Here is a 137,754-nt window from a genome sequence, read left to right as displayed (position 1 = left end):
TCTTGTGCACATTAGAATCAAAATTGCTGATCCTGAGAGTGCCTAAATTCTGTCTCAGAAATGAAGGAGGGACGTATGTCCATCAAACAGCTGATAGGAGTAAAATAATAATTGTAATACATGACACAGGGAACTAAGCCTACCCTACCACCTCCATCAGTGGGGCTCACCCCAATCTAATCGGGAAATTTGTTTTCAGAGAATCCCATAAAAAGTGTCCCCTTAACTGAACTAGAATCAGCCTCTCAGTGCTCCCCACCACTGAGCATGGCCACATGTGGTCTGACCTGAAAAGAAGGAATGAGTCTCTCCTAGCTCAGGGAGAGCAAGGGTTGGTGTCGCTTTTCTCCAGCATGTGTTTATACATGACAGCTACACTTTGCCTCTTTCCTTTCTGCAATCAACTGAATTAATCTTTTCCTCTTGCCTACTTTTTTTTTAACATCAAAAACCAGTGTGACCTTGGATTGGGTTCCTATTGCTACTACGACAAATTACCACACACTGGTGGCTTCAAACAACAAATATAATTCATGAGGTCAGATGCCTGAAATGGGTTTTACTGAGATAAAAATCAAGCGTCATCAGGTCCATGCTTCTTCCAGTGGCTCTAGAAAGAATGTTTCCTTGCCTTTTCCAGTTTCTAGAGGTCACCTACATACCTTGGCTCATGGCTCCTTCCTTTATCTTCAAGGCCAGCAGCGTAACATTTTCTCCGACCCTAACCCTCTGCTTCTCTTCTCACATCTTCTGACTGACCCTTCTGCCTCCCTCTTATAAGGACCCTTGTGATTACTTGGGATCCATCTGGATAAACTAAGATAATATCTTCTCAAAATTCTTAACTGAATTTCATCAGTGAAGTTTCATTTACCATGTTAGGTAACATTCACAAGTTTTAGGGATCATCATACGGACAGCTTTAGGGCAATCGTTCAGCCTACAACATTCTGCTGCTGAATCTCAAAAATGAATGTCTATGCCATATGCAAAATATACTCTCTTCATCCCAAGGTCCCCCAAAGTCTCAGTGCATTACAGCATAACTCATGTTCTAAATTTCAACAAAATCTCGTCAGCTCAAAAGTCATCATCTAAATCATCTAACGTTAGTTATGAGTGAGACTGCAAGCAAAATTCCTCTCCGTGAACCTGTGAAATTCGTATGACTGTGGTGAGGATTAAATGGATTCACACATGCAAACTCAAGTAACAAGTTAACTATTCCCCAAATACAGTGCTGGTTTAGGCAAATGATAATAGTTACAGACATTTCAATTTAAAAAGAAAGAATATGGGAAATTTCAATTTAAAAAGAAAGGAAAAAAGGAGTTACTGGTTGCAAGCAATTTTAAAATTCAACCTGGAAAACTCCATTAGGTTTGAAGGCCATGAACAATCCTCCATGGCTCTCAGCTCAAGGTCTAGAAAAAGGAAAAGGAGGGGTCCACCGTGTCAAAGGAAAAAGCCCATAAATAACTTTGGGTAACTGCCTCAACTTTAATTAACTGCCTCCTGCCATGTATCTGTTTTACAACAAGATGAACAAATGGGGTCTGGAGCAAGATAAGGATTTGGGCTAACAGACCCCACCACATACCTTTGTTAGGGTAGTCATGCACCTCTGCCCCAGGAAAGCTAGCGCCACCTTTACCCTTCAATCACCATAGAACTTCTTCACTCGATCCTGCCAACTATATAAGTCCTCAAGACGAAGGACCTGGTGATGCCTTTGGCTGCCCTTACCTTGCCCTGCCCTGAATCTATGCCTTTCAACCCCCACCTTAGCTAGGCCCATTCTCTTCCATGAGAAGGTATCACCAGTAAACCCTGCGTGCTCACTAATAAACTGGCTGATCTGCAATTCTTTACTGTATTGGCAAGAAGAACCGAGTTTCTCCTGTAACAATATTGTCTCAACTGGTGCTGAAAATGCATTTGATGAAATCCAACATGCCTTTATAATAAAAACTGTCAGAAAATTAAGACTAAAGGGAAATTTCCTCAACACAATAAAGGCATTTATGAAAAACCCACAGCTAACATCATACTAAAAGACTGAAAGTTTTTCCCTTAAGATCAGGAACAAGACAAGGATGCATGCTTTTACTGCTGCTATTTAACAGTGTACTGAAAGTTCTATCCAGAGCAATTAGAAAAGAAAATTATCACCCTACCTGATATTAAACTATACCTCAAGTCTATACTAATCAAACCAGCATGGTACTGGCATAAAAACAGACATAGATCAATGGAACAGAACAGAGAGCCCAGAAATAAAACCACACCTACATGGTAAATTAATATATGACAAAGGAGCGCAAGAATGTATAATGAGGCAAAGACCGTCTATTCAATAAATTGTGTCAGGAAAATTGGACAAATACATACCAAAAAAAAAAAAAAAAAAAAAAGGCTAAGCTGCTTTCTTACACCATACACAAGAATAAATTAAAAATGGATTAAAGATGTAAATGAAAGACCTGAAACCATAAAACTTCTAGAAGAAAACATAGGCAGTAACCTCATGTTGCTCTTACTAATATATTTTAAAAGGATGTTACCTTTTTAAAAAATATTTATTTCTAGAGAGAGGGGAAGGGAGGAAGAGAGAGGGAGAGAAGAATTGATGTGTGAGAGAAACATCAATCTGTTGCCTCTCACACGCACCCCAATCAGGGACTGCCTTCAACCCAGGCATGTGCCCTGACTGGGAATCGAACCAGTGACCTTTCACTTTGAGGGACAACACTCAACCAACCGAACCCTTTCTCCATGCCCCCCAAATCCTTGACCTGCTGCCCATACCGGCTATGTCTGGCTTAGGTCATCCCTCCTCTTGAGGAATCTTAACCTTCATTGACTACCAACCATCACAGGGTCAAGGAGGGTGATGTGAAGGAGGCAGGGGCTGTGCCTCTGCCAGGGGGACAGGTTTAATCTCCTCAGTGGCCTGTTTTTCCAAGGCCTCCTTGATTATTTCCAGCCTTGGGGCCCTCTCACCAGTTGGCAGGGCTACAGTTCCTGAAACCCGACAGGGCATTCCCCAACATTAAAATAAAAAGTTTTACACAGAAAAGGAAACCACCAACAAAACAAAAAGACAACCTCCTGAATGGGAGAATATGTTCACCAATGATACATCTGATAAGAGATTAATATCCAAAATTTATAAAGAACACATAGAATTCTACAGCTCGCTCGACCTTCAGGCTTGAACTACAGCATTGGCTTATCCCTGAGTCTACAGTCTGCTGGCCCACCCTGCAGATTTTGGACTTGCCAGCCTCTACAGTTGTAAAGATCACCCAGGCATCAATAAAGAAACTGGTGTATGCCCTGTGGTACCTAAGATGAGGATAGAGTGACCAGATTGACAATTACAGGAGACAGACACAGACAGTAGATTCCTGGAAGGCTCAAACAAACGACCCAAGGTCAGATAGGGTCAACAACTGACATCACCAGAGGCAGACCCAGAAAGAAAAGAAAAGAATAAATAAATAAATAAAAGACCCGCCTACTACCATAGAAGTTTAATCCACAAAGTCAGGAAATCTTGATGGATCAATTGAAACAGAAGCAAAAGAAAAAAAAATACTCTCACAAAAATGGGAAGAAAAAGAAGCTCCCCCCAAATGAGGGGAAAGGAGGAATCCCCACGGAGAGAGCTAAATGAAATAGAGGCAAGTGAACTCTCAGATATTGAATTCAAAACAATGGCTCTAAGGAAGCTCAATGAGCTCAGCCAGCTCAAAGATAACTATGAGAAACTGCAGGGAAACTATCAGGAACTTACAGCAAACTATATCAACCTGGAAAAGGACATAGAAACTATCAAGAACATACAAGAGGATATGAAGAATGCCATTTCTGAATTGAATAGCACAGTAGAAGGAATAAAAAGCAGGACAGATGAAGCTGAGGACCAAATCAGTGAGCTGGAGGACAATGTAGAAAAAAGCTCCCAGAAAGAACAAGAAATAGAAAAAAAACTCAAAAAGAATGAAGAGGCATTTATGGAAATGCAGGACAACCTAAATGCAATAATATCTGCATAACAGGGATACCAGAAGGAGAAGAGGAGCAAGGGATAGAGAATCTCTTTGAAAAAGTAACAATGGAAAATTTCCCCAATTTGAGGAGAGAAAAGGTCTCACAGGTCCAGGAAGCACAGAGGGCCCCATTCAAGAGGAACCCAATGAGGCCCACTCCAAGGCACATCATCATTAAAATGGCAAATATCAAAGACAAAGAAAGAATTCTCAAGGCAGCAAGGGAGAAACAGGAAGTAACATACAAGGGAGCCCTGATACGGCTAGCAGCTGACTTCTCAACTGAACCACTACAAGCCAGAAGGGAATGGCAAGAAATATTCCAAGAAATGAAAAACAAAGGTCTACAACCAAGGCTACTCTACCCAGCAATGCTCTCAATTAAAATAGAAGTGGAAATAAGGAGTTTCCCAGACAAAAGAAAGCTAAAAGGATACATCTCCACCAAACGACCACTACAAGATACACTAAAGGGACTGGTTTAAGAAGGTGAAGAAAAAGAGTGAGAAAGAGAAAAACACAGGTACAAAGGGGAAAAATGAATAAGTTTCTATCAGTAATAACTCTCAATGTAAATAGACTAAATGCCCCAATCAAAAGACACAGGATAGCTGAATGGATAAGGAAACATCACCCACACATATGCTGTCTACAAGAGACCCACCTCAGAACAAAGGACCTACACAGATTGAAAGGAAAGGGATGGAAAAAAATATTCCAAGCAAATGGGCAAGAAAAGAAAGCAGGGGTAGCAATACTTATATCAGACAAAATAGATTTCAAAATAAAGGCCATAAAAAGAGACCCAGAGGGACATTTTATAATACTTAAAAGAAGAATCCATCAAAAAGACATAAACATTGTAAATTTATATGCACCCAACATAGGAGCACCCAAATATATAAGGAAAACCTTGGAGGACTTCAAAAAAGACATAGACAGCAACACAATGATAGTAGGTGATTTTAACACCCCATTGTCAAAAATGGTCAAATCTCCCAAACAAAACATCAACAAGGATATAGTGGAGCTGAATGACGCATTGAATCAAATGGACTTAATTGAAATATATGGAACCTTACATCCCAAAGAAGCAAAATACACATTCTTTTCAAATACACATGGAACTTTTTCAAAGATAGACCACATGATAGGACACAAAGAAAACCTCAGCAAATTCAGAAAAATTGAAATAATATCAAGCATTTTCTTGGGCCACAAGGGCTTGAAACTGGAAATCTACCTCAAAAAGAAACCTCAAAAACTTGCAAACTCATGGAGACTGAACAGTACACTATTAAACAATGAATGGGTCAAAAATGAGAGAAGAAAAGAAATCAAAAAGTTTCTGGAAACAAATGAAAATGAATATACAACAGTCCAAAACCTATGGGACACAGCAAAGGCAGTCCTAAGAAGGAAGTTCATAGCAATACAGGCTTACCTAAAAAAGATAGAAACATTTCAAATAAAAGACCTAACACTACAACTTCAAGAACCGGAGAAACAACAACAAATAAATCCCAGAGCAAGTAGAAGGAAGGAAATAGTCAAGATTAGAGCAGAACTGAATGACATAGAGATGAAAAGCACAATTCAAAAGATCAACCAATCCAGGAGCTAGTTCTTTGAAAAGATAAATGAAATCAACAAGCCTTTAAGCAGACTCATCAAGAAAAAAAGAGAGAGGACCCAAATAAATAATATCAGAAATGAAAGAGGAGAAATAACAACTGATACCACAGAAATACAAAGGATTGTAAGAAACTACTATGAACAATTATATGCCAAGAAATTTGAAGACCTGGGTGAAATGGACAAATTTCTAGAAAAATATAATCTTCCAACACTGAAGGAGGAAGAAACAGAAAGCTTGAACAGACCGACAACAGCTGGGGAAATTGAAGCAGTAATCAGGAAACTCCCGGCACAGAAAAGCACTGGGCCGGATGGTTTCACAGGAAAATTTTACAAAATATTTAAGGAAGAGCTAACCCCTGTCCTTCTCAGACTATTACAAAAAATCCAAGAGGAGGGAAGACTCCCAGACTCTTTCTATGAGGCCAGCATCACCCTAATCCCAAAACCAGATAAGGACCCTACAAAGAAAAAAAACTACAGGCCAATTTCGCTGATGAACATAGACGCTAAAATCCTCAACAAAATATTGGCAAACCGCATCCAGCATACATTAAGAAGATTATCCACCATGATCAAGTGGGATTCATCCCAGGGATGCAGGGATGGTTCAATATACACAAATCAATAAACATAATACATCACATAAACAAAAGGAAAGACAAAAACCACATGATCATCTCAATAGATGCAGGAAAAGCATTCGGTAAGGTACAGCACCATTTATGATCAAAACACTCAGCAAAATGGGAAAAAAAGCATTCCTCAACATAATAAAGGCCATATATGAAAAACCTACAGCCAACATCATACCCAATGGGCAAAAACTAAAAGCTTTCCCAGTAAGATTGGGAACAGGACAAGGATGTCCACTTTCACAACTTCTATTTGATATAGTATTGGAAGTCCTAGCCACAGTGGTCAGACAAGAAAAAGAAATAAAAGGCATCCAAATAGGAAAGGAGGAAGTAAAACTATCACTGTTTGCGGATGACATGATAGTGTACATAGAAAACCTTGTAGACACCACCAAAAAACTCCTCAACCTAATAAGTGAATTTGACAAAACAGCAAGATACAAAGTCAATATTCAGAAATCAAAGGCATTTTTGTACACCAACAATGATATAGAAGAAGAAGAAATCAGAAAAAAAAATACCATTCGAAATAGCAACAAGAAAAATAAACTACCTAGGAATAAATTTAACCAAAGAGGTAAAAGACCTGTATACAGAAAACTATACAATGTTGAAGAAAGAAATTAAGGAAGATACAAATAAATGGAAGCATATACCTTTTTCATGGATTGGACGAACTAATATCATCAAAATGTCCATACTATCCAAAGCAATTTATAGATTCAATGCAATCCCTATTAAAATACCAAGGATGTATTTCACAGAAATAGAACAGACATTTCAAAAATTTATATGGAACCATAAATGACCCCGAATATCCACAGCAATTTTGAGAAAGAAAAACGAAGTAGGAGGGATCACAATACCAGACATCAAACTATATTACAAAGGCACTATACTCAAAACAATCTGGTACTGGCACAAGAACAGGCCCATAGACCAGTGGAACAGAATACAAAGCCTAGAAATAAGCCCAGGTCTATATGGGCAACTGATATTTGACAAAGGGGGCAGAAGCATAAAATGGAGTAATAATAGCCTCTTCAACAAATGCTGTTGGGAGAGCTGGACAGCTATATTCAAAAAATTGAAATTGGATCATCAGCTGACACCATACACAAAAATAAACTCAAGATGGATAAAAGACTTAAATATTAGTTGTAACACCATAAAAGTCCTAGAGGAGAACACTGTCAGGAAACTCTCAGATATCCCACGCAGCAATTTTTTTCACCAATTTGTCTCCTAAAGCAAGGGGCATAAAGGAAAGAATAAACAAGGGGGACCTCATCAAAATAAGAAGCTTCTGCACAGCTAAAGAAAACATCAGCAAAATGAAAAGGGAGCCAACCATATGGGAAAATATATTTGCTAATGATACATCAGGTAGAGGTTTGGTCTCCAAAATACATAAAGAACTCACACAACTCCACTCCAAGAAGACAAATGATCCAATCAAAAAATGGGTAAAGGACCTGGGCAGACGCTTTTCCAAGGAAGAGATACAGAGGGCCCAGAGACATTTGAAAGGATGCTCAGCATCACTAGCCATCAGAGAAATGCAGATCAAAACCACAATGAGATACCACATCACACTGGTCAGAATGGCCATCATAAACAGATCCACAAACAACAGGTGCTGGCGAGGCTGTGGGGAAAAGGGAACACCTTTGCCCTGTTGGTGGGAATGCAGACTGGTGCAGCCACTGTGGAAAACAGTATATGGAGTTTCCTCAAAAAAACTAAAAATAAAGTATCTTATGACCGAGCAATTCTGCTTCTGGGTATATATCCGAAGAAATACAAAACACTAATTTGAAAAGATGTATGTACCACTATGTTCATTGCAGTGTTATTTACAATATCCAAGATATTTGAAGCAACCCAAGTGCCCGTCAATAGAGTGGATAGAAAAGATATGGTACATATACACAAGGGAATATTACTCAGCCATAAAAAGAATGAAACGTACCATTTGCGGCCACATGGGAAGACCTAGACAGTATTACACCAAGTGAAATAAGTCAGGCAAAGTAATAGAAATGCCATATGAGTTCACTTATTTGTGGAATCTAAAGAACAAAATAAACGAACAAACAGAAACAGACTTAGAAAAAACTGAAGATTTACAGATGAGAGGGAAGCTGGAGGACTGAGTGAAAAAGGTGAAGAGATTAAGAAGTACAAATTGGCAGTTACAATATAGTCACGGGGATGTAAAGTACAACATAGAGAATATTTCAACAATATTGTAGTAACTATGCATGGTGCCAGGTGCATAGTAGAATTATCAGCGGAGAGGGGTCAGTTTATAAATTACATAATTGTCTGACCACTATGCTCTATACCTGAAACTAATATAAAATAACATTGAAATGCCAAAAAGAAAAAGCAATAAGAGGCATCCAAATTGCAAGGAGGTAAAACTATCTCTATTTATAGATCACAGGATTCTATACTTAGAAAATCCTAAAGAATCTGCAAGAAAGCTTCTAGAGTGAAAATTTGTTACAGCAGCCCTAGAGAACTAAAACAGTCACATTCTGAAGTTCTGGGTAAACTGAATTTGGGAGGGACACTATTCAACCCACCACACTGGGTTTTCAGATTCCTTTACCAACATTTGTCCTTCCATTTCTAATCTGAAGATCATTCTTCCAGGTAGATGAGATGGGAATTAAACAAGCTGCAGGCAGCTCATCATTGTGTTCTTGACGCAAATCCAACTTCAGAAACTCTTTTTACTATGTAAGCTCCATTTTGTGTGTTTCCCCTTTTGCCCTCTTACTACAAGCCAGGTCTCCCTCTCGCACTGGACCTTTGTTTCTGCCTCCTTCCCCTCCACTCCAGCTCAGCAAGAACACTTCCTCCCCACCTCCTGAACTCACTTGTAATTGTCCAAGGGGAATTTGGATTTGAGGTTTCTAGAGCCACCCTCTTCCTTAGAGTACCTACTTAACTCCACGAGGGGGCACTGCAACAGCTACTCACTTCTGGAACATGGCCTAGAATTGTATGGTTCCCATCCAGTATTTGAGACAAAGGATTGTCATCTTTTGTTGGGGAAAGGGACTATTGTGAATGGAGGGGCCTGGCCGACCTTCCCTAAACATGAAGTCAGGAGGAGTGGATCTGTTTGAAGAGCTCCCTCTGCAGGGTCAGACCTGAAGCAGAGCTTCCATGTGCCACCTCAGCAGATGCCTGTGCTGTGGTTGACCTTGCAGAAGACCCCAACACCCCTGAAGTACCTGTGGCTCCCCTTGACAGGCTCAAGAGCTGGCCTGGCCTGTTGGCGAGTGCCTCACCTTTAGCCATTGCTCCACGAAATGCTCCCTCCTCTGGCAAATGGGACATCCATCTCTTTTTTGTCAATCTTGCCTCTTTGAATGGCCCCTGGGGTGTCCTCAGGCATCTTTCCTACTGACAGGGCAGCTCTGCAGTCTGGAAATGGGGTGAGAGAGGCAGCCCTGACCCATCCAATTCCCAGACTTTTGCGCCTCAAAGGTGAGCTCAGACCCTGGAGCAGGCGGGGCCTGGAGATCAGGAGCCTGGATGGTAAAAACTTCAATTAAAGTTCAAAATGTCCTAACTCCCTCAGTGGTTATTTTTCCTCCTTTTCATTCTGTTTCCTCTGGAGAAATAGAGCCTCTGGACTTCTCTTCCAGAAGGGAGGTTAAAATTTAATTCTGGATTTGCTATAATGTTCTGCTAATCTTGAAAAATGTATAAAATCACAGGGCTGAAAACACTGATTCCAATTAATTGTGGTACAAAGCAGAATTACAATGTAAACACACTTAATTTCAAAACATTGAAGAGGTAGGAAACCACATATTATATAATTTTATTTATGTGCAGCATCTATAATAGTCAAGTCTATGGAGACAAATAGATTAATGGCTGTTTAGGGGTGGGTGTGAGGGACAGAAGGATTAATAGCTAAAGGGTACAAAGCTTCTTAATGAAGTGATGACAGTTTTCTAAAATTGTCCGTAACAATTGTCATACTTATCTGTGATAAGTGTGAAAAAACCATTGTACTATAGCCCTGACTAGTGTAGCTCAGTTGATTGGACATCATCCTGCAAAGCAAAAGGTCGCCGGTTCAATTTCTGGTCAGGGCACAAGCCCAGGCTGTTCTGGGTGCCTGCGAGAGGTGGCTGATCTCACATTGATGTTTCTTACCCTCTCTTTCTCCCTCCTCTCCTGTCCCTCTATAAATAAAATCTTTAGAAAAAAAAAACCCACTGAATTGTACACCTGAAATAGATGTATTGTATGTGAATTAAATCTCAAAGCTGTTAAAAAATAAATGTTAGGATGCCCTTTTTGCTGCATCTACTTCAAGAATGAAGACCATATTCGGCAACCAGACTGTTGACATTCCGGAAAACGTCAACACCACTCGGAAGGGATGCACAGTTAATGCAAAGGGCCCCAGAGGAATTCTTCAGAGGGACTTCATCAGTGTAGAACTCAGCCTCCTTGGAAATAAAGGAGGAGGGTCTGAGTTGACACAGTGGAGAACAGAAAGAAACTGTCTGTAGTTCACGCAGTCTGTGGTCTGTGTGAACTACACCATATGATCTAGGGTATTCCACTGGGTTTCCATTACAAGATGAGCTCTGTGAATGCTGACTTCCCCATCAATATTTTTATCGGGAGAGTGTGGCTCTTGTTGAAACCTGACACTTTTTGTATGGAAGAAATCTATCTGTAGTGTCCATATGAGGCCAGGAAGTTCTTGTTCAATATATCAAGCCCAGAAAGTTACTGGCGTTGAACTTGTATCAAATTCAGCTGCTTTGGTTCAGCAAGCCAAAACAGTTAAACACAAGAATATCAGAAAAATTGCAGATGTTATTTATGTCTCTGAAAAATGAACCACTCAGCATGCTGATGAATAAGATCTGAGCTGTCTAGCTACAAAACAAGAAGATGGCAGGTGATTCTCAAAACCTATTTTTGATATTTTTAAAATGCAATAAAAATTATCCATTGGAAAAAAATGTAAGAGGAAGTCTCAAACTCATGTTCTGAGCAGCTGAGTATCCTGTGACTTGCTTCCTCTGCTCAAGGCAGTGACTGTCCCATCTTTGCAGGGACATTTTGTGTTGTTGCATCCCACCACCAGGGGAGCACAACTATTATTTCCTGTCCCAGACAGCGGAAGGTCCTTTGAACGCAGGGTAATTTGGAGGGAAAGGAGTGAAAGTGCCACCAACAATGGGCGTGTTACCTTGGGCGAGTCATTCCATCTCTCTGAGCCTCAGTTTCCTGAGCTGTAATGAAGGAAGGGTAACTCCATTTCATAGTCTTTTGGAGCTGTAGGAATCCCGCAGGAGATTGCCAGCTCATGTGGGCTACTGTTATTATTGTCATCATACAGTAGAAATCCAGTGGGCATGCCCATGTGCTCCAGATCACCTCTATCCAAGTGATACCCTCTTTGTTCTCTCTTGGGAGTCAGGGCCCAAATCATTGTGGTTATGGAACAAGGAGGAGCATCTGTTGCCAGAGAATCACAGTTTGGCATCCAGCTCGGGCCCCTGACTGCAAATGCAATAACAGCTGCTGTCCCAGGAGGATGGAGAAGAGAGAGGTTCCTTCTGACTTAGCAAACGGAAGAACTTGCATCTGAGCCAAACTTAGAAAGATGACTCAAAAAACAGGAGAAAAAAACATGCCAGCCTCCAAGACAAGCCTGGGAAGGTACTCCTGGCCCAGGGAGCAGCTGTACAAGTTAGAAGTACCCTGTAAGATGAGGGAGATATACAGAAAAGTAGCTTAAGACAATTACTTTGACATAGAACATCCAAATCTGTAAAGAATTAAAGCCAAAACTGATGATAATTGCCAGGAAGCAAGATCTCAAATACTCCAGAGAATGACAGTTTTGTAGTTCCTTCTATGCATTTGAAATTAAGGAGGGAATAGAAGGGAGATTACTTGAAGGTGGGAGAAAGCAAGATGGAGATTGATAGACAGGATCGTTAACAGATTACGTGCCCTCTTGAGGGTGGTTATACTTGTTTCCAAGGTGCATTAACCTAGATGCACAAAAACAACGGACAGGTCTTGCTTAAGGCAAAGATAAATCTTTTACTAAAAGTTACATGCCTGGGACAAGACTACTCACCTTTACCTGTCTGGTTAGAATTTATGATCCGATCACTTTGTGAGGTTACTTTTCACAGAAGCTATTTTTCATCCACGTTTATTTAGAGTCAAATAACAGCATAGTGATTCCATTCTTCAGAAATATAGTAATGATGGATAAGACACAAAAATAGAAAAAACCCCAGGAAGATCTAATCAAGATAAAAGTAAATAAAAGCTCTTTGTGAAGCAGGAACAAGTAAAACTGGTGAATGGACAGCTATGTGGGCCTGCACTGCGTTAAGGGGAGGCTTTGGTGGCTGAAATTTTTGGGAGGCAGCTGGAAGTAAAAGCATGATGGGTACACCTCCTTGCAAAGTTCTCGCCAATGCCTCATAAAGGGGAAGATGGAGAGACCCCTTCACCCCTCAGCTCCATTCCTGTGGCACACCTGGGGAAAGTCACACTCGCATATAAGGTCAGGAGATACTTGGGGACTGTACACTGCAGCATTGATTGTAAGAGTGAAAAATGGACATGTTACCAGCATTGGAGTTCTTGGGTTCTCCAAGACAGAAATTGAGAGAAAACCCCAGAGAAATTTCCAGACAGATTTTATTATGCTTATGTTCAAGCACAAGGGAGACAGCACAGAGGAAAGGAAGGTCCTCCGAATTGACTTGGGGCTGGCTCTGCTTGGCTTGCTTTTATAAATTGGGACAAAGCAGGATTGTGCAAAAAGACGGACTTTTTGAAAAAGGCAGGCTTTTGGAATTTTCCATGTCAGGGTGGGGTGACTTCCTTTTCCAGTTTTGTTGCCTGGTAACTACTTTTGTGCCTACCTGTGTTGACAAGGTGATGAACTGCTTACTATTGCCACCCTAGAAATGTCATAAAGTGGTCAAACTTTAATCAATTGTACATGCAGGTCAGTAGTTTAAGCAGGCATTTAGAAGGGAGATAAAACATGTTACCTCTGCATTTTTGAATAAGGAGCGAAGGAGTGATGATTTTTTTTTTTTTTTTTGTCAGCTTATCGCATGTTCCTTCTGACCACCTGGTATTAACTTGGCTTCCTGACTACCAAGTATTTTCTATTCCTGGGCTCGAGTCCCTATGTTTTCTCAGAAACAACCTAAATGATCAAGGAAGAGGGTAAAGTCAATAGTGTTGTATCCGCACAATGGAATACTCTCTAGTGATGAAAATAGATAAATTAGAGCTACATGTATCAGTGTGGATCAGTCTGGTCAGGCCTGGCTTCCTGGGTGTGGGAAAGGAAAATCATCTCTCTGGCAGAAAGGCTGATGTCAGTGAATGGTTACTCAGTCTACCACAGACATTTAGGAAAAGAAATGAACCAGGTCATTTCAGATTGTGATAAGTGTCAAAAATAAATCAGGGAGGTGTAGGAAGGTGACTAGAGAGAATGCTAATTATGTCAGGTGAACCAAAGAAGATATTAGATACACTTTGTGCTCTTGTTTAAAATTCTCTTCTGCTTTTTCCCCTTCAGTATGGAAAGTTTTCAGCCCTTAAGGCCTGTTCTTTCCTCTAGGTGCAAGTGGAAAACTGATATTGAGTCTCGCAGGAGAAATGGAATTTGAAGGATATGTCTCTTCTTTTCAGCAGCTACATAGGGGTGGACAAAATTCCATATCATAAAATTGGTTCAAAAAATCTTTTTCTAAAAAAGATGGAGGCATAAGTAAACATGCCTCACCTCCTCACATGATCACATCAAAATTACAGCTAAACTACAGAACAACCATCACCCAGAACCATCAGAAATCAAGTTGAATGGAAGCCCAACAACTACAGAACTAAAGAAACCACATCCATCAAGACTAGTAGGAGATGTGGAGACATGGAGTCATGGAACAGGTTGGTCCCACACCCACATGTGGGGGATAAAAATTTGGGAGGGATATCACAGGAGCAAGGGGTCCCAGCCCCATACCAGGCCCCCCATCCCAGGGCCCCAGTTCCAGAAAGATAAGTTCCCATAACTTCTGGCTCTAAAAACCAGCAGCGTTTGAGTTAGTGAAAGGAAATACTGCGTTTCCAAGAAGTGCCTTTTCAATGGCTCATACACAGACTTACTCAGACTCACTCCCTCTGAGCTCCAGCACTAGGATAATAGCTAGAAAGGCACCAGTGTCTGAACTGAAGTGTCTGGCATCAGGATGAGAGCTGGACACATCTTTCTCCCAGACAGAAAAGTAGGCAGAGACCATTATTCCTTTTCTGAGCCCTCCCCCGAAAAGAGCCACAGAGCCAGCAGGCAGGGCCATATCTGAGATTCCATCTACCAGGCTCACATGGTTTTCTCCACGCTGGGGAATTCCTGAGGCCCCCCGATGGTTCTGAGTGACCCAACTTACAAGCTGGGGAATTCCTGAGGCACCCCCTGATGATTCTGAGTGACCCAACTTACAGCCCATCCAAGCTAACAGGTGTTTTCTATATGAATGGCTGGTCTCAGCTCATGCTTACATCTTTTTAAATCCTCTTAAACAAGCAACAATGAACCTCAGCAAGTGCCCATACCTCTGGCCAAGAGACCCCAGGACTGGCACTAGCAGCAGCCAGCTTTGGATCACAGTTTGGCTTCATTTGGGAACCTCCAAATCCAACACAAGTAGCAACCATCTGCAGATTGCTTTGTAGCTCATTCCAGTTGGCCTCAGGTGGAACACAGGTGGTGGCTGACCCTGGCCTACATCACCTGGGAAATCCCAGAGCCTGTGCACCCAGTAGACAGCTGGAGACCACATCAGAACACCATGATCCTTCCCCTGCACAGCTGATCCTACACAGAGGGTGGAGTTTGGTGGTCAGCGGTCACAGCCAGTCCTTGCACCTGACTGGCCTGGCTAAATCACTCTGACTGACCTGCCAATAGCAATCAAGGATCAACTACAAGAGAAGGGTATATTCAACACACATGGAGGACGCACCTTGAGCACCCAGCCTGGTTGATAGAGGAGGTTGTGCTACTAGACCCTACAGGACACCTACTAGATTAGGCCATGCTACCAAGACAGGGAGTCATAGCAGCTCTACATAATATATGCAGAAACAAATACAGGGAGGCTGTCAAAATTAGGAGACAAAGAAACATGGCCCAAGTGAAAGGAGAAATCAAAACTCCAGAAAAAGAACTGAACAAAATGGATATGAGCAATTTATCAGGTGTACAATTCAAAACACTGGTTATAAGGATGTTCGAGGAACTTACTGAGTACCTCAACAACACAAAAAAAGATGCAGTCAGAAACAAAGGATACACTAATAGAAATAAAGAACAATTTACAGGGAATCAAGAGTAGAATGGATAAAGCTGAGAATCAAAGCAATGACATGGTAATAACAAAACAAAAAACAACCAATCAGAACAATAAGAAGAAAACAGAATTTTAAAAAATGAGGATAGTGTAAGCAGCCTCTGGGACAGTTTCAAATTCCAACATTCGCATCATAGGGGTGCCAAAAGAAGAGAAAATGCAGGAAATTGGAACTCTATTTTTAAAAAAATGAGGAAAGAAAACTTCCCTAATTTGGTGAAGACAATAGACATGCATGTCCAAGAAGCACAGAGAGTCCCAAACAATATGGATGCAAAGAGGTCCCTTCCAAGATACATAATAATTAAAATGCCAAAGGTTAAAGATGAAGAGAGAATCTTAAAAGCAGCAAGAGAAAAGCAATTAGTTACCTACAGGGGAGTTCCCATGAGACTGTCAACTGATTTCTCAAAAGAAACATTGCAAGCTAAAAGGGACTGGCAAGAAATATTCAAAGTGATGAAAAGGAGGGACCTACAGCCAAGGCTGCTCTGCCCAGCAAAGCTATCATTTAGAATTGAAGGGCAGATAAAGAGCTTCTCCGACAAGAAAAAACTAAAGTTCATCATCACCAAACCATTATTATATGAAATGTAAAAAAGTCTTATTTAAGAGATTGAAACCATGAACAATAAAATAGCAATAACTACATATCTATCAGCAACTGAATCTAAAAAACAAACTAAGCAAACAAGAAGAATAGAGACAGAATAAGGGATACGGAGAATGTTTTGATGTTGCCAGATGGGAGGGTGGTTTGGGAGACGGAGTGAAGAGGTGAGGGAATTAAGAAGTACAAAGTGGTAGTCACAGAGTAGCCATGGGGATGTAAAGTACAGTAAAGGCCAAGGAACTTATAAGTTCTGTGCGTATCCAAAGAGCTTATCTTTCATAAGTCAAAGAACTTCTGTGCATGGCCTATGGACATGAACAAAGGGATGGGGATTGCCTGAGGGAGTGGCGGGGGGTGCTGAGTACGGGGGGGGCAACAGGAAAAAAATAGGGGATAACTGTAAAAGCATAATCAATAAAATATAATTTAAAAGAAAAAATCTTTTTTAAAAAAATTTTGAGAGTACATTTATTAAAGCTGGGGACAGTGAAACAAGGAAGGGCCTATGATAGAAGAAGCGACATGAGAGAGCCTAAGTGGGGCTGCTGTCACTCCCTAGAAATATAATGGGAAATTAGTGAGCCAAGGCACAGCTGCTGTCAGCTCACTGGAAAGTCAGAGAAGAGCGGACCTTGGAGACAGGTTCAGGGAGTTAGCCTGGGACAAGCTGCCGCTGCCCATCACTCCCCTCATTGCAAGTCTCATTGGGACTCTTAGGGTTTAGAAGAAAATGTGCTTGCAAAGGAGATGCAGCCCTGACCAGTGTAGCTCAGTTGGTTGGGTGTCATCCCACAAAGGGAAAGATTTCCAGTTCAATTGCCAGTCAGGGCACACGCCTGGGTTGTGGACCAGGTCCCCTGTTGGGTGCATATGAGAGGCAACTGATCACTGTTTCTCTCTCACATTGATGTTTGTCTCCCTCTCTTTCTCCCCCCTTTCTCCTCTCTCTAAAAACATAAAATCTTTAAAAAAGAAAAGGAGATTCACTTGGATGTGCCCCAAGGTGGGTGTGATGGTTCAAAAAATCTTATGTGAATGAAGTAGAGAATATTTATTCAGTTATCTTCAGAATTGAAACTTGTTCTATTTTCTGTTACTAAAAACTGTCCTTGGGAATAAGCTACTAGTACATGCAAAAACATGAGGATTCTCAAAAACATTATGCTGAGTGAAAATCTAGACACAAAAAAGAGTCCCCCATATTTACCTGGCAGGGGAGATACCATGATCACCCAAAAAGTGTCCTGTATCATTCTATTCATGTGTAATGCTAGAAAAGCCAAATCTAATCTATGGTGACACAAAGCAGATCAGCAGTTGCCTGGGGTTAAGGTAGAGGGTAAGATTGACTGGTAATGGTCAGGAGAAAACTGCCCATAGTAATGGAAAAGTTCTATAGTATTTCAATAGTGGTGGTAGGTACTCAGGTGTATACATTTGCCAAGGTTTATCAAACTGTACACTTAGAATGAGTGTGCAGTTTATTATAGGTAAGCTGTACTTCAAGAAAGTTTATTTTAAACATATTTTTAAAAACTGTCCTTGGAAGTATTTCTATAAGGTGGGGAAGGTTTTTTAAGACACTCAGACTTTAGAGATTATTTTTAGATCTTGTAAAAATAACTATTAGCCCCCAAAATGTCTGTAATTTTAGTTGGTTGCTGTACTTGATGGTTGTTGCCCTGGTATTGATATTAAAATAGCAACTAAATCTGATTTTAGTTCCAGAATAGATTAGCTTGTCTCTATTTATCTTTTCCCAGTCCAAATCTATGTAATTTCTTCCCTTTTCAAGGTAGAAATTTCAGGAGAGCTGGCAGTCTCCTTTACTGTGCATGCATTGTCCTCATAACTTATTCAGCTGACACATAGTAATAAAGACCTGAGCTTGCAAAAAATAAATAAAATAAAATACAATAGCAGCTAAAATATTGACATCTCTGTATAAATATGATATAAATACTTGTAAGTATAATTAATATAATATAATTAATATATCTTAGCTCAAGATGAAAATTAACAGTTCCCTGCCGTGGTCAGATCACTCAGTTAGTTAGAGCATTCACCTGATAGGCTAAGGTTGTGGGTTTGATCCCTGGTCAGGGCACATACAAGAATCAACCAATGAATGCACAAATAAGTGGAACAACAAATCGGTGTTTCTTTCTCTCTCTTCCTCTCTGTCTAAAAATCAACAAGTGAAAAAATAAAAATTGGCAGTTCCCTTTTCTCTATATATGCATGAATAGTTCATAAAACTCATATCTTTTGCCAATTCCTGTTCCAACATTAGTTTGAAATTCTGAGAGGCAGTATAGCAGAATGATTAAGAGCATAAATCTCAAACCAGATTGGCTATAGGGTTCAAATTCTACCTCTGCTCCCTACTAGCTCTATGGTATCAGAAAAGTTGCTTAACCTTACTGTCCCTTGGTCACTGGGAATAATAATAATAGTACTTACTTCATAGGGTTGTTGGGAGAAGTGAACAAGTTGATACATATAAAGCACCCATATGAGTACCTAGCACATGGTGTGTAAGTCTGGTTAGGCTTGTTATGCTGTAGTAACAAACAACTCCAAAATCTCAGTTGTCTGAAACAATAAAGGTTTCTTTCTCATTCAAGGCTCACATTTATCACAGATTGAAAGGGAGGCACTGATCACCCTAACTCACTCGAAGCCTCATGCTGATGGAAGCTCAATTTTACACATGTTTCCATGATCACCATGGCAGGAAAAGGGGATTTGGCAGATCAGATACTTGCTCTTAAAATTTCTGTTATCTATGTTTCATTTGGTGAAAATAGTCACATGGCTGGTTACACCTAACTTCAAAGGGGCAAGGAACATGTGCCTAGAAAGGGGGAGAACTAGAATTATTTGGGGAACAACACTAATAATTACCATATCTCCCTATTATTATGTGATTTTAAAGTGGGTAGAGAACTCAGTGAGGCAACTGAGGTGGTGGCTTGAGCTGAGGCCTCAATGATAATGGGAAAACTATGGAAGCAATCTGTTCAAAGTCCTCAAGACAGGAATGGGTTTGAAGCATTTGAGGAACAGAAAAATGGCTTGAATGTTTGAAGAATGGTGAATAAGAGTGAGAGCGGGCAGGGGCTGGGTCACACAAGGCCTTGAAGTTCATGGTAAGGAGTTTGATTTTATTCCAGAGTGTACCGGAATGCCACTGTAGGGTTTAAACCATTTAATATGGTATAACATTTATAAATACCATTAACTCTGGTTGCTGTTGTGGAATGGGCAAGTATGGAAAAAGGGAAATCAGTTAAGAGGCATTAGTTCAGGTGAGTGATGCCAGTGGCCTGGACAAACGTAGTAGCAATAGAGATGGAAAGAAGTAGACATGGTCAAGATTAAATTTGGAAGTAGGGCTGATAGATTGGACATGGAGTATGATGTAAAAGAAGGGGTCAACAATGACCCCTAGGCTTATGGCCTCTTAGCTGAGTGGATATTAAGATGGAGATTTCTCCCAGAATATATACTGGGTAGCAGTGGTGTTTTCTGAATCAAGAGTTGTGGCTTGTCCATGTAAATTTGGAAATGTTTTTGGATATTTAAGGGTTGATACAAATTTGGTGGTCTTCTGAGTGAACAAAACTGGAGATATAAATTTGGAGGTTATATTAGTTATTTGTTGCTGCATAACAAACCATGCCCAAACCTAGTAGCCTAAAACAACAAATATTTATTATCTCACAGTTTCTGTTGGTCAGGATTTTGGGAATAGCTTACCTGGGTAATTCTGGTTCTGTGTCTCTCATAAAGTTGTGGTCCAGATGTCAGTAGGGGCTGCAGTCATCTGACTGAGGCTCGAGGATCCACTTCCAATATGGTTCAACTACATGGCTATTGGCAAGAGGCCTCGGTTTCTCACCCCATGCCCCTCCATAGGCTTCTTGAATGTCCTGAGGACATGGCAGCTAGCTTTTCCCAGAGCAAGTGATCCAAGAAAGAGCAAAAGGCAGAAAGCATACCATGACCAGTTACACTTGGAAACAGCATATTTTTTCTTATCACCCATGCCAATCCTGTTATGATGTAAGAGGGAATTACACAAGGGCACTAATCTCAGGAGATTCTATCAGCATGTAAATAACAAAGAAAGCTATTGCAATAGGTAAGATAATTTTGGGAGAAGCAGAATATAGAGAACCCAGGATTCTTCAACATTTAAAGGAGAAGGGGTCAGCAGAGGAGGCTGAGAAGAAGTGGTCATTGAGGTAGTAGGAAAACCAAAAGCTTGTAGGTTCATGGAAGCCTGGGGGAGTGTTGACTTGAACAACCGAGTCAAAGGTTACTGAGAGGAAGAAGACTGCAAAGTAGTTAGGATCTATAACATAGAAGTAATTGATAATCATGCAAAGAGCAGTTTCCATGAAGTGTTAAACCTAATTGGAGTAGATTGAAAGAAAATATAATGAAAGAACCTGGTGACATTAAATATAGACAATTCTTTTGATAAATTTTGCTGTGGAAGGGAATTTGGGATCAAGACCATTTTTTATGACAGTATATCCTAGAACATATTTGAATGCTAAAAAGCAATGAAGGTTACAGTAATTAAAATGAAGAATAATTTACAGGGAATCAACAGTAGAGTAGATGAAGGTGACAATCAAATCAGCGATCTGGAATATAATGAAGCAAAAAATGCTCAATAAGAACAGGAAAAAAAAAAGAACCCAAAAAATGAGGATAATGTAAGGAGCCTCTGAAATAACTACAAGTGTTCCAACATTTGTGTCAATGGGGTGCTGGAAGGAGAAGAGGAAGAACAAGAAATTGAAAACCTATTTAAAAAAATAATGACAGAAAACTTCCCTAACTTGGTGAAGGAAATAGACATATCAGTCCAGGAAGTGCAGAGAGTCCCAAACAAGATGAACCCAAAATGGCCCACACCAACACGCCTCATAATTAAAATGCCAAAGGTTAAAGACAAAGAGCGGGTCTTTTTTTAAAGATTTTGTTTATTTATTGGGGACAACACAGAGAAAAAGAACAAGAGAAACATCAATGTGCAAGAGAAACATTGATTGGTTGCTTCTCCCCTGTGTCCCAACAGGTGACCAAACCTGCAATCCAGTCATGTGCTCTGGCCAGGAATCAAACAATTGACTTTTTGCCTTGTGGGATGATGCCCAACTAACTGAGCCATGCTGGCCAAAGCTAAAGAGAAAAACTTAAAAGCAGCAATAGAAAGACAGTTAGTTACCTACAAGGGAACACCCATAAGACTGTCAGCTGGTTCCTCAACAGAAATATTTCAGGCCAAAAGGGATGGCATAAAATATTCAAAGTGGTGAAAAGCAAGGATCTACACCCAAGACTACTTTACCCAGCAAGGCTGTCATATAAAATTGAAGAAGAAATAAAGAGCTTCCCAGACAAGAAAAATCTGAAGGAGTTCCTTACCTCCAAACCATATTACAAGAAATGTTAAAGGGTCTTTCTAAGAAGAAGGAAAATAAGATTTTAATAAATGAGCAATAAATACATATCTATCAACAACTGAATCTAAAAAAACAAACTAAATGAACAAGCAGAACAGAAACAGACTCATAGATACATAGAACATTTTGATGGTTGCCAGATGGGAGGTGGGTTAGGAGGACGGGAAAAAGGTAAAGGGATTAAGAAGTACAAACTGGTTGTTTCAACAAGGTCGTGGAAATGTAAAGTACAGCATAGGGAACATAATCAATATTATTCTAGTAACTATGTACGGTGTCTCATGGGCATGAGATTTACCAGATGATCACTTAGTAAGTTATATAATGTCTAATTACTGGGGTGTACACCTGAAACTAATATAATAATGTATGTCCATTGTAATTGAAAATAAAGATATTTGATTTCTGGTCAAGATGGAGGGGTAGATAGACATGTTTTGCATCCTAGTACAACCACAGAGAGGATACAACTATATCTCAAAACAAATAACCAGAACTTTCAGAAAATCAAGCTGTATGAAAGTCCAACGACGAAGGATTTAAGAAAGTCACAGTCATCCAGACAGGTAGGAGTGAAGTCATGGAGATGGGCAGAGAGGCACAAAGTGGTGGTGTGGTGTGGAGAGGCAGCAGTAGTGGCAGAATGGGTGGTCCCACACCCACATGTAGTGGATAAAAATCAGGAGAGATACTTTGGGAGTGAGTGATCCCAGCCCCAGGCCAGATTGCACAGCTCAGGGTTCCAGCTCCAGGAAGATAGATTCCCATAACTTCTGGCTCATTTAAAGGGCCTGCATTCACACAGAATGTACACAAACCCACCCACTCTGGGATTCACCACCAGGACAACAGCTGAAAGGGTGCCAGTTGCATATTGGAAGTGGGTGAAGTAACTGGAAGTGGGGAGAGTACAAGGCAAACCTCCAGAAGCAAGGCAGAAGCATTGTCCCCTCTCTGAGCCCTCCCCTCACACAGAGCCACAAAGTTGGTGAAGTGAGTTGCCCTGCCCTGGTGATTACCTAAGGCTCCACCCCACACAATTTACAGGTGCCTTTTCTAAGAGAGGGAGTCAAAGCAGCTCTTACCTAATACACAGAAACAAACACAGGGAGGCTGCTGAATTGAGGAGACAAAGGAATATGGCCCAAATGAAAGAACAGAACAAAACCCCAGAAAAAGAACTAAACAAAATGGGGACAACCAACCTATCAGTTGCAAACTTCAAAACACTGGTATTAAGGATGCTCAAAGAACTCACTGAGTACAGCAAAAAGATGAGGGAAGAAAAGAAGGTTATACTAAGTGAAATAAAGAAAAATTTACAGGGAACCAATAGTGAAGAGGGTTAAGCTGAGGATCAAATCAATGATTTGGAACACAAGGAAGGAAAAAGCATTCAATCAGAACAGCAAGAAGAAAAAAAGAATTAAAAAAATGAAGATAGGCTTAGGAACCTCTGGGACTACTTTAGACATACTAACATCCGAATCATAGGGGTGCCAGAAGGAGAAGAGGAAGAGCAAGAAATTTGAAACTTATTTGGAAAGTATAATGAAAGAAAATTTCCTTAATTTGTTGAAGGAAATAGATGTACAAGTCCAGGAAGCACAGAGAGTCCCAAACAAGTTGGAACCAAAGAGGACCACACCAAGACACATCATAATAAAAATGCCACAGGCAAAAGACAAAGAGAGAATCTTAAAAACAGCAAGAGAAAAGCAGAGAGTTACCTACAAAGGAGTTCCCATAAGGTTATAAGCTGATTTCTCAAAAGAAACTTTGGAGGCAAGAAGAATTCAAAGTGATGAAAAGCAAGATTACTCTCTCCAGCAAAGCTATCATTTAGAATAGAAGGGCAAATAAAGTGCTTCCCAGACAAGGTAAAGCTAAAGGAGTTCATCATCACCAAGCCATTATTGTAACAGGACACAAACAGGGCCCTCAACAAAGTGGATTTGTAACAGGGTCCAGAAATTGGGGTGTCTAAGAAAAATATAGAATATTTTCACCTCCCCGCTGCCTCCCTGCCCCCCAGACTGGCTGCCATGGGGGATGGGAGACAGGGAGCAGGGCCATTGAGAGTCACTTTGCATGTCCACAGCAGGAAGATAGCTTCATAGTTAATATGCAAAGATGGTTATTTTGCATATCAACAAGATTAACCAGGAAGGTTTGCATAACTTTAACCCAGGAGGCAACTGGAAAGTAGACTGCCCCTCCACCCCACACCGTTTACAGCGCCTGCCCAAGGAGTCAGAGATGGGGTTGCAGGGGAGGGTTCGGGCAGGGGTTTAAAATCCAAGTGTGGCAGCCGTGCTAGAGATTTTTTGACCATGCGGGCTTAGGAAGCAGGATGTAACTGGGAAGGGGAGACAGGGCCTGCGAAAGAGACAACAGGACACGGACTCTGGGGAACAATGTGAAGGCCATGCAGGAAAAAAAGGGGAGCACAGACTAGTGGGCCATGAGAAAGTGCTACATGGTTCTGCATTAAGAACTGGAGATCATGGCTACGCAGCTGATGGTTCTGGGAACCGCGAGGGGCCTGCCTAGCCGGGCCCCGGGATTCTGTTCTTTTTCTTCTGAAGGATGGTACCCCTGACTGGCCTGACTAGCCTGAGAAAAAGAGGGGAAGGCAGGACTGCGTTGGTGGTTGTTTTAAAGGGAGTTTGAGATTTTAACAGTGACATTTAGCCATTATTCAAAACTTGTATAACTTTTGAATAAATAGTTCCTTTCCTTTTCACCAAACTGCCATTGAGAGCCATAATTTTTAAGGGCAGCAGGCAAAGGACCTAGAACTGAGGGACCCTGTAGAGGAGCGGGTCCCTCTACATGTAGATGTTCTGATGATAGCATCTGGGGCTCCGTTATTCGGTAACGTTATTACATGAAATGTTAAAGGGATTTATTTATGAAAAAGAAGATCAAAACTACGATCATTAAAATGGCAACAAATTCACAACTATCAACAACTGAATCTATAAAAACAAACTAAGCAAGCAAGCAGAACTCTCCCCTCATAGATAAGAAGATCTTTTGGGTGGTTATCAGCTGGGAGAGGGAAGGGACAAATGGGGGAAAAGGTGCAGGGATTAAGAAGCATAATTGTAGGTACAAAATAGGCAGGGGGAGGTTAAGAACAGTGTAGGAAATGGAGAAGCCAAAGAACTTACATGAACAATCCATGGCCATGAAGTAAGTGGGGGGGGGGGGGGGGCGGAATTGCTGGAGGGACGTGGAATACTGGGCAGAGGGGGGCGCAGGGGGAAAAACTGGGATAACTGTAATAGCATAATCAGTAAAATATATTTAAAAAAATAGAATAAATTATTTAAAAACTAGAGGAACCTTCCCAAGAATGTAGTAAGATTGATTCCAAAAGTCCTTCCTAGAATATTACATTCTAAGTTACCTTACCCCATGTCAATAAACCTCTTTTCCAGCTTTATGTTCCACACCTAGTCTGATATACTCAAGTCCACTCCTTTACGTGTTTTTCCGTTTCTGTAAGTGTTTTTTAGCCAGGTCCTGCAATTCTTTTCATCGAGTAAGTTATTTCCTTAGAGGTGTTCCTGCAGTCCCCTGTTTGTGCTGTGTTGAGACCTGATCCCAGTTATTAGTCTGGAGGCAAGTTGGGGAGAAGAGTTTGGATCTGGAGGAGGACATCTTTGTGAGGCATTCTCCCCAGGTGAGATGTTCACCTGTGGTTTCTGTTAGGTAGCCAAGGTGGCTAAGGAAGGACCTGGAGCAGAAAATTCCAATTAAGGGCTTTTATTTGAGGTAGGACACAGAGATCAGGTAGGCACAAGGGGAAGGGTAGAAGATCTTTTAAGGTGTGTAGCAGACCCCCGGGGGAGGGTGAATCACCCTGCTGATCTGCTCCAGGTGTCCTGGGTATCTGATCAGGGAGGGCTGATTCTGTAGAAAACTCGAGGGACAGGGGTGGGGGCCGTGAGGATTCAACAGGTTTCCCTCAGGTTGCTAGCAGCTATGCCTCAGTTGCTTCTGAAATGGGGAATCTCACGGTTGGGTATTTAGCCAGTGACTATACCTTCTTTGTTCCAGCATAGGTGTGACTTAGGTCCATGTCCCAGTGCATTCTAACAGTTTCTGTCAAAAGGAGGCTACTTTCAGTGGGGTAGGGTTTCTTTAAGTGATCAGAGGATTCAGGTAAATCTGGGAGTTCAAGGTTTCAGGTAGAACCATCCAAATGTCAACATCCCAGATCCCAGGCCCCTGACTCCAGCAGCTCTGGCAGCTTTATACTTAAATACTGGGCCCAATTTCCAATATAGTCCTCCTACAACTACAAGAGATGAAGATCTCTTCAAACACACCAAGGAGCTATTTGGTCTCAGCCGCAGAAGCAAAATGAAATAGGCAACATCATCACTCGGAAAGCAGTATGATAGGACACACATGTTGTGCTGCTGCTGTGGCTCTAAGGCCCATCACCTTCCGAAGTCTACCCGTGCAAGTGCATCCACCTTGCCAAGTGGCAGAGAAAGTATAACTAGAGTGCCAAGGCTAAAAGATGAAATATCACTGGGACTGGTCAAATGAAGCACCTAAAAATTGTATGCCACAGATTCAGGAATGGATTTCATGTAGGGACAACACCTAAACCTAACAGGGCGGCTGTTGCAGGATCAAGTTCATCATAAGGATTTCAACAATTAGTCACTCAGTAAGTATTCTGGTTTAAAAAACAAACAAACAAACAGTGCCAAGGAGTCTTCTGGCTCTCACACCATGCTCTACATTGTTAGTTGGCTGAATGGAGCCTGTCATCATTTTTCTTCAAGTTTCTCTGGGCACTTAGCAAAAGTGACTAACTCCATAATCCTTCAAATTACCTTTACTCACATTTTATTCAAGTTCTATTGCATGGCTTAGCGTTTCTCCTTATACCTATACTTTATCTTAATTCATAAGAGGTAATAGTCTTAGTAATTGCAATGCTACAGCACCCCAGGGTTCTACTTACTAGAGGGTTACTACTAAGCAGGTTCTACTTACTAGAGCGATAATCAGGTCCATGTTTCTGAAGGGCCAGAAAGGTTGTCTAATTCCAGAGTCTCATCCTGAGGGGTGGCTTTCTAGAGACACTTTCGGATGGGTTTTCCCAAATGCAGAACCTAAGACAAATACCTTTTAGATACAGGCATTTATTTGGGAAGTGATCCCAGGAATAAGGTAGCAGGAGGAGTAAGGCAGAGAAGGAAAAGCCAATATCAAATTGTATTATCAAGGTCACACTTCAACTGTGCATGTCTTCCCAGAGTTGCCACTGCTCTGATGGCACTTGTGTCCTTTGGATGAAGTGTCTCTAAGTTATTAATACCCATTTCACCCCCAATTCTCAGCTCCATTGAAGAAGCAAAATTTGGTAATTTAGAGCCTGCTTGGGATGGGATGCTTTTTTTTTTTTTTTTCCTGGACCATGAGAGAAAGCGTTTATTCCAACAGAGTCGATCTGTAGCCTGCGCACGGCAGTCTTGCAGTGTGTGTGACCGGGGAGCAGGGACAGCAGGCGGGGTCCCCCGTCCTACCCGGGCGGTCTCTGACCAGCAGGTTCGCTCGGTCCCTGAGAGGCCATGCCTGGGCTTCAATGTTCGTTTGCTCAGGGGGGTCAGCCTTAACAGGCTGCAACCTGGACAAAACGAAGGTCAGTGGGGACCAAGGGCGACAGCTGCAGAGACACCGCCTTACAATGGGAACTGAATCAGGCTCATCACGTCAGGAAGAGCGCTTCTCCCTGATCATAAAACAGGAGAGAAGGGGGTGCTGGGCATGCGGGGGAGCCTATGTTTGAGGTGAGCCTGAGTTCTCAGGGAACTGCTCATTGGTCATTGAGCTTTCAGGGAATTTAGCTCTGCTGAAATCGGAGGTTGCTGGGACACAGGGCACCTGAGATATGTACTACACCAGGTGAACAATTGATGGCACTCCTTTTAGAGCCTTAGAAGGAGTTCTGGCACGTTTAGACTTTCAGCTTTAAGATTAACCAACCTCTGCAGGGAACTCACGTTTGTCCTGGAGGGAATGCTTGAGGAGAAATGTTTTACTCAAGTCAGCTCTACACATGAGTTTGTCTTCCTCTCCTGGTCGCCAACCATTCTGAAATCTCAGGGTCTCTCTTGGGTACATCCTGACTGGTCCTCTGGCCAGTCCTCCAGAATCTCATGGATGGAGTGAAGGGCAGCCAGGAAACAGAGACGGTCTGTCCAGAAAGTATCCAGCCACGTGCTACCAAAAATAGAGACACTTATTGAAGAAAATACAATATATGAGACACATTGTACATAGGACAACAACACCTCAGTCCCCTTCAAAGTAGACACCTTGGGACCTTACAGAGTTCTAATCACCATCAGCTGCCCTGTTGTATTTTCCTGAATCTTTACTATTATGGTCTGAAAATCTCTTCCCTTTCACAGGTAATTTTAGTTTTGGGAAAAGCCAGAAACTGCAGAGCCACCAAATCTGGATCATAGGGGAGCTGAGTCACCAGGGAGATTTGATGTTTTGCCAAAAAAACTCTGCATGCAATGTGACGCATGAGTGGGCATGTTGTCGTGATGAAGCTGCCAATCACCAGTTGCCCATAGCTGTGGCTTCTGAATCATCTCAATAGTTTCTGTGGAAGATGTTCAAGCTTAACACAAAATCTGATGCAGATTTGTTACTCTACTTGCTGAGTCATTTTGAATGTGAGCAGTACACATGCTCACTCAATAGCGTCTACCACCTCCACCGACTAGTACAGTGACATTTTCATTGCTCACACATGCTCATTCCAGTCCACTCTCCATGGCTGCCAGGTTACATCAATGTTGGGCAAACCATTCTCATTATAATAACAATGGCTGGGCTTTTTCCGGACAGGCTTTGTAGGTCTTGCCATGGGCTTTATTGGTATGTTGTTGAGTTTTAGGAGTTTGTGAGTCAATTGCCTTGTTGAGATAAACTAGAATGAAGATGAAAAGGGCTGGATTTAGTAGTTTGCAGACAGGAAGGAAATAGCCTGAGGGTCTTATTCCAGGTCAGGGAGGAATTAGTCCCTTAACACCACTTCAGACTTTCAAACTGTTCACTGGCGATGGGAGGGGACACATCGTTTGCTGGCTCATTCAAGCCCTCTGACAGATATTTGGAGGAAAGCCTTGCAATAAAGACGTAATTATAGACCAGTGCCTATGAGAGTTGGAACTTAGTAACTTCCCCATATCTGTTAGCTTGGTTTCCCCTTTCATCTGCAGTTACTGGCAGGTGATTCCTGAGAAAAGAGTTCGTGCATCTTTTTATGTGAGCAACAAGAGGAAGCTGGTTTCATTCCCAGATTATGCTTGGGAACTGGGGAGAAGATTCCCCAAGGGTGATGCAGCCACTAGCAACAAGAGAGGAAGAGAAAAGGGAAGGCAGGGCTGGAGATCCTCCACAAGAAAAGCTCTGGAGTGGTGTGTGACCACAGGGAGATACAGGGTGTTGATGTAAGGAGGGCTTCCAGGCTAAAAAACCAGGAGAGAACTGCTCTATTTAGAAAAAATAGGGAGGGTAGAAGAAACGTAGCTTTGGTCTGGTAAAGGAGAAAGTTTAGAGTAAGTGGGGATGGTGAAAATAGGAGATGATGTTACGGAATTTGACCCATTTTGGGGGGTCCAGATACTATAACAGAAACAATGCCCCCTCCCTTGGGTCCCTCTCTTCTATGTTGTTTGCCTGCTACCCTTAGGCATTATGGCTCTCAATACCAGAGTTTGGTAAAAAGGAAAGGAACTATTTATTCAAAAGTTAATCAGGTTCAGAGTAATGGCGGAATGTTGCCGTTAAATTTCAACGTCCATTTAAAACACCCACACTCCTACCTTCCCCCTTTGCCCAGTCAGGCCAGTCAAGGGTACTGTATCTCAGGAAAAGAAATTGAAGTCCATAGCTCGGCTAGACTCCTGGTTCCTCCCAGTAGCCTGTGCTTGGCCGGGCAGGCCTCCCGCAGTTCCCACCGCCACCCGTTGTGTCGCTGCGATCTCCAGTTCTTAATTCGAAACCATGTGGCACCCCCTCATGGCCCACTAACAAGAGTCCTTTCACTGCTTTCCTTTCCACATGATCTTGCGTTGTTCTCCTGTGTCCATCGTTTCAAACCATTAAGAGAGAGCTCTGCATGGCTGCTACATCTTGCCTTCCTTCCCTAAGCCTCATGGTCAAGGGAAGCCCCTCTCTGCTCACAAAACCGCGTGGTTAAGGCCCCAGCATGGCTGCTGTGCCTGGGTTTAAATCCTGGTGCAAATTTTCCGCTGTAACCCCATTTCCGATTCCTCCCACAATTGGCTACACCTGCCAACACTCCCATATTCTCTGCCTTTCTTGGCTGCCATGGTTAGTCCCAGCAGACATGGCCCAGGGCCATGGAACAAACCAACCATCTTCAAGCTCTCATGCAGGCACTGTAACCAGGGGAGCCGCCTCCCAGTTACATCCTGGGTTAATGTGCATACCTTCCTGGCTAGCCTTGCTGATTTGCAAAATAACTGTTTTTGCACCTCAGGTACGAAGCTACCCTGCTGTTACTGACATGTAAAATAACTCTCAGTGGCCGTGCTCCATGTGTCCCATTCCCCACGGCAGCCTGCCTGGTGCGGGTGGGGAGTATCCCATAATTTTCTTGGACACCCCAAGTTCTGGACCCCATTACAATAGTCGGCTGGGAGAAATCTCAGAAGTAGTGGGTTTCAAAAAACAAAAGAATCTACAATGTGGCTCAGTACAGGAAGGCTATTCACAGGGACATGAAATGGGATGGAGAAGGGACCTGAACCAAGGGCCAAATTCCTCAGTGAATTTCTTAGCAGACAGGGGCCTGGCCTTCAGTGGGTCTGCTTAGGGCCAGCTCTAGTGTATGAGTTTTTGACTTCATGTAGGAAAGATTTCACAACACGAGTTCAGGTGATTATGAGGATACATTTATTAAAGCTGTGGCAGTGAAACAAGGAAGGGCTTAGCACAGAAGAAGCAACAGGAGGCCCTGGCTGGGCTGCCTTAGCGCACTGGGAAGTCATAGGAAAGGAGGTTTTGGGGACAGGTTCAGAGGATTAGCTTGGGACAAGCTGCCCGCTGCTCATTGCCTGAGTTTAGGAGACAAGTGTCTGTGGGGAAGGAAGTTGGGGAAGGAGAAGGGAAAGGGAATGGGGTGAGCTGCTCCCCAGAGGGAAAGCGCAAGCACTGGGTCCTTCGTTTTGAGGCTTTTACCTCTTTCTTGCAGGTGGGAATCTTAGGGAATTTCTCAGGGAAGGGCTTCAGTAGAATATTCATAGGTTCACCAGGTGTGCCCTTTCTGGGTTGTGGTCTTCACTGATTGGTGACAGGGCAGGAAGTCTTTAGTCATTGCAATTGGTTCTGGTTACCCACCCGGTTTTGCTGCTTTTCCGGGCCTGGATGTTATCTACAGGTAGGAAAGGCAAGTGGGGAAAGAGGTTACACTGGGGGAGAGGTCCTTGATGTCCCAGTTTTGCTCCTGCCAGGCCTTCCTCCCTGGTGACCATGTACACCTGGCTGTAAATTGCTTGGCCATTGTGTTAAGCTGTCTGTCTCAGTTTCCCTATGCCACTTGCCAAGGAATTTTCCTAGCTTCTTACTATCCTGTTTCAAATCCAGAGTGTGTGGGTAGGGGGGGAGTGATTGGGAGGCCAAGGAATGTAAAGATAAAAATGTCTGAAATTTCTTTTAAAAATGACAAATGGAACTGCCTTTTGACCCAGCGATTCCACTGCAGGGAATATACCCTAAGAATCCTGAATCACCAATTCAAAAGAACTTATGCACCCCTATGTTCATAGTGGTGCTCTTTACAATAGCCAAGTGCTGGAAGTAACCTAAGTGCCCGTCAGTAAATGCATGGATCAAAAAAAATGGTGGTACATTTACTCAGTGGAATACTATGCAATAGAAAGAAAGAACTCCTACCTTTTGCAACAGCATGAATGGAACTGGAGAATATTATGCCAGGTAAAATAAGCCAGTTGGTGAAAAACAAATACCATATGATTCACCTATAAGAGGAATCTAATGAACAAAATAAATTAACAAACAAAATGGAACTGCCTTTTGATCCAGCGATTCCCCTGCTGGGACTATACCCTGAGAACACCAAAACGCCAATACAAAAGAACCCATGCACCCCAATGTTCATAGCAGCACAATTTACAATAGCCAAGTCTTGGAAGCAACCTAAATGCCCATTAGTAGATGATTGGATCAAAAAATTATGGTACATATACACAATGGAGTACTACGCAGCAGAAAGAAAAAAAGAAGTACTAAACTTTGCAACAGCATGGATGGAACTGGAGAGCATCATGCTAAGCGAAATAAGCCAGGGGGCGAAAGACAAATACCATATGATCTCACCTATAAGCGGAACCTAACCAACAATGCAAAGATGCAAGGAAAATATGACCAGCAACACTGAAAGGAAAAGAAATCAACAGAGACAAGAGAGAAGGGTGGGGCAGGGAAAGGGAAGGGAAGGGGAAAGTCAAGGAACATATAGCAAGGACTCATGGACGAAACCAAAGGGGAAGAGCTGAGGGAGGGAAGGTGGGAGGGGGCAAGGGAAAGAGGTTGGGGGGAGGCAGAGACAAATGTATTTAAATAGTAAATAAATAAATTAAGAAATAAAAAATAAAAATTAAAAAATAAAAAAACAGAACCACAGGCATGGAAACATGGAACAGACTGAAAGTGACCAGAGGGGATGGAGGGAGGGGGATAACGGTGGAAAGAAGGCTAAGGGACTACACAAAAAACGTGTATGAATGACCTATGGACATGGACAAAATCATGGGAACTGATTGTGGGAGCAGGGAGTGGCATGGGTGGAGGAGGGCAAAGGGTGAGAAATTGCAACAACTGTAATAGAATAACAATTAAAAAAGATTTAAGGGTTAACAGCAGAAGGAGACAGCCGCAGAGAGTAGATTCCTGGAAGTCTCGAACAGACTGCCTAAGGTCAGATGGGGTCAACACCTGAGAGTATTAGAGGCAGATCCAGAAAGTAAAAGCAGCAGTCTCCTACCATAGAAGTTCACACCACAAAGTCAGGAAATCAACACAGATCAATTGAAGAAGCAGAAGCAAAAAAGAAGAGTCTCACAAATAATGGGAAGACAAAGAAACACCCTCCAGTCAAAGGGAAAGGAGGAATCCCCAGAAAGAGAATGAAATGAAAGAGAGACAAGTAAACCAGCAGATACTGAGTTCTAAACAATGGTTCTAAGGAAGCTCAATGAGCTCAGTGAGCTCAGAGAGAATTACAAAAACCTACAGGGAAATTACAAGGAATTTACTGCAAACTATATCACCATGAAATAGGACATATAAACTGTCAATAAGAGACAAGAAGACATGAAGAATACAGTTTCTGAATTGGAGAGCACAATAGAAAGAATCAAAAACAGGCTAGATGAAGCTGAGGATTGAATCAGTGAGCTGGAGGATAAGGTAGAAAAAAGCTCCCAGAAAGAGCAGGAAAATGAAAAAAGACTCAAAAAGACTGAGGCGTTTAGGGAACTGCAGGACAACCCGAAACATACTAATATCCATATAATAGGGACACCAGAACGAGAAGAAGAGGAGGAAGGGATAGAGAACCTGTTTGAAAAAGTAACGATGGAAAACTTCCCTAATTTGAGAAGGGAAAAAGTCACACAAGCCCAGGAAGCACACAGGTTCCCATTCAAGAAGAACCCAATGACGCCCACTCCAAGACACATCATAATTAGAGTGGCAAATATCAGACAAACAGAATCTTAAAAGAAGCAAGGGAGAAACAGGTAGTAACATATAAGGGAGCCCCGGTATGGCTAGCAACTGACTTCTCAACAGAAATATTACAAGGCAGAAGGAAATGGCAAGTAGTCTTCCAAGTCATGAAAAGCAAAGGCCTGCAACCAAGACTGCTCTACCCAGCAAGGCTCTCAATTAAAATGGAAGGCAAAATAAGGAGTTTCCCAGACAAAAGAAGGCTAAAAGACTACACCTCCACCAAACCAGCATTGCAATATATGCTAAAGGGACTGCTTTAAGATGAAAAGAGTCTATGAATACCCAGTTCCTTTCACAGTCACCAATACTTGGTATTACCAATATTTTTAATACTTATTAATCTGATTGTGACAATGATGTTATTTTAATTGTTCCTTTATTATTTCTTGAAACAAAACCTGTTTTAGTATATTCTTGCCTATTTCTATTATTTTTAAAAAGCTTTGAATGACTTTTTGGTATTCTTTACCCATTTTTTTGATTAAATGTTTGTAGATTTTTTCCCTAAACCCCCCCCAAAAACCTATTAACTTTCTTTTAGATGTGTTGCAAATACTTTCCTATTTTATTACTTGTCCTTTAACTTTTTTTATATGTATATTACTATAGAGTCTTCAATATTTAATATAGTCATATGGTCAATATTTTACTTTATAGCTTCTGGGTTTGAATATTTTACTTCAGGGTAAGAAATATTATTTTGTATTTTCTCCTAAACCTCCTTAGATTTTACATATTGATTTTTAACTTACCTGAATATTTTTTGTATCATGTGTGAAATAGGGCTCTATATTTGTTTTATTTCAAGTAATAGTGGTCCATGCACCTTATTTGTTGAATAAGTCTTATTTTCCCCATTAATTTGAAATATCAATGTAATCATATATTACATTGTTAGACAGATATATACATGTGTTTCTAGAATGCTCATTTTATTTAATTGATCTACTTGATTATTTCTGTGCTGGTGTCATGTTGTTTTAATTGCTGAGACTTTATAATGGATTTATTTTTTAAAATATTTTATAATGGATTTTGACATTTAAAATAAGTAAGTAAATAAATAAAATCTACATTTAAAAATAAAAAGAAAGAAAGATGGAACTCCTACCTTTTGTGACAACATGGATGGTCCTGGAAAATATTACGCTAAGTGAAATAAGCCCGTCTCTGAAAGACAAACACCACATGATCTCACCTATAAGTGGAATCTATTCAACAAAATAAACTAATGAACAAAATAAACCACAGCCATGGAAACATGGAGCAGACAGAAAGTGACCAGATGGGATGGGGACGGAGGACAATGGTGGAAAGAAGGAGAAGGGACTAAACAAAGAACAGCTATGAAGGTCCCGTGGACATGGACAACAGAGTGGGAATTGACTGTGGGAGCAGGGGGTGGGGGTGGGATGGGTGGAGGGGGTAAAGAGGGAAAAATTGAGACAACTCTAATAGAATAAACATGATTTAAAAATAAAAATTTTAAAAAAAGAAAGAAAATAGCTCAAACACGCAATGTAACTTTACACTTAAAGGAACTTGAAAAAGAACAACAAGCACAAAGTGAGTAGAAGGAAGGAAATAAGATCAGAACAAAAATAAGTATTTAATAAAAATACATAAATAATCTTAAATGTAAAAAATAAAAACAAAGAAATCTGAACTGAGTACTGAAATAGGAGAATGATTAGGAAGAGTTAACTAGTCAAGGAGGAAGGCTTCCAGTCAGAGAAAAAAGTACAGAGTCATGCAGAAACATAGGAGCCAGGGACAGGTCAGATCATGACAAACCATGCTAAGGAGTCTGGATTTATCTCCAAGGAGATGAGGACTGGGTCATCCTTTTGAGATAGGATGATTTCTCTTAAGCAAATGGAAATGCTCTTCAGTTATTTTGTAAGTTTCTACGAGATAAGTTTAAAGTTTCTGTTTAGGCGCTCCCCAAAGAGCTCTGCTCTGCACCTGCGTAAAGAATCCAGCCCTATAAAAGGCAGGCCCTGGCAGCACTTCCCAGAGACATATTCTTATTCTTCTCCTAAGATCTTATTTCTTTTTAGTGAGAGGGGAAGGGAGGGAGAAAGAGAGGGAAACATCAGTGTGTGGTTGCCTCTCGTGCGCCCCCTTCTGGGGACCTGGCCTACAACTCAGGCATGTGCCCTGACTGGGAATCCAACCAGTAACCCTCTGGTTTCCAGGCCAGCACTCAATCCACTGAGCCACACCAGCCAGGTCAGAGCCATACTCTCCTTAGAGCATGCTCCCTTGATACATCAAGCTCCCTCTCTTTCTCTTTTCCCTCCACCTTATTTTTAGTAAATACCTCCTCTTTAAAAAAAAAAATTGTTACTGATTTTAAGAAAGAAACATTAATTTGTTGTTCCACTTATTTTTATGCATTCACTGGTTGCTTCTAGTATGTGCCCTGACTGGAGACTGAACTTTGGCCCCCAGGGCATCTTAGGATGACGCTCTAACCAACTGAGCTACCTGGCCAGGGGTTACTGCTTCTCTTGATTTCTATCTTGAGGAGGGGCAAGAAGCCCTTCACCAGGGACATTTTTGTTCTCTACTGCCTTCATTCTCTCATCCATTCTCAATGCTGCCAATACACATAATTACATCTTCAGACTCATATTATTTGTACAAACCTGCACATGGGTGGGGAAGGAAACTGGCTATTGGGTTTTGCCCACCAGGGTCTGATTTTCAGGTTCATAAGTTTGGAAACTATTTTATCAGTTCTCTATTCTCCTCACCCCCATTAGATGTTAGTGTTGAATGAACTAAAAAAAAAAAAAAGACTCTGGAGGCTTTGGCTTGAAATAAATGATAAAAGATTTATCAAGGGTTTAGTGTTTGCAAACCAGAAACACAACTAGCATAATGGTGAAAAGAAGACTAAGGGACTAGACAAAAAACGTATAAATGACCCACAGACAAAAAAAAAAAAAAAGAAAAAAAAGAAAAGCTAAGTGTTCTTATAATAGAAAGTATATTCTTAAGAAGAATGAGTCCTGCATTCTTAGCCTCTGGATTAGTCTGTGATAGAAATCCTGTACATGACTGGTGGTTTGGATTCTGGGTATCAGGTGGTCTGGATATGTGAATATTCTTTCCTTAGTTCTTCAGAGGGTTACCAGAGGGTTATGTGGAGGTTTGATGTATATCCAGAATTGACAGGACTGGATAGTTCAAGTTTAAGTTCCCAGGCTAGTTAAAACAAGAACAGAGTCATTTACTCATGCCTCAACCTACTTTGGTAATTTTTAGCAGCTTGACTAGATAATGACTCCATTTCTTCACTCTTTCCTCAGTAGAAAGTCAGCTTGTATTAGCTAAATATATAAAGGCTTGTGGGTAAATTAAAAGCCAATTTATTAATATATAGGAGCTTTATTTATTTATTTTGCCTGTTTGCTGTTTAAAAAAACTTATTGGTTTGATTCTAAAAATAATGCAGGTTATCATAGATTTTTAAAAAATCAGGACAGTGTGAAGAACAAAATGAGAATTATCTACATCACTTCTATAATAATACTTCATATCTATCTATCTCTATTTCTGTGGGTATAACAATGTTGGGATCATATTGTATATACTTTTGTATCCTTTTTTCTATTTTCATATGGTAAGCATTTGGGAAAAAGCCTTTATTACCTTAGCACTTCCTAGAATATATCTTATTTTTACTCTCTGGGGACACCGTTTCCAGCATCAAGGTATCAGAAACTTGCTTAGATGAGCATGAAATCAGAGCAAAAATGAAAAATAATAATACAAAAAACCACGTAATTTTATCAAAAGGTACAGTTGTAGATTCCTAGGTTACTAGGGCCATAAGCCCCCTACCCTTGCATCCTTGGCCCTCAGCGCAGGGGTTTGGGGCCCAGGTGACCGCACGAGGAATTCCAGGGTCAAGGCTATGGCCTAGCCTTTGGGACAGCCGTTCCTGTGAGAGGGATCCCACCGGACAAAATAAAGACTTCGGCGGGGCTCACTAGGTGTTTGGCAGACATAAGCAAGAGAAGGTGTCTCAGGTCGGCTTCTTTGAAGAAACGGGTCGAGGTGGGGGAGGGGGACAATCCGGCCATTTTCCGGGATCTCGCTCTGACCTTCTGCCCTTAGCCCTCCACCAGGGGCGGGAGCAGTCCAGGGAGGGCGGAAAGCGTGCAGTAACCAATGAGCCATGGGGGATCAGCGCAGAGCCGGTGCCTCCACTTTTTGGCGATGGAGGCTCGGAGTCCCTCTTCCCTAAAGGCCCAGCGTCGGGCTCCCCGCCGGCCTTCCTTGTCGCCGCCCGTGGGCAGAGAGGGTGAGTTGTCCGCAGCGGCTCGCCTCGCTGAAAGCTTCAGTCGCACCACCCCCTTAAGTTAAAATGGCGCGGGAGGCTTCGGGTGAGACCAGTCGCACCAAGCCCGGCCCCGGGCCCCGCCCCCCCAGCCCCCCGCGCCCGGGCCCGCTCCGCCCCGGGCCCCGCCTAGTACCCTACCCTCGGCCCGCCTTCTATTAAAACTCCCCGCCTGGCCAGCGGTTGCTGGCAGTCCCGCGAAAACCATGGCTGGAGGCCTGTGGGGTATCTGGGTGGTGCTGCTCGGCCCGCTTCTTTGGGGCTGCGGGCTGGCGCTGCAGGGCGGGATGTTGTACCCCCGGGAGAGTGCGTCGCGGGAGCGCAAGGAGCTCAATGGCCTCTGGAGCTTCCGCGCCGACTTCTCCGACAGTCGGCACCAGGGCTTCGAGCGGCAATGGTACCGCACGCCGCTGAGGGAGGTGCGGGCTCCAAGAGCAGGGGTGACAAGGACTGCGTAGGGAAGCTCCTAGGAGCCCGGTAGGGGGTCTGGGAGCCATGCACTCGCAGTGCAGGCTCGGGGGTGGTTAAAGATGAAGGGCTTGGGGGCGGGGGCGTCTGCGTCTGCCTACCCGGAAGGAGGATGTGGGTGGAGGGCGTCTCGGAGACCGAGTGCCTGCAGGGCGGGTGTCCACCTTCCCTGAGCCGGGGGAGTGGGGGGGTGGGGGGGTGGGGGGGTGGGGGGGGATGGCGGGGAAGCCGTACTCGAACCCAGTCCAGCGGGGTAAGCCGAGCCAAAGTAGGGTCTGCGGCACTGAGCGGGGTGGGCAGCGGGAGGAGGGCAGGCTTTAGACATCTTGGAACCAGCTCTGCCCTGGCAGGCAGGACCTGGAGTTCCAGGTTCAGGAAGAGATCGGGGCTTAGCACCCAGCCAGGTACCTCACTCCAGGTCTCCCCCCAGACTTGGGTCAGGTCCGCGGAGAAGTGGGGCTGGAATCGTCGGCCTGTGTACCCACGAGCCGCCCTCCTCTCCTGGAAACTCCTTTTTGGTCTTTGGTGCCCAGGATTCAGCAGAGGAGGAAAAAGGGAAGTGGGTGGGGGCTAGATACTAGGCATGTGCCTCACTTAACAGTTTCGTCAGTAAAGCATTCTGTGCATGTGGCCAGCTTTCCTCCTCGGGGCGTCAGTTGTTCATCTTCCTCTTAGTCAGAATCTGAGTTCTGCTGATCCTTCTCCTTTCATTCAGGCTACATGTGGCCCTGGGCTCACATCTTTCCCCAGAGACCTTCATGCTGGTTGCCGTGAGAAAACTTCTGGCCCCGCCAGTCCTTGGACAGAAACCATCCCAGTAGTCGATCCCTCATCAGCAAGTTAATCCATTCATTCAGCCAATATTTATCGGATTCCTACTATGTGCCAGGGCTTGTGTCAGTTGCTGGGGATGCAGCTCTGAAGGACAGAGGAAATCCTCTCCTGATAGGTCACATGTCTTACATACGGGATGTCCTTATGAAAGCTAGGCTGTTTCCAGGCTCACTGAACTATCTGCCTCATTCCTGCCTTGCCCTCTCCCTGAGGTGTTCAGGGGATTCCCTGCGGGGCTCAGGTTCGCCCAATTCTGCCAGCCTGTCCTGAGGCAGTATCCCATGGGTCTGGCCCCCAAAGGCCTTCCCTGACTCCTAAGATAGTCACCTTTCACTATCGACATTTTTAATATAGCTGATCACCTGATAGCAGAGGCGTGTTCACTGTTCTATTCCTAGCATCTGGAACAGCATTGTAGGTGTTCACTGTACACTGAACATTGAATGAGTGACTGAAGTCTACTTCATGGAGATGTGAGAATTAAATGAGCTCCATAAAGGGTCAGTTGCTGGCAAAGAATAACAATGATGGAGTGACCCAGAATTCCAGGGTCTGGAAGCCTCCCTGCAGGCAAGGTTGCTGTGAGACCTGGCCTTCAGGAAAAGGGGCTGCCTGGGCCCTGGTCTTAGATTTCTAGGCGGTCTGGTCCTGATCCTGGCCCTTCTTTCCCCAGTCGGGCCCTACCCTGGACATGCCTGTTCCCTCCAGCTTCAATGACGTGGGCCAGAATGAGCAGCTGCGTAGCTTTATCGGCTGGGTGTGGTATGAACGGGAGGTGATCCTGCCCCAGCGATGGACCCAGGACCTGGACACAAGAGTGGTGCTAAGGATTGGCAGTGCCGTCTACTATACTATTGTGGTCAGTGCAATGAGCAGCAAGCAGGACGAGTGGGCAGGTGTAGCTGCTGAGCATGCATAGGGGTGCCTTGGGGTGCCCGGCTGCCGGCTGTCACCCGACAGCCTGCCTCCTAGGGTGGATGGGAGGAACGGTCATGCCCCATACTGGGGTTTGTGCCCTGGGTTCGGAGGATTGCCTAATCTCCTTTGGGGCTCCATTCCTCCCATCAGGCTGGTGAGGCAGATAGCAGCTGGTAGGGCATCTCCGTGTGAGGGAATGCGTGAGACAGCAGTGCCCCTTATACTCTGGCCTGCTGCCCTCTCCCCATAAACCCCTGTGTGTTTGCAGTGGGTGAATGGGGTCCATGTGGCAGAGCACAAGGGGGGCCATCTTCCATTCGAGGCTGACATCAGCAAGCTGGTCCAGAGTGGGCCCCTGTCTTCCTGCCGCATTACCATCGCCATCAACAACACACTCACCCCCAACACCCTGCCGCCAGGGACCATCACCTACGAGACGGATACCTCCAAGTGAGCAGCACCCTGCTTCCCCATCCCAGTCCCCATTCTGCCCAGTGGTCTTCCCACTAGGGGCAGAGGGTGGCCTTAGCAGAGGGGAGGTTGAAGACCTCAGGGCAAGACCATCAACCTTCTACTCTAGGTACCCCAAGGGCTACTTTGTCCAGAACACACAGTTTGACTTCTTCAATTACGCGGGACTGCACCGGCCTGTGCTCCTCTACACGACGCCCACTACCTACATTGATGATATCGCCGTCACCACCAACGTGGACCAAGACACTGGTGAGGGCTCCCGCTCAGCCAGGCCCAAGGTGGCTGTTTCCTATTTAGAAAGATGCCCCAGGAGAAAGGCTCTTCCAGCATCTCTTAACCCACAGAGGTTCCCTTCCACTTAAGAAGCTAGAAGCCAGTCTGTGTAAGCTGGCAAGGGCTTCTGAAATGTCCATATGGTCTGACCTCATTTTGTGAGGAAATAAGGCCCAGTGAGAAGTGGGGCTTGCCTAAAATCACATCACTCAGCATACATGGTGACTCCGTATCTGTTCCCCACTGTGCTGCCCTCAATCTGTCCTCACTGCAGATCAAGCTCAAGAAATAATTGTTGGTGGGGTGTCACAGGGCTCCTCGGAATAGTGGCTTCAGGGTCCTCTCATCGGCACCACCCGGGTCACACCCTTCTCTTTGATGTTTTTGATCTCTCTGATCTCCCACAGGGCTGGTGTATTACCAGATTTTTGTCCAGGGCAATGACCACTTCCAGCTGGAAGTGCATCTTCTGGATGAGGAAGGCAAGGTCGTGGCCCAGGGGACTGGAGGCCAGGGCCAGCTGCGGGTGCCCAATGCCCACCTCTGGTGGCCGTACCTGATGCACGAACACCCTGCCTACCTGTACTCGTTGGAGGTAATGGTGGTTAAGACTGGGGCTCTGGGAGGCTTTGTGCCCCCATCCGGCAGCCCTGCCCAGTGCTAGCGCGGGTGAGAACAGGTGGGCGGACCGGCATGGTCCTCTGAGCTTCCTAGTCAACTGGACTGCGGTGTTCCCAGCCTGATTGTTTTCAGCTGTTGGTGGGGCAGACCTCGGGGCAAGGTTGTTCCTCCTTACTAATGGCAGAAGGCTGTAATTTCTCAATCTCTCTGCTTGTCCCCAAGATAGGCCGCTGCAGCTTATAAAGGGCCTTCCTGCTTAAAGGGGGGCTGTGTGGGGCTCGGGCCATCAAGGATGCCTTACGCCAGTGCTTGGCTTTCATAGGTGAGGCTGACCGCACAGACGGCAGCTGGGCCTGTGTCTGACTTCTACACTCTCCCTGTGGGGATTCGCACTGTGGCTGTCACAAAGAACCAGTTCCTCATTAATGGGAAACCTTTCTATTTCCATGGAGTCAACAAACATGAGGATGCAGACGTGAGTTGGGGCTCCTGCGTAACTGCGGGAGCTGTTTCTCATCTTTGCCTTCCCTGTGACCCCCAAGCGGGTAAGGGCAGCTCAGAGCAGTTGAGCAAACTGCTCAGAACTGCTGCCAGATTGGGCCTGTGCTTGGCTGGACAGAGGGTGATGGGCCCGGCTCTAGAAGGAAATGCATCTCGGACAGGGACAGGGCAGGAATCACTTTACTCTGCTGTCCCCTAGATTCGAGGGAAGGGCTTTGACTGGCCACTGCTGGTGAAGGACTTCAACCTGCTTCTGTGGCTTGGTGCCAATTCCTTCCGTACCAGCCACTACCCCTATGCGGAGGAGGTGATGCAGCTCTGTGACCAGTATGGGATCGTGGTCATTGATGAGAGCCCTGCTGTAGGCATCACGCTTGTGTGAGTGCCAACTGCTTATGCTGCCCAGCCGGCCGCCTTGGCAGGCCATAACAGGGTCCCTTTTCTCTCCCGCCCCATAGCCAGAGCTACAACAATGTGTCTCTGCAGCACCACCTGGAGGTGATGGAGGAGCTGGTGCGCAGGGACAAGAATCATCCAGCTGTTGTGATGTGGTCTGTGGCCAATGAGCCCACTTCCTTCCTGCAACCTGCAGGTTCCTACTTCAAGTGAGTGCCCCTGCCTGGGTCAGGGGAGAGACCTCACCTCCAGCCCGGCTCAGCCATGGCTGGCGGCCTTTGGAGAGCTGAGGTCTCCCTGAGGTGGGTGTGTGCTGTGCAAGAGTCAGTGTCCAGCTCCCAGCGCAGACCTGAGAGTGTGTCCAGACCTGGGCAGTGCAGGGGATCAGATTCCTACCCAGCTAAGCTGTGATTTCAGCCTAGTGAGACTCAGTGCCCGCTTTTCACATCTGAAATGAAATCCAGAGGTAACCTAACCTGCTCATACATACAACTTTAAATTAAGAAAAAAAAAAGAAATAGTGGCATGGCCTAAGTGATATAAAGGAGCAGCATTGATAAAATAATCATAAATGCATAGGCCTCACTCCCCAGAAGGCCAAGGGAAAGGGTCGGATGCTTAGCCCTAGATGTGGAATCCCACAGAGGTGCAGCTCTGAAAGCTGCCAGCAGCAGCGCCGTCGTGCTGATACCACACACAGCCTTCCCTTCAGTGCCGTGCTTTTCCAAAATGCTGAACCGCTCTAGGTAGAGTTCCAAATAAAACCAGGTATAATCTTCCCTCAGTTTTAGTGGTATCTCCATGCCTGGGAAATTTAGTGTGTGTTAAAACTTCAAAAAAAGCCAATGTGTGATGCCTTGGTTTCATCCGTAAAGTGGAGTTAGGCTTCATAAAACCAGCTTATCTGCCCATATGATTCCAGACAGATGTTCCAACGACATGCATATTCTAACTATTCTAAAGTTACATTATCGGACAGGACTAGGCCATCTAAATTTCCTGGTTCCAGTAGCTCCTTCCTCCCCACAACTCCCCTACCTCTTCATTGCAGTGGAAATAAACACAACTTGAGAGCAGTGTTTCTGCAGTGGGACGCACTGCTCCCCCCACTCTCCTCCCCTCCCCCCAGCCCAGCGTTTTCCTAGGTTCCTTCTCTTCCAGCCCTGACCTGCAGAGGAGAGCTATTCACTTGCTGCAAGAGGCCATCAAAACACTCCCTGAGGCACACTGCATGTGTGTCACAGAGCGCACCGATTGCAGCTGTGTCTGTGGAAGGCTCTAAGAGTGACCCACCTGGGTAAAAAGACGCAGAGCTCTGAGCACGCAGCTGCAGAGTGCATGGGGCACAGGGGAGTGTTGAGCCAGGGCTGGTGAACAGAATTTTTGCTGTGAGGGTGAAAGGAGTCTATGTAACCTCCCAGGAATGAGTGCCTGGGGTTCCAGGTGGGCTTTCTTGAGAGGTGGAAAGGCAGAGAGAGATGATATTTGGAGCAGCAGGGATGGGGGTAGGACATGGATAGAGCTGCCTGGGCTGGAGGAGCTCAACTAGATTTCGAAGCTCGCAGGTGACAGGCTGTTTCAGAACGTCGGTTTCAGACTTAAGGGTATGGGGTACCTGTTCTGGCCTATGGAAACCATAGCCTTAAAATGAGAAGAGCAACTACAGGGAGAGGGTGTCACTAGCTGTGAGGAAGAGTAGAGGAAAATAGGCTTAAATGGTGACTGAGGATGACCTGCTCTGGCAGGTCCCTCCCTCGGGAAGCCTCTTCTTGCCATCCCTCCTTGGTTAATGCGATTTAGCCTTAATGCTGTTTCTTCTGATCGGCTGTCACTGACTCGCCACTGTCAGCTATGTGTCCTGTTACTGTCTCCTGGAACTCTCTTTTCTGCTACCACTTGTCGTTGCCATTTCTAACATCTGCAAGTGTCCCTGCTCCTGCTGCTCCAAGAAGCTGGGGACGTAGCTGCCGAAGGCTCTAGTACCTGCTGCACACACCCTGCCTCCTAACACCACTTCCCTAATTATTTGTGAAATTAATGTCCATCCTAATCTATACCCCATCCATTCCTGTTTTTAAGAGTTCTTTCGGGGATTCAGAACCAAGTTTTTGGTAGTACCCAGCCCAGGGACCTCCGTTCTGTGCCTGCTTTTCCCTGCACGGTGGCCTCTTGAGGGAAGGGGACTGTGGGATTTGGGGAGGGGAAAGGAATGGTGTAGGGAACATGATCTCAGACTAGGGGCACGTGTTTGCTTAAACTAACACTTAGAGGTAGAGAGAGCAGTGGTGTTTTTAGGGGGGTAGATGGGAGGGAGAGGCCGAGAGGGGGCTGTTCCTGGCCTGACAGCAGCCCTGTCTTCTGCCCCCCATACACAGGACACTGATTGCCCACACGAAAGCTTTGGACCCCACCCGGCCCGTGACTTTTGTGACCAGATCCAGCTATGACACAGACCTGGGAGTAAGCCTGAGGGGTCCCCACACCATTCACCTCCTGCGCCCTGTCCTCTAGTCCTGCCTTGAGCTCCAGGGAACACTGTTCAGTCCGAGCCTCCTGATGTGGGGCCCCACGTCAACGGGAATGTTCTGTATGGTGTGAGCCTTATGTTGCGGGGCCACGGGCCATTAGGAGCACCTTGTACATTGGACTGTCTGGTCTTTGCTGGCTCCTGAGTGCTGCATTCTTTAGACTTTGAGTGCTCCCGAGTCTGCCCTTGGCTACCCTGCTAGGGGGGAATTTTCCAGCCTCTTTATGGCCCCACAGAAATAGCTCAGGAATGGTATGGTGAATCAGGATTCTTTGTGAGGAGAAAAACTGCATCTATCCCTCAGTTGGGGACATTTCTCCAGGGCCAGGTGAGGGAGGACCAGTAACAGGAGCGCTCCCTAGAGAGGAACATGGCCAGCTCGCTGGGTGCCTGCTCTGCCTCAGCCCTTCCCAGAGCTGTGGCCGGTCAGGCGTGTCAGTCCAGGATCATAGACTTGCTCTGTTCAGGTCACTCGTCTATGTTCCTTATACATGTAAGCATCAAAGTCATCTTCTATGTCCCCTTTTACCTGCTCTGCCAGAAGAGCCCCCTGAGTATGAGAGTCCTAACACTATTACGCAGTGTTCTGTTCGAGAACAAGCTTTACCACTCGTCCTAGGCCCCCTATGTGGATGTCATCTGCGTGAACAGTTACTTTTCCTGGTATCATGACTTCGGGCACCTGGAGGTGATTCAGCTGCAGCTGGCCACCCAGTTTGAGAACTGGTATAGGACCTATCAGAAGCCAATTATTCAGAGCGAGTATGGAGCAGACGCCATTGCAGGGCTTCACCACGTAAGTAGTGTAGGACATCATTTATTTTTTTTTCACTCTTGGGTAGTGATGTCACTCATTGCCCCAAGTTAGAAACGTGCTTCCTTCCCTGTCCCTCACTTGTCCTGAAGATCACCCTGTAGTTCTCCGCTCACCCAGCCTGGCTTGGTCCTCAGAGGCAGCCTCTTTTTTTTTTTTTTCTTCCCACAATGAAACTTGCTTTTTAAAAAAAAATTTTTTTTTTAAATCCGCACTGGAGGACATGCCCATTGATCCTAGGGATAGAGAAAGGGAGAGAAATATCGATTGGTTGCCTCCTGTGTGTGCCCTGATGGGGGATCGAACCCCACAATCTTAGGTATATGCCCTGACTGGGAACTGAACCCCAAACCACAAATTCTGGTGTATGGGACAACACTCCAACCAACTGAGCCACCAGCCAGGGCCCTCAGGGGCAGCCTCTTTATTAGCTTATTGGCCTCCTGCCTGGAATGCCCTTGTTGGCACCACAATCCCCAGTGAATGGATCTTATACCATGTGCAAGTCTCAGCTTAGATATCCCCTCTTAGGTGAATTTTACCCGTTCTGCCCAGCCAGAGAAATCTCTTCCCTGTGCTTGGTCTCTGTCTGCATACTCCCTACTGTGCACTATCATTATTTCTTTGGCTTTCTCATTGACCAGACTGTGGGCTCTAGAAGAGAGACTGAGTCCCATTTATTGGTGTCTCCCAAGCATCCAGCAGTGGCCGGCACACAGTGCATGCTGAACAGTATTTGTTAAAGGAGTGACTGAAATCTTGGAGCAAGTTTTAATCACTAGCTTTTTTTCTCATTGTTTTGCCCATTTCCTCGTCAAAGATACGCTGCTTTGTCTTGGGATTTTTTTTCACATGGATTCTTGAACCACAGCCAACTCTTCATCTCTACCCCAGCCACCTCACACCTGCCTGTCACAGCTCCTGGGATTCTCTGTTGACACACATTTCTTAATATGCTGATTCTTGGTACTCTGTTCAGCTGCCCACATGAACTATATTCTGTTCACACCCTTAAATTCATCCTGCTTACACAGAATGCCTCTTCTGCAAACCGGTAAAGAAGAGAAGATAGCTTATGAAGACAATGTATATGCACGTTTGTTCTCCTTCTTTGAAAAGGTGGCCAACTTGAAATTTTTAAGAAACTCTGAAAGAGTCTAGGTTAGTGCTGTCTGCTAAAAGCTTTTGCAGTGATGGAAATGTTCTGTATCTGCACTGTCCAAAAGGTTAACCGTTAGCCACACACGGCTGTTGGAAACTTGAAATGTGACTAGTCTGACTGAATTGATTTAGTTTAATTTAGTTTTAAATGTAAATAGCCATGTGTGACTAGTATTAGATAATGTAGGGTCGTTGCCATTAAAACAAAAGCTACCTGGCTAGTGTGGCTCTGGATTGAGTGCGAGCCTGCAAACAAAGAGTCGTCGGTTCGCCTCCCACTGGGGCACATGCCTGGGCTACAGGCCAGGTCCCCAGTGTGGGTGGGCAGTGCATAAGAAGCAACCACACATTGATGTTTCTCTCCCTTTCTCCCTCCTTCCCTCTCTCTAAAAGTAAATGCATAAAATCTTTAAAAACAAAAAAACAAACAAAAAAACCCAAAACCTACATCGTGACCTCAAATTTGACTTCGAAAATGGAACAAAGCTTGGCTTAATTGTACATTTATATTTTCAGCACATCTTATGTAACATTTTAATCCTCATTGGAAAAAAACGGCAAAGCCAATAGCGTTTTGTCCTCTCACAAATGACTCCCACACCCTTCAGCCTCCAAGTTGAGCTTCCCCCAATTCCCATGAGATGAAAACTCAGACCCAGGAACATCTATATCTTCTATCTTAGTATAGAACGCATAGGAGCTCTTCACCAAGTGTGGGACGAGTGCGCAGTGGTGTCTCGTGCTGCTGCTGTAGATGGCCTGCTCCTCACCTGGCAGGCCTCAGCTTAAACGTTTCTTCAGGGAAGCTTTCCGTGGCCACATCTCAATGCGCTCCTTCTGCTGAGCCCCCAGTTCCTGCTTTGCACTCTCCTTCTTCACCCTTACAACACTTCAGTTTGTGTCTTTCTTGCTGGGTTGTGAAGCCTGTGACGATGTCAGGGACACTTTTCTTTCTTGTTTGCCACTTTCTCTCTAATGCTTGCCATATTTGGTGCTGAGCAGCGGCTACTTACCCAGAGCAGATACAGATGAGTCTGGGGTGACTTAAATCTGAGTCACACTAGTTCTCAAATTATACAGTGGCAGCTACTTAAGACTTGAGCTTTAAATATATTATTCAGAGACATTTTTACTTTCAGTGTAGTGAATAGAGATGGAAAACTAAGATAAAGCAAGTATCATATTTATAAATAAAGTAGTTACTAATTAAGGTTTAAAAAAAAAAATCCTTTTTTGACTCTGGGCTACACCATACCCTGCCCGCGTCTCTGCACCAGCACCAGCACCAGCTAGTCCTGCCATTGCTGCGGCCCACCCTGAGGACAGATATTTCGGTCACCATCACATCGATCTTATTTTTATTTGACATTTACAATTCTGCCAGTTCTGGCTCTTACATTCTCCCTTTGCCTTGAATTTCAGGATCCACCTCTGATGTTCAGTGAAGAGTACCAGAAAGTTCTGCTAGAGCAGTATCATTTGGTTCTGGATCAAAAACGCAAAGACTATGTGGTTGGAGAGCTCATCTGGAATTTTGCTGATTTTAGGACTGACCAGTGTAAGTGGTATTTTGGTTTATGGAATGTACCATTTCTAATTTTTTCAGGTTGGTCTTTCAGGTCAGGACATTTGGTTGTAAGAACACTGGAAACAAGGGAGGCGGGGAGCTTCTCTCACCAATGTAGGCTACGTAGAGCATTACCTAGGAAAAGTTAAGTTGCACTTAGCAAGCAGTAACGGCTTGCCTGCTTCCCCAATCATCTTATAGTAAAAAAGCAAATGGGAAAGCCTACTATCTTGAGGCAGAATGGCTAACTTGCCTTGTGTTTCATAACAGTATGAGGAAAAAGTGGACGTTGTGGGGATACGCTCATTCCAGAGTAGTGCACAAAGCCTGAGAAATGTACAATTATTATTCACTTGTACAAGGCCGGTTCACTGAATACAGGAGAAAGCAAGCATTTTGAGTGTGGGAGTGTTTAAAAGTCTTCAGAGAGAATACCATCTGTACTCTTCTCAAATGGGGACAGATGAGGGTGACTGCAGATAACTAGTTAATTGATATACCATAAACTTAGGATGGCAGTTTGGGGGGGTGGGAAGGATTTGGTAGTGGGAATTAGAATACAGGTCTTTGGAAGGTTAAAGTTTAAAAATTAGACTGGAAAGAGATAGAAGAAAGAATGAGAACATGAGCCCCTATTCCACTTGATAAATGAAATCAGTGGCTTCTGGAAATAATCCTGGAAGGTAATCTAGCTTCCTGAATAGCTTAACTGGCTTTGTGCAGTGACAAATTAGCTTTGTGACCTTGGCCAAGTTACCTGGTCATTAAATGGGGATCATGCCTGTCACCTTGCAGGTTTTTAGGGATTCCACTTGATGAAGTGCTTGCGACAGTGCCTGGTATTTACTTATCATGGAAGAAGTTACCATTGTCTTGAACTTGTTGGTGGGAAAGACCTACTTTTGGTTTTACGGATGCTGTGGTTTCCATGAAGGGGTGGAGAGGTGGGCTGAGGGCACAGGCCTCACAGGCTGTTGCCAGCTTTGCTTCCTTCCCAGCTTCAGCTCAGAGACTGGCCACCACGAGTGGGAACCCAGCTGGAGGTTCACCCGAGAGGACTTACACCTTTACTAGTAGATCCCACCTAGGCACCTTGGCCTGGTCAGGACTCTAGCTCCCGCTAGGAGAGTCATCTTTCCGAGGGTAACTTTTGTCTCTGCCCCCTCCAGTTACCAGGCTGCTGGGTATCCTACTATTTTAAACCTTAGTTTGCAAGTAAAAAGATGAGAAATTAAAACACCAGGGAGCTGAGGTGTTTTGGGGGAGCAGTAGTAATTAAACCTTCAACCCATCAAGCAGCCACATCAGACCAAACAACCTTAAACTCTAAGAATTTCTCTTTAGTGCCTATCTTGGCTACAGCTTGGTTCCAGTTTGACTCATCAGCAATCATCTGAAATACCTTTTTCCTTCTTTTTAGCACCACTGAGAGTACTAGGGAATAATAAGGGGATCTTCACTCGCCAGAGACAACCAAAAAGTGCAGCATTCCTTTTGCGAGAAAGATACTGGAAACTTGCCAATGAAACCGGGTACCACCCGTCAGCTGCAAGGTCACACACTGTGAGAAAGAGCCTGTTTGTAAATTAAGAACAACCTCTTCACTGACACCAGCTGCCAGCCCATCCTTCCCAAGGGACGACTTCTACAGCCAACAGAGTGCCTCCTGGACCGTGGGTGGCAGACCGGAAAGTTTCCTGTCTGAATTTTGTAGTAATTTGCTAGAAGGGAACATGAGAGGTGAAAATAAAGGCTTTTGCAATATGGGAATTCAGAGCTGGCTCAAAAGTGATTTTTACTGCTGAAAAGCATCTGAAATTATTTTTGTGTGTCAGTCTCTCTACATAGCCTTAACCATGTATGGACTTTTGAGAAACCTTTGCCTCAACACTCATAGCATGTTCAGAATTGCTGGGTAGACTGTGTGTGTCCAAAGGAATAGCCCCGCAGCCTAGGGCCGCCCAGCTCATGTGCCAAACCAGGCCAGCCTTTACTGAGTGAGAGTAAATAAAACTCCACAGATGAGCCGAAGTCCCAACAAATTTACAAAAAGTGATGTGATGGAATAAGGACCAAGGTCTGTGTGCTGGTTTCCACACAGTTAAGAGCTGAGAAGTGTCTGAATAGGGAGATCAGAGGTTACCAGTTCTTCCACGACATTGTTCTACCCTCAGTCATAGTCTAGTTTTGACAGAAGTGGAGATGGGCCTATAAGCCCTTTGACCTCATCATAACTGATTCCACTGATCATGAGACCTCTTTAAACAGGCCGGGTCTGTGGACAAGTACAGTTGACCCTTGACCACCACAGGTTTGAATGGCACGGGTCCAGTTTATGTTGACCATGCAGTTCAGACCTGTGTTGCCCAAGGATCAACTCTGCACTTAGGATTGCACAGGCAGGGAGAGGGCTAACTGTAGCTAGATGTGGATTTTCAACAGCACAGGAAGTTGACACCCCAATCCCTGCGTTGTTGTTCGAAGATTAATAGTATTCCTGGCTTCCAGAGGATGGTCTTTCCTTAAGGAATCATTTCTCCTCTTCACAGGCTCCATTAGAGCAAGTAAGGGACATTATTCCTAAAATTTCAGTATTCACCTATCCTGGTTTAAAGCTGAATGCTTTGGAAAAATACTCCTTACTGGTGTCCAATCAAATGGATAACCATGAACCCATACAGTTGTTAATACAGAATTTGATTAACTTCCCTTGTGGTTGATTCCACATGTGTGAATGTACGCCCTCTTTCAGCCTCCCTTTCCAAGCTCCATGACAGAGACAGTAAAGGTGAGTTGACCTCATTTTAGTGGCCATCTATAGACCACTTTTAAGAAATGAAAGTGTAGTCAGTCCAAATAATTAGGAATTCTAGGGGTTACATATTTCTTTTTTCCAGTTAATTTTGCATGAAGGAATCATTTTGTGTTCTGGTTTAATGTCAAGGAATGATATTAAGGAGAGGAAACTCTTTAGTTGACAAGCATTAAAAAATATACGTAACAGATACACTGTTTTACAAATTAGGGGTAAGGCCCATTTCTTCTTTATAAATATCATAGAGCGGAGTTTATAGCTTTATTGGACACTGACTTTTTTCCAGTCAGCCATACTGCATATTTATACTACATGTTAATCTATAAAGTACATTTCTTATCGTTAACCAGAATACCTACAAACAAGCACTATTCTCACGTATCCCCCAGCAAGCCTTGCCTTTATTACTATGCTGCTTGACAGGCTCATGCAATCTCACACTTCATTTTCTAAATTTGATACAAGCAGTAGATGTAACCAGTATCTCTGGAACTATGAAATATTTTTTTTTGTACATGGGTCATTTTCCACATGGTAATGCCCACTATAGAAGAGCCTTTTCTCATATCTGTACTTTTACCTTCCAGAGTTTTCCACTCAACAGTAGTACTTGGAAATCACAGCTGAGTATATAATTCTATTACTACAATGTTTTACTTACACATTTTAAAAAATGTGTTGACTTAAAATTTAAGAAGTTCAGTCAATTCCAATAGTTAATAAGCTAGTTAATAACCAATTTGCTTATTTTTTAAAATAAATCTATTTAACTTAACATGTAAGTACAATCTCAGTGCTACAAAGAGATTGATTAGGTTTTTTTAAAGACCCACAAACCTCCTAACTGATAGTGTTCTGGACTCAACTCTGAGGCATGATGGGGAGATGGCTAGCTCTTTGATTTGAGTCTTTTTTCCCCTAAATATTGTCCAACACCCTGGTAAGAGAATTATGGCTCTGGGAATTTCAGTGGTGACCTCTCCCAGAACTGCTCAGACAAGTGCAAGAGGCTAACTCACATGAAACAGCTTTGCACCAATCCCCCCGTAATATGCAGTGGAAGACATACCTACCTACTCATGGTACGGTTATGAGACCCAGCACAGTGACTTCTTGGTAGGAAATGTTTACTAATAAATGAATGCGTGGCTGCTTTGTTGGTCTGGTGCTCCACCCTTTTGTTATTTCTACTTTCATAGTTTAAGATGGTTTATTGTTCAGACTGTCCACTTTCTGAGACATGGAAGAACATAATTTTCATTAGTGGGATGCCCCCATATTATAGGTAGGATATGCTGTTCTTGAGTTTTCCTGCAGGCAGATAATTACGTTTAGATACATTCTTGATACATTTCAATTCTTGAATCCAAGTGTTTTTATTTTCTCCAACCTACATGTCCCATTCACTTTTGATGCCTTATCATCAACACTTCTATTCAGAGTTTTAAGGTTCATTTGCCTTTGAGGCTTTTAGTCATCCTTTATCTTCTATTTTCTTAAATGAATGCCCAAATTGGATAAAAGGAAATGGGTAAATTTTGAATTTGATTTTCAGACTTTGTAATTCCCAGGTTGCCTTTTAATGTAAAAGGGAATGCATCCTTGCAAAGAGCATTTCAATGATCAACACAAATAATGTATCTGTTAAGACCCATTTCTTAAATCCTACAGCTCTAACACCAAATACATTTGTTCTATGCAGTAAAACACAGCTAAACTGTGTGTCAAATGGATTCATCTTTCTTGCAGATGTTACTTTTTAAGAAAACTAAAAGTGAAGTATTCAAGGTAAGCTAAAGTAGAAAAACAGCTGATAAGTACATTCTATGGGCTTACAGAACTGAAAGCAGTAACATCTTTTCATTAATTCTTAGCAACCACATATATCATAAACCTATAGAAATTCCAAGAACTTGTAATATATAAGAATTCTGCTTGTGTCTTCTGTAAGTTACATATAATTTAAGAGAAAAGGTGTCAACTCAGTATATCTGTAGAAATGAGGTCACTTTCAAATAATTTTATCACTTCAACTTCTCTTTTAAAATGTAATACTGCAGTATAAGAATGATGGCAGCAACTTCCACAGGTAACTTCTACATTTATTTTATACCAAAAAGTTATGTGCAACAAATAAACATTCTTACATATTTACATTTGTTTTTTTACCAGTTAGCAAAACTGTGTCCTAAATCTCTGATAAAGATTATTCCTATCTATGTTAAAGGGGAATTCTGCCCAGTGAACTCCATTTTAAATGAATGTTTACTCCGGAGTTTAAAGCACTAGTAATAAATACTTTTGATGGAACATACTATACAGATCATACACCTCATACCTAGGCCATGCTTAATACAGTTTTATAACAAAACATTTCACCTTTTCTGGGCTTATTTGTCAAAAACATGTTTAACCAAGTAGCCTGGATTCCCACCCACGCCCCTTTTGTTTTACTGAAGGGTGGTTCTCACAAATGAGGAATCGTAAGTGCTGCCTAACATATCTAAATAGGGATGTTTCACCAGTGCTTGTATGTTGGAGGAAAATACATGAGGACAAAGGTTGCCTATTAGGTTCTCCTCAAATAGGTTACCAAAAACAGTAGTGGGTTTCTTGTTGGCATCTGTTTAATACTGATTTTCAAGATGTGTCAGCATTTCCTGGTGTCAGGCAGTGGTACCGATTTAAGTTACAAAATAATTGCTGAAGGTAACCTTGCACTTTTGCTGATAGTCTTAAAAGTAAATGTAAATGAAATAAATATAAGCACACTAAAGCCAACAAGTCATTTTAATTTTACTATAGTCTTGGTCCTCTATCCTACCTAATAAGTCCAAAGATCTCTATACCAAAAGATCTTTGTCTCCTCGAGTGAAAATAGTCAACGCTTTCACCACCTTTAAAAGTAATGGATTAAGGAGAGTCTACATACATCAAGTAAAAGTAATTCCTGGCACCCAGCTATTTAAACCCGAGTTATTTCACCGTAAGTTAACCCTCACTGACAGCAACTAGCTACGATGAAAAACCAAATGAAATTCTCCAAACCACCTAGATTCCCTAGAGTTTATCATCTAACCACAGCTTCTCTTATTTCTTCAAATGATGGAACTATCAATTTAATGAGGCTTCGCTTGTTACAAATCATATTAAAAACTAAGAAGCATGGAATTACCGCCAAAAACAGAAATTCAATTTTTCCCCTAATCTGCTCTTCAGTGTAGGTTGCTAGTAATTTTACAATGTTTAAATATTCAGTCTGAAAAAGTCATGACAATTTTCATATTTTATAACATGGTGTTTTCCCCCTTCTTCTGGGGTGACGTAGAAGACACAGAGAGGAACTTAAATTCATTCAGGGCACAAACACAGCTAACACCCACCAGGGATCTGTTGCTTACTGAGCATTACAAAGCTCTTAGTTCAGGCAGCACATGTTCATCGCTCAGTGAGAAAAAGGCTATTAATTCTGGGTCATAGGAATGTGGTAACATTTTTTATACAACTCAAACAGTGGTGTTTCCCCCCAGGCTTAGGAAAGCAAAGGAAAAACTTGAAGGGTCTAGCTGAACATTTTTACATTTTTTCATTGAATTGAAGACATTTGCAAGAGTGCAACATCAAGACAAGCTTTAACTATACTCTGCTGATTGATACAAAATATGATGAAAAAAACATTTTAAATTGGGACATGAGGAACTTGTTTAGCACAGCCAGTGTTATATATACCACAGAAGTCTTAACCGGTAAGCCATTTCCACTGTAGCTTAGGAAAGAGAACCAGTAAACGGCTTGGCAGAACTGGAAGCACTACTACATGACCTCATTGTACAGTTCACTTCAACATTAGGGCTCATTTCTCCATAAACACGAGACATCTAATCAATGCTTTCTAGAGTTCTTTAACTACAGAAATAAGAACCATACATACATAATAAAACAGGCATTGAAATATTCACATTCATGGGAAAACACCAGCTTGGATGAAATCTGAATTAAACCCTCTTTTATGCAACTGGTTTAAAGTCATTAAAGTTCATTACAGTTCAGATTTTATACCTGCCTTGGGCCAAAGGATACACTGCATCAGTTAATGACAGAAACAGTCGCTGACTCTACACATAAACAGTTTACAGAACAGAGCCTGCCCTTTCCTTTCAAAAAGGCAAATAAAGCACTCAAATTACTGGTCTATTTTTAACATAACTGATTGAATTGGAAGCAAAAGTTTTGCTACTGCTTCTCAATCTAAGGAATAAAATGATCATACAGAACCTTTCTACAGAACGCAAGTTGTCTACTTCATGCTAGGAAAGAAAGGAAGGACACTTCTGCCCAAGCTCAACACATTATTTGGTTTAAGATTTAAGACAGAAGGCACTTTTAACATTTTGACATAAGATTTTAACCACAGAAACATACTATCACAATTTTATTTTGGTTTATTCAAATCACTTAAAAATTCTGCATTTGTGTAGTTACTAGAAAGAGTAGTGACAATATTACTGTATTTCACCTTCAGGTATTTCTACTTGTAGACTCCCGATTAAGCAAACTGAGCAGCATGTCAGCCCCAAGGTTTACAAATCCAATACTTGACTCTAAAACAATTAAACTAGACATTCAATTAGTGCAGAAAATAACAGGGAAAACACTACAGAGCTACCCAAGAGCAATCCTACTCTGGAGTGACTGGGATTATACTGGTTATTTCAAAGCCATAATACTGTTTGGTTGACTGGCACCAATGTTAAGGAAAAATATCTGAATGAAAAGTCAACTCTTTTGTAAGAGACTTTATCTTAAAATTCTGCATTAATATTTCCAGCTTTTCTCCAAAGAAATGTACCCATTTTCCCATCTTTAGTGTCCTGAAGGCCTTGGACTTGATGGTTTGGTCACACGACTTAAGGTAGAATTGATCCAGTTTTATGACTAGACACAAGTTTGACTTGAATGTCCAAACAGTTTCTTCCTTTCAGAGGAAGGAGATGAAGGAAACCACCTACCCAATTATTTTTGCTGTGAGTGCTGGACCCAGAGCTATCAGCACTTTTCACAAGATGCTCGGTATGGACTCACTATTTTCAATTTTTCTTCATTGGTGTTGAGTTGACAATTCTTCATTGCTACACTTCAACTAAACTGTACAGTAAGTTCTGCAGGGATGAATCCAATGTTTCTACCTTTATTTACAAATATCACAGAAATGAATTCTAGTTGAATCTACATTTTTAAATTCATCGGCTAAAAACATACCACATATTGTAAACATGGCAATACTAATACAGTATCTATTCTAAAATATTTTCATGTCATGATCACATTTGTTATACCTGAAATTGAATTTATACACAGTGGAGAATTACTAGCAATGGTTGCTCACTTTACAACTGAGGGCTACATTTAGTTATTTCAGAAACATTGTCAAAGTAAAGTTAAAGCTTGTCTTTGATTGGCTCGGCATATTTTTTTTTTGTATCCATATTTAAAATGAAGATTGACACAGAAAATACCCTTCTAATTTACAAGATTTTAAAAAATCAGTTTAAGATTCTTAGGGAAAGTGTCTGTTGTGAAGAATAAAAAAAATGCTGCAAAATTAACTTAATGGAAAAAGGGACTTCAGACTGTCAGTTAAGAGTTCGCCAGGTTGTCAGTCCTGCTTGGGCTGCAGTTGCCGTTTCCAGGCCTCATTCAAGTATACTAGTCGTTTGTAGTTGATGATAAGAAGAATGAAGTTCAGCACATATGTGATGACGCAGATGATGCAAAACTCCTTCAGCACAAAGTACAGAATGTAGGCCAGGTACAAAGACCCTACTACAGACACGATGGAGGATGTCATGAGAATTAAAGCTGCAACTGCACTTGCTGTCATGCCTGCAAGAGAAAGACACTTGGCTCAATCAGACCTTGACACTGAAGAGAAAATTTCTGAGTTAAAAGGTACCATGGTAACATTTTGTGAATTGCTAATGTTGGGTATACTGATCTGACTGCAAACACTATAAAATTTGAGAACAAAAACTGTGTTAAGGTTACGATCACTCTGCATACAGGATGTCCCGTGTATGGCTGCAATGTTCCTGAATTGTCAATATTCTAGCTCACATTACTTATGTCATAAACTAGCTTTTGTTAAGGCACACAAGGAAAATAGGCAATCGTGCAGTCACATTATGTAATGAAGCTGATCTGTAAAACTGACAGCTCCATCCTTCTTAATGAATAAAGGAACCTTTGGACAACAATCTTTTCTTCCAAGCCCAACACATTTTCCCTGGCCCTTTCACTATATGTGGGAAATAAAATTTGCTTTCTCATGTTTAGACCAAATTTATCAAACATCCATAATGGGAGATAATCACACCAAAATGCTGAAGAAGAAAAAAAAATATTTCCGAAATGGCTCACCCTGGAAGATAAGGAAAACCACGTTTGGCCAGTTGATCACATGTGGTTCCAACCAGATCAAGAAAAAAGGCAGTTATGTGTCAACAATATAAGAGTTTGTATTAAAAAATAAGTGAAAAAAATCAGAAGACAATACTAATAACAAAAGGCTGGGGCTCTCATAACAAAAACTTGCCTGAATTCTTGATGCCATCTGACACCTTTACATGCATTGTTTTGTCATTTCTTGTAGCCAGCAGTACTGAGAACATGTGCATTTACCCAACAACTAATGGATAAGAATAACAGAAACAGGAAAAAATAAGAATAGGCGGTAGTACATTTGAAGAGATTAGTGAAGGAGCTAAATTGACGCTGCCTGTGAAAGGGAGGCGGCCTGTGGGCTGCAGCCTGGCCACAGGGGCCTGACTCACCGGTGGCAGCAGCCGATACCAGTGTCAGGCTTTAAGGGGGCTCTTCAAGACTAAGGTGCTGTTGGGTGACTTATGCCAGGGACTAGCCAATCCGACCTGCCACCTCATTTTGTAAATGAAGATTTACTGGAACTTAACCACACTCCTTGTTTATGTAACGCCTGTCATTGCTTTCACACAAGAATGGCTGAGCCGCGTAGTTGTGACCGACAGCAAAACCTAAATTACTTTCTATCTGGGGCTTTACTAAAAAGGTTTGCTGACCTCAACTATGCTAAACATCTAACACTTCAAATATTATGTGGCCACCTTAATTTTAACCTAAGAAAGTTTGTTTCAAAATGATATGGACTAGTTATTTCCTTTCTCTGTGACAATCTTTAACTGTAATATTGTGATAATAATCATGACTATGTCCTAATACTACTGTGAAAATTAAAAGAGCTAATAGGTATAAACACTTAAAATGCTTCATAAACACTAGCTATTAAATAATTACAGTACCAAACTTGTCCTAATGTAATATAACTGGTGGCTCAGGACAGAACTTCCAATAGAACTTAAAATGTGCTGTAACTCTGAAGAGGTGATTGTGCAATCAGTCAATGGAATATTTCACAGCTGTAAAAAAGAAGGAAGATACAAGGTACTGCTATGGAAAGATCACCACGATATGTCAGTCAAGCAAAACAAAAAGTATGTAGAACAGTGTATACAGCATTTGCCTTTTTTTAAAAAAAGGCTGAAAATTAAGATTATATATTTGTATTTTCTTGTATATGCTTAAAGTGACTCTGTAACAACAACAACAACAACAACAACAACAACAGGAAGCTACCAGTGAGGGATGAGAGGCAGTGGGAAGTGGGCAGAGGAGGACAAGAGTGGGACTAATGTCTCACTGTGTAACATTCCATACATTCATTTAAAAGCTTTTCAATCAATACATGTGAACGTATCACCTGTGGAAAAATTAAATTTAAAATGCTGTTATCTCAAACAGCTTAGAAGAAAGTGAAGATGATGTGCTTTGAAACTGTCGATGAGTTCAAATGTGCCTCCAATGGGAAAGACACTGACATTAAAAATGCATAAAATGTGAATAGAAAAAATACATATGATACATATGATTTAAAATATCTATATATAATGATATTAAATATAAATAGAAATTTATTCCATCTCTGCCTCCAAAAATTAACATAGTCCAAAGCATTTCTTAGGCTATTTTAATTTGGGCATACACTTTATATTCGTTTTTAGAAATCCAAACAAAACAAATACAAATAAATGGAATAAAGAGTGAGAGTCTCACCCCGGCCCCCAACCACCAGAGACCCTTTCTTATGCATTTACATGCATATTTATAAACATATAGTTATCCTATACCAATTACACCACAATTTGCTTTTTTTCCTCTAAACTATGCTTTGATTTTTTTTAGGATACACATGTAGACCAACTTTTTCTCTTAAATGGCTACACTATTTTCTAGTATGGCTATAACCTAATTATTCAACCATTATGTTTTACTGAGCTACTTTCAATGTTTTTCTTTTTTAAACTGTACTGCTATCCTTGTGCATATTTTTGTATTTCTGTAGGCTATATAAGTACAGAATGGAACAAACTTGATAGGACTATTGAGAAAAACTTAGATTCACAATTTGCCTCATAACAAATCCACTTCCACTAGACAGAAGAACACAGAAGAGCTAGCAGATAACAGGATGAAATAATAACTGTAATGCAAGGGCAAAAAAATGAATGAATTTAACTTTAAAAGTATAAACACTTGTACAATCAAAATTCACAAAACATAAAGATAAAAAATAGGTTAAATATCTGTAACAAATATGAAAATGGACGATAATCAGAATCCCAATAACTAAATTGACAATAAAGGAAAATTAAAATATAGTAAAATAAAATAATAGCTACTAATTAATATGTAACATTAAATGAGGTATTTTACAGAAACAGTTTTTAAAAATGAAGGTGGATGAAGCTTTGGGGAAATCTGACAATTGAGGGGAAAGCAGTTTGCTAATACCTATTAAACTCCATTTAAAAATCTATTTTTTGACTTAGTGATCCCATGTTTGGAAACATATTCTACAGAAATAATTCAAAGATGGGAGGCTGTATGTGTCAGGGGAATTTTAAACAGAATTGATCACAGTGTTATTTAGACAAAAAATTTTGAAACCTGATGTCAACAATAACAAAACACTATAAAGGATAGACAATATAAGAGTTTGTATAAAAAACAAGTGAAAAAAAAATCAGAAGACAATGCTAATAATGGACATGTAAAGGTGACAGAATTATGAATATCATTAACTATTAATGTTTTCCCAAAACACAGATTTTAAAATAGCTAATGAGTATATAAAATAGTAAGGAAAAAGGTTTCCAGAGAAGACTGGAGTAATAATTTCTCTGACTGTGACTGGTTTTTATAGACATTATGGGATGCCGCTATCCCTGATTAAACACCAACAGATACCATGTTCAGCATTATCATCATCAGAATTGCAGTGAACCAAGTTTCACAACACAAAACTAGTGTTCTATATTTAGTGTTCTAAACCTAGTGTTAACAAACTAGTGGCTCTATATTTAACATATGTTTTTATTTAAAGACACGCTTCAGGGCAAAGACAAAGTACTAAATGGAATGTAACAAAAACACCTTATTTTTGTATTGCTGTATAATACTTACCAAGTAATAACTGTAGTATATAAAATATAAGTCCAAAGACACTGTTTGGCTGGTTTAATACACCATCCTTTCCAAAAATGGAACCCAAAAGACCAAATCCTCGACCCCATCTGTAAAATAAGGAAAACCAGTAACCCTATGTTTGAGTTTTCCTATGTTGAAAATGTAAAATTATCTGAGATGTTATGCCAATATACCCATCCAAATCTCTAAATTGCTAATTTCTATATTGTCTCTTTTCCAAAAGGTAGAACAAAACATTATTTTTTTGATGGCATTAGTATTTGCAGAGGAAGGGCTTTAACAATTTCAGCTAGTCTCACAGCAGCGGCACCACTGACGTTTTGGACTAATTCTTTGTGGTAGGGGCAGTGCAGTGCATTGCAGGGTGTTTTGCAGTATCCTTGGCCCCTGTTCACTATATACTACTAGTACTAGTACACTACCAGTTGGGATAACCAAAAATGTCTTCAACCATTGCCAAATGTCCTCTGTGGGCAAAATCACTGCCAGCTGAAAGCCACTGATGTAAGTTGTCCTATTTGTTCATTCAAAGTAAAAGAGACTGAGAGGCAAGTCCAAGATGGTGTAGGAGGATACTGAGCTTGCCCCCCTCCCAAGAAAACATCCAGGGTACAACTATATTTAGAGCAATTCCTCCTGAGAGACAGCTAAGAGCCAACTGAACAGCTTCTGCACAAGAAACAACAGAGCACACATAGAGAAGGTTGGGGAGCTGCAAGAGCTCTCCAGAAGCTTGAGGAAACTCTCTGGGAACAGAGAAATTGATGGGCACCATTGTTTATGTTTCTTCTGCACTTGGATAGCAGGCAGGAGCTCTACCCAGGTTGTCTACCTTCCAGCTTGCCGTAGTATGTACCCAGCCAACTCTCCCAGAGCTAGTATCTCCAGAAGGAACAGAAGGGCAAGCCAGCATGTGTACAAGGGCCCCTCAACCAAGAGATTGATCTAGCAAGTATAGCAGGGTGTTGGAGAGAATGCAGAACTGACAAAATTCTGTGATACCCGCGGGTAGGGCTGCTTATCCAAAAAGAGTGCAGAGACAGTGGGGCACTGCTTCAGATGCTTATGGGGCTGCCCCACCGGGAATTAAGTGTGGAGCTAGGCAAAGCATTATGATACCAACACACAGGGCTGCTCTCTGCAGAGTGACTGGAGCGCGGCTGCACACGCACTTGGGACTGCCCTCACCAGAGAAGGTGCAAAACTAGCCAAGTGCCATCGGTGCACACACAGGTACTGCTCCAACCAGAGAAGGTACAAAGCTAGTAGGGCTTTGTGACACACTCACTCAGAGCAGCCCTGCCCAGACCCCATTGGGCCACAGACAAAACAACAGGATAGGTCCCCACCAGACAGCCCCACCCTAAATCCACTCCTTGACAGGTGGGCACATGAGATACCACACATACCCACCTGCTACAACCTACCTGCCAGAACCATCTGCTACACAGTCTGCACAGAGTCTACTTTTTCAAGACTGGGAGAAGATATCTATTTTTTAAAGATTTTATTTATTTTTAGAAACAGGGGGAGGAGGGGAGAGAAACATCCATCAGGTGCCTCAAATATGTGCCCCAGCAGGGACTGAACTCACAACCCACACATGTGCCCTGACTAGGAATCGAACCCACAATCTTTTGATTTGGGCGGAATGATGCCAATCCAACTAATCTACGCTAGTCAGGGCAGGAAAGGTGTTTTTGTGAAACTCGCTGGAATAAACACAGAAAGTCAAACAAAATGGGAAGACAGAGAGTATGCCCCAAATGAACAGGGAAAAAAAACCATAAAAAAAAAAATAATGAAATGGAGGTAATTTGCCTGATATAGAATTGAAAGAAATAGTCATAAGGATGCCCAACCAACTTGAGAGTAGAACAAATGAACTCAGTCAGTACGTCAACAAGTTAGAAAATGTAAGAAAAAAACAGTAAGAGATGAAGAATAAGAAAAATGAGTAATACATTAGAAGGAATCAACAGCAATATAACAAAAAAGAATGGATTAGTGATCTGAAAGACAGAATAGTATTGTAGAAATCACCCCATCATAATAGCAAAATGAAAAAACAAAATTTTAAAAATGAGGAGAGCATAAGGGACCTCTGCGGTAACATGTATCAAGCACTCTAATATTTGCATTATAGAAACTCCAGAAGAAGAAGAGACAGAGAAAGGGACAGAAAGTATATTTGAAGAAATAATGGCTGAAAACCTTTCCTAATCTGAGGAAGGAAAGAGATATCTAGGTAAGCACAGAAGTTCCAAACAAGGTGAACCCAAAGAGGATTTTTGGTACAGTGTGTAAAAAGACACATTGTAATTAAAATGGCAAAAGTTAAGGATAAAGAGTTAATCTTAAAGGCAATAAGAGTGAAAAGTGAAGTCACATAAAAAGGTATCCCATAAGGCTATCCGCTGAATTCTCATCAGCAACTCAACAGGCAAAAAGGAAGTAGCAGAAAATAAAGTGTAGAAAGAGGGGAACCTACAATCTAGAATATCTGACAAGGTTATCATTCAGAATTGAAAGAAGTACAGAATTTCCCAAATAAACAAAAAGTAAGGGAGTTTACCAACACTAAACCAGTTTTACAAGAAATGCTGAAGGGTCTTATTTATGTAGAAAAGGTCATAATCAGAAATTTAAAAAAATACAGGAAAAAAAATCTCACTGGTAAAGGCATATCTAATAAACACAATGAGTCAACCACTTAAAAAGTTAATATAAAGGTTAACATACAAAAGTAGCAAAATTAACTAACTACAATAGTCAGGATATACACATAACAAAAAGATATAATATATGATGTCAAAGCCAAAAAGTAGGAGGATTAAAAATGTTGTGCTTTTAGAAGATATTTGAATTTAAATGCCTATCAACTTAGACTGCTATAGATAGAGATGGATATATAAACCTCATAGTAACCACAAACCAAAAATATACACAAAATACAGAGAAAGGAAACCAATCAGAACACTAGAGAAAGCCAGTGAATTGAAAAGATCAGGAGAAAAAGGAAGAGAGAAAACAAAAGCTACCAAAAACCAATTTTAAAAACAGCAATAAGCACATACCTATCAATAGTTACTTAATCAAAAGAAAGAGTAGCCCTGGCTGGTGTGGCTCAGTGGATTGAGCACCAGCCTGTGAACTGAAAGGCTGTTGGTTCGATTTCTGCTCAAGACACCTGTCTGGGTTGTGGGCCAGGTCCCCAGGGGGGCGTGTTAGAGACAACCAGTTGATGTGTCTCATACATCAATGTTCCTCTCCCTCTCTTTCTCCCTCCCTTCCCCTCTCTCTAAAAATAAATAAATAAAATATTTTTTTTTAAAAAATGAAAAAAAACAGGGAGACACAATGGTAAAAAAAAAAATCTATATGCTGCCCACAAGAGACTCATTTTAGACCTAAAGACACAGACTGAAAGTGAAGGAATGGAAAAAGATATTCCACACAAATACAAAAGAAAGCTGGGGTGGCAATACTCATCAGACAAAACAGACTTTAAGTCAAAGAATATGAAATGAGACAAAGAAGGGTTTTACCTAATAACAAAGAAATTGATTCAAGAACAGGGTATAATAATTACAAATATCTACACATCCAACATGGGAGCACTTAAGCATATGAACATAAAGGCAGAAATTAATGGTAATACAGTAATAGTTGGAGACTTTTATAATCCACTTACCTTAATGGATACATCATTTAGATAGAAAATTAATAAGGAAATAATGTCCTTAATGCCACATTAGACCCGACTGACTTAACAGACATTTATAGAATATTTCATCCCAAAACTGCAGATTATATATTTTTCACAAATGCAAATGGGACATTTTCCAGGACAGACCACATTATTAGGCCACAAAACAGACCAAAATAAATTAAAAAAGATGAAGTTATATCAAGCATATTTTCTGACTACAATGGCATGAAACTAGAAATCAACTGTAGGAAGAAAACTGGAGAAAAACACAAATGTGTGCAGATTAAACAATATACTACTAAACAACCAATGGATTGAAAGAAGAAATCAAACAGGAAATAAAAAACTACCTTGAGGGGAAAAAATCCACAACTTTACAAAATTTATGAGATGCAGCAAAAGCAGTTCAAAGAGGAAAGTTTGGAATCACATAGGCATAGCAGAAGCAGCAAGAAAAATCCCAAATAAACAAACTAACTTTACACGTAAAGGAATTAAGAACAAACAAAACCCATAGTAAGTAGAAGAAAGGTAATAATAAAAATCAGAGTGGAATAAAATGAATCATAAACTAAAAATAATAGAAAAGATCAATGAAAATAAGAGCTGGTCCCTTGAAAGGATAAAAGCATTGACAAACCCCTTGCAAGATTCATCAAGAATGGGAACACCCAAATAAACAAAATAAGATATTAAAGAAGAGAGATTACAACCAACACCATAGAAATACAGAAGATCAATTATATGGCAACAAACTGGACCATCAAGAAAATATAGGTAAGTATTTAGACACAAAAAGCTTTCCAAGACTAAATCAGAAAGAAACAGTGTCTGAAGAGACCAATTACTAGAATGGAATTATAGTAGTAATTTAAAAACTTGCAACAAAGCCCTGACTGTTTCACAGGAGAATTCTTCCAAACATTTTAATACCTATCCTTCTCAAACTATTCCAAAAAATTAAAGAGGAAGAAATGCTTTTAAATTTATTCTATGAGGTCAGCATTATCTGATACCAAAATCAAAGACACTACACACACACACACAAAGGCAGTTACAGGCCAATATTCTTGATAAACATAGAGGCAGAAATTCTCAACAAAATACTAGCAAACTGAATTCAACAATGCCTTAAAGGATTAAGTACCATGAGCAAGAGGGATTTATACCAGGGGTACAAGAGTCATTCAACATCCACAAAATAATTAACGTAATTCATCTCATCAACAAAACCAATGATAAAAATCAATAAGATCACCACAAAAGATGCAGAAAAAGCATTTGTCAAAATCCAACATTCAGTTATGATAACAACTCTCAACAAAGTAGGTAACAGGAATTTACCTGAACTTGATAAAGGCTGTATATGACAATATCATACTCAATGGTGAAAAGCTGAAAGCTTTTCCTCTAAGATCAGGAACAAGACATGATGTCCACACTAACCATTTTTATTCACTATATAGGATTGGAAGCCCTAGCCACAGCAATTAGAGAAGAAAAAGAAATAAAAGGCAGCCTTTTGGAATGGAAGTAAAACTGTTACCATATGCAGATACCATAATACTCTCCATAAAAAACCCTAAAGAATACATTAAAAAAAAAGAATTAATAAATCCAATAAAGTCACAGAACACAAAATTAATACATAGAAACTCACTCTGTTTCTGCACACTAAGAATGACCAGAAGAAGTAACAAAAGAATCTCATTTATAATTTCATTTAAAAGAATAAAATACCTAGGAATAAATTTAACAAAATAGGTAAAAGACTTGTACTCTGGAAAAAATAACTGAATAGAACACAAATAAGTGGGAGGATATACAATGCTCATGAATCAGAAGGATTAATATTGTTAAAATAATACCAATGGCATTTCTCTTAGAACTAGAACAAAGTAACCCTAAAATTTACATGGTATCACAAAAGTACGCAAATAGCAAAAGTAATCTAGAGGAAAATATATAAAGCCAGAGGTTTCATGCTCCCTGATTTCAAAGGATACTACAAAGCTATAATAATCAAAACAGTATTGTACTGACACAGACAGACACATAGATCAATGGAACAGAATAAACAGCCCGGAAATAAACCCTCGTTTATATGGTCAGTTAGCCTATGACCAAGTGGGCAAGAATATACAATGGAGAAATGCCAGTCTCTTCAACAAATGGTGTTGGGAAAACTAAACAAATACATGACAAAAATAAATAAATAAAATTGGAGCACATTCTTACACCATATACAATAATAAACTCAAAATGGATTTAATATTTAAATGTAAAACCTAAATCCATAAACCTCCTAGAACACAGGTAATAAATCTAAATAATTCTTTTGTGGATATGTCGCCTTGAGCAAGGAAAACGAAAGCAAAAATAAACAAATGGGACTTCATTAAACTAAAAAGCATCTGTACAATGAAGGGAAGCCTCAAGAGAACAAAAAGACAACTGACTGATAGAGAGAATGTATTTGCAAATTCTATATCTGTTGAAGGGTTGATATCCAAAATACATAAGGAAATCATACAACACAATAACAAACTAATAAGTAACTATAAACAAACAAAAGATCCAATAAAATACAGGCAGAGGACAGGAAGAGACATTTCTCCAGAGACATACAGATGACCAACAAACATGTGAAAACATGTTCAATATCACTAATTATCAGGGAAATGCAAATCAAAACCACTGTGAGATTCCACCTACACCAGAATAGCTATTATCAAAATGTCAACAAATAACATGTGTTGGTAAGGATGTGGAGAAAAGGGAACTCTTCTATAGTATTGTTGTTTGTGGGGCTGCAACCTATATGGAAAACAGTATGGAGATGCCTCCAAAAACTAAAAATAGACCTATCATACCACACAGCAATTCCATTTTAGGGTATTTATCTGAAGAAAATGAAAATACTAATTCAAAAAGATGTGTGCACCTGTATGTTCACTGCAGCATTACCTACAACAGCCAAGATATGGAGGCAACCTAGGTGTCCACTGATAGATGAATGTATAAAGAAGAGGTGGTATACAATGGAATATTACACAGCAATAAAAAAAAGAATAAAATGTTGCCATTTATGACAATATAGGTGGACCTAAAGGGTATTATGCTAAATGACGTTAGTCAGACAGAGAAAGATACTTCAAGAAACACACACATAAACACAAAATAATCTCCATCAAATACTTTTTGAGCAGTCAGGTGACGGGATCCAGGAAGGTACAAGTGAGACAAGGTGGCTTTGCAGAGCTTGTTTCATTTAGGGACAGGTAAACAAATGACTAAGTTACCTTCAGAAATCTAGAAGCCTATTAGTAGATACTCAGGAAAACTGAAGGGACAGGTTATTTTCAGAGCTGCTGAAAATTTAAAAGTACATACAATATCTTTGGGGGTCTTGTTAAAATACAGATTCTACTTCAACAGGTCTGGGGTAGGGACTAATACTACATTTCCAAACAAAATGCTCCCAAGTAATGCTCATGCTTCTGGTCTGAGAATCGTACTCAGGACCACTGCTCTACATGGAGAAGGGGTGGAGGGAGCTACTCTAAATAGATGGTCACATAAGGCCTTTTTTAAAGGAATTAAATCCTTGATGAAAAGCAGCCAGTCTCAGGAGGAATGGCAAATTCAAAGGTCTTGAGGCACAGCTGAGCTATGAGTGTGCAAAAGAAAGCCATTAAGCCTGCCACAGCAATGAATGAGGAAAGGGTGACAAGAGACTGAGGCAGGAGGCCAATCACTTGCATTATTTATAGCCTTATTTGTAGGTCATGATGTAGAGTTTGAATATTATTCTAATTGCAATGGGAGAGATTTGGTGGCTTTAAAATAGGAGAGTAATATAAGCTTATTTATGAGCACTTTTGACTACTGTATGAAGAACAAACTGCAGGAGGCCAAGGGTACAGGCAGGAAGAAACTCAAGTCAAACTGCTTAGCACTACTAATCTGAAGCAGAAACTCAAATGCAGATCACCACCTTTGGTAATGGAAATAATTGGGCATACTGCCAAAATTATCATGAATAAACAGAATTTTTACATATTCCAAGCACTGGTCTATGCCTAATCATTCACATAGGATCATGTGGACATTTTCCTTGAAAATGCAGCAACCCACAGAATAAATACATCATTTTATCAAAGTAATATATGCATGTTTAAAAATCAAGTTAACACTGAAGGTCTTATAAAACAAAGACATTCCCTACACTAGCCCTCTCTACACTTAGCTCTAATCCCCAGTCACGCTGTATTTCTCTATTTACTTCCAGATTTCCATATATGCTTACAATGCTATTCCTTGATTTATGAATTCCAATTATTATATGGGCTTGCTACTATGACAGACCACACATTTTATTATGGAAAGCTTCAAATGTATATACACAAAATGAACAGAACAATGTTAATAGCCTCATGTACCCATCACCAAGCTTCAAAAACTAGGCTTTCCTTGTTTCATCTCTACCTCTATCCACTTACCACTCAATTATTTTTATTTTTTAAGGTAGAATTTACATATATTTAATGCACAAATCCTAACAGTATAATTTTAACATATTAAACACCTGAGTAATCCTAATACAGGCATATCTTGGAGACACCGCAGGTATGATTTCAGACTATCACAATAAAGCAAATATCACAATAAACTGAGTCACACAAATTTTCTTATTTCCCAGTCCATATATTGGGTTGGCCAAAAAGTTCATTGTTTTTTCCATACGATGGCTCTAATAGTGCTTAGTTGTCTTTGACTTCATTCAAAACAATTTTGTAATTGTATCATGACAGCTATCATATCAGTGTGTATTTAAAAAGAATCAAAATAGGTGAATTTTTGCGCAGCCATTTTAATATTGCAGATGGAAAAAATACATAACATTTTTCGCATATTATGCTTTATTATTTCAAGAAAGGTAAAAATGCAAAATAAAAAAGATTTGTGCAGTGTATGGAGAAGGTGCTGTGAGTGATCAAACATATCAAAAGTGGTCTGCAAAGTCTGTGCTAGAGATTCCCCACTGGACAATGCTCCACATTTGGGTAGACCAGTTGACGTTGATAGCGATCAAGTCAAGACATTAACTGAGAACGATCAAGGTTATACCACATGGGAGATAGCCAACATACTCAAAACATCCAAATCAATAAAGTTATTGGTGAAAATGGAGAAACGAGTCTTTTATTTTACAGAAAAAACCATATGGATTTTTTGGCCAACCTAATAAAAGTAATTTCACTATAGTGTAGTCTATTAAGATATAGTACATGTCTAAAAAAAAAAAAGTACATACCTTAATTTAAAAATACTTTATTGCTAAAAGATGCTAACCATCACCTGAGCCTGTTGAAAAAATGGTGCTGATAGACTAGTTCGAAGCAGAGTTGCCACACTGTCTGCCAGGCACATTATCTGTGAAGCGCAATAAAAGGAGGTATACTAATTGTGATCCTAATATACTTAATTCTGGAATACTTACCAACAATACGAAAGGAGAATTTAAATACCTCTAATAAACAAACAAACCCACTCCAACAACAGATTAGAGTGCTTCCACCTTCCAAGTTAAATTCTGTTCATCACTTCCCATTGATCCACACTCCTCTCCACTCAGAAGCAACAAGTATGAGTCTGGCCAAGCTTGTAGGAAGCCAGCTCTGGAACCGAGGACAGATTCCTGGTCTCCTAGATCACAGTGCTTCACTCTTTCCCTTATGTCACATTAAGCTGTAAAATGCAATTATCATTCTAGCATTTTCAAACAACAAAATAATCACTTAACTCTTGATAAGTACAATAAAGTTAGAAACGTTTAATAAACTTTGATAAAGTTGATGTAATAAGTGTTAGCAAGTCAATTCACAAGTAGAGTAGATTGGCATTACACATACAAGATTATTTTCCTTGGAAAGGTGAATAAGCAAATTTTCATAAATGGCACTATACTTTAAAATTGCTAAGGATAGGATAATTTTAAAACATTTCAGTAAATTTTTTCGTGTAGGAACATTTGAAAATACTGTAGTTTTCTCACTTCTAAAAGCTACATGGAACCATATGAAATATATTTTATATGCTAACTTTATTCCTGGCTTTATCTTAGTTTCTAACCATTTTCTTCTTGTCCCATCTATATTAAAACTTCTATTATACTACTTATCTCCAGAACTGCCCCAAGGAATTTATGGAATAAGGTGGGATATTAACCAATTGAGCAAAAAGAAATGCTTTCTTAAAATCACTGACACTTACACAGATGTTCATTTTACTTCAATATAGTAACATCAATGAAGTGGTTATACAAAAGAGAATTTCTTTTTCATCTTTGGTCTTAAAAAAGGTTCATCTTTGACCCAAAAAGTATTTTCCTGGAAAGTTTTGTGTTTGGGGGCATACACAACTAACACCATACTTCCCCAGGGTATGCATGAGAAATTTTTGAAAGGTCACTCCTAATTTTGCCAGGAACAACAAATCTCCAACTCTGATCTCCTAGGTCCCTGAGGCTAAATCTAAGGCATTATGTGCCTCTTTCATTCTTATTCTCTCTTAAGTGCTTAAGGAAGTTTCCCAAAGGCTACATGGATGATGTATGATAACGCAATACATTAAATGCAGGATTTGATGTGAGAATCCAAGTCTTCTACTATGGCAGAAGTTAAAGAGATCTGTGGTAGGACAAACAATGCCACCCTTTTCATTAGTTTGTATGTGTTTGAGAAAAGTTATTTTTCATAATATTTTTATTTTTAATTTCCAATATAGTATATACCCAAGATATAGCCCACATAATTAGAAACTTTTTGGCATCCTCAATAAATAGTAAAAGTATAAAGGGGTCTTGAGACCAAAAAGATTGAAAATCACTTCTTTCAAACAATTTCCTCTAAAAGAACACATCACAGTTGAGACCAATTTTAAAAATCGAGGTGGGATAAAGTAGGGAGAACTCTGAAAAATAAGTAAATAACATGTTTTATAATAAATTATATTTTAAAAAAGATCTCATGGTTATAATATCAAGAAATGGAAAATAACAGAAGGTGGTGAGGGTGGGGAGATACTGGGACCCTTGTACATTGCTGGTGGGCGAAATGGTGCCACAGCTGTGGAAAACGATTTGGTGATTCCTCAAAAAGTTAAACATAGAATTACCACACGACCCAGCAATTACACGCCAAGGTATAAACCCAAAAGATCTGAAAACAGGTATTCAAGTAAGTACTTACTCATAGCAGCACTACTCACAATAGCCAAAAGGTGGAAACAACTCAAGTGACCATCAAATGAAGAACGGATAAACAAAGTGTGATACATTCATACAATGCAGTATTATTCAGCTATAATAAAAAGGAATGAAGTACTGATACATGAAGGAACCTTGAAAATATTACACTAAGGAAACAAGCCAGACACAAAAGGTCACGCATTGTGTGATTCCATTTATATCAAATGTCCACAGTAGGCAAACTCATAGACAGAAAGTTAGATTAGTGGTTGCCAGGGGCTGGGGAGGGGAGTGAGTAGTGACTGCTTAATAGGTACAATATCTCCTTTGGGGGTAATACACATAATTTGAAATTACAGAGAGAAACGATGGTTGCTCAACACTGCAAGTGTACTATTACATCGCACTGATTGTACACTTCAAAATGATTAATTTTATAATATAAATTTCACTCCAATTTTAAGAAAAGAATTTGTGTAGTAGGAGGATAGGTAATTTTTGTTTTCATTATTGAACTTTTGTGTATTTTCCTAATTTTCTACAAGTGACATGCATAACTAAGTAATCAGAAAAAGGATACACTCTTTTAAAGAAAATACTACAAAATAATCAATTGTTTCTGAATGGTGGGTAAGAGTTTAAATTGGGTACTTTTTCCCCCTTTTACTTTGTTGTATTTTGTAAATTTTCTTCAATGACCAAATATTACTTTTATAATGACAGCAGCAAAAAAAAGGATGCCATAGCAAGCTCATCAATCACATTTAAATTAATTAATAGTGAATCTTAATGTCTTCCCTACTCAAGTCTCTTCCCTTCAACCACATTTAAAACTTACTGCAATCTCTTTCCTCATGAAGAATCTACCAAGGCTCTAATATCATGACTAAAGCATTCAGGAATACAGTATTAGTAAAGAGAAGAAGTGATTAACAATACAGGAGTTTCCCTGACATTTTCCTACTCGGAGGAAAAATTTACTGAGATGCTGGCTCACATATCACCATTTACAAATAGTCTTTTTACTTACAAACACGTGTAAGACCACTGGATTCTTCTCTGCACACCCTCGCCCCCTCTTTAAGTTCAAGTTTGATCAGGGAAATACATTTTGCCTATAATTTTGTAAGTTCTAGATGAGCATTTTGTAAGGGTCTACTGATATAATAAATCTATTCAAACATTATTTTAAATTACAGTGTCTGATGGTTATAAACTCTGGAGAGCACATTTTACTGAACAAACAAACTTAAATAAGCTGCAACACACAGAAAAAATCCAGTTGGTTTCCAAAACTGGTTGGGGCATTATGAAGGGGCCTACTAGATACTACAAAAAGTTTGGCATCTTCAAGAAAAATACTGACAATGTATTTTACACCATGGACTAGTTTCCTGACAGAAGTACAGAAGCCCCAGTGCTAGAAGTGGTGTGGGCTCTGGAGTCAGGCAATCTTGGTGCCATTGTTACAGGCTGGTGTTACGTTGGGTTAAGTCACTTAATCTTGGACTATGAATTCCCTCATTTGTAAAATGGAGATGATTATGGTATCTAATTCATAGCAGTGTTGTGAGAAATAATTGTTAAAAATAATTGTGTAGTGGTTTAATACCAAAATATAAGTAGCATGTGTACACAAAGCCTGGCTCTCTGGCATTATCTCTTCAAGGCCCAATGGTTATGAAATAGCATGCAATTATATAAAGCTTTTTGTTCATTTCACAAACACTTGTACACTTTACTATAACATTTAAAATTTGATCCTAAACATTACATTTTATATTTTATGGAAATACTATAATTTTATGGAAGGTATTATTCGTGAATATTAGGCTGTTTCTACTTCTCATGATTATAAAGCATTAAAGGAACATACTGTGCAAAAGTCTATATTACATTATTTCATTGGATAGACCACAAAGAGATAAATGACTCAATCAACTGTTACAAGGATCTTAAAAACTATTGTGCTATTGTGCAAAAAAGTTACACCAATTTACACTTCTACCATCAGTCCCTGTTAAAATGTCTTCTTTAACAGCTAGAAGCAAACTGATGGTAAACATGCTTTTACACTTAAATAGAAAAATGTGTTCACAAGTTTAAACTCCTGATTATCTGTATTTACTTGTATATTTTTATTTTATTTGGAAAAACAGAACTGGGTTGAGAGAGTTTTAAACTTTATTTGATAGTGTTGACAGTGAACCGTAGGAAGGTCTGAGACACCCAATGGGCTGGTCCCACACCCATGTGTGGCAGTTGAGAATCAAGAAGGACATCTCAGCTGGAGAGTTCCCCTTTGGGGAGCGAGAGGTCCCAGCTCTACACTGGGTTCCAGTGCTGGCAAGAGGAGTTCCCACGGCAGCTGGCTATAAAAACTGGCCAAGGCTCTGTCCCAGTGAGATGGAGGGGGGCTGCTGAAAACCCAGGCACTCTCTTAAAGGGCTCAAGCACAAGATTCACACACTGACACTCACCCCTAAGATCCAATGAAGTGACAGCAGCTCCAAAAGCATTACAGACATAAAGGGAGAAACTGAAATGTGTGGATTCAAGATGAGGGCTGCCACTGCTCCTGTGTTAGTAAGCCCCCCACCCACAGAGCCTGCAGGCTCAGACAGGTGCCAAATCTGAACCTTCAATAACCTAATGAATACCTCTCACCCCACCCTGTGCGACTCCAAGACCCCGTTCAACCCAACTTGTACACCACCAATGGCTCCTTCAGCTCAGACCATGCTGCAAACATTCTTTAAAACTCTCCAGGTCAGCAAGCCCCAGGCAGGTGGCAGCTGACCTGGGAATATTACCCTTGTAAACATTTACTCACCCTATCAAATATTGACAGACTAAAGACAGACATCAATGGTCACAGAGTACTAGTAGAGACTTTAACACCCCTTTGGCATGAGTAGATATATCATCCACAAAGAAAATCAACAAGGAAACAATGGCCTGAAATGGCACATTAGACCAAGTGGATTTAATTGATATTTTCAGAACACAAAGAACATTTTCAAGGATAGACCACATGTTAGGCCACAAGTCTCAGTATAACTAAGAAGACTGAAATCATATCTAGTATCTTCTCTGACCACAAGTATGTGAAAGTAGATGTCAATTAAAAGAAAAACACTGAAAAACACACAAGCACATAGAGCCTAAATAACATGCTACTAAATAATAAATTGGATAATGAGATCAAAGAAATCAAAAGATACTATGAGACAAATGAAAAAAATGAAAATCTAAGGGACAGGAGGAATCAAGATGGCGAAGGAGTAAGTGGAAGTCACACTGACCTCCTCCCAGGACCAGTCTGGAACTACAACTAAATTGTGGAGAAATCACCTGGAACAAAAAACTGAACAACAGCAAGAGAGGAGCCTTGTAACCTTGGAGACAGAAGAATCGGATTTAGCAAAATCTAACTGGTAAGGAGTGCGATACAGACCTGAGAAGGCGGGCGGAGAGCCCATGGGCAGCAGCACCAGAAGCATATTGAAACGGCCAGTTGGATCCCCCTGAGAAGAGCGGGGTCTAAACCAAAAGCAGGGATCTCTAGCCGACAGCACCAGAGTCCAAAAAGCACAAAGAACACAGGCAGGTGCAAAAACCTGCAGGGCTGCTCTCTACCAGAGACAGGTGGCTGGAGATGCAAAGAACTGTCTAAAGGGCCAACACATAAATTTTTATCTGCAGCCACTTACCCTGGTCTCCAGCAAAGTCAGGGGCAGAGTGGGCTAGAGATGCCTGATGAGAGACTGGGGAAGGAGGCTTTGGGGAGAGAACTGAGGGAATAGTCGGCGGGATGTCAGTGCTGACTCAACCACCACGCGGCAGCAACCATCTTGGTCAGGCAGAGACCACACCCCTGAGCGGCACCAGAGGCAAAGGACCCAATAGCCCCATCCCCGGGTGGGATTCCACCCCACCCTATGCTGTCTAAGCTGCCTGCTGAGTGCTGAGTGGCAGTCACAGACGGTAGATCCCTGGCTAAAGGGGGCACAGAGAAGTCTGGTGACACTAGAGGAGAGACTGCGGCGGAGGCTTTGGGGAGAGAACAGAGATTAGCTGGCTGGATCCCAGTGTGGACTCCTCCCCCATACACATGAGAGGACCCAATAACCCCGCCCCCAGGAGGGACTCTGCCCTGCCCTGAGCTGTCTAAGGCAGCCTGTTGAGTGCAGAGTGAATAGATTAACAGCTGAAGGAAATAGCCACAAACAGTAGATTACCAGAAGTCTCAAAGAGACTGCCTAAGGTCAGACAGGGTCAACATCTGACATCATCAGAGGCAGATCCAGAAAGTAAAAGCAGCAGTCTCCAACCATAGAAGTTCACACCACACAGTCAATTGAACAAGCAGAAGCAAAAAAGAAAAATCCCACAAATAATGGGAAGACAAAGAAATATGTCCCACTCGAAGGGAAAGGAGGAATCCCCACAAAGAGAACTAAATGAAATAGAGGCAAGTAAACGATCAGACATTGAGTTCCACACAACGGTTCTAAGGAAGCTCAATGAGCTCAGTGAGCTCAGAGAAAATTACAAAAAACTACAGGGAAACTACGAGGAACTTACTGCAAAATATATCACCATGAAAAAGGACATAGAAACTATCCATAAGAGACAACAGGAAATGACGAATACAATTTCTGAATTGAAGAACGCAGTAGAAGGAATCAAAAGCAGGGTAGATGAAGCTGAGGACCGAATCAGCGAGCTAGAGGACAAGGTAGAAAAAAGCTCCCAGAAACAGCAAGAAAATGAGAAAAGGACTCAAAAAGAATGAAGAGGCATTGAGGGAAATGCAGGACAACCTGAAACGTAATAATATCTGTATAATAGGGATACCAGAAGGAGAAGAGGAGGAGGAAGGGATAGAGAACCTGTTTTGAAAAGTAATGTTGGAAAACTTCCCTAACTTGAGGAGAGAGAAAGTCACACAAGTCCAGGAAGCACACAGGGTCCCATTCAAGAGGAACCCAATGAGGCCCACTCCAAGACACATCATCATTAGAGTGGCAAATATCAAAGACAAACAGAGAATCCTAAAGCAAGCAAGGGAGAAAGAGTTAATAACATATAAGGGAGCCCCGATACGGCTAACAGCTGACTTCTCAAAAGAAACAATGCAAGTCAGAAGGGAATGGCAAGAAATATTCCAAGTCATGAAAAGCAAAGGCCCGCAACCAAGACTGCTCTACCCAGCAAGGCTCTCAATTAAAATGGAAGGCATAATAAGGAGTTTCCCAGACAAAAGAAGGCTAAAAGAATACACCTCCACCAAACCAGCACTGCAAAATATGCTAAAGGGACTGCTTTAGGATGAAGAAAAAGAGTCTATGAATACCCAGTTCCTTTCAGAGTTGCCAATACTTGATATTACCAATATTTTTAATACTTATTAATCTGATTGTGACAATGATGTTATTTTAATTGTTCCTTTACTATTTGTTGAAACTAAACCTGTTTTAGTATATTCTTGCCTATTTCTATTATTTAAAAAAAAAACAAACTTTAAATGACATTTTGGTAGTCTTTATCCATTCATTGATTAAAGGTTTGTAGAACTTTTCTCAAAAAAAAAAACAAAAAAAACCCCCAAAATCTATTAGCCATGTTTTAGATGTGTTGCAAATGCTTTTCTATTCTATTCCTTGTCCTTTAACTTTTTTTATGTGCATATTACTATATAGTTAAATGTTTAATATAGTTAGATTGTTAATATTTACTTTATAGCTTCTGGGTTTGAATATTTTACTTCAGGTCATGAAAAATATTAGTTCTATTTTCTTCTAAAACTCCTTAGATTCTATATATTGATTTTTACAAATACTCACCTGAATATTTCTTGTATAATGTGTGAATTAGGGCTCTATATTTGTTTTATTTCAAGTAATAGTGGTCCATGCATCTTATTTGTTGAATAAGCCTTATTTTACCCATTGATCTGAAATATCAACTTAATCATATATTATATTGTTAGACAGAGATATACATTTTTCTCTAGAATGCTCATTGTACTTCACTGATCTACTTGATTATTTCTGTGCTGGTGTCATATTGGCTTAATTGCTGAGACTTTATAATGGTTTTAATTTTTTTAAATATTTTATAATTAACTTTGACATTTAAAAAATAAATAAAATCAATCTGCATTTAAGAAAGAAAGAAAGAGAGAGAGATGGAACTCCTACCTTTTGCAATCACATGGATGGAACTGGAGAATATTAAGCTAAGTGAAATAAGCCAGTTGATGAAAGACAAATACCATATGATCTCACCTATAAGTGGAATCTATTAAACAAAATAAACTAATGAACAAAATAAACCACAGGCACGGAAACATGGAGCAGACTGAAAGTGACCAGAGGGGATGGGGAAAGAGGACAATGGTGGAAAGAAGGGGAAGGGACTAGACAACGTGTATGAATGACCCATGGACATGGATTACAGAGTGGGAATTGACTGTGGGGGCAGGGGGAGGGGGTGGGACGGGTGGAGGGACGTAAAGGGGTAAAAACTGAGACAACTGTAATAGAATAAACATGATTTATAAATATAAATAAATAAATAAATAAAAATAAAAAAAAACAATTACTTTAAATGCAAATGGATTTAATGCTCCAATTAAAAGACATATAGCGGCTGCATGTTTAACAAAACAGGACCGTTACATATGCTGTCTGCAAGAGACTCACTTCAGATCAAAAGACACACACACACTGAAAGTAAGAGAAAGGAAAAAATATTTCATCCAAATGGAACTGGAAAAAAGAAAAAGCTGGGGTTGAAATATTTATTTCAGACTAAACATACTTCAAAACAAAGGCTGTAACAAAACAAAAAACCCAGAAATTCCACTTCTGATTATTTATCTGAGTAAACCCAAAGCACTAAATAGAAAAGAGGTATGTATGCATCCATATGTTCATTGAAGCATTATTTACATTAGCCATGATATAGAAGAAATTAAGTGGCCATCAATAGATGAATGCATAAAGAAGTAATGAAACAATATGGAGGGACTAATAGGGCATTGTGCTGAATAAGACACAGAGACAAATGTCATATGATTTCACTTACACGTGGAATCTAAAAAACAAAATAAACAAACAGGGAGACCAGAAACAGACTCATCCTACAAATACCATATTGATAGTTGCCAGATGGAAGAGGGGTTTGGGAAATGTGTGAAAAGGGTGAAGGTGTTAAGAAGTACAAATTGGTAGTTACAGAATAGTCATTGATATGTAAAGTACAGCATAGGAAATATAGTCAATAATATTTTAATAACTATGCATGGCGTTAGATAGGAACTAGAATTATTAAGGCAATCACTTCAAAAGTTATATACATGTCTAGTTACTGAGTTGTAAACCTGAAACTAATAATAATATTTATGTCAACTGTAATTGAAAAGGTAAAAATTATTTTTTAAAAAACTACAACAAACAAAAGCCCTGGACCAGATGTCTTCACAGGTGAATTTTACCAAAAGTTCAAAGAATTAATATCTATCCTTCTCAAACTATTCCAAAAAATTCAAGAGAAGGGAAGACTCCAAGCTTATTTTACAAGGCCACTATTACCATGACTCCAAACCAAGACAAAGACATTACAAAATAAACAAAAGCATAGGCCAATATGAGTGGTAAATATAAATGCAAAAATCCTCAAAATATATTAGTAAACTGAATTCAGCAATACATTTAAAAGATCATACAACATAATCAAGTGGAAATTATTCCATGGATGCAAGATTGGTTCAATTACCTGCAAATCAATCAATGTGATACACCACATAAACAAAATAAAGGATTAAAATAATAGGATCATATCAAGAAATGCAGAAAAGGCATTTGACAAAATCCTGCATCCATTTATGATAAAAACTCACAGCAATGTGGAAATAGAGGAATACCTTAAAAAAATAAAAGCCATATATGACACACCAAGAGCTAACATCATACTCAATGGGGAAGAGCTAAAAGCCTTTTCCTGAGGATCAGGAACAAAACAAAGACGTCCATTTTCATTACTTTAATTCAACATTTTATCGGAAGTCCTAGACACAGCCATCAGACAAGTAATAAAAGGTATCCCAAACTAGAATGGAAGAAGTAAAATTGTAATGTTGCAGGTGACATGATAGTGTATTTAGAGAACCCTAAAGATAACACACACACACACACACACGTACACACAAACATACCAGAACTGATAAATAAATTCAGTTCAGTAGCAGGATATAAAATAAATACTAGAAATCATTTGCATTTTTGTATACCAGTAACAGACTCTCAGAAAGAAAAATTAAGGAAATAATCCCATTTTTAATGGCATAAAAAATAAAATATCTAGAAATAAATTTAACCAAAGAGGTAAAAGACCGATACTTGGAAAACTGTAAGTCACTGAAGAAAGAAATTACAGAAGATAAAAATAAATGGAAGCATATGCTGTGCTCATAGAAAGGAAGAATTAACATCTTTAAAATGTCCATACTACCCAAAGCAATCTCAATCAAAATACCAATGGCATATACTACGAGCCTACAGTAATCAAAGTGGCATGCTATTCGCATAAAAACAGACACACTGGTCAATGAAAAAGAATAGACAATCCAGGAATAATCCACATCTATATGGTCAATTAATGTATGACAAAGGAAGCAAGAATATACAAAGGGGTAAAAATAGTCTATTCAATAAGTGGTGTTGGGGAACTGGACAAGAAAAAAAAAAGAAAGAAACCAGACCACCTTCTTACACCACATAAAAAATTAAACTCAAAATGGACTGAAGACTTAAATGGAAACCCAAAACCATTAGAGTCCTAGGAGAAATCATAAGCAGTGACTTCTCTGACATTGCTCTTAGTTATATATCTCCTGGGGTAAGGGAAACAAAAAAAAAATTAACAAATGGGACTACATCAAACTAAAAAGTTTAGAAGTCATACAACTTCACACCAAAAAAGTCCAAACGATCCAATTAAAAAATGAGCAGAAAACCTGAATAGACACCTCTCCAGAAGACATACAGATGGCCAATGGACATATGAAAAGATGATCCATGTCACTAGTCATCAGAGAAATGCATAATTTAAACCACAATGAGATATCACCTCACACCAGTCATCAATAAATCAACAAACAAGTGATGGCAAGGATGTGGAGAAAAGGGAACCCTTATGTACTGTTGATGGGAATGCAGACTGTTGTAGCCACTGTGGAAAACAGTATGAAGGGTCCTCAAAAAATTAAAAATGGAACTACCTTATGACCCAGTGATTCCACTTCTGGGCATATATCTGATGAAATCCAAAACAACAGTTCGAAAGAATACATGCACCCTTATGTTTATTGCAGTTTTATTTATAATACCCAAGCTACAGAAGCAGCCCAAGTCCCATCAAAAGACGAGTGAATAAAAAAGTTGTGGTACATATATACAACGAAATATTCCTTGGCCATAATAAAAAATGAAATATTATTTGCGACAGCATGGCTGGACCTACAGAGTATTAAGGTAAGTGAAAGAAGTCTAAGAAAGACAAATACCATACGATTTCACTTACATGTGGAATCTAAAGAACAAAATAAATGAACGAACAAAACTGAAACAGACTCATAGATAGAACAAAGTGATGGTTGCCAGGAGATGGGGTTTGGGGTACTGGGTGAAAAACATAAAGGGATTAAAAAGGACAAATTGGTAGTTTCAAAACTGACTATATTCCCTGTGCTGTAAAGTAATATTGTAATAATTGTAATAACCATATGGAGTCAGGTGGGTACTGGAAATATAAAAGGGGTATACTTTGTAAAGTACATGACTGTCTAACCATTATGCTGTACACCTGAAACTAATACAAAATAATATTGAATGTAAACTATAACTTAAAAAATTTAAAAATATTTAAAACCCTCATCTCCCCTTCCCCCTCAAAAAAATCTTAAGGCCTTGAAGCTGCCACGTGCAGCCTTCATGAACCACGTAGGAAGATACTAGAGCATACCGAGTCCCTATAGGAAGCCTGTCTTGGATAGGTCACCCTATCCAATAGGTTCAATACAATAAAGCTTTAGGAAGGTACCACCTCATGGGCTCCCATACAGGAAGGGGAAATCTTCATAATCAGGGTAGAAAATCTGATTGTCCATCTTTATCTCAGAAACTGTCAGGATTGATCTCATTATTCCTCACATCAGCTCTCCTTTTTTAATTCACCTGAGGACATGCTTAGAGAGGGGAAGGGAGGGAGAAGAAGAGAAACATCAATTTGGTGTATCTGGTAGGCGCTCTGACCAGGGACCAAACCCACAATCTAGGCATGTATCCTGATCAGGAATCAAACCTGTGACCTTTCGGTTCACAGGATGATGCTCCAACCAGCTGAGTCACAACAGCAGAGGCTCATATCCTCTCTTGTACTTGTCACTGCCGGAAGGTCAAATTCCCTAAGCCACATGACCACCTTCTTACACCACATAAAAAATTAAACTCGAGATGGACTGAAGACTTAATACCACATGAATCTCACACTGTTTTATACTTCCCATTAAAATCTAGTTTCTCACTCCTCTCACCTACCACTCAAACCTGTTATATCCTCTGAAATTCCTGCTCATTGATCAATAAAACCTTAACGTTTAAAAAGTCATTTCTGCCTTCTTTAGCTGTTCCCTAATGTGAATCCCCCTGCATGTCCATTCCAATGTAGACACTTTTTTGTCTCACTCTAATTTGTCAAAGCCAGAAAAGAAAATACCCTCCTTCCATCCCATTTTTGCTTTCAGGGCTATGCTCCTCTTTCCCTTTTTCTTTCTAACCTCAAATACCACTTTCAAGAAAAAAAAACAACATTAGAGCATCATCCCAATATGCCAAGGTTGTGGGTGCCAATCCCTTGTCAAGGTATGTACAAGAAGCAACCAGAGAATGCATAAATAAGTGGAACAAATAGATGTCCCTCTTTTTCTCTTGCACATGCTCTCTAAAATCAATACTTTTAAAAAAAATTTAAAAAATACATAGCTAATATTAAAACAAGGCAAGTTTCCTCCAATTTCTTCTTCAGAGTTGGTAGATTTCTCCTTAACTGGCATCATGTTACCTGTACTCTATACACGAGGGGGGACCCAAAAAACCCAGAATTTATTTATAAAAAGTTGTGTATTTTTTCTTACATTTGAACTTCAGTCAACTTCAAAGTACTCTCCATTTGCTGTTATACACCTATCAAGACTTTTTTTTCACTGCTCAAAACAGTTTTTGAACTTGTCAATTTTGATGCTTTTTGGTGTTTCTGCCAGGTTTTGATTCACCTCTTCCACATTAGCAAAACATGTCCCTCTGAGGACTTTTTTCATCCAGGGTGAACAAAAAAAAAGTTGCTCCATCAAAATCAGGTGAATAGGGAGGGTGGAGCAGGGGGGACTTGCCGTTTTGGGTCAAAAACAGCTGAACACTCAGCGCTGAGTGGGCAGGTGTGCTCATAAATCACCCATCATGAAAGGGGCAAACACATTCAAAGAGTCTTCAAGAAAAATTCACCGAGGCAGAACATAGCCTCCCACAACACCACCAGCTGGTACAGATATAGATGGGCTCCTGGAACACTCACCTAGTGGGGGAAGCCTGTACTACAAGGGGCTCTGCCCTCTAGAAGGTAATTCCGTTGTTTCGGGGGTACCACATCATATACCTTGAAATGGACAGTATGCACGTCTTATCAAACCCTGGCTGCACAAAGTACTCTTTGCGAAATGTTTGAAGAGCATCCCAACTGTTTATCTCTGTCTCTGTGACCTTCACGTCCAGAGAGCTAAGAGCAGCCCTGCCTTGGCTCACTCCTTTCACGTATCTTCTCTAGAAAGCCAAAGCAGAACATCACCAAGGCTCTCTCCTGTTAATTCCTTAACCTAAGTCCTTCCTTTGTCTCACTGTCCCCAGCCTTAATAAACATACTCTCAAAAATCACCTGGACTCGTGCTGTGAGATCTTTCCTACACTCAAGAACCCATACACCACAGGCCAGCCTGAGCCAGACCCTCTCCAGACCAGTTCCTGTCCAATAAAATACAAATTTCTTTACTTTGTTTGCTAAAGGAATGTTGCTGAAAATATTCTGTCCTCTGTATGAAACCCTATAAAAGATTTCTATTATAATGGGAAATATTTTGCTTCCCCTAAAGGGTTTCTAGGCAGTTTTCTTTTTAGGCAAGGTTACCATGAAGTTCATAATGTTTGATCTTGTTTATATCTTCTAGAACAAAGCTATAATATTTTTTTAAATCATACCAATGGCTGGTTACCTCTGAGAGGTTACGAATGTGCAGCGTGGGACTGACTGACAAGAGGCAAAATGTAACTTACCAAGGTTATGATAATGCTATCAAGATCTGTCAAAAGTGGCTCTACTAGGCAAAGAACTGTGACTGAACTCTACCCCTTAGATGTCATTACTTCTCCACCCATTGGGACAACCAAAAATATCTCCAGAAATTGTCAAATGTCCCGTGAGAGGCAAAATCACCTCTGAGTGTGTGCCACCACCCTTTATCTTGACAGAATTTTGACTTATGCAGGTGTATGCATTTGTCAAAACTCAGAGAACATAGTTAAAATATGTTCTCTGCATTTATGTATTTTTTGACTCAAAAGAAAACAAACTGTAAGCAAATGAAAAACTCTAGTTAATGCTATACATGCTAAAATATTTAAGAGAAAGTTTTTAGAGATGGTTGGGTAGTGATTTATACAGGCATGTAAAAATGCAATACAGTAAAATGTTAATGGTAGGCTCTAAGTGATAGGTATATACACATCCTACAACATTTTTTTTTTTTACTTTTCTGTATGTTTGATGATTTTCATAAGGAAATGTTGGGTAATTCTCATTTATCAACTACATAAATCAGAAGACACCAAAAACACCCAATGGAGCAAGTTCATAAACATGGAGATACCTGTGTACTAAAAACTATCAGCTGTAAATACTGCGAGATTTTGAAAAGGGCCACAAGTTACACCACATAGTATGTGGCTCTTTTCTTTATTGTATTTTTTCCATTACCATTTACCCCCTCTATACCCTCTTACAATTCCACCCACACCCTCTCCCCCACCTCAATCACCACACTGCTGTCCATTTCCATGAGCTCTTTCTCTTTTTTTCTTTATTGCTGGATCCCTCCAACTCACCCTAAACTCCCCAACCTGAACTGTCAGTCTGCTCTGAGTCTGTCTCTATGAGTCTGTCTCTATTCTGTTTGTTCACTAGATTTCACATATGAGTGAAATCATATGGTAATTGTCTTTCTCTGACTGGCTTATTTCACTTAGCATAATGTTCTCCACATCCTCACCAGAACACGTTTGTTAATTTATTGATGACAGTCATTCTGACAGGTGTGAGGTGGTATTCCATTATGGTTTCAATTTGCATTTCACTGATGATTAGTGACACTGAGCATCTTTTCGTATGTCTATTGGCCATCTGTATGTCCTCTTCAGAGAAGTGTCTATTCAGGTCCTTTGATCATTTTTAATTGGACTGTTTGGGATTTTTTTTGGTGCTGAGTTCTGTAAGTTCTTTATAAATTTTGGATATTAATCCCTTATGAGATGTATTGACAAATATGTTCACCCATTCAGTGGGTTATCTTTTCATTGTGTTCATGGTTTCCTTTGCTGTGCAAAAACGTTATTTGTTTTAAGATTTTATTTAATTTTAGACAGAGGGCCTTAGAGCATTTAAGCCATTTATATTTAAAGTGATTACTAATAGATATGTATTTATTGCCATTTTATTTTTCTAACTATGTATCTGTTTTCTTTTTCCCTCCTTTTCCTTTTTCTTCTTCAATCAAGCCCTTTAATACTGTTTTGGTGTAACAAACGCTTTTAACTTTTTCTTGTCTGGGAAGCTCTTATTTCTCCTTCAGTTTTAAATTATAGCCTTGCTGGGTTAAGTAGCCTTGGGTGTAGGTCCTTGCTTTTCATCACTTTGAGTATCTCATGCCAATCCCTTCCAGCCTGAAATGTTTGTTGAGAAATCAGATGACAGTCTTATAGGAGCTCTCTTGTAGATAACTGCTTTTCTCTTACTGCTTTTAAGATTCTCTCCTTGTCTTTAAGCTTTGCCATTTAATTATGATGTGTCTTGGTGTGGTTCTCTTTAAATCCATCTTATTTGGTATTCTGCACTTCCTGGACTTGTGTTTTTTTCCTTCACCAAGTTATGGGAGTTTTCAGTCATTATTTCTTCAAATAAGTTCTCAATTCCTTGCTCTCTCTTCTCCTATAGTACCCCGATGAGGCAGATGTTGTTACACTTCATGTTGTCCCGAAGTTCCCTTAAACTATCTTCATTTTTTTTTTTTAATTTTTTTCTTTTTGTTGTTCTGCTTGGGTGTTTTTTCTACCTTGTCTTCCAAATCACTGATTCAATCCTCTGCTTCATCTAACCTAGTGTTTATCTTTCTAGTATATTATTTACTTCAAATATTGCATTCTTCATTTCTGACTAGTCTTTTTTTATAAGAATGTCTTTTTCCATGCTGTTGAGCATCTTAATAATCATTACTTTGAACTCTATATCTGATAAATTGCTTGCCTCCATTTCATTTAGTAGTTCTGGAGCATTCTCTTGTTCTTTCATTTAGGGCCTATTGCTTTGTCTTCCCATTTTGGCTGCCTCTTTGTTTGTTTCTATGCATTAGGTAGATCTGCAGACTCTGCTGCACACTATGTCAGACACTGGCTGCAATTAGCCCTGGGTAACCTGTTTGGAGCTATCAGCAATTCACAGCTTGTAGCTCCCTCTGCTGGGCCTGGGTGCGTGTGGAAAGAATCAAGTATGGCTTCTACCAGCTCTGGTCCTGTTGGCAGGTCAGCAAAAGTCTCAAAGCACCCAAAGATCTACCTCTAGCTACAGGCTGTCTGTTAGACTTAAGTCACTGAAAGAGCCTCTAACTGTATTCGTCAGCAGTACTTAAGCTCCACGTCGTAAGGCAAGAAGGATTTCTGTGGGTGCTTCTCCCCAGGCTGATGCTACATGGACAGGAGTGCTTTGCCTGAGAAAGCTGGCTTCTGCAGTACAGAGGGATGGCTGAGCACAGGGATCCTGGCAACTGACCCTTCAGCTCACTCCCCAGAGCCACCAACCTGTGACTCTCCTCATACAGCTGTAGTGCACTTTGCCCTTCCTCAACTGGAGTCCAGGGTGTATTGCTGCAAGCAAAATTTTGTGCATTGGCCCTTTGAGGATGGCTGCATCTCTAGCCTTCTCTCCCTGGCAGACAGAAATCCTGCTGCTTTTCATAACCAGTGTTATGCGATGCCTTTCCTGGTTCTGGTACTCAAGGCTGGGGGGCCCAGCTTGGGATTTAGACCTCACACTTTTCAGGGGGGAGCCCCTGCAGCTGAACTATGCCTCTGGAACTTTAGCTGCCACTGGTGGGAGCCCAGCAAGTCCTCTCACACTTCTGCACTTTCTACCAGTCTCAATGAGGTTTCTTCTTTAAGTCCTTGGTTATAATTCTTCTCTCCAGCTAATCTTCAGTTGGTTATTCAGGATGACTTTTCTATAATTTAGTTGTAATTCCAGTTTGATCCTGGGGGGAAGTTTGCATAGCTTCTACCTATGCTGCTGCCATCTTGGATCCTCCCAATATGTGATTCTTAATGACTTCTTGGAGAAGAAACAATACTCTCCATCTCCACTGGCATCAGTAACAAGTTACATTTGTAAATTTACACCTCAAACATTTAAGAACAGTTCATGTTTACTTTAAAGGTTCTGAAATTTCAGTTAAAACAGTATATACTTGAAGATTCTTTCATAAATATATTGTCAAATATTTGAAAATTAAAGTGCAATAATGACTAAATATAAGTTATGATATTTCTTATTGTTTCTAATAAGACATTCTTTTACCTTAATATTATTATGGAATGATACGTTTCTCAAAAGTGTGTAACATGCTCTGCTGTATCATATAACAGGTATCAAATAAATCCTTTTAAAAGAGGCAGTGAAACTGGTTATTTACAATAGACAAATATTAGTGTCCATAAAGCCTATGATTTTATGGGGGGGTGATAAAATCCACTGGGAGTGATACAGTCCACTGCTATTCAAAGCATGGATCACAAACCAATGATCATCTATAAACCATTTGTTACGGATTCATGATTAGATCAATTCAGAAACTGAAAACAAGCACTTAGAAGCTTTTACAGAAGTTTAACATTGCTGTGACATCAAAGTGCATAATTAGTGGATCTGTCTTGTTCATTAGACTATAGATAGATCCAACTGTTTTCAAAGTCACACGGCAAGTTGCATGTAGTGTGATGTGTATGAGTCAAGCATAGTAGAATCATATTATGTGTGCTATATTTAGGGTTATTTTGTCAACTACATAAAGGTATATAAAAATCTTAGAAAAGGCACATGTTATCCTCATCTTATACCTGTTTCTTAATTTATAATTTAACATCAATAGGTACATGAGAAAACAAAACCCATGTTATTTTAACCTATTGAACATGTGGACAAACAAGCTTCAGTGCATTTTTCAGCATGTTTACTGGGGAAGACGCACTTTTTCTGGAGGCACTAGCGGCAAAAAACCAAATGAAGGTGAAGAAAGTGATACTGAACTGGTAAAGACCAAAGAAGGCCTACTTCACTCAGGAATATAATTCCTTATATACTGAGTTCAGTTTTATATCCATAATTGATGATGAAGTACTAACATTACAGTGTGTTAAATGCAGAGATATACTGGTCAATGGAGCAGCAAAACCATCAAAATTTAAGGAGTATATACATACAAAATATACACAAAAATAAGCTCAAAATCAAAAGAATTCTTTGAAAGAAAGCATTTAGTTTAAAAAGCCAACAGAAATAGATATTCAGTATTTCACCCATAAATGTTTGTTTTACAGGCTTCCTATCCTAGCATTTTGGATTGCTAAGACAAAAAGGCTAAATACAACTCTTAAGAAACAACTAAATGTGTCCTGGCCGATACAGGCCTCTGCTACAGTGGCGATGGTCATTCCAGGTGTGTGAGTGATTCCCTAGGCCCAGCAAAGGGACCAAGTTTCCAGAGCTCTGAAGACAAGGGTTAACACACCAAAATATGGATTCATTTCCCATTCCACCTTCACTGGCTGAGCAGCTGCCAAGAAAAAAGGCCACATCTCGGGATATCTGGCAAACAAATGTAGTATTTCCTCATGAATTGATTGCTTCTTTGAAGTGCCTGCAAGTGTATTTCAGGAGAAGCATCGAGAGCAAGTGGAGAAGCAGCTATCCTATGAGACTGGAGATTCTGCGAAAGAATATGGAGGTCATGAAGGAGGCAATGATTTAGAGGGAGTGGCTGCTCAGATTACAAGAAAGCTAGAGAAACAGCAGAAGAAACTCTGAAGGAGGAAAAGAAATAACTAGCAGCAATTGCCCTGGTGTCTTCTGAAAACAGCAATAGTATGCAAGAAGAGAACAGGGAAGGAGACAGGTGCTGAGCAAACTTGCTCAAGAGCCCAGAGAGCTGGTTGTAGCACATACAAGATCACTGGGCAGGTGTGTTCTGTCCTTAGCTCCCTCTCAGGAGTCTTCAACCAGGGGAGACAAGTGAAAGACCCTAAAAAGAAGAAAAAGCAAAAGCTCCAGGAGCCTCCTCAGAAGAATGCAATGGAAGAGCCATCTATCCATTTATCCAAATCCAAGAAAAAGAAAACTTGGTTTCCAAGTAGGAGCTGGTTAGTAGTGATCTTGGCTTGCAGGGGAGGTCCTCCCAAGAGGAAGAAGTCCTTCACTAAAGAAAAACCAATCAGCAGGAAACAGGAGTGTCCACCCAAAAAAGGAAATTCTCTTCCAAAGAGAGGCCATTCAGCAGGGGACCTGAAGAAGCTGCCGGCAACAAGAGCAGCAGTTCTAAAAAAAAAAAAGAAAGAAAGAAATAAAACGCTCCAAAAGGTATCCCAGAATGATTAGAATGGACAGTAACCTGGTCAGGTATTGCTACACGCAGTGACATTTCCTGACTCATCCCTTATAACCCAATAAAAACAAATTCACAAGAAAAAAGAAAGAAACAAATGAACCATTACAACAAAGCTATTTGTTGGAAATACTGGCTAAATCTGCACTTTCCAATGATAGCAAAGTTCACCACTTTGAGAAACTAATGACATGGAAAACCAATTTACAAAACAATATTTGCAAAGTATTTTTCACTGCATCTTGGCAAGTGCACAGATATTACTTATGTGCTATTTGAACATGATGGTGATATAAAGGAAGAATTTTTCTTCTCAGTTTTGCAGGCAACAAACACTATTAGCTTTGAACTGGGTAAAACTATGAAGAATTATACTGTCAACAAAATTGGTCTATAGTTTTGTAGAGAAGAATGTTCTGATGGCACACCTGCAATGACAAGAAAACATTCTGGCATAATTCACCAGGTTAAGAAGCACCTGAAAGCAAATCAACACATTGCTTCTTTCAATGACAAAATCTTGATATAAAAAAGTCAGTTGAACTAAACAGCACATTTAGAATCATAATAAAAACCACTCAATGTAAATACTAACACATTAAATTACACATAATCTTTTTAGAAAGAGGTATCTTATAAATGATTGCTGATGAATTAATGTTAAAACATTGGTTACTGAGAGGAAGTTGGAATTACAAAACAATTCTAATATTTCTGTAAGATAAACAAGTTTGGTTCCAACTTGTAAAAGATGTGAATTGAATAATCAGTTTATAGTATCTTCTGTATTTTTAATGATCTTAAGAGTTCATTATTACAAATTGATAATTATAAAACAGTCAAGGGATGTAAAGTACAGCATAGGGAATATGGTCAATAATATTGTAGTAACTGTGTAAGGTGCCAGGTGGATACTGGAAATTTTGGGGGGGGGGGGCACTTTGTAAAGTATATGATTGTCTAGCCACTGTACTGTACATCTGAAACTAATATAAAATAATAATGAAAGTAAACTGAAATTGAAAAATAAAAATTTTTTAAAAGACTTCCTTATAAGGAAGATATGCAAGATGCTTTTCAATGGCAGGTAAGATTAAAGGGAGAAACAAAATTAGAAGATTAGAAGAATAGTTTCTCCATATTATTACTATATGTGTAACAAATGTAACAGAACATTTTGAAATTTAATTTTCCAACCAAAGGAGATCCAAAAATAGGAAATGTAATAGAAATGAATCTATTTCTTTCATTTAAAGATAATTCAACTATTCGGAGCAGAAACTGTCAGAGTCGGCTACTACTGAAAGATAAAGGTTACATTTGAGACTCTTCTTTTTGGATAAAATTCTAAATGATTATTCTGATCTTGATGAAAATGATTTTAAGATTTCTTTTGCCAACCCCACCAACATAACTCAGTAACAATAACAATGGCTTCTCTACTTAAGAGTATTATTCATTTATTTTTGCCATTACTTCCCTTTCCTCTGGGGTCAAATTCATAAAATGTTCTCTACAACCAAGGTCCATAAGTTTAGTACATATGTTTTCTTCTATGGGTTAATTTCCAAAATACATAAAGAACTCACAGCCCTGGCCAGGTGGCTCAGCTGGTTGGAGTATCATCCCATACACCAAAAGGTTTCCAGTTCAACACTCAAGTCAGGGCACACACCTAGGTTGCCAAGTTCAATCCCTGGTCGCAGTGTGTACGGGAGGCAACCAATCGATGTTTCTCCCACATCAATGTGTGTGTTTCTCTCTCTTTCTCTTTAAAAATCAATAAACATATCCTCAGGTGAAGATTAAGGAAAAAAAATCATAAAACTCAGCACCAAACGATCCAACTAAAAAGAGTTACCATATGACCCAGCAATCCATCTCCTGGGTATCTACCTGAAAAACTTGAAAACATGAATTCACAAAGATATATGCACCATGTTCATTGCAGTATTATTCACAGTGGCCAAGATATGGAGACAACCAAAGTGTCCTTCAATAGAGGATTAGATAAAGACAACGTGGTACATATGTACAATGGAATACTACCTAGCCATAAGAAAAGACAAAATACTGCCATTTGCAACAACAAGGATGGAAGTTGAAAATATTATGCTAAGCAAAATCAGTCAGTCAGAGAAAACTAAGAACCATATGATTTCACTCCTATGTGGGATATAAAACTGAAACTCATGGACACAGACGTCAGTGTACTAGTTACCAGAGGAAAGGGAGTGGAGAGGGGAGGAGCCTAACATATGGTAACAGAAGATAGCATAACTTTAGGCGGTGGGCACACAGTGCAATATACAGATCTTATATCTTAGAAATGTCCACCAAAAACCTATGATCCTATTAACCGATGTATCCCAATAAATTTAATTTTTAAAAAAGGAGTATTATTAAATCAAAGCATAGTAGCAGTTTAGCTATATGTTATCACCTGAAAGTAGTGCTGTCTTCAATCCAGAACAGTTGGCTAACAAGCAAGAGGCAAGCGCAACTGTAACCATAAAAGTGTTTGCTCAAAGTACTATGTCAGATTTCAAAACACCCAGTTGCTATAACTTTATTTAGTTATAATTGCTTAAAAAAAAAAAAAAACCCATGAAGTTAAAAGTGTAATGGAGAAATCTGAAGTAGTAATTGGCTGAACAGTTTTAAGGATTTTTCATATATACGGTTATTTTTCTGATTATATTATTAAAATGTAATTTTGTCAGCTGAATAAACTACCTGAGCTTGTATTAAGCATGTCTGTTGTTTGTTGTTTCCACTTTTTTAAGTAACTTATTTTGCGAGCATATCGGTACATACTGGTGGGAAAATTTTAAAAACTCACCCTTTACCTCATTTGGAGAAACACTGGGCTAGCCATAAGTAGCTACCTGTACCTTGAGTTTATGTCAACAGAGTAAATACATATAAATCCTAAATAATCTTGAAGTAAACAAATTTGTAAGATTTGGAAATTTGAAGGGTACAGGAAAATATCTCAACCAGTTATTGATATTCACACACAGAGTAGTTGTGGCTTCCCCATATATCAGGAGTTACTAGGTCTGACACAGATTGCTTATTTGTTATAGTAATCAATAAAAGCCTGGACTAGAAAACATTTTCATATTTAACCCAGTGTTCTATCCATTGAATCCGTTGTCTCTGATAGGGAAAAAAAATGGCAAAGGGAGATTCTCTCAAAAACAAAAACCAACCTAGCTTAGATTAGCAAACTGAACAAAAAAATTGTCTTTGGAAATATCAAAATGTTCTGATTATAATCTCAGACTCCCCGAAGTTCAAGTAAATTTAAACTTGAAAAATAATTAAACACCTCGCTCAGAGATTTGTAGGTCGTTAGCCTAGCTAATATCAGTGAAATATTAGACCTTTCTTCCATGGCTAAAAACAAAACAAAATAAAACCAGTAGTATTCACAGTAGCACATATTGCTAATCAAAACAGAACTCTGGGAGGTCTACTGTGTGCCATTCTGGAATGTGAATACAAATCTAAACCACTCTTTTTCAAGTCAGTAATCAGTGCTAGTTGGAGGGGCAGAGACATGGAATGGGCTGGACCCACACCCATGTGTGACGGCTAAAAATTGGGAGGGATATATTGGCTGCATAGACCCCACTGAGGAGCAAAAGGTCCCAGCCCGACAACAGGCTCCCCAGCCCAGCGCTCCAGGACCAGAAGAGAAATCCCTGTAACTTCTGGCTGTGAAAACTAGGCGAGGATGGTGGCTGAGTGAGATAAACGGCTTCTGGAGTCCCAAGTGTTCCTCTTAAAGGACCAGCACACAGACTTACTCACTAACGGACTCATGAGTTTCAGTGCTGGGGCAGCAACTGGAAAAACACCAGGGACATATAAGGAGGAACTGAATTGTGTGGCTTCAGGGAGAGGGTTTGAGGGGCAGCTTTCTCTCAGACAGAAGTACTGGCAGAAGCTATTACTCCTCCCCCGGCCCAGTCTGCAGGCACAAGCAGGCACCAGGTCTGGGTCTCCATCAATCTGGCTAATACCCTAGCTCTGGTATTATTCCAAGGTCCTGTCCCAACCAACTTGCAGCACCCAAGCTGCTTCCAGTGACTTTTCCATACAAATGGCCTGTCTAGGCTCATGCTGCAGACTTTCCTAAAAGCTCTCAAAGGTTCACAAACCCCAAATAAATAGTGTCTGGCCTCAGCATGCCCATACCTCTTGATAAGCAGCCTCAAGTCCAACATGAGTGGCAACCAGCCTCGGTTCACAGCTTAGCCTTTACCAGGCACACCCAAGCCCAGCACAAGAGACAGCCATTTGAAAATCACTTCGTAGCTCGTATCAGGTGGTCCTGTGCAAGACACAGGCAACGAGTGACCCTGGCCTGCACCAGAGCCCCTCTCAAGAGGCCCCAGAACCAACACACCCAGTGGCCGTTCCACTTCAGATCCCACCAAACACCACCCAACCACCTCCACAAATGACACACCCAAAGCAGACTCAGCAGGCACCTGCTGAAACAAATCCTGTTTTTGGGGTGTGCCCCTGTACAACAGCTCCTCTGTTGTAATCCCTCCTCTTGATGCTCCAACAGTAATCAAGGACCAACTGTAACAGGGGGCCACATCACACACAACCCATACGAGAGACACACCTGGAGGACCTGGCTCAGGTGACCAGGAAGATTGAGCCGGAGTATATGGGAGATATACTAGGGTCCCATAGTGCACCTAGTATATAAGGCCACTCTCCCAAGACTGGGAGACATAGTGGCTCTACTTAATATGAAGAAGCAAACACAGGGAGGCAGCTAAAATAAGGAAACAAAGAAAAATATCCCAAATAAAAGAACAGAATTCCAGAAAAAAAGAACTAAACAAAATGTAGACAAGAAATCTACCAGATACAGACTTCAAAACACTGGTTATAAGGATGCTCATTGAACTTAGAAGAGTAGATCAACCCAATGAGAACATTAACAAAGAGATAGGAAACCAAAAAGAAAAGGAGATTAAAAAAACATATAAAAGAACCAGTCAGAAATCAAGAATAAAATAACTGAAATGAAGAATACATTATAGGAAATCAATAGTAGATAAAATAAAGCAGAAGCTCTAACCAGCACTTGGAACACAAGGCAGAAAACACCCAATCAGAACAGCAAAAAGAAAAAAGAATTTTAAAACAGGATAATTTAAGGGACCTCTGGGACAACATCAAGCATACCAACATTTATATCATACAGGTTCAAGAAGAAGACAGAAAGCAAGAAATTGAAAGCCTATTTGAAAAAATGATGGAAAACTTCCCTAACTTGGCGAAGGAAACATACATAAAATCCCAGGAAGTGCAGAAAATCCCAAACAAGATGAACTCAAAGGGGCCCACACCAAGGCACATTATAATAAAAATGACAAAGGTAAAAGACAATGAGTCTTAAAAGAAGCAAGAAAAAGGCAGTTAGTTACCTACAAAGGATTTCCCATAAGACTGTCCAATGATTTCTCAAAAGAAACTGCAGGCCAGAAGGGACTGGCACAAAATAATCAAAGTGATCAAAGCTATGACCTATTACCTAAGATTACCCAGCAAGATTATCATTTAGAATTGAAGGATAGATAAAAAGCTTCCCAGACAAGAAAGAGCTAAAGGAGTTCATCACCACCAAACCAGTATTACGAGAAATGTTAAAAGGGACTTCTTTAAGAAGAAAAAAGATAAAGTATAAATAAAATGGTAATAATTAGATAGCTATCAATAATTACTAAATGTAATTTGGTTAAATGCTCCAATCAAAATACAAAGGGTGGCTAAATGACTAAAAAAACAACTCCCATAGATATGCTGTCTACAAGAGACCCATTTCAGATAAAAGACAGTCACACAGACTGTTCCTGGCTGGTGTGGCTCAGTGGATTGCGTGCCAGCCCACAAACCGAAGGGTTGCCAGTTTGATTCCTGGTCAGGGCACATGCCTGGGTTGCAGACCAGGTCCCAGGTTGGGGGGCATGCATGAGGCAATCAATCGATGTTTCTCCCCCTTTCTTTCTTGCTCCTTTTCCCTCTCTCTAAAAATAAATAAAATCTTAAGGGGGAAAAAAAAGACACAGACTGAAAGGGATGGAAAAATATCTTTCGTGAAAGTGAGGGGTGAGAAACTGGGGTACTTATATCAAACAAAATAGACTTTAAAACACAGACTAAAACTCAGAGAGACAATGGAGGACCCAGAAATTCCACTTTTCGGTATTTATGCAAAGAAACCCAAAACACTAACACAAAAATGCATGTGTTTCCCTATGTTCATTGAAGCATTATTTACAATGGCCAAGATACGAAAGCAACCTAAGTGTCTACTGAGGGACAAACAGATAAAGATGTGGCAATACAATGGAACATTACTCCAGCCATACAAAAGAATGACATCTTGCCATCTGCAGCAACATGGGTCCAGAGGCTATTATGCTAGGTAAAATGGGTCAGAGAAAGACAAATTCCATGTGATTTCATTTATATATGAAATCTAAAAAACAAAATAAATGAACAAAACAGGAACAAATCCATTGATACAGAGATCATTTTGATGGTTGCCAAATGGGAGGAAGGGCTAGGGGAGGAGGAAAAGAGGAAGGGATTAAAATGTTCAAATTGCCAGTTATAAAAACAGTTACGGGGCTGTAAGGTACAGCTTGGTGTCAGATGCGTACTAGACCTATTGGGATGATCACTTCATAAGTTATATAAATGTTGAATCACAATGTTGTATACCCAATACAGATGTTGTATATCTAACGTAATTGAAAAATTAAAGAAAAATTTTTTAACAACTGTCTTTTGATTTGTTCAATTTCTGATGAAAAATCTGCTACATTCTTATGTTAGTATGTACACAATGTGTCTTTTTTTTTCTATGCCTGCTTTCCAATTTTCTCTTTATCAGTGGCTATCAGCAATTTGATTATGATGTGCCTTGGTGTGGTGTTCTTTATATTTATTGTCCTTGGGATTTACTGAGCTTCCTTGATTTGTGGGTTTGTAGTTTTCATGAAATTAGGAAATTTTCTGGTCAGAATATTTAAAAATCATCTTTGTCCTCCCCTCTCCCTCTTTTCTGGGGCTCCAATATATGTCAGCCTGTTTTTGTGACTGACTAGTTTCTGTTACAGTCACCCACATTTTCCTCTCTGTCTGATTTTAGACAGTTTCTACTGTTATATCTTCAAGTTCATTGATCTGCTGTTCCTCACCTATTAGTCCCAGTGTATTTTTTCATTCCATTTCCATCTCTGTAAGTTCTATCTAGGTCTTTTTTATATCTTCCATTTTTCTTCCAATACTTTAACTATTTCCTCTACCTGCCTGAACATATAAAGCATATTTAATAATAGCTGCTTTAATGTCCTTGTTCATTAATTCCATCATCTCTCATTTCTGAATCTATTTCTGTCGACTGAATTTTTTGATTATAGGTCATACTCCCCTGTTTTTTTAACATACCTGGTAATTTTTGAGTGCATGCTAGGTTATGTTTTGGGTGCTGGATTTTGAAGTAAAGTCATACCTCAGTACCCATCAGCTCCAGAACTCGTCAAACCCTGTACTCATCCCATTTTGACGAAAAAAATGTTTCAGCATTCAGCACTTGCTTGGTGCCTGTTGAGCTTGCTAGAACTTGTATGAATTACTACATTGCCACGCAAAAGAAAATGCTTCATCGTTTGGTATTCCTTGGTTTCGACAATTCTAAAGTTCCAGAACAAATGAACAACCAGTATCGAGGTACCACTGTATTCCTTCAAACAGTACTTGGCTTTGTTCTGGCAATTAAAATTTCTTAAAGTCGGCTGGATTCCCCCAAGGTTTGCTTTCATACTTTGTTAAGGCAAGCACAGAGCAACCTTTAATTTATGATTGATTTAGTCCTATCACCAAGACAATACATTTTTGGTGCCCTGTGTATGCTGAGGGCTAGTGATAAAGACTACGCCCAGCCCTTTGTGAGTTCCAGCCTACTGTTCCCAAGTGGAGTTGTTGGTTCTTTGGCCTCAGGTGGTTTCCCCTCATATGCGTGCAGATCAGTACTCAGTCAAACTCAAGGGGACACCTCTGCATATTTCTGGAGTTCTCTATGCAACTTCCACCTCTCAAGTACTCTGTCCATAAATTATAGCTGCCTTGGCCCCTCCAACTTCCACTCAACTCAATGAGACTACTAGGCTCTATTTGCATTTCCCATCCCTGCTCTGCACCCTGCAAACTACCTCCAGACAATAAACTGGGGCAACCATAAAACTCAGTGGGTTCCTCTTATTTCAGTGACCAGAGTCTTACTTTGCCTGTTATTCAATGTCTGCAAACTGTTAATTTATATATATTCTAGTTTCCTAGTTGTTTTAAGTAGCCAGGTAAATTCAGTCCTTCTTATTCCATCATTGTTGGACAGATAGATTTTGTAAATCAACCAGTGATTTCACAATTTCCTATCTAAAGTCCTTGTCTTAGCCTTCACCCAGCTTTACCTTTTTAAAATATGTAATAATACTAACTACTTCTTTTTTCTTGGAATTTGTTCCCTTTAGTTTGGCACTATTTTAATTCTCCTACTTCTCTAATTATGATTTCTTATTCTTGAATCCTCAAATATAGGCAGGTTTCCAAAGTTCTGTCCTTGCCACATGTTCTTCTCCATCTGTGCAGGATCTCACTGTATGTCATTTCAACAAGCCCCAGAATTTTACTTATGAGCTCTTTTGCTGCTTTTTTTTTAAAGATTTCACTTATTTATTTTTAGAGAGAAGTCAAGGGAGAGAGAAAGAAGGGGAGAGAAACATCAACGTGTGGTTGCCTCTCGCACACCCCATACTGGGGACCTGGCCTGCAACCCAGGCATGTGCCCCAACTGAGAACTGAGCTGGCAGCCCTTTGGTTCACAGGCCGGCACTCAATCCACTGAGCTACACCTGCCGGGCCTGTTGCTGACTCTTAACAGAAGCACAATACATAACTGGCCTTGGACTTCTTCATTCACGACTAGAACACAAAGAAAAAGTGGATTACAAAGTGTAAAACCTCCACTACATTTTAAAATGTGACTTTACATATTTAGTTTTATATATATGTAACCAGAAAAGAAAACCCAGAAGGTAATTCAATTAAAATGTTAAGAATGATTATCTGTTTTATAAGTCATTTTTTCTTTATACATTTCTGTATTTTTTTAAAATTAATTTTAAAGAGAGAGAGTGTAAAGATGGGGGAGGGGGAAGAGAAACAATGATCTGTTGCATTCGTTGTGTCTTGTATGTGCCCTGACCAGGATCAAACCCACAACCTTGGCATGTCAGGACAATGTTCTAACCAACTGAAGTATCTGGCCTGTACACATACACAGAAACACACTGAATTTATAATGAGAAGTGTCCTAAACCCACACTTCTAGCTCACAGCTACAGCTGTTTTACAGGCCAGCATCTCAAATCAGTATTTTCAAAAACCAGTCACATATCTTCCACCTAGAGCCTGTCTGCCTCCCTCTGTTCTAGTCAATGGCACAAAGTCCTTCCATAAACTTCAGAGCCTTTCAACTCATTCCTCTGTCCCCACATCCAGTCAACAATCTTAATGGAATCAATGAGTTTCAGTTCATGGGAAACGATATCACTGCACAAGGCTCCATAATGATGATCTCGAGGAGAAATCTGCAAAAAGGAAGCAATGCACTTGGCACAGAAAGATTGTGCCTGGGGTAAAGAGGTAGATTTTAAAGAGGGTGTCAAAGTTAGACAATGAACCCAGGGGGAAAACTACTGAGCAGACAGAGGGTCAAGAAGCTGGGGATCTGATGAACCCGCATTTGGTTGGCACCCACAGATGAAAAAGAAGAAACATGCAATGAAATGGGTTTCAAATGGCACTTTGTTATAAGTTATTTTGCTGCCCAAACTGGCATTAAATTAATGTTGGTTGAGCTGAATAACATAGACTATCAACTTTTTACCATATAATTAATTTAACCAGCTCTGAATGGTAAGATCATAACCTTTTTATTGTAATGCTCTTCTAAAAACAGTTAATAAATAGCCCTGACCAGTGTGGCTCAGGGGGTTGGGCACTGTCCCACAAAGCAAAAGGTCCCTACCTGTTTCAATTCCTAGGCAGGGAACATGCCTGGATTGTGGGTTCAGTCCCCAGTCGGGGCATATGAGAGGCAATCGATATTTATCTTCTTCTCTTTCTCTCTCCCTTCCCCTTTCCCTAAAAAGTAAATGTTTTAATTTTTTTTTTTAAATATATAAACATGGTACACAATTCAATGGTCACAAAGTAGTATGGATGAACCTTGAGGACATTATGCTGAGTAGAATAAGCTAGTCACAAAAAGACAAATACTGTGTGGTTCTACTTTTATGAGTTATCTAGACCAGTCTAATTCAGAAACAGAAAAGTAGAATGGTGGTTGTCAAGGGTCACAGGGAAGAGGAAATGAGTTGTTCAGTGGACATGAAAAAGTTCTGGAAATTGGTTGTACAACAGTGTGACTATACAGCACTGAACTATACACACAGTAAATTGTATATGTATTTTGCCACAGTTAAAAACTCAAAAAATTTAGAAGTCATAAATAGTATACAGAGAAAGTATCTCCAATTTTGTCCCCAGCTACACAGTTTTCCTCAGAACGGCAGAATTAATATACTTTTCTATATTCTTCTATTTATATATGCTCATATGTATGTGTCTTACAAAATATCCATACAGAAATAGTAGCACACTAATATATTGTTCACGCACTTTGGTCTTTTCACTTATCTTAGAGACATTTCTAAATTAATTCACACAGGACTGTCTTTCTCCTTTTAAGAGCTGCTACTAATTCACCAGATGACTATACCATTAGTTATTTCACCAGTTCCCCACTAGTAGGTAATTAGATTGTTTCCAAAAATTTGCTATTACAAACAGCAATGAATATCTTCATACTATTTAACCTCCACATATATAAGCGTGTGTGTATATATACACGTATGTGTGTGTTTACAAGCACAACAGGGAATTAAAACAAACAGTATGTGCATTCTTTATGATTGTGTGCATACACACTATTTTTACTTAAAAACTGAAGTTACTGAAGTATAGCGTATATTCAGAAAAATACACAAAAACTAAATTTATAGCTTGGTAAATTTTCTCAGTGTAAACACAACCATGTAACCAGCGCCCAAATCAAGTTATAGAACATTACAAGCCCCCCAAAGCCTCTCTTGCATTCATTTTCAGTCAACTTCCACAACAGTAATACTACCCTGACTTCTAAAATGATTCATTTTACCTGTTTCTGAACTTACATTTTTTGTGTCTGGCTCTTTCACTCAACATTATGTATAAGAATCATTTATACTGTATGTGAAATGTAGTTAATTCATTCTTGTTCTCTATTTAATATTACATTTTGTAAATAAATCACAACATATTTATTCATACTACTCGAGATATGTGCATTTATAATTATAACGGATATTTTATCAAGTTGATCTCCATAGTTTAGAATCCTACATTTCTACATGTAAGTAGCTGTTTCTTTACATCTTAGCCAAGTTAATTAAACTGTTTGATCTTTGCCGATCTGATACATTAAACATGCTTCCAATATAGCTTCAATTTGCTTTTCCCCTGTGACTGAAACTGAGGATCATTTCCTAGTAAACCATTTGTCTTTATTTTCAACTACCTTTCTTTTTGGTAGGCTCCAGGGCCAACAATCGCTAGCTGCCCAAGTACCAAAAAACTGTGTTTCCGAAATATCCTGATGTCAATTCTGCACGTAGAGCAATCAAGCTGCCCTACGTGTGTCACTCACAACAGAAGCCCTTTGTAATTTTCAACTATTTTTTAATGTCTCGTGCCCACCTGTCTACTGAATTGTCATTTCTGTATTGATTTAAAAAGACTCCAGTTTGTTTTTTTTAAAGGAAATTATTCCTTGAACAAGAGGCAGATTTTTTCCTCAGTTTATCTTTATAGTTACAACTTTGTTTAGGCTAGATGTGCCATGTGTAGGTTTTGTCTGTATGCAAACTCATGAACTTTTTTCCTTATGGTTTTTGGGGTTTGGTAAAACCTAAAGCAACTGAAACTCTCTTGTGTTTCTGGTAGGAGTATAAGCTGGTACAACTGGGAATATACGAGTATGCTAAAATTAAACATACGAATATTCTATGACCCAGCAGTTCCATGCAATTCTGACAAAAAATATATACTTATGCCCACCAAACATGTACAACAATGTTCTTAGCAGTTTTATTCATCTTAACCACAAAAAAATGTAAAACTACTAAAATTTCCATCAACAGAAGAAATCGTGACAACTGCTACTTGCTACCTAAATAAATTTCACAGACATGTTAAGCACAAGAAACTAGACACAAAATACTTACTATATGATTCAATTTATTTGAAGATCAAAAACAGGTAAAGCTCTATGGATGGAGGTCAGAAGAGCGGTTATTGCTGGAAGAGAAGGTACTGAGTGGGAAGAGCATAGAGAGAATTTGAGGGTGCTGGAAATAGTCTATATCTTGATCTATGTGGTGGACTTTGTGGATATGTACATAATTTACTGAAGTTGGATTCTTAAACTATGTGTACTTTCCTACCTGGGAACTATATCTCAGTAAAAGGGTTTGTTTTTTTTAAAAGTGAGAAAACAAGTTAGCTCTCTTTTTTCCATAACGGCTATTCAGTTGACCCAATACTATTTATTGAAAAATTATTTTCATCTTTATCACATACAACATTTCTATAAATGAGGCTACTTCAATATTCTCAACTCTGGTCCAGTGATAACCTGTCTACTCTGGTGCTCTTAACTACTTTGTCTTCAGTGCAGACTTCGATAACACTAATCTCCCCCATATTAATATTGATTTTCATAGCTTTTATGAAAAATTCCACTTTTGTTCTTTCATATAAATGTTAGAATCAAGTTTTTAAAAACCTTTTGAGCCCTGGCCAATGTGGCTCAGTGCGCTGGGCATTGTCCTGCAAACCAAAAGATCACGGATCAAGGCACATGCCTAGACTGTGAGTCTGGTCCCCGTTTGGGGCTCGTATGAAAGGCAAAGGCAACCAATCGTTGTTTCTCTCCCTCTCTCTTCCTTCCTTTCCCTCTCTCTAAAATCAGTAAGCATGACCTAGGATGAGGATTAAAAAATAATAATAATAAAATAAAAGCCTCTTGAGGTATTAATTGGGATTACACTGAATGTACAGATTACATTTTATCAACTCCAAGATACCTTTAATGTAAGATATATAATTATTTTATGTAGCACTAAAAAAAGACATTGCCATACTATGACATATGCTGCCTTATGACTGAGGATTTTTATTTTTGCCTATTGAAGGAGCTCTGTTCTTTTAGATTTAAATTGTTTTGTCTTTGTATCACATATGAGTTGTGGCTATAAAGGAAAATAGTGCCAGCCTGTGAACCAAAGGGTCACCAGCTTAATTCCCAGTCAGGGCACATGCCTGGGTTACAGGCCGGGTAGCCAGTAGGGGGTGCTAGAGAGGCAACAATGCACTGATATTTCTCTCCCTCCCTCCCTTCTCCTCTCTAAAAATAAATAAATAAAATATTAAAAAACAAAACAAAACAAAAAACTTCACCACCACCACATGGCCAGAAGTGATTAGAAGATGCCATAAATTTTAAGGCATATCTGAATTTTAGAAATCACAAAATGCAAAAGTATATCTAACAATATGAAATATGGCAGTTTAATGGGGACACTGCTATCTTTCCAATGGGAGCTCCCTTATCCAAGAACAAATTATGTTTCAGTATTCATTCAATTCTTTTATGCCCACTGGCAAAGTTTCAAAGATATCCTTCATTTTCTTATTAAATTTATTTCTACGTAGACCTTCTTCAAAAAATTCTGTTGAGATATACAAAATCCTATTCATAAATTTATAAAAGAGTATTGAGAAAAAAACTAAATAAGACCAAAACACATGAAGAGATAATGCTCATAAACTGGAAGACTCACTGGCATAAAGATTTCAATTATCCCTAAACTTTTTCAATGCAATTCTGATCAAAATCCTAATAGGTATTCTTGTGGAACCTCACAAGCCAATTCTAAAATGTATATGCAAATACTAGGGGTCAAAGGTAACCAAGATTTATTATTTAATGTATATCAAGATTTATAGCCCTGGCTGGTGTGGCTCAGTGGGTTGAGCGCCAGCCTGCGAAGCCAAGGGTCGCTGGTTCGATTCCCAGCGTAGGGCACATGCCTGGGTTGCAGGCCAGGTCCCCAGCAGGGGGCAGAGGAGCCCTAACCACCCATTGATGTTTCTCTCCCTCTCTTTCTCACTCCCTTCTCTCTAAAAATAAATATTTTTAAAAAAAGATTTATAAAACTAGGGTAGTAATTCTCAAACTTTTGTTTTTGAGTAATTCTCAATGTCCTACAAATTACTGAGCCTCTAAATGGTTTAGTTTATCTGAGTTTATCTACTGTATCACATTCCTAATTAAAACACAAAATTTTGAAAATTTATTCATTTAAAAAAACAAAAAACCCGTTACATGCTAACAGAAATAACATTATGAAAAATAACTTTTTCAAACCCAAAAATATTTAGAGGAGTGGCCCTGTTTTACAGTTTTGTAAATCTCTTTAATATCTGGCTTAACAGAAGACATCTGGATTCTCATGTTTGCTTTTGTATTCAATCTGTTTCAGTATTACATATCATGCAGCCTCTGGAAAACCTATTGCACACTCATGAGAGAATGAGAGGGAATAAGGTAAATAATATCGTATTATTACTTTGAAAATAGTTTGACTTTGAAGACCCACTAAAAGAGTCTCAGGGACCTGACACGGTCCCAGGATAACTACTGAAATAAAGTACACAGATAGTGGTACACTGGCACATAGACAAATAGAAGAATAAAATAGGAAAACTCAGATAAATCCCTGTGTAAATACAATCAGCTGATATATCACTACAGTGACTCTACAGAGAAGGGGAGAATGGTCTTTTCAATAAGTGGTGGTCCCACAATAATTAAATAGTCATATAGGAAAACAACTTTACCCCCGTCTCACAGCATTAAAAATTCCCCATAAAGTATATCCTCATCACCAGGATACAAAATGTTCCAAGTATAAAGAAAAAGATTGACATATTTACCTTCACTGAAATTAAGAATTTCTGTTAAACAAAAGACACCTTTAAGAAAATAAATGGCAAGGAAGGCAAGCCACAGTGGAAGAGGATGTCTGTAATGCAAATGAGTAAGACAAAGACAGAACACCAGCATGAAAAATGGGCAAAAGGCTTTAATGAGACCTTAATAAACCTTTCAGAGAGAAGATATCCAAAGGCTAGTAAATATAAGAAAGGCTGCTCAACCTCACTAGTAAACTAGGAAACGCAAATTAAAACCAAACAGGAGTGTTAAATAATACAACCATCCATTCTGGGAAATTTTTCAGTAGTTTCTAATAAAAGTAAACACCTACACTACGGCCCCAAAATCCACTCAATATACACCAAGGAGAAATTACTGTATATATGTATTTTTTTTTCCATGAAACTCTTTACAGCAGCTTAATTCACATAAGCCAAAACCTAGAAATAATCAATAAGAAAATGATAATCATACAATGTAAGCAATAAAAAAAAAAGAATAACTGATAAAACCAACTTAGATCAACTGCAAAAACAAACACACAAATAAACAAAACCATTAGGCTAGGCAAAGAAGCCAGACACAAAAAAGCACATGCTGTGATGAGCCCATTTATATGAAGTTCAAGAACAGGCAAAACAAATTTATAGTGGTAGAAGTCAAAATAGGATGTCAGAGTAACAGCTTCTGACTGGAAAGGAGCATGAGAGAACTTTCTGGAGTGATGGTAATGCTCTATGTTTTTAGAAAAGGGGTGGGTACATGTATATGTAAATAAAGTCTTCAATCTATACACTTATTTTTTTAGTATCAGACAAAATGGACTTTTTTATTGTTGACACTACCACCTACACATTTTATGAAATGAAAATATACCTCAATTACACATTAAAATCCATTAAATATAGATCAGAATGGTCAATAAAATTCAACAGACTGACAATTCTAAGGCTCGGCAAAGAGGCAGAAAAAAGGAATTCTTATACATTGTTGGCAGGAACCTAAACTAGTGCAACCATTTTGGAAAACAGTCTGGTATTAGCAACAAAAGTTGAAGATAAACAAAAATGTTCAGAGCAGCATTATTCATAATTGCTGTAAAGTGAAAACAATTTAAATGTTCATCCCAAAAAAGTAAATAATTCAATTGTGATATATTCATATAACAGACTACTATTAAGGAATGACAAACTACACTTCCATAAAACAGGAAAAAATTTCACAAAATAATGTTGAGTGAAAGCAGCCACAGTAAAATATACCAACTATATGGTTCCATTTATATAAAGCTGAAAAAGTGGCAAAATTAAACTGACAAGTTTGGATGCAGCCTTAGGTAAAAAAATAAGAAAGCAATTACCATAAAATTCAAGACAGAGGTTACTCTTGAAAAGGACAAGGGAGTTTAAGGAGGGTTTTCTGGAGCCCTGACAATCACCTATCTGGTGACCTGAATGTTGGTTACAAGGCTTACGCTTTGTAGTAATTACATCAAAAAGAGATGCAAAGCTCAATGACTTTTCTGTATGTATATTACAAATCAAACAAAAAGGGTTAAAAAAATCAATTGGACCTGGTGACTGACTGGATTTGGTGGGGGAGAGGAGGGTGGAGAAATAACCAAGGGCAACTCACAGGTTTCTGACTTGCACAACTGCTTGGGTGTTTATGCCTTTCACTGAGATAGAAAACAGCATCTTAGATATGTTAACTTTACAGTACTCTTGATACATCCAAGTAGAAATGTCCAGCAGGTGATTAGATATGCAGAACTAGGGCTAAAAAGAGAAGTCCAGGCTTGAATATAAATTCCGAATTCATCAGTAAGCGAAGCCATGGACATGGATGTGACTGTTAGGCCAGAACACTGACAAAACGAGTAGGGCTGATCCCAAGCACACCCAAGTACATCAAACATTTAATGGGCCGGGAGAGGAGGATAAGCCAGTAAAGAAAACTGAGAAGGAACCAAGTAGTAGGAGGAAAACCAAGAACATGTCCTGAACCATTAAGCAAGGGAAGAATACATCTCACACTTAAGTTACTCACCGCAGCCTGATGCATTAAGAAAGGATATGGGTTATATGCAATACTCAGCAAGCCAGTTTTTACTCCACCTCTTTCTGGTTGATTTGAGACATGCAACACCCAAGAAAGAATGCTTCTGAGAACTGGTGAAAGTTTTAGTTATCTTAAGAAGAAAGCAAGGCCCCTCTCATTCTTTCTTCTCTCCGATTCTCACTCAGGTGGAAGAGGACAGATTTGAGAGTACTAACTGGCCCTGTGTGCTACGGGGTAAAATAACCATTAAAAGGTCAACACAAAGGTGTGGGCTCACTTTTCTGCTTCTTCCCTGTGACTTAGTGGTATGAGAAGCCTTCAGGAAAGGGCTTTTTCGTGTCCAAGTGAGAACCAGGGCCAAACCTCCTACTTGGGCAGAAAAGGCCAGAGGCAGGTGGCCAAGGCCAGATCAGCAGTCAGCCAAGACAAATGGGTTCTCTCTGGTTACATGGCCCTCTGAGCACTGATAGGAATGAAATAGAGCAGGCTTCGCTCACATCACAAGGAAAAGATCTAGCTGTGTTTGAGAACTGGTGAGGTGTAAGGGGTCCATCTCACGCTGTTTAAGTTTGAAACAAATTAAGCTTAACTAGATTTTAAAAAAACAGCTTCTCCACATGAACAGCTGGGCTCATTCTAGCCTTTTGTCTTAAGAGTTTGGTATCCAAGTCCTAGTTAAGAATAAAACGCAAAGGATTGGGTTTTTCATTTTGTCAGGATAAATATTTAATACAAATCTCTCCCTCAGGGACCCACAGAATTGAAAAAAGTGGCTGTTGACTGAAGAGAATTCTAATACTCCTTGGATCCCAAACTGAAATGGCATCATAAAATTTCTTGATTTCTAGTACTACAAAAATTACATACAAAACAAAACCACAATGGGCATCTAGATTAAATGGTATCAGATCAGCAACTCCAAAATAAACACAAAGATACAATATTTTTGTTCCTTAATGGGAAGATTTGAGTGAAGACTGACTCCTTCCTAAAATTATCTGTGAAGTCAGTACAATTCTAATTAAAATCTCACGGGATTTTTTTAGAGCTCATTAATATAACTTTCAAATTCACCTGAAATGGTAAATGCATGAAAATAGCCAGGGAAATTTTGAAAATGAGGGTATTTGCCCGATCATACATCAAACTTAATGTATAAAGCCACAGGGGAGAAGGGGATTGTGGTGATGGAATAGTGTGGAAACATAAACATTAGTGGAACAGAACAGAGCATCCAAAAAGAGGCTCTAGGTACATAAGCAAAAATGCTTATGGCATTTCAAATATGGACAAGTCAATAAATGGAAATAGGCAAAAATCTATTAATTTAGAAAAAAGTAAGATCCCTACCTCACGCCAGATGATAAATTCCACACAAATTAAAGGAGCTAAATATGAAAACAAATTAAAAAATATATATATATATGAATTTAAAAAAAAAAAAGTCCACTTGGGCCCTGGCTGGTGTGACTCAGTTGGAGCATCATCCTGCAGACTAAAAGGTCATGAGTTCCATTCCCAGTCAGGGCATATACCCAGGTTGCAGGTTTGATCCCCGGTCAGGCCATGTATGAGAAGGCAACCAATCTCCGCACCCCCCCTTCTCTCTCCAGCTCTCCTCTCTAAAAGCAATTAAAAAAAAAATGTCCTCATGTGAGGGTAAAAAAATACTTGGAATGGCAGATTTTGCAAAACAAGATTTAAAAAGACCTAAAAGCTATGAAGAAGTCAATGATGGGACCACATAAAGTTTAAGTTATATGAATAAAGATAACAGAAACAAAATTAAAAGACCTGTAAGAAACTAGGAGAAAATATGTATAACACACATAACAAAGGATTAACTACTATTATATCTAAAAACCTCCTAAGCAGTAAGGTAAAAAAGACACCCAGAAGGGGAAAAAGGTGAAGGTATAAACAGGTAATACCCAGAAGAAATACAAATGTTCATTAAGCATATGTCTCTACAAAAATTAGGTTACAGATTCATCTGACACCTGATAAACTACATTCTAGATGATTAAGAAATGTTTTCTAAAGCTCAAAGAAATTATAAATACACATATCAGAATGAAAAATGCCCTTATAAATGTAAAAATCTCTGGGAAAAAATTACAAAGAAAAATAATTAATTTTTATATACTTAAAACACCTACAGGGAAATGCTAAGATGACAGCCTGGGTAAACACAGCTCACCTCCTCGCACAAGCACATTAAAATTGCATCTAAAGCACAGAACCACCATTATTCAGAACCACCAGAAATTGAGCTGAATGGAAGTCCTACACCTACAGAATTAAAGAAGAACCCACATCTAGAATGGCAGGAGAGGTGGAGACACGGAAGGGGCTAGTCCCACACCCACCTGTAGTAGATAAAAATGGGGAGGGATATCTCGGAGCAAGGGGTCTCAGCCCCACAGCAGGCCTCCCCAGCCCATGGCTGCAATGTCAGCAAGGTAAGTGCCCATAACTTTTTGCTGTAAAAACCAGTGGGGAATGAGCCTGAGTGAGACAGAAGCTGCTGGACTCCCAAGCAGTACCTCTTAAAAGGCCCATGAACAGACTTACTCAGACTCACTCCCTCTGAGCTCCAGCATGGGGGCAGCAGCTTAAAAGGCACCAGAGGCAAACAGGGAAGAGCTTGAAGTATCTGGAATCATGGCAAGAGCTGGGCAACAGCTTTCTCCCAGACAGAAGTGCTGGAAGAGGCTACTGTTCCTTTTCTGAGCCTTCCCCACACAGAGCTGGCAGGCAGGCACCATATCTGAGACTCCATCAACCTGGCTCACACTGTTTGCCACACTCTGGTGATTCCCTGAGGCTCCACTCCACCTAACTTTTGGGCCCATCCAAGCTGCTTCCATATGGATGGCTTGTCTTGGCTCTTGTTTCAGATTTTCCTAAATCCTCTCAAACAAGCAGAATCTGGACTCAGCATGTTCCCTACCTCTTGCTAAGCAGCCCCAGATCCAACACTAGCAGCAGCTGGCCTTGGTCCACAGCTTGGCTTCGTCTGGGGCAGCTTCAAGCCCAGCAAAAGTAGCAGCCAACTGCAGGTCACTCTGTAGCTTATGCCCAGTGGCCCCAGAGAGAACACAGGTGGTGGCTGACCTTGGCATCCACCTCACAAGAAGCCAAAGAGCATGCACATCCAGTGGACAGCTACAGATCATGTTGGAGCACCACAACCCAACTACCTCCATAAGTGATATGCTCAAGGGGTGGACTCAGTGGGCACCCGACCCCTGCTAGAGTAAGTCCTGCTCTGTGGAGTGGGCCCCTGCAAAGCGGATATTTCGCAGTGGTGGGAAGTTAGTGGTTAATGGTCACGGGCAGTCCTTTCAGTTGACTGGCCTGAGTAAAATCCTCCCACTGACCTGACAACAGCAATCAAGGCTCAACTACAAGAAGAGAGTATACACAGCCCATACAGTGGGTGTACCTCAAGTACTCAGCTTGGGTAACAAGGGAAGCTGTGCCACAGAACCCTACAGGTCACCTACTACATTTGGCTACTCTACAAAGCCAGGAAGTCATAGTGACTCTACCTAATACACAGAAACAAACACAACAAGGCTGACAAAATGAGGAGACAACAAAACACAGCCCAAATGAAAGAACAGAACAAAAATCCAGAAAAAGAACTAAACAGAATGGAGACGAGCAATCTATCAGATGCAGAATTCAAAACACTGGTTATAAGGATGCTCAATGAACTTAGGGGAAGAGTAACTGAACTCAGACAGAAACTTCATCAGCATAAAAAAGGACACAGAAACCATACAAAAGAACCAGTCAGAAATGAAGGATACACTAACTGAAATGAAGAACAAATTTACAGGGAAACAATAGTAGAGCGGATGAAGCCAAGAATCAAATCAGCGATTTGAAATATAAGAAAGCAAAAAACACCCATCAGAACAGCAAGAAGAAAAAAGAATCCAAAAAAATAAGGACATCATAAGGAGACTCTGGGACAACTTCAAGCACACCAACGTTTGCATCATTGGGGTACTGGAAGGAGGAGAGAGCAAGAAATTGAAAGCCTAATTGAAACAATAGTGACAGAAAACTTCCTTAACTTTGTGAAGTAAATAGTCATACAAATCCAGGAAGTGCAGAGTCTCAAAGAGGCCCACACCAAGACACATCATAACTAAAATGGCAAAGGTTAAAGACAAAGAGAGAATCTTAAAAGCATCAACAGAAAAGCAGTTAGTTACCTACAGGGGAGTTCCCATAAGGCTGTTATATTATTTCTCAAAAGAAACTTTGCAGGCTAGAAAGGATTTGCAAGAAATATTCAAAGTAATGAAAAGCAAGGACCTAGAATCAAGATTACTCTACCCAGCAAAGCTATCATTTAGAATCGAAGGGGATATAGAGCTACCCAACCAAGAAAAAAATGAAGGAGTTCCTCACCAGCAAACCAGTATTATATAAAATGTTAAAAGGACTTATTTAAGAAATAGAAAATGATCAAAACTATGAACAATAAAATGTCAATAAATACATATCTATCAACAATTGAATCTAACAAACAAAATAAGCAAACAGAACAAAAACAGAGTCATAGATGTGGAGGATGTTTTGATGGTTGCTAAATGGGAGTGGAATCAAGACAGATGGGCAAAAAAGCTGAAGGAATTAAGAAATTCAAATTGGTAGTTACAGAGTAGTCATGGGGATGTAAAGTGCAGCATAGGGCATATAGTAGCCAAGGAACATATATGTATGACTCATGGACATGGACCACACTGCAGGGATTGCTAGAGGGAGTGGGGCGGTGCAGGCCGGGTGGACGGGGGCAAAGGAGGGCAACCTGGGACAACTGTAATAGCATAATCAATAAAAGATCATTTAAAAATAAAAAACACCTACATATTACAAAAATAAAACTGAAATAGCAAAAATATTAACAAGTATAATAAGATATTCATATCCTTTAATTATATAAAGCATTTGTCTATATCATTATAAAAAATTCTAAGATATATACCGGCAAGACTCAAGAGAAGAAATGCAAATAGTTAAAAATGTGAAAACCATTAAACCTTGCTTATTCTTGGGAGAAAAATGCAAAACAAAACAATGAGATGACATTTGCAGATACCAAATTAATAAATGTCTAAAAAATGAAAATACCCAGTAGTGGCAAGGACACGGAACACCTGACATTCTCTAATATTAGTGGTGGAATTATGACATGAAAAAATAGTTGCAATGTGTTAAGTGAGGAAAAAAGATACAAAATACACACAGTATAATCTCAACTACTTTTTAAAATAATAGATAAGTATTATGAGCACTTGTAACTTATGAGGTGTGTGCTAAACTGTTTACAGGGGAATTGGTGCAATGGTACATTTCATATTCACAGTAATCCTGAGTTAGACATTATTAATTTCTTTTTTTAAACTTTTTAAAAAAGATTTATTTGTTTACTCAGTTTTAGAGACGGGGGAAGGGAGGGACAAAGAGAGGGAGAGAAACATCGATGCACAAGAGAAACATCAATCAGTTGCCCTTTGCACACCCCCAACCAGGGACCTGGCCTGCATCCCAGGCATGTGTCCAGAATGGCAATCAACCGGTGACCTTTCCATTTGGAGGATGACGCCCAATCCTCTGAGCCACACCAGTCAGGGCTAGACACTATTATTTTCCTCATATTATGGAGGAAACTGAGACAAGAGAGATCAAGTTATAGAGCCAAGATTTCAACCCAGGTACTCTTGCTCTAGAGTCTGTGATCTTAACTAAGCACATGTACAGGAGAAAATAAATAAAACTCTTAAAGCACAGTGTAGAGTTAAGAATACCCCACTTTAATTTCTATTTAGTCATAGATTGTCCACTATTTTACTCATGCAATGATTGTTTATAAATCATTATAGGTCAATAATCAGACAACAGCAAGAACAGCATCCTTGAAATGCCCTTCTTTTGTTAATAACCAAGGAAACTTTATAGATCATAATACGACTTAAAATATTTTTTATCAAAATAATATTCTCCTAAATGAAATTGTATGTGAATCTGCAATATGAGAAACTGATTAAAGCAGTATTTTAGTTTATCAGTGTATTTCAAAAGCTCAAATTTATAACATTTACAATGAAGCTCTTCTGATGACCACAGACTTTAAATCATGGATGACTGGAGCATTCAAATTAGTTTTTTTAACTGCACAATATAAAAAACAACCTGATTCACAGATATCAACAGATTGCAAAAAGGAGGGTTGTTTTAAACCTATGCAGGTATAATAAAGTAAAACAATTCTAAGTTAAATCTTTAATATTAAGGAATGCAGGTATAATAAACCTATGCTGGTATAATAAAGTAGAACAATTCTAAGTTAAATCTTTAATATAAGGAATGAGAATACTTGGTAATCACAAATATTTTGGGGAAAGAAAATCTTAAAATATAGCCCTGGCTGGTGTGGCTCAGTGGACTGAGTGCTGGCCTGTGAACCAAAGGTCGCCAGTTCAATTCCCAGTCAGGGCACTCCTGGGTTGCAGGCCAGGTCCCCGGTTGGAGGCATGTGAGACGCAATCTCACACAAGGATGTTTCTCTCCTGTCTCCCTCCCTTCCCCCCGGCTAAAAATAAATAAAATCTTAAAAAAAATAAACTTTGATTTTAAAAACATACACACACACATACATACCTATCTACATACATACATACATAAAATTGCTCTGAGCATATAAAAGCTATAATACAAACTAAGCATTCTGACATACAGATGTTAAAAAAAAATTGGCACCAATGTTTCCATATTTTAAAACATTTGGCTGATGTGGGTTATCACTATATCAGCATTACATCTAAACAGAATTTAAAGCAGTGGTAAAGAGCATGGACTCTTAAGACAGATTGCCTGGGTTTGCATCAAGCCTCTGCTACTGCATGATCTAAATTGTTTCATTTATATTCTATGTAACTCAGTTTTCTCACCAGTAAAACAGTGATAAAAGTGCTTTACAGACCCTGATTGGTATTGCTTAGTGGATTGGACATCATCCTGCAAATCTAAAGTTCACCAGTTCAATTCCTGGTCAGGGCACATGCCTGGACTGCAGGTTGGGCCCCCAGTTTGGGGTACGCAAGAGGCAATCGATCAATGTCTCGCACATCCATACTTCTCTCCCTCTCTTTCTCCCTTTCTTCCCCTCTCTCTGGAAATAAATAAAATGTGTGTGTTTTTTTAAAGTGTCTCATAGGACCACTATGAGAATTAAATGATATATGTAAAGCATTTAGAACATAGTAAGCATTATCTAAGTATTGACAGTTATCTCTAATTCATAGCAGTCCAGATTCACCTCTTTGGTATCTCTCTATTCCTCTTGAATTCTTTGAGTTCCTATTGCTTGAGTTCATACCAAGAAACAATGCTAACATAAGAATATATTATTTATCCAATTCATCTTAGTCAAAATAAACTACTAGAAAACTCTGACATCACTCTTAGGAATATTTTTGTGAATATTCTCCTCAGGCATGGGAAACAAAAGAAAAAATAAACAAATGGGATGATATTAAACTGAAGAGTTTATTCACAGCAAAGGAAACCATCAACAAAATAAGACAACCTACTAAATAGAAGAAATTCACCAATGATACATCTGATAAATGTGCTAATACAAGCAACTCATACAACATAACACCAAAAAAATAAAAAATCCTATTTAAAAATGGGCATAGGACCTAAACAGATATTTCTCTAAAGAAAACATACAGATGGTCAATAGACATGTGAAAAGATGCTCAACAACACTAATCATCACGGAAATGCAGATTGAAACCACAATGAGATTATCACCTAACACCTGTCAGAATAGCTATCATCAATAAATCAACAAACAAGTGTTGGTAAGGATGTGGGGAAAAGTAAGCCCTCCTGTCCTGTTGGTCGGACTGTAAACTGGTACAGCCCCTATCAAAAGCAGTATGGAAGTTCTTCAAAAAATTAAAAATAGAACTACCAAATGATCCAGAAATTCCTCTTCTGGGTATTTATCTGAAGAAATCCAATACACTAATGCAAAATGATGTGTGCATCCCCTACATTCACTGCAGCATTACTTACAATTGCCACAATATGGAAGCAACCCAAGTGTCAGTTGAGAAACAAATGGATAAAGATGTGGTACATACTGTATACAGTAGAATATTACTCAACCATAAAAAAGAACAAAATCTTGCCATCTGCAACATGGATGGACCTAGAGGGGATTATGCTAAGTAAAATAAGTCAGACAGAGAAAGACAAATACTGTATAACTTCACTTATATGTGGAATCTAAAAAACAAAATAAATGAACAAGAATAGAAACACTCACAGATACATAGAACAAACTGATGGTTGCCAGAGCGGAGGGGGTTTGAGGAGATGAGTGAAAAAGGGAAAGTGATTAAGAAGTACAAATTCCCAGCTACAAAACCAGTCATGGGGTTGTAAAGTATAGGAAATACAGTAAAAAATATTGTAATAACTATGTATGGTGTCAGATGGGTACTACGCTTATCGGGATGATCACTTTGTAAGTTATATAAATGTCTAATAACTATGTTGTACACCTGAAATTAATTTAATATTGTACATCAACTATAATTTAAAAAATTTTATTTAAAAATAACTACTAGAACAAATTTTTTCTATTTTATTTGTTTATTTTTAGAGAAAGAGTGGGAGAAACAGAGGGAAAGAAACAACAATGTGTGGTTGCCTCTTATGCACCCCCAGCTAGGGACCTGGTGTACAACCCAGGCATGTGCCCTGACTGGGAATCAAACTAGCAACCCTTTGGTACACAGGCCAGTGCTCAATCCACAGAGCCACACCAGTCACAGCCCAATTTTCTTTTATATAGTAGCAATTATTAACATTTTACTAAATATGAATGTAATAAGCACTTAAAATTATAGTTGTGATGGAAATGCTAGCAATCGTAAGGTACAGATCAGAATATATGATAATTGTGTTTATAAAATGGGGAGAATAGTATGATCATATTTATACTTGTGTATGCATAAAAGGGCTCTGGAAAGTTTCATAGCTGCTTATGGAAAGGGACAAATGCATGTTTTGGGGGAAGGGACATAAAGGAGACTGTTCACTGTTTATGCTTTAGTATCTTTTGAATTTGAAGCAATAGATGTTGTTATGTACACAAGAATTTTTTGAGAAAAAAGAGGCATGGGGAGACTCTAAACAATAGTCTAGAAGCCAGACTTCCAGCCCCAATCTACCACTAACTGTTTTTGTTACCTTGGGCAACTGGACAAATTCTAAAAATGTATGACTTCAATGGAGCAGGAGATAGTAAATATATGGTACTAATTTTTTTTAAAGATGGGTGAGAGGTACTAGTCCAAAATTTCGCAAAGTAAGGCAATTTTTTGAGGATTCGATGGTTTTCAAACACTATTTTTACAGTTTTAAGAACTGTAGAACTGTCAAGCTTATTATTTCAAGATCATTTGTACTATTTTTACACAGAAACCTTTCTTGGAATAGGTCTAATGTAAACTTACAGTAAATATCTATAAAGAATATTCTATACAGCACTGACCAGTGTGGCTCAATTGGTTGGGTATCATCCCACAAAGCGATAGGTCGCCAGTTCGATTCCTGGTCGGAGCACATGCCTGGGATGCAGGCCTGTTGCCAGGTTGGGGTACAACTGATCAATATTTCTCTCACACATCAATGTTTCACTCCCTCTCTTTCTCCCTACCTTGTTCTCTCTCTAAAATAATAAAATCTTTAAAAAAGAAATCTGCACATTATTTTGTTTCTCTTGCCACACTTTTAAAATAGTTTTAAATACACTTTTAAGTCTTCATACTCAGCCATGGAGTGAGCAATACACACTAAAACAATTCATATTTAAAATATATATAAATGACTATACCTTAAACAAGAACATTACTTAAAGGTGTTTATTATCAGACACGACAAAAAATACCCCTAATTGATGATTAACAGCTATAACTAACTGACTCCAGGTATTGATACCATGTATCACCGTTAATCCTATCATTCCTCTGGCAAAGTACATTTTAACACAACTCCCATTTAACATAGAAACAACTGAGGCTCGAAGAGGATAACTGACTAGCTTGAGACCAGTCTAACATGTGGCTGAGCTAGGAGCCCACCAGGGTTACTTAATGTCAGCTGGCAGGCTGGCACAGGTTTGCCACAGTTTTGACTAATTTATATAAAAATGAAGACAAAGAAGAAGAAGAAAATAAACTTTTTAATGGAGCTAAATGATTCCATTTAAAGGGCTTTGATTGAGATTCTGTTGTTTCAAAATGAGTTTAAATATCCTTTTTTACAATAAAATGATGGTGACAGTAAATAGTGCTGTGGGTTACTGTTACTGTTTTTATTGGTTATACCTGGTAGGACAAAAAACTGACAACTCTATTACAGTGTCCCAATTTGCGGGGAAAATGTTTCTTTTTAAACCCAAAAGTCTGGGAACTGTTTCCTTAGACAGTGATGCTTCCCAAAATACTAGAGGATTTTACACACATATTTTCTTTCTCTCCCCCCCGCCCCACCTTCGTCATATTGTCCTCAATCTCTATTCTATTTGAATTAAGACACTTAAGGATTGAGAAATGAGAAGCTTCAGCAAATCACATGAATTAATACTGTATTCTGGCAGAGGACTTTCCTCAGGATTTTTCTTCATGGTTAACTTTTTTCATCCTTTATCTTCAATTCTATTCCTCACATCTCAGCTCAAACTTTCTTTTCCTAAAAATAGTCACGTTTTTAAATACTACTGTAAATGGCAATCAATACTTAAGTCAAATAAAAAGAAGTACTTGAGGTCTCAATAATCTGCTTTTATTTAAAGCCTTTTTCACTTCAACAAGATAAAAAAATTTAATGATGTTTATTCTAACGACTTCCAAAAGAATACTGGTCTATAAATCAGACTCAAGCCAAGCCATCCATTAAATAGATGATGTGTATAAACAGTTATAAGACAAAAACTCTAATGCTAGCTTGTTCATGTAATCACCAATATGTAGGTCAAAATAAAACTAATACGTTTATACGATACTGTCTATCTAGCAATTTACATGAGGAAGAAACTGTTCAAATGTCACTACTGTTAACAAATTCAAAATATTAAGCATAGTATGTCTCTATTAAAATTGTAACCTATCAACTTTGAAATAATTTTTCACTTTTGCTACTTTTAAAATGAACCCTAACTTTAAAAAAAAAAAACTTTTAAGATGTAAATTCCTCTTTTTTAATCTGCCTAGTTAATCTGTTGCAGAAAATAAAATGTAACAAATCAACTACATTTTTAAAAACCTAATTATCAGCAAAACAAACCAATACCTACAGTTTAGCAATGCATGTACTTTTAATCTTCTGTCGATACCATTATACTAATCAAACGTGTAAAAGTCACCCCAATTTCCAAAACATCAGTATACATGACCTACTCATATTTTACTCAAATTAAGCTTAAACTAGACCCAAACTCAAACCATTTCCCCGCCGCAGGCAACTGAAATATACGAGGGGGAATCCAAGAAATCAGATATGTTAAGTGCTGGGATCTTCTTCCAGAGTAGGGTCAAATTCGTGTTTGCCCACAAATGTCACCGTTTCAAGAAGTCTGCAAATTCTCATTAGCGCTACAGAGTACAAAAAGGCCTGACCACGGAAACACCTGTCCTTAGCACCGGGAAGTCAGAAGGAAATGCAAACCTTGAGCCCACGCCGGTCGCACAGACTGCAGCGATTCCAGACCACCGGTAGGGTTCTAACACCCCAGACCCGCTCCACCGGCCTCAAAAAATCTGTCAAGCTGGCCGGGACCCACCCTCCACGAACCTCTCTCGCTTTTTCCCAGCGCGGCCCCAGCCTGCCCAACTGCTCCCCGGACCGATCTGGCCTCCCGGCTACACTCTGCCACCTCATCCCTCCTCACCCGTCTCGCGGCCTCGCCACCTCCGCTCCGGCGGCCTGGTCTTGGGGTACCCCTGGGTCGGAGCCCACCACCGCCGCCGCTCCCCACCCCCCCAGCGGCCAGGCTCGCAGCGCCGTGGGTCCCTCAGCGGCCCGGGCCCCACCGACCCCCAGGCCCGAGCTCCCGCCGCGCGTTCCCCTCTCCCAGCCTCCGCCCTCGCCCCGATCGGCCGTTCCCGGCCCGCTCCCCCCAGCCAGGCTACCTGGAGGCAAGGGCGGCGGAGCACTTCACCCAGGGCCCCAGGTCGCAGAGGGCCCGGTGCTCGGGGTCCCGCTCCTTCTCCCGCTCCACGTGGTAGGCGTAGATGGAGAGCAGGATCCCAGCGGCGCACACTGCATACCGGGCCACCCGCTCCCACCGCGGCACCGACACTCTCAGCAGGACGGGCGCCGCCATCTTCCCCCCTCCTCCTCCTCCGCCGCCGCCGCCGCCGCCGCCACCTCCTTCGCCGCTGCCGCCGCCTCCCTCCGCCTCCACCTCAGCAGCCGCCGCCCGTCGGGGCCCGACCCAGCCGCCGCCGCTACCACCACCGCCTCCGCGGCCGCCGCCACCGCCGCCACCGCCGCCGCGCCCCATTGGCTCGACCGCCTCCTCCGGGCCCCGCCCCCACAGGCGCGCGGCCCAACCGCCCAGAAAAGAGGGAGCCGGGCTAGGCGGGTAAGGCACGCGCTAGCGCCGAGGGAGGAGCGGAGCGTGCAACTAACTACTGGGGAGCTGGTCGGGCAGGCGGAGACCGAGGCGGGCGCGGTCCGCCCGGCGAGTGGGCCTCAGAGAGAGGAGGGGCCAGAGGAGGGCGGGGGCGGGGCTCCAGGAGGGGAAGGGCGGGGCTCCAGGAGGGGAAGGGCCTGCTGGGTGCCGTGGGCGTGGTGATCAATTGCCGTTCTTTTTTTCTTTTTTTTTCATCATCACTTCATATTTTCCGACCTAACGCAAATTAATCCTGGCCAAATGCCCATTATTGAGCCAGGCTTGCATTACCTGACCTTCCCCAACACCACCTCCAGGCACATCCTGTTCAACAGGTGTGAACATAACTATTTTTTTAACATCTATTCTATTGATTGTGTTATTAGTTAATCCATTTTTTCTCCCCTTCATTCCCCTCTACCCTACACCACCCCACCGCCAAGCATCCCCCCCACTTAACTCATGTCCATGGGTTGTACATATAAGTACTTTCGCTTCTCCATTTCCTATACTATCCTTAACCTCCCCCCCACCCCTGCCTATTTTGTACCTAGTATTTATGCTGCTTATTCCCTGTACCTTTTCCCCCATTCTTCCCCCTCTCCCTCCCCTTTGTTTTACTGTTCATAGTTTACATTTCATGTAATAAAGCCTTGGTGAGGATGAACTCCTTTAACTCGACCTTATCTGGGACGCACTATCTGCCCTTCCATTCTAAATGATAGCTTTGCTGGATAGAGGAATCTTGGATGCAGGTCCTTGCCTTTCATGACCTTGAAAACTTGTCAGCCCCTTCTTGCCTACAAGGTTTCTATTGAGAAATCAACTGATAGTCTTATGGGAACTCCTTTATATGTAACTGTCTCCTTTTTTCTTGCTGCTTTTAAGAGTTTCTCCTTATGTTTAATTGTGGGTAACTTAATTATGATGTGCCTTGGTGTGTGTTTGCTTGGGTCCAACTTCCTTAGTACTCTCTGTGCTTCCTGGACTTCCTGGAAGTCTATTTCCTTGGCCAGATTGGGGAAGTCCTCCTTCATTATTTTTTCAAATAAGTTTTCAATTTCTTGCTCTTCTTCTCCCTCTGGCACCCCAATGATTCGGATGTTGGATCATTTAAAGTATTTCTGGAGGATATTCTTTTTTTTTTTTTTTTGAATTCTTATTTCTTCATTCTGTTCTGGTTGAATGTTTATCTCTTTCTTCTGTTCCCAATCATTGATTTGAGTCCTGGTTTCCTTCCGTTTACTATTGGTTCCTTGTATGTTTTTCTTTATTTCATTTTGCATAGCCTTCACTTTTTTCCTCCATTTTGTGACCATACTCAACCAATTCAGTGAACATCCAGATTACTAGTGTTTCAAACTGTGCATCTGATAGGTTGGCTATCTATTCATTGCTTAGTTCTACTTTTGGAGCTTTGATATGTTCTTTCATTTGGGCCACATTTCTTTGTCTCAACGCAGCTGTTACTTTGAAAGGGGCGGAGCCTTACATATTTGCCAGGGCTGGGCAACCCAGATCCTTGAGTTGTGACAATGTCTGTGGAAGAGGGGTCCGAGAGGGATCAATGCCGCTTGCTGGACTCTTGGCCAGCTTTCAGTCACTTTCCCCACTACCCACAAGCAAATTGGGCCCTTCTGGTGCTGATTCCCAGGTGGGTGGGTTTGTGTATGTTCTAGGACCCTGTGGGTCTCTCCAATGGACTCTCCTATGAGGCTGGGAGTTTCTCCTGCCACTGCAACCCCACAGGTTTTTACCTCCAGAGGTCTTGAGGATTTCTTTTCCTGTACTGGAACCCTGGATTGTGCTGTCTGTCTTCCCAGCTGTTCCTCCAGTTTATCTACATGCAATCTTGGGACAGCCTGGTCCGCCAGCTGCCACCTTTCCACGAGTCCTCCCCACACTGGCTGCCTGTCTCTGCCCCTCCTACCGGTCTGGATGAATGTTTCTTCTTTAACTCCTTGGTTGTCTGACTTCCATGCAGTTTTATTTTCTTGCAGTTCTGGTTATTTTTTGTTTTTAAATTTGTTCTTGTCCTTCCTTTCTTTGTGCAAGGAGGCAAAGTGTATCTACTTATGCCTCTATCTTAGCCAGAAGTCTGAACATAACTACTTTTTTAAGAGTATTTCTGAATGTTTTGCTTCTCTGTAAGCTGAATTTGAGACAGCTTAACATAATTCATGTAATATTGAAAAATACAAAAATGAACTAAAAAATCAGGATGATGAACAAAACAAGTCGATAAAAGAAAAGATCAGAAGTAAGAACACACAGAAACAGGCCATAAGGTCTTGCATAATTATTACAATTGAGCCATTAAATTTGGCTCTGAGCTTCCTGGTGGCCAAAACTAAAAGGAAAATACCTGTGTGTTATTCTCACTGTCTCTAAGAAGAAAGAAACCATTCTTGGAGATGGTTAGCTTTTTCTTAGTTGCAGCTCTCAAAGACATTTCAGGAGCTTTTTTACAGTGATTTTGAGTAATTCTGTCCTTTTATCTATTGTTGGATAACAAATCACCCCAAACTTAGCAATGTAAATTGTAAAGCAAAACAAAACACCTTTTCTCACAGTTCCTGTGGGCCAGGAGTTTGAGTGCTGTTTAGCTGGGTCTCTGGCTCAGGGCCTCTCACAAGGCTGCAGTTGAGGTTTTGGCAAGCCTGCAGGCATCTCAGGGTTGGAGAATCCTCGTCGAAGCTCACTCACATGGCCTTTCTCGCAGCCAAGCTTGACTATGTATTTAAGTTTTTTTTTCCTTAGAATATTTTATCTCATATTTCTATATTTGTATTTCTGTATTTTCTGTGTTGGCTTAATCTACCATGCCAGAACCACATATCCAAAAAATTTATATAAGCTTTTTCATTACCCCAGGCTTGCTTTGCTGGGTTTGAATGCTGTACCCTACACTTTCTGTCAAAGTTTTGGAAAAGGTCACAGCAAGATAGAGCAGGATCCTTGAGGTGTGGCAGTAGCTGGCCAGAAATTTTTCTATAGCAGTCTGTGAAAGCCCAGGTCTCCCAAACCTTTCAAGAAAACACCATTCAAAGTGAATGCCCTATGAAGAGGGAATGAATATCTCATTTTCTCATTCAAGAGGTAATGGATTCTGATATTATTTCCTTGTTGTCAGTACAGAGGAAATGCTCACATTTAAATATTGCATGAGGAGTGGACCAGTAAACATTCTATGTACACAGATGACTTACTGACCTACCAGATGAAGAGCTAGTCACTGAGCACATGTCTACATAGTAGGCACTATGTCAGCCTCTTGATATGTTATATTTAAACTTTATAAGGTCTGTACAAGGTAGGTACCATTATCCCCACTTTTCATTGAGAAAAGTAAGTCTCAGAGGGTTAAGTAACTTGCCCAATTACCATAAAAGTAGAGCTTCAGTTAGTACCCAGGCCTGTCTGATTCAAGTGTGACTCCTGTTTCCACTAGCATGTATGTCTTCCCTCTGAGAAACAACCTCTCAATTTGACATGGATATTCTGTTTGTTCCCAGAATGTAATGAATGGATTATTCACCAACCTAAGCTTGGTTTCAAATCTCCAATAGACACCCTGAAGTCTATAACTTCCTCCACCAGGCCTCAAGTCCCTATCATTCTGTTCTAAGTTTTATGGATATTAACTCATTTAATCCTGACAACAATGTAGGAACCATTATTTTCTATGTTTTACAGATGAGGAAACTGAAGTTCAGAGAGGGTAAGTAACCTGCTGAAAATCACATAACTAGTAAGTTGCAGAACTTGGTTTCAAGCTCCAGCAGTCTGGCTCCCAGATTCATGCTCTTAACTACTATGATATGAGCAAAAATGCACAGAGAATTTGAGTTATGATAAAAATGACAGAGTAAATAAATGTGGTATTGGCATCCTCCAACAACCATGTCAAAATTTCAGCTAAACTACAAAACAACCATTATTGAGAACTGGCTGAAATCTAGTTGAGCAATAGTCCTATAACTATAGATATACAGAAGCAACTTTCAGACTGATAAAGGGGCAAAGAAGCTGAAAAAGCTGGACCCACACTCATGTGTGGTAGTTAAAAATTGGAAAGGATATCTTGGCTACAGGGGTCCCCCCTCAGGAATAAAGAGTCTCAGCCACACACCAGATCTCGCCCCCACAGCCCAGAGTTCCAGTACCAGGAAGAGAAGTCCCCATGACTTCTGGCTGAGAAAACCAGCGGCAATTGTGGCTGAGTTAGACAAAGAGCTTCTGGAGTCCCAGGTGTTCCTCTTCAAGGGCCCAACAAGCACAGACTTACTCACTGATGGACTTACTCACTCTGAGCTCCATTACTGGAGCACTAACTTGAAAGGTGCCAGGGACACATGGGACAGAACTGAATTGTCTGGATTTGGGGTGAGGGCTAGAGGGGCAGCTTTCACCCAGACCGCAGTGCTGGCTGAAGCCATTGTTCCTGTGCTGAGCCCTCCTGCTACAGACTGAGCAGGTGGGCGCCATATCTGAATTTCCATCCATCTAGCTTATACCTTTCATCCTGCCTTGGTGACTTCCTGAGACCCTGCATATCCCAACATTTAGACCCACCCAAGTCCATTACAGTGACTTTTCCAAACAAATGGCCTATCTTGGCTCATGCTTTGGAATTTCCTAAATTCTATCAAAGATTCACAAACTTCAAACAAACAGTATCTGGGCTCAGCATGCCCCATCCTTCTTGCTAAATGGCCCTAAGTTAGGCACTAGTGTCAGCCAGACTCAGTTTGCAGCTCAATCTCTCCAGGACACCTCCATGCCCAGCACAAGTAGCAGCCATATGCACATCACTTTGTAGCTCATGCTGGGCACAGGTGGCAGCTGACCTCACCTCCTGGGAAGCTGCAAAGCCAGACCACCTCTTTACCAGCTTTAGATCACACCTGGAGCACCACCCAACAAGCTTCACAAGTGACACACTCAAGGGGAGAACTCAGGGGGCACCCAAGTCCCCCTGAAGAGAGTCCAGCTCTGTGGCATCAGTGCCTGCACAGCAGCTCCTCTACTTATAGTCACACCCAGTCCTCATAGTTTATCAGCCTGGGGGGTCAATCCCTCCCATTGACCTGCCAACAGCAATCAAGATTCAACTACAATAGAAGGATGAACACAGCCTGCCCAGCTCACATGACTGGGGAAGCTGCACCACTGAATCCGACAGGATGCCTAACGTATAAGACCACTCTACCAGGACCAGGAGACATAGCAGCTCTACCTAATGCATAGAAACAAACTCAGAGAGGCAGCCAAAATGTGGAGACAAAGAAATATATCCCAAGTGAAAGATTAGGAAAAAGATCCAGAAAAAGAACTAGATGAAATGGAGGCAAGCAAAATGCCAGATACAGATTTAAAAACAATGGTTATAATGATGCAATAGGAACTTCACAAGAACTTCAACAAGATTTAAAAAATATATATAGAAACTATAAAAAAGAGTCAGTCAGAAATGAAGAATACAATAGCTGAAATGAAGAATATACTAGAAGGAATCAACATCAGATTCGATGAATCAAAGGACTGAGTCAGTGATTTGGAACACAACATAGCAGAAAACACAATCAGAGCAGCAAAAAGCAAAAAGATTTTTTTTAAATGAGGATAGTTTAAGGGGTCTTTGGGACAAAATCAAGCATAATGACATCCACATCATAGGGATACCAGAAAGAGAAGAGAGAGAGCAAAGGATTAAAAACTTATTTAAAGAAACAGTGACTGAAAACTTTTCTAACTTGCTGAAGGAAAAAGACATACAAGTTCAGAAAGCACAGAGCATCCCAAACAAGATGAACCCAAAGAGGCCCACATTAATACATGCATAATTAAAATGTCAAAAGTTAAAGACAGAAGGAATCTTAAAGCAGCAAAAGAAAAGCAGTTATCTACAAAGGAGCCCCTATAAGACTGAGTTCTCAACAGAAACTTTGCAGGCCAGAAGGGATTGGCAAGACATATTTAAAGTGATAAAAAGCAAGGACCTGACCTGGCCAGGGAGCTCAGTTGGCTAGTGCATCGTTCCAATACACCAAGGTTGTGGGTTTGATTCCTGGTCAGGGCACATCCAAGGAGCAACCAATAAATGGATGAATGAGTGGAGCAGCAGGTTGATGTCTGTCTGTCTGTCTGTCTATCTCTCTGAAATCAATTTAAAAAAGAAAAGCAAAGACCAATGTCATTCCACCCAGCAAGGCTATCATTTAGAATCAAAGGACAGATAAAGAGTTTTCCAGGTAAGAAAAAGCTAAAGGAGTTCATCACCACCAAATCAGTATTATAAGAAATGTTAAAGGGTTTTTTTCCTAAGAAGGAGAAAAAAAGATTAAAAATAGGAATAATAAATGGCAATAAATGCATATCTATCAAAAATTACTTTAAATGCAAATGGATTAAATTCTCCATCAAAAGACTACAGTGGCTAAATGGATAACAAAACAAGACCCTTACATATGCTGTCTACAAGCAATTCACTTTAGATTGAAGAATATACACAGACTGTAAGTAAACAAGCAGAAAACGATCTTTCATGAAAATGGGAGGGGGGAAGCTGGGGTGGCCTTACTTATAGAGACAAAACAGACTTTAAAACAAAGACTATAACAAGAGACAAATATGGACCCAGAAATTCCACTTTTCGGTATTTATCCAAAGAAACCCAAAACACTACATTAAAAAGACATATATCTGCCCTGGCTGCTGTGGCTCACTGAATTGAGTGCCAGCATGTGAACCAAAGGGTTGCTGGTTCGTTCCCAGTCAGGGCACATGCCTGGGTTGCAGGCCAAGTCCCCAGTAGGAGGCGTGTGAGGCAACCACACTGATGTTTCTCTCCCTCTTTCTCTCTCCCTTCTCCTCTCTCTAAAAATAAATAAATTCTTTTTTAAAAAAAAAGATATATACATCCTAATGTTCATTGCAGCATTATTTACAATGGCCAAAATATGGAAGCAACCTAAGTGTCCATAAATTGATGAATAGATAAAGAAGTGGTGCATATATACAATGGACTATGTCTCGGCCATAAAAACGAGTGAAATCTTGCCGTCTGCAGCAACATGGATGGAACTAGAGGGTATTATGCTAAGTGAAATGGGTCAAAGAAAGACAAATGACATACGATTTCATTATATGTGGAATCTAAAAACCAAAATAAATAGACAAGCAGAGTACAAACACTCATAGATACAGAAAACATTTTGATGGTTGCCAGATAGGAAGTGGGTTGGGAGAAAGGGTGAAAAAGGTGAAGGGATTAAGAGGTACAAATTGGTAGTTACAGAATAGTCATGAGGATATAAAGTATAGCATAGGGAATATAGTCAATAATATTGTAATAACTATGTGTGGTGTCAGATGAGTACTAGTTTTATCAGAGTGAGCACTTCATAAGTTTCATATAAATGTCGAGTCACTGGGTCATACACCTGAAACTAACATAATATTATACATCAACTGTAATTGAAAAATTAAAAAATTATTTAAAAACTAAATGCACAGAGAATTTAGATTTCCCCATAGCATTTATCTTTGTATAACATAGTATGTATTTTTTAAGATTTTATTTTTAGAGAGAGGGAAGGCGGGAGGGGAGAGAGATGGGGGAGAGAATCATCGACCAGTTGCCTCTTACTCACCCCCAACAGGGGACCTTGCCCACAACCAAGGCATGTGCCCTGACCAGAGCTCAAACCAATCTTTTGGTTTGTAGGACGACGCCCAACCCGGGGAGCCACACCAGTCAGGCCCTGAGGATACGTTTGTTGATTTTAGAGAGAGAGAAGCATCAGGGTGAGAGAAATAGATCAGTTGCCTCCCGTACATGCCTTAACCAGTGACTGGGGATCAAACCTACAATCCTTTTTTGGTATACGGAACAGCACTCCAACATGGCCAGAGCTGTATTATAGTTGTTTTTAAAAATCTCTATGTCTGTCTTTCCCACAAAATATAAGCTCCAAAATGGCAGAGATCTTTTTTTTAAATATTTTATTTATTTTTAGAGAGAGGAGAAGGGAGAAAGGGAGAGAAACATTGATGCCAGAGACAAACATCAATCAGCTGCTTCTTGTACCTACCCTGACAGAGAACTTAACCTGCAACCCAGGCATGTGCCCTGACCAGGAATCGAACCAGTGGTCTTTCACTTCGTGGCATGATGCCCAACCAACAGAGTCACAATGGTCAGGACAAGAGCAAAGATCTTTGTCTGCTTTATTAACTACTATATCATCATCTAGAACAGGACCTGACCACAGAGTAGATACCCAGTAAGTACAGTTTGAGTGAATTTTTGAATGAGCACTGAAAAAAAATGTTAACTATTGGTATCTTTGTACAAATAATAGCCCCACGGCAAATACCTTTTCCCAAATTAAAAAAAAAAAAAAAAGGAAAGTCCTCTTCACAGAGATTAGAGTTTTTTCACCATCCCAGAACAAAAGCAAAAACTCAGAAAAGTTTTACAATAGCGTTTGCTCTATCTGCCTTGAGAGAGGTGGACCTCTCTCACGTCTGCTTTCCTGAGGATGTCAATGTCCATGCAAATGGCCATGCAATTTTCCTGACTCATCATATCATATCTTCCTCAACTCTGATGACCTTTGCTTCCATTCCACGTAAGCTGTACACAGGAGTGGCTCTTGTGATCCTTTTGAGGGACCATAGATTTCTGAAATCTTAGACTCTAATCTTCCACTCTTTGTACTTACCTTCTACAGAAGACTGCATTTTCCAAGATGGCTGCTACAAGATCTCCCATCCCACATGTTCTTTTTTTTCCTCCACATATTCTTTATAATTGTGAAGTTGGCCCGGGCTTCCATGGAGAGGTTGAGCCCACATTCCTTCCCCTTGAATCCATGAGGATCTGTGACTGTGACAGTAATGATTCTCTGTACCTTCCGAAGCTGGATAATAAAAGGTAATATCACTTCTATGTAGTCTTTTTGGGATGCTTGCTTTTTGCATCCAGCTGCCACGCTGTGAGGAAGCCCATGCCACATGGAGAGGCTGCACATAGATCTTCCAGCCAGTAGCCTCGGGTCTCAATGGACAGTCAACATCACTTGCCAGACATGGGACTGAAGAAGACTTTGAGGTAATTCCAGCCCCAGCCTTCGTAAGAGCATGAGAGACCTGAATGAAAACCACCTAATTGAATCCAATCAACTCCTAGAACCATGCAAAAACAAAAACAAAAAACGATATTGTTTTAAGCCTCTAAAGTTTTGGGCTTATACATTATGCAGCAAGAGTTAACTGAAACAACCTTCTTTCCTTCTAGCTCTCTGGTTCTCTTACTCACCAAACCTAGTCTCTCCCTGGAAACCAGCTGTGCCCTAATCAATGTTTTCTCCACAGCCCCAGCAGGTGACAGGTAGGGGCATCATCTCATTGTTCTTTATGGCTATTTCCAGACTATTTGCCATCCTGGTTGGCTAAGCCAAATGTCTCTGTATCTCCTGCATTCTATCACCTTGAATACTCAGTTTCTGTGACTGCAGCAAGTCTTGACTTTATGGGGTTCCCTCCCTAAGGATTTCTGAGAATCTCTATGGAGGCTCATATGTCACCCATACAGAGGTAAGTTAATTTGCTCACGGTTTACACTCCAGCCAGCAGTGAAGCCAAATACCAGCTTTGCCCGGATTTCTCTGCATACCACCCTTTCTTTTCTTGCATATATTTTCTTTGCTGTATAAAGCCAAGAACACTTTTGAGCTAATCAATGTGAATGCTTTCTGTTTAAAGTATGACATAATAAATAAAACCCTGCCAAGATTATGAATTCCTAGTGGGCCTATGTGTTAAAAAACAGTTGTCTTCAAATATAACTCCTATGAATATTTATTATTTTGTTTATTTCAAAACTTCCTAGATACTTCCTAAGACATAATATGAACTCCTCAACAATTCACAGGAAGCACAACAATAAATTATTTAAAAATAATTAACAAAAGCCTTTACCTTCCTTCATAATTTAGGGGTGACCTTTTCTTGCTGGCATAGAAAATATTTTGTAGAAGAGGCCTCTGTGCATTAGGAACAAGGCCTCTTCTAGCAACCTTTTGGCCATGAGTTGCACACAGAACAAGCTAAGCCTGATCTTTTATGTAAGAAATACACTTCACAAAAGCATTTTGCATGAAGGCACATTTTGAGCATCAGAGGAATTGGCCTGGACTAAGGGCAGAGAGGCAGTCTTACGTTGGTTTAGAACATGGGTTGGAAACACATCTCTGCCTCTTTACTGGCTGCATTTGTCTGGAAAGGTACTTAACCTTCCTCTGCTTCAGTGTCTTCATTTGTAAAGTGGGGATGTCAATAGGACCTGCATCAGAGGATTTGGGGAGGATGAAACACATGGTGCCTGGAACACGATAAGTGCCCAATAAATGCTAACAATTGTTATCTTAATCTTTGATTCTACAGGTAAAAGAAAAATGCAGCATTCAGTGTAAATAAATCCTTCCAGAAGCAATGGCTTAAAATAAACTGCTATTTGAAAACTAAAATGATCATATTGGATAAATGCTATCCCAGATTTAATTTTGGATCTAAATTCCAATAACTCAATGAAACACATTAATTTATGTAGTTACTTAGAAGAACATTTGACAATTAATTTAAAATGTAGACCCCCAACAACTCAGAGGTACAAAAAAGATAGCATTAAAGTTGTAACTGAATCTTGTGAATTTTAAACACCAGGTGATTATTCAAGAATCATAATTCCCTTCCCCAGGTATATTGGGAGGTTCCCCCTGCCAAAAAAGTGTCTTTATGTGTGCATGTACCATCTTTTGGTTCACTAGACTGATAGTTCAAATCTCTGCTCTACCACATACAAGCTATAGGCAAGTTACCTGTTACTTATCTTTTGCTGCATTACAAATTATTCCAAAACTTGGTGGTTTAAGACAGCAACAATTGTTTTATTATTTATCATGGTTTCTATGGAAATTTAGGGAGAACTTTTTTGGCTCAGTGTCTCTCACGTGGTTGAAATCAGACAGCAGTTGGAATGAGAACAGAGTTGTGATAGAGCAGCTGGGCTGGCTGGGTATGTCTTTCTCCCTCTTCATGTAGTTTCAGGACCTGTCCGTGTGGGTTAGCTTGAGCTTCCTCACAGCATGGTAGCCTCAGGGCTCCAGGAAAAGTATTCCAGTAAACAAGGTGAAGAGTACATTCCCTTTTCTGACCTAGTCTTGGAAGTCATGTTACCTCATTTCTGCTGCATTCTATAGGTTACAAGAGAGTCAGAAACCTGCACAGATTGAAGTGGAAGGGAATAGACCCATCTCTCAATGGGGTAGGATCAAACTAACATGCAGAATAACATGTGGGTTAGGAGGTATGGCAGCTATCTTTGGAAAATGCAGCCTGCCACATTACAAGCTATCCAAAACTAAGCTTCTCATCTGTAAAAGGGGGATGATAATAATATCTACCTAATAGGGTTGTAGTGAGAACTAAGTGAATAAATACATGGAAAGCACTTAGAAGAGTGCATCCTCCAAAAATACTAGCTATTTATTTTCATCATTGTCGTCATCAATCTTTTCGTTGCTCACTTAACCAAGACTGTGCAGTCATGGCCCCCACAGGTTCTCAGAAACGCCTCTCTGAGCCTAAGAACACCACTGCCCATTGACCTCTATTTCCCTGAATTACTGTCATCGTCTATAAATCTTCCACCGTTGCTAGTATCCCTACTGGCTACACCAGATTCTGCAGCTGCTGGTCCCCACAGCTTCTCAGAGGTGCCAGTGAGTAGATCCCACATTGGCTGCTTACAACCCCCTGCTGCCGTTTGCCTCAGCATCATTATTGCTACCAAGGCCAAACTCTGGCAGGAAAACCAACATTTCCACAGAGGAGCCACCTCTGAGCTGACCTTCCCCCATATTCTGCTATTACTTCATCCCTGAGGGGCAAAGGCCCACTGGTTCCACCAGCCATGAAAAGCAGGTAAAATAATCAAACAAATAAACAAACAGCTCCCTCTCTCAGTCTTATGCTCAGTTGTGGAGACTGTTGTCTGGGCCCCAAAATAATGAATTGTGTAGTAAAATCATTTTCTCAACTGTTTCTCTTCTGGGACAAAGACCCTCTCAGGATGGTTCTGACGTGAGATCCAGCGCTGTTCCCCCCATACCCCTGCTCCTCTCTCCTCACCCTGGTCCTGTTAAAACATCTGGCTAGCACAGCAGGTACAATTAGAAATATGGTAGTTTCCACAGTCTGCTTCCACTGGGTCCCAACAAGTCCCTTCTACATATTCATGTAGTTCTAAATAGTGGACAGGGTTGAAGCTGGTTTTCCCTCAGAATCCCCCATTTAAGTCAGTAGATGCCCATGGGTATACTTAAGAAGAAGGAAGCCTTTTAGGCATGGATATTGAACATATTTAAGTCCCAGCTCCTGCCTGCCAGGATACCCTCTCACACCTACCAGAATTACTTTCCTGTTCTGTAATTACTTTCCTGTTCAGGAGATGGCCATGTATTTGGGAGAGAGTTTTCACGATTTCCTTGACTTCTGATGTGGTGGGAGAACTCTCACCCTGGACAGTTGTAATGGCCCCACCAGGAACAGAATTCAGCAGATGTTTTGAAGGAGGTAAAGAAGCCGTGAAGGGCTAGCTCACCCAGAGTCCACTCCAACCCTGGGGAAGGAGAGATCACAGCTGGAGGATGAAGGAGCAGTTGTCACAAGTACTTCAATGGTCATTGGGGTCCACACCATGTAGCACACAAGTGTCAGTGTGGTTAGAAGGGGGCTGGGGGATTCAGGGTATCAACAGCATCAGGGGATCTGGCTCCCATGAAGTGAACATCTGGTTCTCTCCTAGGTGCCTGGAATCTAAATCTCTCCTATATTTTGGTCAGTCTCCACCTCAGGGGGCAGAGACCCTTCGCACAGAAGGAGCTGAAAACACCAGACACTTGCTTTTCCTGGCGCTGCTGGAAGTAGAGTGTGGGAAGACCCACAGGCCTTGTGTTAGGGAGGGTAGATGCAGTGGCAGGATCTAGGTCTAGCTTCTGAAGGTGACAGTGACAGGATTCTGGTGCCAGTGGGAGAAGGCCAGATGTCCATAGGGGATCAGGGAGAGGTGTCTTTACCAGAGCAGCTCCCAGATGCTGCTCTGTTAAAGGGCGTTTGTTGCTGTTTATAAAGCTTCCCATCATGTCTTGCCTGACCATCCAGGAATTTTGCAAACTACCCAGTATCCTTTAAATAAATTCCTTTTCTTTGTAAATTAGCCAGAGTTGATTGTGATGCTTTGCCCATAGGGCCTTTACTAATACTGATACTTTAGGTGGTTTTTAACTCCAGAAGCTTCAGGGCAAGTGCCCTTAGCAGGAACACCAGTATCTACAAGGATGCTGCTGTCCGGGCAGGGGTAAGGCCTGCCATGGGGCTCTGGATGTCAATAAAAGAGGCCAGAGCAGGGGGAAGAACATCACAGGTGTTCTAGGATAGGAAGTCTGCTGGTTCTCAGGGACACCAGTAGAAGTTTCCCTTCAAGGGTAGAAGATCCTACAATAGCCAGGTTAGGGTGAGGCCAGAGACATTTGAGATCTTCATGACTATTGACGTGACCTTCCATTCACTCACAGGCTGATGCGGGTCCCAGAAAGCCTGTTACTCCACAACAACCCCCACTACGCATCAGAGAACCTACTGACCACCTACTGTAACCTCACAACAGGGGCTTTAAGGCTTATTAGAATGTCTGGGGCTGAGAGGGAAAGAATTCTGGAATTTGTTGTTGTTTAAATTTATAATTAAGGACTGTCGATTTTTTTTAAATTTTATATATTGATTTTTAGAGAGAGGGGAAAGGAGAGAGAAAGAGAGAAAAGCTGACTTATTGTTTCACTTATTTATGTATTCATTGGTTGATTCTTGCATGTGCCCTGACCAGAGATTGAACCAGCAACCTTGGCCCATTGGGGTGACACCACAACCAACTAAGCTACCCGGCCAGGACCAATCTTTTTTTTAAAAGCTCTTTTAATGCCTTTACCTATAGCAGGTGATGTAAAAGAAAAAGGCCCTATAAATCCAGCCACCCATATGATATCTGAATTCCTGAAATACCCCCCTACTAAGTGGCTTTTCATGCTATCTGCACAGTGAAATGGTTAGAAATGTTATCCTAGGTATACTGGGCCAGGAAACATCAGCCGGTAACATTCACCCATGCCCATGCAGGCACCGTGTAGCCTATGAAAATGGTGAAAAAGTCAGACAATGCTATTCTCTTTCAACAATGATTAGCTGCTTCAATGAAAACTGAAAACTGAATTGTAAATAAAGATTTGGTCTAATTTTTAAAGTAAGCTGGAACATGTAGAATGTTTCTGAAATTATTAGTCCACACATTTTGACAAATAAAACACCAAAGATCTCCTTAATCAGCAAGTTCTAAAGAAAAAAAATAGTGTGAGTGTCTGGTATAACCAAAACCAGACATCAGTTAAAAAGTTCAGCAGTTAAAAATTCCAGAACCAAGAAAAATGGTCTAAAAAGGAAGGCCCTAGTGCTTTACTCCTTTAATATCAGGATACTTTTCATATGCAATTATGAATTTGGTAAGAAGTGTGACCGGCGGCCCGGTGACTGACAGTAAGCATTTCAGAGTTCACAGCACACTCTGGCAAACCATTGCAGCCGGACTTGTGGCATCATGCTTGACCACTCTCTTGTTCACAAGACCTGTCTCAAATGGCTGTTTATCAAAGTCAACTCTAGCCTCAAAAGACAAAAGATTGTAGAAGGTAATTTAGGCTATAAAAAAAGCAAGGAAGCTAGGAAGGAAACAAGGAAGGGAGGGAGGGAGGCTTCTTTTCCTCAAATACTCCCTCCTCATTTGGGGCGGTTACAAGATTATAGAAATGTATATGTAAGGTCTACCTTGATGACTACAGCCTATTTTAGGTGTGTGTTTATTGGAAAACAAATTTTATTAATTAACTCATAGAACAGCGAAGATGAAAGGATCTTAGGGAACATGTATTCTCACCTCTAATTTTAAAAAAGAGGAAATTAGGTTCCAAAGAAGCTAAGTAACTCACCAATTAGACAAGAGCAACTCTTACGTCAGTCAATCCTACAAGGGAGCCAATATGGAACAGCTTAAGCAACGCTGTAATGCCTCTACTTCAGGGAACAACCAGTTCATCCTTTATTTTTTGCACCCCCTCCAGCATGAAGTATTTCTCAACTCTGTGTTTGTGCAAACTCTTGAGCAGTACAAACTCCTGAACTAAGAGATACTCCACTCTGTTTGCAATTGAGGGCAAAGGCTGGGATGGTTTGGCTTCACTCCAAACTCCTTTCCAGGTGCATAAAGTGAAAGAAAAACTTACCTTATTTTCCTAGTTAATTGAGTAGAGACAAGGCTCATCAAGTAAGAATAAAAGATTACTTTGCTCTTGAAGTAAAAGAAAAACATTCAAACCTGAAATCAACATTGACTGATTTCTACTCTGCAGAAGACTTCATAACTGGCCAAATGGTAGGAAACACACCCAAACACATATCTGATGTTAATGCTAGTTTAGAGGGAAATAAAATAACTGCTTTTCTGTATGTTTTCCTTCGGCCCAAATAAAACTTAACTTTTATTTCCAGATGTAAAGTAAAAAACACAGAAATGCAATATAGCATTTTGAAAACACCGGAGTAAATGGAGAAAAGGTGTACCTAGAGGCATTCAATGAAATTTGATACTAAGAGATAAGGAAAGGAGAAAATGACGGGTGAAGAGAGGGACATTTTGAGAGTTGAGCAGGTACTTTTATCAGAAATGGTGCTTATTGGACTCTCCTCCATTAAAATATTGTTCCTGGAAACAAGACTAATATTTATTTCCTATGGTTCCCAGTATACCAAAAGAAAAGTGGGAGGAGGAAGGTGAGAGAAAGACAGAGGGAGGAGAGAGAAATAGAAGGATTTGAGCAAAGCTGGGGAAATCCCCAAGAAAGTTAAGGGAAGGTCAAGCTCTTGCTTCACTGCTCTCCTTCCAATTCTACATTGCTCAAGAAAGGATTCCAAGCCCTATTTTGGCTCTCTCGCATATTTTTAAATCCATGCCTGTTCCTCACATGATTAGTTAAGGAGGAAAGCTGTGAGCTAGGACAAGCTGCTCCCACATCACTTCTGGGATTTTCCTCATGGAAATATAACACAATAAAGTTAGACAATGCAAACATTCACTCCAGGGCAGCCAGGGATGCCTTTGTTCTGGTGAACCAGAATGAAGCTCAACTAAATATGTCAGGGAGCAACTTAAGCAAAATAGAAAGAAAAAATGATTTTCCACTTCTAGATATAGTAAAATGCATTAGCAATAGCTTTAGGGTCTAAGAAAATCTGACAAGTAACAAAAGATCATTTTCATTGGGGTCTAATGAGAGCATCCTTGAAGTAAGCTAATAACAATTAAAGTTTGAAAAAGATACCTACGTACATATTTTTTTTTAAGTGGTGTCCTCCCTCCTCCACTTTATTATGGTATGACTGACATATAAAATCTGTGTATATTTATTGTACAATGAATTTGAGATAAAACTGTGTCCTTTTTGGGTCATATGATAATTAAATGCTTACACAATTTTGACATACAGGAATGCTACCTGGATCATTTGAAAGGCAGTGCATAATAATACTAGCACATGTCTAAATTTAGCTGTTTTGGAGAGAGCTTTATCTTTGATTAAAATAGTGAGTTTATCTCTCTCAGGTCCTTGCTTCCAATGACCAAATAAAGAAAGAACAGTGATCATGCCAAAAAAAGGCCACAGTCATGTGCAGCCTATTCGCTGCACCAACTGTACCCAATACATGCACAACAACAAGGCCATTAAGAAGTTCATCATTCATCCCTGGCTGTATAGCTCAGTTGGTTGGAGTGTTGTCCATACACCAAAAGACTGCAGGTTCAATTCCTGGTCAGGGCACATATTAAGTAGCAGGTCCAATTCCCCAGTTGGGGTGCTGATGGGAGGCAACCAACTGATGTTTCTCTTTCATGTCAATGTTTCTCTCTTCCTCTCTAAAATCAATAAGCATGTTTTTTTAAAAAAGATGTTCATCATTTGAAATATAATAGAGGCTACAGCCATTAAGGACATTTCCAAAGCGAATGTCTTTGATGCCTACGTGCTTCCCAAGCTGTATGTGAAACTACAGCACTGTGGGAGTTGTGCCACTCACAGCAAGGTAGTCAGGCCTCATCCTCGTGAAGTCCAGAAGAACCGAACAACTCCCTCATGCAGACCTGTGGATGTTGCCTCGCAGTCTCCACCAAAGCCCGTGTAAGGACCTACGTCTTTACAGACTGAAGAAAATTCTCTGGAAAAAAAATAAAATGGAAATTGTACTTAAACTAGTGAGTTTAAAAGACTCGAGTTAGGAGCTATGACAATGGTCTAAACCAGAAAAGATCATAGATAGCTAGATCAAAACAATGATAGTGGGAATGAAGGGGAAGGAAAGGCAGAAAGGAGAAATGGTTCAAAGGTACAACCAAACAGGACTTGGAGAGCATGTTGATGTGGTGGCAACAGTGAAGGGAGAACCAATGAAGACTCCCTAGTATGGCACATGGTGTGCCAGGCAGATGGAGGAGGAGTGAACACACGCTGTCATGCAGCCAGTCAGCACGCTCTCACCGAGTGCCAGCGGAGGACCCTGTGCTTCCAGCCGACTGCCGACCGTGGGCCATGAGGCAATCACCCCCCGCCCCC

General features: G+C 40.4%; 2 protein-coding genes, 1 long non-coding RNA gene, 2 other non-coding genes and 1 pseudogene across 6 annotated transcripts; 3 read left to right on the top strand and 3 right to left on the bottom strand.

Annotated features, from left to right (window-relative positions):
* The first annotated feature begins 26,247 nt into the window (after positions 1-26,247).
* LOC129083410 (60S ribosomal protein L37-like) lies at positions 26,248-26,540 on the top strand (annotated as a pseudogene).
* Positions 26,541-30,828: 4,288 nt separating this feature from the next.
* LOC129083740 (uncharacterized) lies at positions 30,829-38,073 on the bottom strand. Its single transcript, XR_008530496.1, has 3 exons — positions 37,815-38,073; positions 34,811-34,869; positions 30,829-31,318 (listed from the first exon to the last, which is right to left on the bottom strand). It is a non-coding gene; the product is annotated as an uncharacterized LOC129083740 (long non-coding RNA).
* A 162-nt stretch (positions 38,074-38,235) lies between these two features.
* GUSB (glucuronidase beta) lies at positions 38,236-50,371 on the top strand. Of its 2 annotated transcripts, XM_054589668.1 has the most exons (12): positions 38,236-38,469; positions 40,026-40,211; positions 40,539-40,720; positions 40,851-40,993; positions 41,425-41,612; positions 41,961-42,113; positions 42,339-42,517; positions 42,598-42,744; positions 44,911-44,995; positions 45,682-45,858; positions 48,460-48,595; positions 50,025-50,371. In XM_054589668.1, the coding sequence occupies exons 1-12, from the start codon at positions 38,257-38,259 to the stop codon at positions 50,192-50,194; spliced, it is 1,959 nt and encodes a 652-aa protein (XP_054445643.1). In that variant the 5' UTR covers positions 38,236-38,256; the 3' UTR covers positions 50,195-50,371. The 2 variants fall into 2 exon arrangements, with proteins under 2 accessions (XP_054445643.1, XP_054445644.1); XM_054589669.1 differs by lacking the exons at positions 38,236-38,469; positions 40,539-40,720; positions 40,851-40,993 and having other exon boundaries at positions 40,145-40,211.
* A 2,971-nt stretch (positions 50,372-53,342) lies between these two features.
* On the bottom strand, positions 53,343-119,686 carry VKORC1L1 (vitamin K epoxide reductase complex subunit 1 like 1). Its single transcript, XM_054589667.1, has 3 exons — positions 119,490-119,686; positions 60,975-61,084; positions 53,343-57,302 (listed from the first exon to the last, which is right to left on the bottom strand). Exons 1-3 carry the CDS (start codon positions 119,681-119,683, stop codon positions 57,076-57,078), a joined length of 531 nt encoding a protein of 176 aa, XP_054445642.1. The 5' UTR covers positions 119,684-119,686; the 3' UTR covers positions 53,343-57,075.
* On the top strand, positions 88,984-89,071 carry LOC129083951 (small nucleolar RNA SNORD86). Its single transcript, XR_008530522.1, has one exon. It is a non-coding gene; the product is annotated as a small nucleolar RNA SNORD86 (small nucleolar RNA).
* On the bottom strand, positions 101,730-101,863 carry LOC129083949 (U11 spliceosomal RNA). Its single transcript, XR_008530521.1, has one exon. It is a non-coding gene; the product is annotated as a U11 spliceosomal RNA (small nuclear RNA).
* Positions 119,687-137,754: the final 18,068 nt, after the last annotated feature.

This window comes from Pteronotus mesoamericanus, unplaced genomic scaffold (genome assembly GCF_021234165.1).
Source record: "Pteronotus mesoamericanus isolate MK-2021 breed Mesoamerican mustached bat unplaced genomic scaffold, CSHL_Meso_final scaffold_167, whole genome shotgun sequence".
In the NCBI taxonomy this organism is placed as follows: Eukaryota; Metazoa; Chordata; class Mammalia; order Chiroptera; family Mormoopidae; genus Pteronotus; species Pteronotus mesoamericanus.
The sequence above is the reverse complement of the archived record's forward strand: the minus strand, read 5'-3'. Positions and strand labels throughout refer to the sequence as shown.

What these genes read in the sequence shown, in the direction of transcription:
- GUSB (XM_054589668.1), top strand. Translation starts at nt 38,257, where the DNA reads ATGGCTGGAGGCCTGTGGGGTATCTGGGTGGTGCTGCTCGGCCCGCTT. An exon ending in CCGTCTACTATACTATTGTG is followed by an intron (nt 40,212 to 40,538) that starts GTCAGTGCAATG and finishes GTGTGTTTGCAG; the next exon opens with TGGGTGAATGGGGTCCATGT. An exon ending in CAACGTGGACCAAGACACTG is followed by an intron (nt 40,994 to 41,424) that starts GTGAGGGCTCCC and finishes GATCTCCCACAG; the next exon opens with GGCTGGTGTATTACCAGATT.
- VKORC1L1 (XM_054589667.1), bottom strand. Translation starts at nt 119,683, where the DNA reads ATGGCGGCGCCCGTCCTGCTGAGAGTGTCGGTGCCGCGGTGGGAGCGG. An exon ending in TCCGCCGCCCTTGCCTCCAG is followed by an intron (nt 61,085 to 119,489) that starts GTAGCCTGGCTG and finishes CTTATTTTACAG; the next exon opens with ATGGGGTCGAGGATTTGGTC. An exon ending in TATACTACAGTTATTACTTG is followed by an intron (nt 57,303 to 60,974) that starts GTAAGTATTATA and finishes TTTCTCTTGCAG; the next exon opens with GCATGACAGCAAGTGCAGTT.